This window comes from Dermacentor andersoni, chromosome 7 (assembly GCF_023375885.2).
Source record: "Dermacentor andersoni chromosome 7, qqDerAnde1_hic_scaffold, whole genome shotgun sequence".
NCBI lineage: Eukaryota > Metazoa > Arthropoda > Arachnida > Ixodida > Ixodidae > Dermacentor > Dermacentor andersoni.
Genome location: NC_092820.1, coordinates 131,740,171 through 131,884,349, shown reverse-complemented (window position 1 = coordinate 131,884,349; position 144,179 = coordinate 131,740,171). Strand labels below are relative to the sequence as shown.

The 144,179-nt window shown below is 46.5% G+C and overlaps 1 protein-coding gene, 1 long non-coding RNA gene and 1 pseudogene across 2 annotated transcripts; 2 read left to right on the top strand and 1 right to left on the bottom strand.

Moving 5' to 3' along the window:
• Positions 1-28,473: 28,473 nt before the first annotated feature.
• On the top strand, positions 28,474-106,953 carry LOC140219506 (uncharacterized). The gene is made up of 2 exons (XR_011895826.1): positions 28,474-28,624; positions 106,812-106,953. It is a non-coding gene; the product is annotated as an uncharacterized lncRNA (long non-coding RNA).
• On the bottom strand, positions 81,358-82,944 carry LOC126533804 (uncharacterized). Its single transcript, XM_050181006.3, has one exon. It carries the CDS (start codon positions 82,653-82,655, stop codon positions 81,438-81,440), a length of 1,218 nt encoding a protein of 405 aa, XP_050036963.1. The 5' UTR covers positions 82,656-82,944; the 3' UTR covers positions 81,358-81,437.
• Positions 105,916-106,094, top strand: LOC126535025 (U2 spliceosomal RNA; annotated as a pseudogene).
• Positions 106,954-144,179: the final 37,226 nt, after the last annotated feature.

Genomic DNA, 144,179 nt, shown 5'->3' with positions numbered 1-144,179 from the left:
TCTCTCTCTCTCTCTACTCTGCGATAAGACATGTCGTCGTCGTCGTCGTCGTCAAATGTCTCTGCGACTGCAAGAAAGCCATCACGTCTTCCATCGGTGGAAGCGCACGAGAGAGAAGACAGGTGTCGCAAATTCGGTGCCCTGTCATACCAACCGACGGTGCTGCCCTACGCGCATGACTAGAAATGCCGTATGTGGCTCTCATTTGGAGGGCCCATGTACAGTAAACGCAGGCATCGCTAGTGTTCCGATATAAGCTTCGAAAGCAAGCAGAATTGGGTGAAGATCGGCTATTTCGGTTATAAAAGCTATACGGTACAGCCAATTCTAGCGCGCGTAGAAGCCAAACGAGGCATGAACGTTGAAACGTATGGCAATGGCACGTTTTTTATGGCAATGTTTTCCTTGCCAAGTTACCGCCACGCACTTTTTCATGTAAGGTATGTCGCTATAAATGTCCATTTCTTTTTTTTTTTTTTTAGAGCGAGAGCTTTACTGGCCGCGAACTTGCGATACAGCACTTGCGAACGTCACAGCACGCGCCTCGTCGCGAATATTTCTCTCTTTCTGTCGCTCCCTTTTCACTACTGCGCATGCGTCACTAGTAGCACCGCGCCACAGCTGTTCCGCCGATGCGCAGCGCCGCGCCTTTCCGCCGCAGCCGTTTAGTATGACATCACACCTCGTTCCTCGTCGTTGCGCTCGCCTCCGCTGGCTTCGCCAGCTGCGTCGCATGCCTGATAACATGTTGGAGGATTGAAAAGGAGACTCGCTCGCGGGCGCCGCCACTGCAGTTGGTGTGGCAGTATGGGCGGCGACAATTAGGATAAGCAAGATGAAGCCTGGAATCGATATCGGAACGACATAAAGAGGAAACTAATCGCCCAGGAAACTGACGAACAGCGTGCCGAATGAGTGGCTAAACGCCGCAACATAGCTAGACAACCAGATTAACCTGGACTTGCAATCAAGGTTAACCAAGGCTAACCATGCTATGCCTTCGCTTTCGCTCCGTATATCCTGGCATAGCCGAACTAAGCCACTGTCATTTTTTTAGTGCATGGTCTGATTATGACACGCTGCAGTGGGGCACTCCAACTTGAAATTTGACCCCTGGGGCGCTTAACATGAACTTAAATCGAAATACGCGAGCGTTTTTTTTTCTTATTGCATTTCGTCAAAACCCCATCGAAACCGCGACCTTGTGCTTGGCAGCCCAAGACCATTGTCACCAAGCCATGGCGGCAGCCGTTGCTTATTTCATTCCGTCACGTGCCTCCTGGCGCCCAGTCGTTCATGCGCGCACTCGGGGACAGAGAGAGAGAGAGAGAAATAGAAAAGAAGAAGGGTAGGGAGGTTAACCAGAAACCCCTCTTGTTTGCAACTCTGCAAGAGGGATGGGGATGAAGAGAGAGAGAGGAGATAAAGAGAGCACAGTTTCGCTATAGCTCGCTGTATACAGGCCCACGTATATACTGTATAGCATCGCGGTGGCAAAAAGAGAGGGCAACTGTCGCGTGAAACTTGAATGTGTGCCGCTCTGCTAGCGTTTCCGAGACGCACTTTATTAACGCTTTATCAGAATAGGTCTCCGACCTGCCAGGGTGATTCATTGACTATGTTATTCTGGTGCGGCGCGCGAGATCACGGCTTCGGTTCCACGCCACGGAGATCAAATTGGGGGACGGAATGTAAAATGAAAAAAAAAAGCACAAGTGTTATTGAATTAAGATGCATGTTAAGAAACCCCAAGTGGTAAAATTTAATGCCGAGCCTTCCCTCTCCCTCCCCGCTAAGGCAACCCTCATAAGTCAATGCGCAGTTTCGTGTGTCAAACTACACACGCGCGCACGGACACGCACTCCCACAAAATATGTTTTTCCTCCTATACGAAAGCTCCACCGCTCTGCATTCGTTACGAAAAACAAGACGTACAAAGCTTATTGCCATGCGTACATCGCCTTGCGTTTTTGTTTGGTGGCCACGTTTTACTGGTTTATCCCATTCATCAAGTTTTCGCTCAGCGAAAGATGTGCCTACAGGACACGTAATTTTTTAAACGTTGTCGCAGATTCTCGTCTAAGCAAAGTGCGCGTGCGATGCAAATAGTGCGGTGCTACATCTCGAATGTACACCGGCACCAAAGGTTACCCTAAAATACATGCTCGCTGATATACATGCGTATACAGCAAACTGCCCTGGCCTGTGAGTTCATATGTGGAGACCGATGACCGCACACGCCGCATTCTTTCTAATTGTGCGTTCCTTGCGCTTTTGGGCACAACGTCGCCCAGTAAAGAATGATGTTTCGCTGCTCACAGTTTTAGCGACGTTTGCTTCTTCATCATCACTGCACGGTGCCGCATTATTTTATGGGAATGCCCTCCCTCTTCTATGAGCACCCTGCCGCCATATCGTTTCCACCGATCCCGGGTCACCGGCCGTGGTTTTAGAGCTGCGGGAGCAGCAGTGATTCGCCAGTTACAAGCTAATCTCGTTCAATTGGTGCACGTTTACGAACCACATGTGGTCAAATTTAAGCCGGAGTTCACTGCACTACGACGTGCTTCATAATATGATCGTGGTTCTCGCATCTAAAAGCACAGAACTTAATTTAGTTTAGCACGTGATCTTAATTTGGCGCCATTTTTTACTCTGATGTCCAAGGAGGGTCAATTCTCAGTTGTATTCGCCAAAAAAAAAGTAGTTTACACTCTTTTCGGCTTAGTTGTACCCTCATAAATAATTGTTATTTATCTAGCGCGCATTTCATTCATTTGAAGTTGCACTCACGGGACGTTTAGGTCATGAACAGCCGGCGAGTATGAGTGTGACATGGCGCTTTCCTGACGCAAAAGCAGCAACCTCGGAAATGTTAAACAAAGAAAGTGCATGCAAAATTGATGACAATTATTGTTGGGAGTCCTGATGAAGCCCTAACGGCGTGAATATTTTGACAATCACGCGGCTCTGATGAGCTCCGCCAATACACTTCGGAGAACAAAATTAACAATTTCTCTCTGACAGCACAACTCTGGGCCGTCCAGCGGGCCGAGGAAGCCGCTTCGAGACAAGGTCTCGGAAGCGCGTCCCTGGCGGGTGCCCAGACCCACTAAAAAAAACCTCGAATCTTATTGATTTGCAAATAAAGTGTACGCTATCTCTCTCTGCATCAGTCTCCAGCCCTTCCTCCTTACCGAAAATGAATTTGTCGTTTCGCCACTGCGCGTTCGTTAACGGGAGAGACACCGCGGTTACTACCTACGTCCGCATTTCGTCCGCTGCTCCTCGGCCGGTCACCTTCAAGCGGTGGTGCTTTCGATCACCTCCACGCCACGTAGCGCACCCGACCGTGGAGCCGAAAATAACTTCCGCGTCTACGGAAGGGCAGAGGAGGCCTTTCGTATCCCCTCCGGCCCACTGACGAAGATGCAGAGCGAGCGTTGCAGGGAGGGGTTCGGGCCCTGGAGGAATGCGTGAGCCTGTGATGCTGGCCGACAAGCAGCCGGCCTGCGTAAAGCACGAGCACGTGTGGCATGCGGGCCCCGTCAGACTCGAAACGAGCCTGAAACGAAGTAAAATACCGTGGATCTAGACGGAGCGTGAATGGCTGGATTGAGTGACGTCTCCCGCGGCAGCGTCAGCCCTCTCTTTATCTTCCTCTCTCTCTCTCCACGGTAGTGACGTCGCGAAAGACGTCATTTGGCTATTTGGTAAGCCTAGAGAACGTTCGGGCCGTTCACTCGAGCTACTTGTTTGCGAGCCTCGTTTTTTTCTCGTGGCCAGGGCCTGCCTGAGTGACAAGCACGCTTGGGCTTCCTTGCGGGCTCTAATAGGCTTAGACACGCGAGTGCTATTTATGGGTGTTTGCGAGCCGTGGTAGGATTGTCGAAACAGCGTGTTGTCGGTCTTCGATACCAACATATACAAATTGCGGTAAAGCATTTTCAGTGTGCAGAAAGACGTAATCCAATGAACAGTTTTCGTTGTTGTCGCGTTTAGGAAGCGGCGGCAGTTGCGCAGGCTAAAAGGATCTTAGTGAGTCTGAAAAATTCCATCAGTCGCACTGCGCACGCTCGAGACACGAGCCCTTCCTACACAGTGCCGAGAGTGCTCGATAATTCTGTTTGCAATGTCTAAATTTACTTCCAGCTTAGCGTTGTGTGGCAGTATGCGCCACTGGCAAACATGAACGCTGAAAGACGAATTTCGAAAGATTTGTAGTAGCTTGGCATGGAAATAGGTGTATATCCGTAACGGGGTTAAAAGCACGTGTTACATGGTCTGTCGCCTAACTAAAGCCAGTCTGAAACCCAAGAAGGCAGTGGAAAATGCGCCAGTGTCTAACGCGACGACGATTTACGTCGATGAGCCAGTAAATTAAGCTCGCTCATTTCCCTGATGTCACAACGGATGCAAGCCGCTTTTCATACCAGCGTGCCTCGGGAACGGGGTTTCGGTGAACGGGAAAGTCATGGCAGCTGGAGTGGGCACTATTGAGTGCTTAGCTGGGTCGTCACCACAAGTATTGTTGTAATAATGTCACGTTGTCCTCACGGTGAAGAACACAGTCGCAAAAGAACTGTGAATCACAAAACTAACTCTTTATTGGCCGAGCCTGCGCCCACAAAAATAGGCTAAGCTCAAAGCACAACGATAGTGGTGGTCTAGCACAGTCTGCGATCGCCGGAATCTGATGTGTGGACCAAGCGCGTCGCCTTTTTATGCATGACTCGTCGAACGTTCCAGCATGTAGAATCCCCGGTTCTCGCGTGCCTTCCAGAAAGCACTATGCCATTCGTGTCGCGCATGCAATATGATTACGCAAATTTCCGCGAGAATATACAGAGTAGATACAATCAAAGACAACATTCGAGTAAGTTCCAAATCATAAAGACGTGTCTAGCACGAAACCATAATTTATAGTTAGCGGGTGAAATACAGTCCCTGGAAGAAGGATAAATAAGTACACGTGCTGATATCATACTAATGGGGCCTCTTACTCACTTCAGTATTTAACATTATTCGCTTTCTCTACAAAGAGTTTTGAATTTGTCGTTAACGTTCGTTCACTGCTTTGCGTTAGCTTTTCAATATCTTTTCAATACTGTGCACTTAGGTTCGGAAGTTGCAAAAAGAAGGCAAAGCAATTCGACCTGGCCTTGTATAGCAGAAATCCCTTACAAAGCACTGAAGTCAACCACAAAAAAAAAGAAATCGTGCATACACTTTGTATAAGAAGGATGCTTCTAAAACGCGCATTTCCACCGAAGAGCCACCGAAAATGGAGGCGCTATTATACGGTTGAAATAATTTTGATGAAGCGACACAACGCGTACGTCGACGTCCGTATGTAACCACAAGATTTGAACACGAAACATTTCCCCTGAGAAGAACTGTTTGACGGCTCAGGTGAAGACCTGCTGCGACTACTCCATTGAGCTAAACCAGAGAACCTGGCGATTCGGTTGTAAGTACTTGTGACCTGCAATTTGTCAGCGCTAAAAAAGGACGTGTATTCTGCGTGCACTCACAAGTCTCCAACCAAGGACACTCTGTAAATGGCTCCGCCGAGGTTCTCGCGTAAGAGGAGTGTAGACGCCTTTAATCACCGCTTGACGTCCTTCATTTGGGAGTCGACAGACGGCTCATTGAGAAGCTCAGATAGTCACGAGTATTTTCAAGTTACCATGCAATATTTCTTTACTATCCCCGAAAATTAGTGCTTGTTATGAATAGTTCGTTAGTAACCGGCATTGAAAAAATTTAGAGAAGGACGGCCTAAGGTTGCTTTCAACATTCCTTGTTAGTTTATGTGCTAAACAAGAACGGCGAATTCAATACACTTGTTGGCATATCTGTACTTCAAGCGAAACTTTATTGAAAGAGAGAGCCAAAACGGGAGGAAAGACAGGGAAGTTAGCCAGTGTAAGTAGCGGCTGGATACCCTGTGCTGGAGAACGGGGTAATGGGAGTAAAAAGTGGAAAAAAAGTTTGAGAAAAATTTCCACAATAACGCGATGCTACGCGCTACAACATTCAAAGACGGTCACAGAATTAAGTATAGAGCGGTGACAAATAGGTGGTGTCAAAATACACGACCCAGCGGCCGCTACCGCTCGGTAACAAAAGCCTTGCTTTTACAGACTGCATGCGCTGGAAGCGATTTAGAAGGCGGAAAAACGCCATAAACTCCATGTGTGCTGGACATTACCTTTAGGAAGAAAGAAATAGAACGGTTAAATGAGTTATAACGCAGGCTGTACAAAACAAAGAAAAAGAAAATGAACGTCGAAGTACATATGTGGCAATGGAGATGCGCTACAACAGAGATTTGCTACAAAACATTCGGAAAAAAAGAAAGCGCACGCAAGAATATCGGCAAGTATTTCATCGCATGGTTGATTTGTCCCAGGCGAAGTGGCCCAACCCGCTATGGTGGAAAGGCCAAGAACCCAGTGGCAGTGCGAGGCTAAAACACCTCAAATCCCACGTTGGACTCGCAGAAAATGAAGTAGCACGCACATTAGCTACACTGACACGCACACGTCACGTGCTATGACACCCTTGGCATTTTCTTTACCAGACGCGAAGAATCTCCGCCGCACTCTGTGGCACAAACATCGCAAAGACGCGTGGCTAGACGAACAGCAGAAGTCCTCACTTCTGTGCATAGTTCGCCCATTCCCCTGGTTTTCACCGAACCAAAAAGACTGACCGCGCGTTCGACCCGTTCCTCCATCGTTTACCCTTATACATGTATCCTTCACGCAGCACTTCCTGTGCCGCGCCATAAGACGAAGGTCCCGGTACTGCAGTTTCTGTGGTAATTCCATGGAGCTCTTGAAGACACACAGGAAGAGGCCATACCACTTTCACGGTCCGACGCAGCCAGCAGACTTCAAGTGCTTGCACGGGAGATCGCGCTCTCTCTATGGTGCACACCAAGCAGCCAGACCAACCGGAGCAGTCGTCAACACGACCTGCCCTCCTTAATGCATCTCTGTATGCCAACTGGACTCCGCCGAAGTGAGGCCACCCTGCTTTATCGCTTCTGACTAGGGGTGGCCTTCACGAAATCTTACTCGTTTCGCATTGGAATGACCGACAACGCTCTCTGCAATGCCTGTCTTTGCGAGGAGACGCTGGAACACATCCTGTGCGACTGTCCTGAATATAGTGTTCAGAGACAGTCCATGGCGCCCGTTCTAGCGCGCCTTGACAATATACCATTGTCAGTTGCAACCATTTTCACATATCGCCGACAGAAGACATCGCAGCTGAAGGCGACCAAGGGACTACTTCGGTTTGAAGGAGACGGGCTTGGACAAGCGGCTGTGACAGTGATGTCACGTACCGCGCAAGAGTGACAGACTGTAACCAACGATGTGTGTGCCCTCTATCTCTTCTCCCCATCTTTCATCCCCCCCATCCCGCTCCCATGTGTAGGGTAGCAAACCGGTTAGGCTAAACTGGTTGACCTCCCTGCCTTCCTTCTCCAATTTTTCCTTCCTTCCTTCCGTGGAGCAGACTATCATTAGCCTCTCCTCAGTATGGCCAAACGTCGGTTCGTCTGCGTGACCATTTAAGCATCCTTGACAGACGTCCTCTCGCAGCCCGCAAAGAGGGCTTGGTCGTGCCTCAATAACCATGGGGCGTGCGCGAGTGCTATTTGCTAGTTTCTGGTGGACGGCAATCTTGTGTACGGCCTATGAGTGACATTAGGGGCCTTGTATTTCCTGCATTACCGTTCCTTTTAACGCGCTTGCGTCGCAGCTGTTTTGTCTTTGTATGTTTACGCTTTAAAAGTCTTGTGTGGACTCTCTCACTCATGGGCAATGGGGTATACCGTCTTATAGGTACTGGACTGTGCTTTCGGTGCTTTTGCTCGCAGACACATTCTTTCTTGTGCTTATCGTTTGTTCGTGTATGCATAACGCTTGTTTATGCTTGCTTCTTGCTTTTATGCTTTTTTTTTATTGTTGCTCGAGTTAGGAACTTGGGATAGCAGCTTTTCATGTAGTCTACCTTCTCTCGTTTCCACATCTGAAAAATAATTTTTTCACCAAAGATTACTAGACCAACGCATTCGTAGTGAGTAGATCAACGAAGTAATGTCGAAAAATGTGTTGCAATACTATATTGCGAACTATAATAAGAGAAATATTTTAGTAACGTTACCCTACCCAATATCGACGAAACTTATCGTCAGTGGTGGGCAAGTCTTTCCGCTTCTTCGCGGTGCTGTCACGCCTAGGGGGTGGTACTGACACGGTGACAGTGTTGCCAACACTTTTCAAGAACTAGCTTTATTAGGCGAACTTATGCCCGTTGCAGAAAAATAACAGCGGCAGCGCGGCTGGCAGTCGCCATTGACAGACCGCACAGGAATGCCACGCAGAATCTGATGTACGTACTTACACATGATCGTAAACGTTCTAAAAGGTTTTTTATGGTTCTCGACCAAGGGTTCGACACGAACATGACTGGTGTTGCACGGCAAACAGCAAGCGGCAAGAAGAAGCGGAGGCACGCCGTACCTTGCGCGTAATCAAATCAAATCAAATGAAAAGGGAGTTTTATTACACACTAGTATGAAATGTGCGTACAAAGATATTTGGTCCCATAGCCTAAAACGGCTAGTAATGGGTCCAATACAAGAAATGTATTGCAATAATTAGCAGTCTTATACAAACAAAATAGCGAGAGTATCATACATAAGCGGTAAATACTATATATAATCCCAGAACCATGCACGCTAAAAACGAACAAAACAAAACAAGAAAAAGTGAACCACTATAATCAAACCACTATAACCGCACCTCTCGGGAAGACCCCGAGCCGAATGAGACAGACTGACCAGATACAACGACATCACAAAGACGTACCAACAAGCCAGAAGAACATTGCCACCACCACACAAAGACCTAAACAAGGCACAAGGGGTGGCCCTATGCCAACTACAAGAAAATACCTTCCCGAACCCGTTTCATCTCAAGCCAATATTCCCTGAAGTACACACACAACAACAACACGTGTAAGATGCGCAAACAGGACACAGCTACACTCAAACGCGTGCTATGGTAATGTAACGCCCAACCCCAAAACGAGTCAAACTCCGAGACCCTATCGCTGGGCTTGGCCACCGCTCTGAGAAACGCCGCCCTTGGCGACCAACTCTGGGCAGTCCAGCAGGCCTGCGAGGGGAACTGAGCCAAGATCTCGACGTCCGGTCGTGGGAGACCTGAGGCCGGGTCGTCAGAGACCTGCTGGAGAATTCGATAAAGTTATTACCGAACCAAAGTGGCTATTTGTGGTAACTGCCACTCGTGAAAGAGTTTAAACGATAGCAAACTGGCGTTTCTTCTGCTCATTTCTATTGTATGGGCACTTGATTCGAGCGTTGCTTTCTGTAAAATTGAGGCTGTGATTGGCGAGGAGTGCATTCGAGCATTCTGATATTCCGAGCGCTCCGAGGTAAAACCGCGTTCCACCAGAATATAAAAAAAAGAAGCTGAAGAAAATGGGGCGATAAAAGGTTCTTTCTCAAGATTCGGTATTGCGTTTCGAGACGGTCAAGTTGGGCCAGAACCTAACTATATACGTTCCTTTTCGAAGCGAAACCTGTGCCTGCTAGCTCAAGAAGTCACGAAATGATCTCGCCAGGAAACGAGACACGAACGAGCAGCCGAAAGGGCAAATACGTCGGAATAGAATCTCGGGCAGCGAGTGACGGCACCAACTCCTATGAAGAATCTTGACTGTGCAGCGGCTCTTCGATTTACGTAACTCAATCTCGCCTTACGGGAATTCCTCGCTCTCTTCAGACGTGCCCTTAGACCGAGCGTTCTGCAGAGAATCGACTGCCTTGCCACGCAATCAGAGACGTGGCATTCGCCACGACGAGATACCTTCTAATGCAAAAAAAAAAAGAAAAAGAAAAAAACGAAGCGAAGGGGAAGAAGATACAGGACAGCAAGAACGACACATACGTGCCGCAAGGGTGATTGCAGAGCCTCCCCTGCGGCCCTCGCGGAGTTTCTCTTCACTTGCCTATATCATCTTTCCTTCCCCCTCTCGCTTTATTATTTGCTCAAAAGTGTGCGGCGTACCATATGTCAGCCCCGATTGCCTCATCGTCCGGTGGTCGACGCTACAACCGATCGACGTGCGTCATACGGTTCTCTACTCCCGTCGTCGTCCGCCACCCTCTTTGATCAACCGTCGACGACCGATCGACGACGGCCCTTCCCGACGGCCCTTCCCGGTCCTCCCCGTTCGCCCGGGGGCTGCGCCCACCTCATCGATTTCTCCTTTGCGTTCTTCGTATGGGGAACGACGCGGGAGGGAGGAGGGGCGGCATCTTTGCTATATAGCAACGCCGGAGCAGTTGCACGACCGCGGGTATAGACTTCGGAGGAGAAGGTGCGTTTTGCGGCAAGAGCGGAGGACGCTCTTTGGAAATCGATCAGGGGCCCCACCGCCGTTCCTCAGAGCTCCCGCGGCCGTGTTTATGCGGGCACACACTGACAGGAGTTCACGCACACTTTTCCGCCCTCCTTCGTAGTGCCGCGGTCTCCTCCTTCTTTTCTCTTCCCGTCGCGTACACGTGATCCGGACCGAATACCCGCGCATCCCGGTCACCACTACCCTAGCGCATCGTCAGCGGCTGGTGTGCCAAGTCCAAAGAGATCCCACACCTGGAGCTCTGATATCGCGGTCGAGCGGTCGTTTGACGTAGTGGAGGACTTGGGGACAATTTGGTGACAGCGGAAGTAGTTAGTGGGAAAATTTAGACCCGTCGTCCACTTCATTGTAGTCGTCATCGTCGACCACGTTGTTGTTGTTGTTGTGGTTGTTTGTCGTTATTGTTGTTATGTTGTTGTTGTTGTTGTCTTCGGCGGCGGCGTCTTGAATCTATGTAAACAGTGACTCTGAGTCGTCACTCTCAGCCGCGATGTCTACATCTTTAAAGAAAACAACCGTCGGGAAGCGTGGCTCCCCCCCCCCCCCCCCTTTGTATTGTTCTGCGTTTCATAAAAACGTTTTATCTGGCTCAGCTTTTTAACGCCGCCTTTCCAGCACTAGTTCATGTCCTGTCCTCCCTAGTCTATTGCTTCCAGTTATTTTGCTGTTGTTTTTTCGTCACCCGTCGCAGAGAAATGGAACACTAAGATGTTTTGGTTACATTGGCTTGGAGCAAACGGATATTTGCGGCGCTTCCATCGCAGTATAAAAAAGCGCCTGACCAGGTGTGCGGGAAAGGGGAAGGGGGGAGAGGGAAGTGGCGCCTGTATTGCAAAGTACTGCGTCGTGTTGATTACATGTACCCGTTAGTACTTACTACCCGGAAGTCCGAAGTGGTTGTCATCGCTTCAACGTTTCCTTTTCGCTTCTATCCCTCGCTGAAGGTTTCAGGTTCTCACTTTGCTCCGGACTCATCACTCGAACGAGTTGCCGTGATTACGGAGTGTCAACAGCGTCTAGTTCATGGAGAGGTGAAGCGAGCTTCGAAAAAAAAAGGCGCGAGAGTGGGCGGTCGATCGTCTCCGAACACTGTCTCTCGACTGAAACTGCACGCGATCCAATTAACGTCGACAACGGCACGCCCACGTTCGCACATCTAACATAGGAGCAAAACAACTGCTTCCGGAATGGTGGGGAACACGCTGGAATCCGTTGTCGAGAGCAGTTGATTAACGGATACAGCCCTGGCACTGCATCCCTCGTATTGCGCCTCGGACTGTGTATAGGGGGCGTGACCTTTTCGAACGACATCAGTTGTCATGACGCCAAGAGAAAGAGCCGTACTTCAGCGAACTGACTGAAGCGTTCAACTGCCCAAATTGCACTTTTGTGTAAATGTAGAACAACGGGGAAGAAGGTGAGAAATGCGGCGGTATTGAAATTTTTCATCCCTGACACGCTTCATTTGTGCGCGTCCTCTCGTGGGCACTTTCACGGAGTTACTTGCTTAGCCGTTGAAGAATTTCTGCTATTTCTCAAGGCGATCTTCTTGCGGGATTTTTAGCATGATATGTCATCTCCCGTTCCCAAATGTTGCCATTCTTCATTTTTTTAAGTCAGTACTGAATGCCTTTTTTTTAAATTCCATTCGTCCGTTCACCAATTACCCACAGTGCGCGCGCGCGCACGCACGCACGCACACACACACACACACACACACACACACACACACACACACACACACACACACACACACACACACACACACACACACACACACACACACACACACACACACACACACACACACACACACACACACACACACACACGCGCGCACGCGCACGCGCACGCGCGCGCGCGCACGCACGCACGCACGCACGCACGCACGCACGCACGCACGCACGCACGCACGCACGCACGCACGCACACACACACACACACACACACACACACACACACACACACACACACACACACACACACACACACACACACACACACACACACACACACACACACACACACACACACACACACACACACACACACACACACACACACACACACACACAACGTCCTATAAGCAAGCGAACAGCGCTGCCTACATAGGTCCCGTTATCGCTGCGCATTAAACAATCTGCATACATAAATGCGCATTATCATACTGCGGGCCCGTCGAAAGAAGCGCACTAACCGTGACTAACCAAGTCAGCGAGCTGATATTGTTTAACCGATACCAGGAGCATTAAGTCACAGGACAAATTCCTTGTCTTTCGCAGAATGTTATTCTTTTAAGTTTGCGCTCAATCAGCATACAGTTCATCACTTTGAAAATCACAACGGTGAGCGCGAGATCAATGTTTCGTGTGCAAGACAAGTGTCTTCGACTCCCTAAATTCTCGCAGCGTAGCCTCTCGTCTGTAAGGTGTTCGATTCTGTCGGGGATAATTTTGGCGGGAGCGACAGCTGGCGTCTGGCAGCTAGCATCACCAAGGCAACCCCCTCCAACGCCACCTCTCCTTTTCTTCGGGGCTAATTAGCGCGTTGACCCTCGGGCAGGGAGCCCTGTACATGGCTGCCGGACCTCACGAGAGAGCCCTTGACTCGTGGTATCTCTTAGTAACACCCTCCTCGCGATCGGCCTTCTTCGCACGCTTTCCGCTCTACTTTATCTCATACTTATCGCGCACCTGTCCGTTAGAAATTGCCACTTCGTCGTCATATGTTTAAGGCCTATATTTATACTATTTTACCACTAACCATTGTTTGCATTTTTATTACGTATAGATGCCAAAATTGTAGTGTGCCGCTCCCTCCTAACCTCTCTTAATCCCTCCATGGCGCCCGGTGTTAACAGTAGCTTGGTCTGCTTGGTTACTGCACAGTCCAATGGTGAAGTGAACGGCGGCACGGAACGTTCGCTTTGAGATAAGCATGGGCGCTCCCGGCTTGCGTCGCTCTTCGCCGCACCAGCGAGTTAACTCTCTTCATGTAACATCCCTCGGTCTTGCAGCACTACGCGTGTTTTCTTAGTGGGCGCATAATTAATGCAGTTTATATAGCCCACGAAACTACGAGTGTACCTTCGTGTAAAAATAAGTTATGGGGTTTTAAGTGCCAAAACCACTTTCTGATTATGAGGCACGCCGTAGCGGAGGACTCCGGAAATTTTTACCACCTGAGGTTCTTTAACATGCACCTCAATCTAAGTACACGGGTGTTTTCGCATTTCGCCCCCATCGAAATGCGGCCGCCGCGGCCGGGATTCGATCCCGCGACCTCCTGCTCAGCAGCCCAACACCATAGCCACTGAGCAACCACGGCGGGTTGTACCTTCGTGTAATGCTATAATAACATGCTATTGACGTTAATGTATACACCTTGCGGTGACTTTCTTTTTCGATTCGAACGGATCCTCTGAATATCGTCTGTAGCGAATAGCTTTGTTCTACCTTTCCAGGTGCATATGTTTCTTTAAGAAGTGAAAATTACCTGCATTTTAAGTTCTAATGGCCACCTAGTTAATAAAAGAAGATGCACTGATTCACATCATTGTTCACTTTAGGACACACGTTGCTATCTCTAAATTTAAGCCTGAGTAGTACTGAAGTCATGTCTGCTCAGCACAAATAATCACAAGAATTACACCAATTTTGATATTGCGAGAATCGCTTTCTTCATTTATTGAATTATTGGAATCAAAGTGTCACCGAAGTCTCGTGAAGTCAATTTTTCTCTAACAGCTTGTACTTGGCGTTTTCGTTTCCAGAACTTACGAGGCAGTGCCCTTCGATTGCTCCCATCAGCGCACGTCGGGAGAGGAGGCGGCGCCGGGGTGAGTTGATTTGTCAGTTTTCATTTTGTCTGTCACTCATTTCGAAGAGGCTTTGCGAACATTCGCCCGCCACATTTGCAGCTTTTTTGAAAGTCTACAGCTTGTTCAATAAACGTTTCATAATTCAAGACAAAATGTTCATTATACCACTTTTTTAAATTAAAACGACATATTTTTCCTTCTATTTATTCCATATTTTTTTCAATCTCTGAGACATAATTAGCGAACAATTCTGTGTACGAGTGATTAATGAAAGAAACTTTGATTTGCTTATCAGACAGAATGAGGTACTTGAATCTTTGGAACAAAAATTGCTGCCTAACGAGACGGGCAATTTTCCTTTAAATCATATGTTCGCTGCAGAACAAAACACATGTCGCCGGGCGTAAACGAATATACTAATATTTCACGCTCTAAGAAAAGATTGTGGCCTAATGAAAACGCGCAAATGACATCGCATAATCAATTTATATAGAAATTACAGAAAGAAAGCTGGTTTGCCACGATGTCAATTTTCACCTTTCCCGTCTGACGACATTTCACGGGGCTAGAAAACAAACTTCGTACTCTTTACTATCACCCGTGGAGGAAAATGTACTTCGAGGTTCTCAAGGATGTCATTCTCGGCAAATGTCTTGGAGGATTCGTGTGCAAAAGTGGGAACATGTTCAGCAGACGACGCATAAATATTCCTGAGCAGATGCTATAGTGAACCAACGCTTTTCATTTAGAATAATTAGCTTCGTACCTTCGGACCTCCAAAGCGATTCGTCTGGCTCGAGATGTGGAACGAAGATGGCCAGTCCGAACCACTGCTTACGCTTAAATTTATGCGTTACGCACTCGTAACCGTCTTGCTATTTTTTTTAGCTGGCCGCTAGAAACTTGGGCTTCATAATAGCGCATCATAACCAATCCTTATACTGGACATAATAATAACGAAGAAGGCCCCGGGCGAATGGCAAAGAGCACTTACGAAAGAAGAGATTCGTGGGTTGGCCCCTTGTTTCGTGTCCCGTATGAAAGCTAAGCGGAATGATTCATTACCACGTTTAGAAACAAAAACAAATAAATAACAAGCTATGGGGTTTCTTACCCCATCTTTCTTCGGTCGGCCACTGTGGTTCTTAATTTTCTGGCTGCATTTCGTCGTAATTCCTTAATACCTTATTTCTGACTTTTGAGCCTCCTTCGGCAAATCAACACGGAATGTTGGTCGGCGTCATTGGAGCACTGACTTGCCTCAGTATGGCTCGCGAAAAGCCGCTTACCCCTGTACGATGCTTTGGCAAACGTGTTTCGCACATCCGGATTCATGCGCAAATTGAAGGTTGCTGAGCAGGTGAGCAAAGATTAGTGTGTTCGGTTCCTCGACTGGCATGCACAAATTGTCTTACTCTCTCTCTCTCTCTCTCTTGCTCTCTCTGACACACTGCATGCAAAAATAAACGCCGCAATGTAAAAGACGTCACGTAGGCAGCGATCAATTTACACCTGACAGCAGACGCAATTTTCTATCGCACGAGCAGCGATTTGCGCGTCAAAATCTGGTTACCCTCGCACGATGGCGCAACGCACAGCAGTTAACGGTACTTATAAACGCAAGTGTACTGCAGATAATCACAAACAAAGCACGCGGTGCCCCGCCATTCTGATAACGGTACACACGTGCCCTGTGCGAATAGCGCTTGTTTTATCGCATTCCATCCTTTCCGCGGGGGTTTGGAAAGCGACGACAGCGGTTATCGCGTCGCTTGCTTGGCTCGTATATCTCGATACCCTTGCCTGTGTGCCTCCCTTTCGTTCTTTGACGCTAGTTCGTTCGCGCGCGGGGATACTCAATGTGCCCATCTCGAGCGTGGTGTACCGGATTTGGTCGGCTGTAGTCATCTTGCTTTATTCCGTTCCCGGTTGTCACTGAAAGCCGTAGAGGTGCAAGGACTTTTCTTACGTGGCTAGGACATGGGAATTTTGCTAGTAGTAGTTCAAACAATATATATATATATATGTCAGATAAACACGCAAACAACACATACACTATACAAGCCTCAAAGATACACGATAGCGATATTTACAAAGTTTTGTTAAGATTTGGGGCTCCCAGGAGCATCAACAGTGCTTTCGTGGCGGGTAATATCCCTATCTTCTCTCTATGAGGAGTGCCCAGTATATGCATAATCGCCTGTTCAAATTTGAAAAGCGCTAGATTTGAGTTAGCAACGAAACTTCTCTACGTAGGCGTAATTGATAAATGCATAATTAAATAGGAGAGAACGTACGCCTTAGGATTCAATGTATTTATGAAGATGATTTCTTATTATTCGGGGCAAGACGACGTAACTCAAGTCGACTTAGCAGGATGAAAAGAAGCCGGCTTTTTTTTTTTTTTTTTTTTTTTTGTACTTCCCAGATTGAGTTAAGGCTTTGTGAACCGGGGAAAGCTTGAAGTCGGGGGATGTAGTACTTTTCGTATCGTATTTAGTTTTAAACAAACGGGGGCGGGAGGTGGAAACGAGTCGACTACATTTCGAAAAATGCGATACGTCGTCGAAATCTGGAATGGTATGTGTCTCGCTCCGTTCCTGTGCGGTCTGTCCTCTCGGCTCGTTTGGCTCGGCCGCCGTGTGGAGTCGGGTCGATGGAAAAGCGATTACCTTGATTGCCAATGAGAGACGGTCGGTCTTCCCGCACGGTGGGCAGCCGCATCTCTCAGCACGCGTTCCCCCTGCCGCTTGTGCAGAGCCGCAGAGCGAAGAGAAGGAACACCAGGACGTCCTCATCGTCAAGCACGCAAACAGTGAGACAGCCGCAGAGGCCGGACGCCAATACCATCATATTTGTGCCCCTGCTTCCCAACGTCAACATGAGGCTACTTAACAGGCAATCTGTGTCGATGTCACTGGAAGCCCTGGTGCCAAACGAAATATCGGACATTCGAATGAACACCCGAAAAAATCTTCTGGCGGTTGATGTCCAGCATGCGGCTGCTTTGACCACTCTACGCAGCGTAACGGACCTCGATGGCATTCAGGTGCGCTCTTACATCCCTCTGGGATCTAACGTAGTCACCGGTGTTATCTACGACGTAGACGTTGCTATCCTTAATAATGACTTGCCGATTCTTATCAAGCCAGCCAATGATGAGGTCATCGTTGATGTTAAGCGGCTAGGCAGTTCACGCTGCGTGAAAATAGCATTCAAGGGTAAATATATACCCTCGCATGTTAAGGTGGGACACTTCAGACATGCAGTGCGGCCTTTCATTGCGAAACCTCTTCAGTGCCGCAAATGCATGAAACTGGGACACGTGAGCAGCGTCTGCGAAAATCAGGCAGCATGCCCCCGCTGCGGAGAGCCCCACGCTGCAGATAAATGTGGCGCGACTGTAGTGAAGTGTTCCAACTGCGGAGGATCACATGAAGCTTCATCGAAGAAATGCCCACATATTAAGAAGGAAATGGCCATCTTGAAAGAGATGGCGAGAGATCATTCATCTCATCGCGAAGCCGCCGAAAAAATCAGGAAGCGACGTTCACGTCGCCGGCGCTCCTCAAGGAAGGCTCCTCAAGGAAGGCGCATGCCACTTCCTACAACACCACCTCCTCCTCCACCGCCCAGGCCAGACAATGTGGACAGGACCGCGAAGAGCAAGTCCACTGAGAAGACCACGTCTGCCGAATCTTGGCCGGCTCTACCGAAACGACAACATTCACCAACAGACACACAGCAAGCTTTCGCTGGACAACCCCCGACGTCTACTGTCGGCGATTTGTGCGACCACGACAGGCAGGTGGCTGATATGCTGCAATCGCTAATTAATACAATGCGCATTATACTGAACAAGCTGCAAACACCAGCAGCTCGAAGCGCTCTGCAAATACTGGATGCACTAAATCCAGTGCTTGCTAGCATCGTTTAAGCATCATGGCTCGATCAATAGTCCCCTTCCGCACTGAACTTAAAAGTGCGTCGATCTTTCAATGGAATGCCAGGGGTCTAAGGACCCGTATATCAGACTTTCGCCAATTCATTTTCACACATCGCTTCCCCATACTGGTCATTTGCGAACCAAATACATCAACTCCACTCAGACTGTCCGGTTATGAATCTTTCGTCTCGTCCACATGCGTTGCGAGCACAAAAGTGATAATCTACATCCGCACGGACTTAACATATGTCGCTAATGCGATAGAGCCTCATGACGACAACCAATATGTCTGCGTAAATGTCCAAAAGAAGAATGTGTCATTTACACTAATTGGAGCCTACATATCCCCAGCGGGTCACTTTGACGGTGAACGACTAAAGAAAATATTACAAATGAACAATGGCCCCTGGGTTATCACAGGTGATTTCAACGCGCATCACCAGCTATGGGGAAGCACTAAAATTGACTCCAAAGGCAGGAGCCTTGCCTCCTTTGCTGCCGACCATGATTTGTGCTGCGTGAATGACGGCAGCCCTACATTTCTGCGAGGCACGACCTACAGTAGCTGCTTGGATTTAACTTTGGTGTCAAGGCGCTTTGCCTCGAGCGTCCAATGGTTTACAGACATAGAAACACATGGAAGCGACCATATTCCAACATACATAAAGATTAGAGGAGTTGAGCAACGCTCCTCTACTGCCTTGCGTACATTTGATTGGTCAAAATTTCAGAAGGATATGGATGACACATGTCAGGAAGGCATCTCACACACTATCGAAGAAGCAATCGCAGAAGCATTGAAAACATCCATCTGCTCGCTTCCAAGGTCAACAAGGCGAACAGACTTGGACATGGAACTGGAGAGGCTGCGTGCAGCACGCCGACAAGCGGAGAGGAGGTATCGGCGCACGAAGTCCGTCTTGGATCTGAGGGCTTCACGACGCATACAAAAGAAAGTCCAGCGTCGCATGGATAAATTGGAAGATAAGAGATGGAAAGCATTCTGTCAGTCGCTTGATCCCCGCAAGTCGCTCTCGCACATATGGAGAACGGTTAGGGGTCTTCGCTCATCTCCGCATCAAAGGAAGCCCTTCGCTGCTCTGGCCCTCTACCAACTCCGCTCGGAACTTCAAGTGGCTGAAGAGTTCTGTGCACGGGTTGCTGGGTCCGTGGCCATCATTACTGACGTAGCATTGAATGACATCCCTGAGGCACGTGTACCAGAAATGAACGTGCTATTTTCACTCGAAGAACTCGATGCTGCGTTGGCGACCTGCCGGCGTTCTTCGTCACCAGGACCTGATGGCATCACGTATGCCGCCCTATGCCACCTTGGACATAACGCACGTGATGAGCTGCTCAACTACTACAATGAATCTTGGCAGAACGGCGCCGTTCCTAAACAATGGAAATTGAGCCGCTTGATCCCCATTCTGAAACCTGGAAAGTCTCCGCTTGAGATCTCATCATATCGTCCGATTGCGCTTTCGAGCTGCGTCGGCAAAGTGATGGAAAGAATGATTCTTGCTCGATTGGAATGGTACCTAGAACGATTCAACATCTATCCGGACGCCATGACAGGTTTTCGTCGAGGTCGCACGTCCATCGACAACGTCATTGACATCGTAACATGGGTCCAAAATCAAAAAAGCCTCAAGCGCCTATCTGCGGCACTTTTTCTGGATATAAAAGGAGCATACGACAACGTCGCCCACGAGGCCATACTAAACTCACTTGAGGCTGTTGGAGTTGGTGGCCGGATGTATCAATGGATTCGGGACTATTTGACTGAGAGGCGTTTTTTCTTACAGACCGAAGACGGCCCAACTTCAGACCATTCCATCTGCCGTGGTGTGCCGCAGGGTGGAGTGTTGAGCCCTATTTTGTTCAACCTCGTCCTGGTAGGACTAGCGGATTACCTACCGCAGACAGTACATGTCTCAATATACGCCGACGACATTTGCATCTGGGCCTCTGCGGTGACTCGCCCTCAGCTAAGAGCCAGGCTTCAGCGGGCGGCAACCATGACGGCTTCTTATCTCCGAGAGCAAGGCCTCAGTGTGTCTACTGAAAAGTGCGCATTACTTGGTTTTACGCGGAAACAAATGTCATCGTATCCTGTTACAATCAATGGTCAAGCTGTACTCTATGTTAAGACGCATCGCTTTCTGGGCGTCATCATTGACCGCAACCTCTCATGGAGCCCTCACTGCGTCTATCTGAAGAAGAAGCTAGTCGTCATTGCTCAGGTCTTCCGATTTCTATGCGGGAAAAACTGGGGTACACCAGTCCACTCTATGTTGCAGCTGTACAGGGTTTTGTTTCTCGGACTCCTTCGTTACAGCCTACCAGTATTGTCAAATGCATGCAAGACGAACTTTCGCGCCTTGGAGAGCATACAAGGTCAAGCCCTACGCACGTGTTTAGGGCTGCCTAGGTGCACCTCAACAGCAGCGACAATCGCCATCGCAGGAGACCATACAATCCAGACACATGTAGCTGTCGACTCTCTCAGAGCGCACATTCGCCATCTGTCAAGGATCCCCGACCATCATTTGGCCTCCCTACCAGCCGAGAGACCTCAAGCGACCTTTTCACGAGTTATTAGCGCTCATCATGAGTACATACCGGCATCATTTACACCGGCGGCGAAGCCTTCCTCTCCCCTGTGGTGCCTGCGACAGCCTCAAGTGAATTTTGCTATTCCTGGAATTACAAAACAGTCCAATCATCCATCGCCGGCTCTGAAGCAACTTACACTCATATTACTGCACCAGACGTATCATGACCGCATACATATATATACCGATGGTTCCACCTCACCTACCAGCTCAACTGCCGCATTCGTCGTTCCAGCCAAGAACGTTACAGTTAAATTCAAATTATCGCACACGACTACATCTACATCGGCAGAACTTGCAGCTCTCCATGCCGCTATGATGTACATCACCGAAGAGCCTACAGAGAAATGGGTCGTATTTTGTGACTCAAAGGCAGCCCTTCACAGCATCAAGTCCGCATTACGTCCCAGAACTTACGAGCAAATGACATCTGAAATCAGGGAACTGCACCACCATGCTCTGGAAAGTGGACACCACATTATATTTCAGTGGATTCCTGCTCACTGTGGCATCGTCGGCAACAACCTAGCTGACAAGGCTGCCCGGTGTGCCCACGAAGATACCAAGACGCGTCCAACACCTTTGGCGAGGTCGGACGCTGCCAGAGAACTTCGCCGACTTGCGCGTAAGAAGTCCCAAGATCTCTGGATTTCAAGTGGCCTAAATTGCAGATTACGTAAACTGGACCCCACGCTACGGCTACAACTGCCATCTAGCCTTCCCCGCGGCGAAGCAACCTTGTTGTGTCGCTTGTGGCTGGGAGTGGCGTTCACGAACGCATACTCCTACCGTATGGGAATGGCCGAGAGCCCGATGTGCGACTCCTGTGGGTGCGAGGAGACCATCGAGCACCTATTGTGTACCTGCCCTCGCTACGATGTCCAACGCCTCTCTCTGCGGGCAACTTTACGCAGACTGGACTCGAGATGTTTCACCGAGTCAAAGATACTCGGACCGTGGCCACACCCCCTGCCGCCCTTTCATTAGTTGAGGGGGGCCGTTCGCGTTCCGGTAAGTCTCAAGCTTGTGCGCAACTTTCTGGCGAGAACGAAGAGAGAGAGAGAGGAGAGAGAGTGTGGGGTAGCAAACCGGACGTGCGTCTGGTTAATCTCCCTGCCTTTCCTGTCTTCTAGTTCTCTCTCTCTCTCTCTGTCTCTTTCTCTCTCTCTTCTGAAGACAACAACATACAGAGCACCGTCATCGACTCACTGGCACCCACGCTCCTGTGGTCGCCGTCGTTATAGCATAACGCGATTATGTCGGTCGGCTGGAGCACGTTTTGTCGGCGCATTCTGGTCCTGAAACCTATATTGTCGAACCCTTAGCCTTTCGATACGAATAAAAGTGCCAGCTATATATAGTCAACCCTGCTGGGAGTAGACTGGGAGTAGGCATAAGGGGCTTTATGCGAGTCAACATTGCCGCGCCATCTGTTGGTGGATTTGGCGGTTTCATCAGAACCTTTCCTTTTTTTATCGCTTAGAATTGACCGATAAACCAACACGTGAATTCACAGGATGGCAGAAAGTGACCACGCACCTGGTGTGCGCCTGTCTTCATCGTCCAGCGCCCGTCTCTTCAGACAACTGCAGCCATCGCGCAGTAGAACCATTGGGAATAATCTTCACTTCCATCCTTCTCTCTCCCTGGATTCTTCAGTTATGATATATATATACATATATATATATATATATATATATATATATATATATATATATATATATATATATATATATATATATATATATATATATATATACGAAGGCCTCTCCCTGCGATCTCCAATTACCCTTGTCCTGCGCCAACCAACTCCTACTAGCACCCGCGAACTTCCTCATTTCATCGCTCCACCTAGTGTTCTACCGTTCTCGACTGCGTTTCCCTTTTCTTGGCACCCGTTCGGTAACCCTAATGGTTCAACGCTATCTAACCGGTGCATTACATGACCTGCCCAGCTCGATTTCTTTATCTTGATGTCAATCGCAATATCTTCTATACCCGTTTGCTCTCTGATGCAAACTGCTCTCTTTCTGTCGCTTAACGTTTTGCCTAGCAATCTTTGTTCCATCACTCCTTGCGCGGTCCTTAATTTGTCCTCAAGCTTCTTTGTCAATCTCAAAGTTTCTGCCCCATATGGCAGCACTGGTAGAATGCGCTGATTGTACACCTTTCTTGTCAATGATGATGGTAAGCTTCCAGTCAGGAGCTGACAATGTCTGCCGTATGCGATCCAACCCATTTTTATTCTTCTATGAATTTCCTTATGATCAGGGTTCCCTGTGATTAATTTACCTAGGTAAACGTACTCCCTCGCAGACTGTAGTGGCTGTCTGGTGATCCTGAACCCATGTCCCTATATATATATATATATATATATATATATATATATATATATATATATATATATATATATATATATATATATATATAAAGTATCATTAATGAATAGCCGACCACTTCGAGTATAAAATTCCTGAATCGAACGCGATCACAATAGCAGGTACTGTTCGATTCTCCTTCGATCTTTTTTTTCAATGTTCACTCATCCCTGCCTCTGTTCCTTAAATGTCTGTCAGGGCCAGGAGTCCAGAACCGCACACAGACAAAGCCTTCAACTGTCCACAACTTAAGAGAACTGTCAGTGGTCCATGCGGTCTGCATATTAAAACGCTGCCCTTTCCTCGTCACGTACGCAGTTGACGACGAGGTCGCGGCTACGCTGACCGCGTTGTCTGACCACGGGAAACAAGTCCCACCTCTCCTGACTATAAGCCGCGGTCACGAATACGGTATCGACCGTACCACGTCTACCTAATCTTACGCCACTGAGTGTCTCTCCTCTCTCTCTCTCTCTCTCTCTCTCTCTCTCTCTCTCCACTGTTCGTCGGCTCACGTTGTGACTGACGTCATCGTCGCGTATGACAACGAGCTTGTTACAGCACTCTCGGGGAAGCCCGTCACGTATCCTAGCTCCCAAGGCGACGTCGTACACAGGTACACGGCTGTGACGGCGCAGTGCGTGGTGTGTGGGTGGTGTCTCGCTACCTGGTGCCCGTGCTGCGTAGGAGGCGGCGTCGCGCAGGTGCCAGGTGTCCGGCGTATATTTAGACCGCTGTCGTGCTTCGTCGGCTGCTAAATCGGGAAGCGCGGCGACCGTATGGATCGACTGTGAGCCGTGTGCCAGTGATTAAAAAAGAACACTGAAATAACGGCGATAAGCAAATGAATCGTGACAGTTCGAGCTGTCCGTGACGCGACACAATTAATGCTTTTTTTCTTTTTCTTCTTAATGTCACCCAATCCTAGATGTCAGGTACGCGAACATTCAGCGAGAAACTGACAGCGGTATAGGTGTTGCGTGAAATAAAACGACATTGCCCTGTCCGAACGAGGTCTTTCAGGGTGTCATGAGTAGGCAGTTTCTCTCTCATCATTTCACAAATTAGATAAAGCTTTCTTTTTTCCCCCGAGAACTCCCCTCTTCCCTTTCCCTTGACCTCATTCCGGGCTAACAATAAACTTACTCTCTCTCTCTCTCTCTCTCTCTCTCAGAGAACTGCAATGTTGGCAGTTCAAGCACTCTTTCTTTCTTTTCCCGGAATATTCGAGATTTAGATTTCTGTTCGCAGTGCGAAGAAACATTATGGCTAAAGGTAAAGAGAGAGAGAGGGACAGAAAGGAAGGAAAGGACAGGGAGGTTAGCCAGTGTAAATACCGGCTGGCTACCCTATGCTGGGGAAAGGGCCTAAAGGCTGGCTAAAGGCGAAACTGTGTAACACGGCCTAGTCGAAAAAATTGCAGAATTTAATTATAGACAATCTTGCTCCTGCGAACTCATTCCTCAGAATTTCACAATCTTAGTGCCTATGGCGCTCCGCTTCTAGGCACGAGGTTGCGGGATCGATTCCCGACCGTGGCGCGTGGCCTCATTTACGATGGGTGCGAAATGAAAAAAAAAAAAGAAACAACGACGACAACGCCCGTGTGCCGTGCATTGGGCGCAACTAAACGCAGTTGTTCGAAATTAATCCGCAGGGCCCCACTACGGCGTTCCTCGTAATCGTATCGCGATTTCGGCCCGTTACACCCCGGAATCAAATGATGTTTTAACTTCGAAATGGCGCTATCAACAGAAGCAGTAAAATATACGGCACGATTTCGCCAAGCATAGGATAATTTTTTTTTTTTCAAGGAACTATTTTTTCGTCTCACAGCAGAGGCACATACGCAGCGGCACACATCCAGTTACTCGTGTTGACGTCAGTGAGGTTCGTTGAAGAGGGGGGAGAGAGAGAAAAGGATTCATAGAAAGGCAACGGCGCCATCACGTGTACTCCACGTGGGAAGCCATTCCCGCGTCTTTTGTTCTTCCTCTGCGAGCGCCTTATTAATACACTATGCACCTGCGCCTATAATAAAGCTCCGTCTGGCGTAGGCGGCTGGACTGCAAGTCACGGCTCGACGCTTCAGGGCGACGCGAACGTCATTTGCGTCTGCATTCTTGAAACTCGCCGGCCTGTCGCGGCTGTTGCTAAGCGCGCGCTCGCATCTTGCGGTACGACACTGCGGCGCGACGCGCTCGTCAAAAGCGTCGAAGGAAACCCTGCGGCGCCGTTCCTACCGGCAAATCACGGAGGTCGCGTGAAGAAGTTGCCCCCCCCCCCCCCCCTTTGGATGACAAGCGGCTGTTTTTGGCTCAGTCGCTCACTGTTCGATTTTTTTTTTTTTTTCAACTCGCCCATCGGAGTCGCGGAGCTTCTGATCCAATGAGCGACCAATCGGCGGCGCAGAAAAAGGACGTCGGAATACGGTGACGGTTGTTGAGGTGGCGATTCTTTGCGTGAGCAGACGCGAACGGTACCGATCACGGGAAGTTTCGGTATGGCGACGGGAGTGTTTGCGCTTTGTCGGTGTGGACACAGGTCGGTGCGCGAGCCGTTACTTGGTCTCCAGTCTCAGCCAGTCGTGCATCCTTTGTCAACCGCTGGCGTAAATGCACCCTAAGACAGAAAGCGAGAGAGAGAGAGAAGAATTTTCAGAAACCCTCATCTCCCGATGTCACCGAGAAGAGATTTGGGGCCACACCCTGCTAATCGCAGTTTTCTTGTAGCAGGTCCGGTGTGCTAGAGATCGTGGAAGGGAAGAGGTGTGTGCACTCGTGAATCTACGTGGCTTTAGAGCGACAAGATATTCTGAGGTGCGTCCCTTAACTGACGGAGCCAACGGCCGTAAGCGTCCCGGATTATAGGAGCCTATAGTTGCTCCCTAACGAGAAGTATTTTAATAATAACTGAGTAGGGGGCATGACTATAGTGGCAGTCATAGCATGCTACGTATTTCACGAATAGCGCGTAGGTAGACAACGACTAAGTAAAAGACAGTCCTCGTAAGATAATCCTTATGTAGCCCTCGTTTTTTTTCTTGCTGCTTTTCCAACGTGAACGTTTATGAACTAGCACAAGTTTTCGAGATATTGGCATGCTCTGACGCATGCAATCTGGGAAGAAAAAAAATGCAAGCAAGGGAACGAGCCAAAGAAATGAAAAGAAAAAGAACATCGACACGCGAAACGCAGTCGCACGAGAACCCAAAGTAATATTTCAAGACACGAAAAGAAAACGCGTCAACTGGTGGGGTACTAGAAGCGTGGTACAGCAGCTCAAGGTGTGGAGCAGTACTGGCACGTGTTTTTGAACTTGTAGAAACTTCATTAGATGCTTCTCAAATATAGACTTATCATATTTAGCAAGTATGATGGTTGGGAAACACACTTATAAAATATTTTCATTCGATACTGAAGTCATATCGCAACGCCAGACCGGAAGTTACAGGCTTTTTTTTGACGTCATGGCACGTAAAAAAAAAATTTGTGACGTCGTGTAGCAAACAATGAGGCTACGTGTGAAGGCGTTGCTCTAAAACAAATAAGCAAGAGCGGTGAGCATGCTTCATGATTCTACGCTCTTGTGCTGTAGCCGCATCGAATAACGGCAGAGTAAGCCAGTCTATCGTGACGTCATCACGAATCCATCTGCTGGGTAGCGAAACTGATAGAAACAAGTTTAAACAATTGTCGTTGCGTTTTATTAAGGGTGCTCTGGCGCTAGTCACTACTTCTTTCTAAGACTTAGAGCGTTTGTACCTTCATTTATTATAAAAAGAAAACCGAAAATGACATGTTTGAAATGTCATGTAGTGGCTCCTTTGACGTGAGCTTTCTTGAGAGGTTGGCAAACATAATGTTGGGAGCCCTGCATGCCTAATGCCGCTGCGGAAAGCCCTGTAATGACACTTTCTGACTTGTGTGCTGTAGCACTGGGACGACTGCACGACCGATTTCTTAGTCTTTTCACACGATTCGCGTACACCGGTGCATCAGCCTGCAAGGAATTGAAGGCGCGCCTGCAAATCCTGAGTGTGACTGACCTTTTCGACCGCGTTTTGCATGACAGCCTTTGAGAAATGTCGTTACTCTGCGTGCACTCGTTGAGCAAATGTTCCCTTCCTCTTTCTTTCTTCTTGATATACAACCGCCGTGGTTGTTTTGTGGCTGTGGTGTTGGGCTGCTGAGCATTAGGTCGCGGGATCGAATCCCGGCCATGGCGGCCGCATTTTGATGGAGGCGAAGTGCGAAAACACCCGTGTACCTAGATTTAGGTGCACGTTAAAGATCCGCAGGTGGTCGAAATTTCCGGAGTCCTCCACCACGGCGTGCCTCATAATCAGAAAGGGGTTTTGGCACGTAAAACTCCATACTTTTCTTCTTGATATATATATATATATATATATATATATATATTTATTTGTTGCTCTTGTTGGGTATCACCTGCAACAAAATGCGAGGTTCAACAAGCCAAAAGCCTGATTAGACCCAGCAACTAAACGCCTGTCGATGGCGCAATTTCGTATCATATCAGTCACGTACACCTTCGAACATTTCAAATGTTCTATCAGCGCTGCACGCGAAAGGAACCTCATATACGCACGTGACCACACAACTGCGATTTGGGTGTGCGTCAACCCAAGTTTATGCTTCTGTCATGAATGACAGCTTACTGTCATCCATGAAAAAGAAAAATTGCAATCAGTGTATTCCATGAGCAATGACGTATGGGGCTGTAATTAGGAAGAAAACAGACAAGCTTCACAAGGAACTAAAGAACACGTGACACACGATGAAACAGAAAGCGATGGATGCATGCGCAAGGTCGCAGGAAGGAAGGAGCGTCGATGAGAGAGGAGAGGGAAGTAGCTCGTATTCTGTACTTGAGGTAAGGTGACTGAAATGGAGTTGGGCTGCAGGTTATGTACAGCCAGAGGCTCCTATATTTTTAAAACCTGCCGAGTCACTCCGCAATGCATGGGATCCAGTGCTCCACTACGGCGGCGCCAAATTCGCAGCCGTACAATCCCTGTTGTCGCTAGAGCATGTACAACTTTGGCTAGGCGCTGCTGCCGCTCCGTGTCAACGCCATACATCCTATGAAAGATAGCTGACGTGTCCGCAACCTCACTCCCATTAACTGAGATCCACTATTGGAAAAGTGATGCTCTCACAGTGAGCCCCGGTTTCGGCGTCACTAAGCTGGCATTGAAAAAATGTTGCAGGTTATGTGGCACAGCGCAAAACTCATAACCGGTGAACTGCTGGGGCGACAGAATGGACGCCAGGGCAACGAAAATGCAGTCGAAGAAGCCATAGGATCGCGTGACGTAATACGAGCATCCAACTTGCAGCCATAGCATGGAGTATGCTACCACAAGACAAGGGTAAGTGGAAATCTAAAGAGCGTCGTAAAAGAAGATACTAGATAGAATGGCGTCGGTGTCTACGGCAACAGCGAGCATTGCGAGTCAGGAAGCACTGGGAACGGTGAACAGTACCTGGATATGCCTAAACTTCATCCTCGTGGCTTCAAACTGCTTTGTGGCTTCGCAAAAATGTTATCAAACGAACTATTCAGGTTTAAATGTAGTAAGTCACGTTTACTACGCGTGTTGCAGATGTTAACGCATTGCTGTGTCCAAAACACCATGTGTGCTTAGAAACTGAGAAGATGAAGTGCTATAGATAACGTCACAAGAAAGGCCCAAGCCACAATTACAAAGGTTACGCAAGTTCGTCTACTACCCATGCTCCACACGGCAGCCGAAAGATCGCCGCAGCAGGGTCCTCTTTAACACGCTTGGTGGAAAACTCCGCGGTGAAAACGCCTTAGAGAAGGTCCTTCGGCTGCTGTCATGGAGGAATGAAAAACACTAGAAGGGAGTGTCACATGACAACCTTCAATCTTGAAGCCAAGTCATTAAACATTCTAAAGAAAAGCACATTGGAAATAGGCCCTGGAAACGTCACACGACATCGGCAACTTCCAGCCGCCGTGCACGCTGAGAGGACGGGAGCGAGCATAGCGGAAAGCGGGTGGCAATGGTCGATCGGAACGATTGATTAACATTAGATTAAATTAGGGGGTTCTACGTGCCAAAACTACGGTCTAACTCCGGATTAATTTTAACAACCTGGTTTTTTTAACGTGCACCTAAATCTAAGCACACGGGCGTCTTTGCACTTAGCCCCCATCGAAATGCGGCCGCCGTGGTCGGAATTTGATGCCGCGACCTCGTGTTTGCCAGCGCAATGCCATAGCCACTAGGCAACCACGGCGGGTCGGGACGATCGAGAACGTCACTAAGAACTGCCGCAAAGCAAACAATGCCTTAAGAGGCCCAGCAACTGGGGAAAGCCAACTTCCCAGGAGTCGACGCGCAGGCGGACTACAGGAGATAAGGGGCGGCGTGGCGACAGGATGATGGCTTAACTCAAGGCAAGCTGCCTGATGTCGGGCTCCCTCCTACTTCTTTTTCCCCTTATTGCTCGGGTCCTCAAGTGCACGCCACAAGATGCGACGAAGATAATGCTGACAATGCGGCATTCTAAAGCGCCTGCCCTTTGATGCGCATGAGATGCGTTGCGTGCTTTTTCACGCCATCGTATCCACGCGCCGGTTGACTATAGCGGCGCCGACCTGCCCAGTGCATCGTGACCAACGAGGTGGCAATATTCAACCCACCACTCCGGAACATATCCTTGTTCGGGACTGCGCCCGAGTTGAGCCCTATATAGTGATGGCAGCATGGCACGTGTGGCTTGTAGCTGAAACGCTCCGCTAAACGAATGCGTCAGACGAACTGCCGCTGACGTCATGGCGGTTATTACGCCGGCGCGCACTGCAAGGCTGCTCTATACATATAACGCGTTTTATTTGGAGCACTACAAGTGCATGTCAAACGAATACCTTCAGGAAGTATAGTGAATTAGTGCTAGAAATGGCGCTCTTTGGACAGACTTTGCCCTTGTACCATTAAACACCACCTATCATCATATCAGTGCCTCAAATAACTCATTTTTCTCTGTACACACAGTCGCAAACTGTGCTGTCGATCGATACTGACATTTTATGATGGCACAAATTTCGCCGCGTGTTTTTGTAAGAGGCAGTGTTTTGAGTGTGAAATAGCCAAGAATTCGCATATTACGTTCCTGTCTTAACTTCTTTTTACTATCACAGACCTTTAGTTATAGCAATCACTCATACTTAAGCAGATTGGGCCGTGATCAGTGGCGTCGTGGGTCGTTGAACAGAATGTAAATGTGGAGTCTCCAGTGACATTTCATTCTCACGACATCTCCTGGCATGTGTAGCTCAAGCTGACAGTATACATACACTCGTTGCAGCAATGTGATCTTTGAATTCCCAATTGATATCTCTATAATGGCGAGGTATAAAAGCAATTTGGTCATTCGATTCGATTGGTGAATAGGCTCGAGTCTGAGCCGGAAAATCCGGAAGCTTTGATTTTTTTTTTCTGGGAGTGAGGGGGAAAGGTCTGGCAACAAGCATGCGGCGAGCCTTTCCTCCTTTCTGGTTTGCGCAAGCCGGCGCGGCGCTGCCTGAATGTGCTTCCATCGCGTGCTGTGGAATGATTTCAAGAAGTTTTATCTCGTTGCGTGAAATATACGCAGCTACGTGATTCCAACTCATTCAAAGAGTTCGGAAACCGCTGCGGAAAGCGAAAGGCCTTGGCTGCGTAAACATGCCACGTGCATCGCCTGCCGCGGTACGTGTGGGTATGTACGCGTGGTCGTGAGCTATTTCAGCCTACATCTGTTCTCACTCTACAAAACGCTGCGGCATCCTGTCGACTGCCAGCGTTAGCCAAAAATATCCTCCTCATTATCGGATCAATTGGCGCGGAAACAGGAAATAACAGCTAGTGCTCATGCATCCCCGAAACGTTCAAGGGCTAATGTTTTGCACCGGTCAACGCGGTATCCTCCGCATTCATTTCAAGCATACTATGTTGGGTTCGCTTTGGTACCTCCTGCAGGTGCAAGGCCTGTGGCATGGCTCAATACAGCGATCACTACGATTGGTAAATAAGCATGTTATGCAGGCTTCCGTGCATCAGCACCGGCTCTTTACCCTGTAAAACAAAGTCCATTAAGCATCGCAACAAAGAATGCCACGAAGATTTCTCGGGACATAAATTCTGAAAGAAACGGGAGGGTATACGTCGGAGACACCGGATCGAACAAGACATGCACAAACGCACGCACGCATGCAAGCCCACATTGGTTGATGCCTCTTTGTTGTGCATTCACAAATACAAGCTCATAAATGTGCGCAGCCTTATTAATTGCAGTTTTGCTCGAAGGGCGAAGCAATGTTATCGATAGCGTGCACGTAAGGCCTGTGCTGTTGCACAGTGTAACCAACACCCCGCAGGCAATCAGGGGGGTATTGTGTAAGTGCCCACCTAGCGGACATGTCGATTTCGTCTGCTCCCCAAGTTCCGATTGGCTGGGCTGGTGTACGCGTCAGTAGGGAGACAGGCGGCTTCAGCTAATCAGCCCTTCAGCAGCAGAGGAATAGACATGTTCGCTAGGTGGACACTTACAAAATTACATGAGGGATGGACATAGGGCTAGTTGGTGTTGCATATTCGGACGGGGCAAACATCGCGTAAGACGAGGACAAGCGAAAGAACGACAACGCGAGCGCTGACTAACAACGTGGTCTTTGTTGCAACGAGGCAATAAATATACATCAGGATCACCTTCCCCGCATACGTCGAGCATGTCGCCAAGAATAAAATGCACTGATTAGAGTTTTCGTGTAGAAAGGATGAATCATCAATGTATAAAGGTGATTATTCCTCAGCGGCGGTCTAGGAATGCGATTTCTTATTTTCTTAAAGCCATCGAATCTTTGCTCTCACATACGCTGGCTACATTATGAAGCGCGTACGTGTGCTTCGGTTCTCAAACGCGCCCAAGTGTGTCGGTATCTGCCGATAACCCGACACGCACGGATGTTCGGTCTGCAGCCACATTTGCGACAATATAGCGCCATGTTCCTCTCTTCACAGCCGAAGCACTCGTTGTCCACAAAGGAGGCATTGTATGCGTGAACACGGCTTCGATAGCGTTAAGAAAAGAGGAAATCGCATTTCTAGACCAGTGCTGAGGATTAATTACCTTTATAAATTGCTGATTCGCCTTATTTACATAAAAATCTTTTTCAATGCCTTTTATCCTTCACGATATGTTGGCGCATGCGGGGAAGCTATGTCTGGTTTCTATTTATTGCCTTGTTGCAATAAAGGCAACGTTGTTAGTCAGCGCTCGTGTTGTAGTTCTTTCACTTGATCTCGTCTTACGCACTGTTTACCAGGTCCAAACTTAAAGAACAGCCCTGCGCTGACACGCCTGCGGCTAACTGCAGCTAGCGAGACTTTTTCTCGTCACTGTTTTGTCATTCGATGTAATTTAATTGCATCTGTAGAAATGTGCTGTGTGCGTACATGGACTGTTTATTGCATACAACGTGCAGATTCAACCTCTTCTATTCGTTGCGGGAAGGGCCAAGCATATTAGTTTTGTCGCAAGGAAAGAATTGTTCAAATATTTCGGTTATCTTTCCCACATGGGATTCTGTCGAAGGCATCTTTTACGTTCACTCCTTTTCTTGCTTTCTTTTTAATTTTTTACTGCTTACTTTGGTGCTGAAATATTATACTTGACTAAGTTACGATAGCAGAAAAGAATATTGAATACGTGTTGTGCACAACCGGCTATTTGTTATGACAACGAAGGACTGACTTTGGGCTGCACAGAGGATTTCACTTCCTGTGCATATGCAAGTAGATCGTTGTGGAGAGGTCACTCTATTTTATCTATCTCCTTCGAATGTTTGTATCTCGTACCAAGGCTGTGTAAACAAGTCCACTCCTGCCTGGACGACATGTTGGCCTGCAGTATTCTGTAAAAAAAATTTAAATAAACGAGACCAGTTGCCAAGGGTACAGAGACTCATACAGTCCGTTCCAGAAACGACGACACGAAACGACGACGTCCGTTCAGAAACAACGGCGTCTGTCGTAAAATGCTTGCCAAGAAAGTGATGTGCGCAAGAGAATAATGCACGCCAGTTGCACACAGAGTACCTTTTAGCCAATTCCTAACTTTTTTTTTTCGGCACCCACAGACTGTCGCTTTGTCAAGACGTCCATAACCAGCACCAGTTGCGTGACTCTGTAAAAAAAGGGGGATAGAGAGACATAGAGAAAGAGGGGTAGAAGTCCTTAGCGGGCACCGTGACTGAAAGCCTTGCGATGAAGTTTGTTACCATGGCTTCCGTTTTTCCCTGCGATTGCGTGCGGCATCACTTCTGCCACTGTATGTTATGGGCTTGTGGCTGACCTTTGTACACCTGTCGCGTGCCTGCACATCGTTACCTTTGTGCTCAGACCACTGTGGACTTCCTGTCGCTGACCTTGATCCTCTTACAAACGTTTCCTAAAGGACGTCCCTAACAAACAAGATACCCTTCCCTCCATCTTCTTTCCCAGCTCAACCGACCGTCGTCAACGCGCGCGCACGCACGCACACACACACACACACACACACACGCACGCACGCACGCACGCACGCACGCACGCACGCACACACACACACACACACACACACACACACACACACACACACACACACACACACACACACACACACACACACACGGCATGAGCCCCGTTTCTCGCGGGTCATCTGAATCGACTTCTAGGTCTACGCGACCGTCTGCCTTCGCCGAAGGTCCTTCACGTTGCTCTTTTCTCTAATTTTGCTGTGTCATACTTGTGTACACACCTTGCATAGGCAATGTAAATTGAGGTTTTCCTGGTCACCATAACCTTCTGCAACTAGCGAGGTGAAAATGTGTGCATTAACATTGATACCCTTTTATACTATTTCTGTTTTTGACATTTTTGATAGTCTTTTATTCAGCAGGCTCCCAACTATTGCGCGAAAGCTACGAATTTTTCCATGAGGTGACGCACTTCTCCCTCATAGGGAATATTTACGCAAAGCCGGAGAGTGCTCGCGTGACGTCACGGAAGCCATATTTTCCTATTCGCAGCTTTCACAGCGCCGCTAGAAGTGAAATGTTGAAAATCCGATCGAAATAATGAATAGATTTCCACTGTGTTGCTCGTACATCGTTATGGAAGCCGCTATAAAGGGTGCGTCAAGCGCTGGGTGCTTTATTTGCCTGTTAGGTGGCTGCGAGATGTGGATCGGAAGCTGCTGCTGATCTAATATGTTAGTCTGCTGCCGCAATATCGTCGAGAACACCGCTTTCTTGGCCAGTCAATATTTTGATGCATTGTCGTGACACACTTTCAGCTAACTATGAGAGGGCTTACATGTCATGTGAATGTCTAGAAGCGTACGGTGAGGGGCTAGTTGGTAAGACATTATGCGAACAACGAAAAACTGCGCAAAAAAGAACAAGACAGAGAAAGAACCACACTGCGCCTGTGTCGTGTGGTTCTTTCTCGGTCTTGTTCTCTTTTGCGCAGTTTTTCGTTGTTCGCAACAAGTGAATGTGCCGTGTTTGAAGGATTTCTTGTTGCAGCGTTCTTGTTTGTTGTTTCGCAGCGATAGCTCTTATTGGTCCCCTACCTTAGTCGTTTCGATGTCCACCGGCGACCGCTGCTGCAATCCAAGAGTTCATTGTAGGTGTTTTTTTAATAGAAAAAAGAAAAGTGTACCCTCCTCATTCAGCATTTGAACTACGCACCCCTAGATTGCTAAGTCACAGGCTGTCCTTCTCAGTCAGTGAGTAAATTTCCTTTCTTTCATATGCATGTATTGTACCGGCTGTAACACTACATGCGAGAATGGCACAAGCAAAAGCCAAGGTATTTATTTATTTATTTATTTACTTATTTATTTATTTACTTGTTTGTTTGTTTGTTTGTTTGTTTGTTTGTTTGTTTGTTTGTTTGTTTGTTTGTTTGTTTGTTTGTTTGTTATATTATTTCTTTATTTGCGATACCTCAAGATCATTGCAAGGGGAGTGGGATCTACTTGAGCGCTGGGTATGAAGATGGCGTTAACAAAAGACAAACGTGACCGGCGGTGTTGGAAGTTCGCGTTGTTATTACGAACAACAATGTCCGCAGGATGATCGCCCCAGTCCGTGGCTGTGAGCAAGGCGTATACCGGGGTCGTTGTTCGAGCATGTGTTAGATACACTGCCCTCTGGTAGCTGATGCGGCTGGAGATCTGGTTACTGGTAGACTGTTGTGATAACGGAGCTGTTAGGAGGTAAGTAAAAGTAGAATATAAAAAGAAAGCAAGGTCTTGACTCTTTTGAGTCGTACTTGTAGACTGGACAGGCCGGCTTTGTCCTCTAAGTGTGGTGACCTGAAGAAGACGTGGAAAGCGCAGTATGCGCACACTTTGCAGCACAAAGGACTTCAAACCATTCAGCCGACGCTATCGCAGAAAATACTGTGCCTGGACAGTTGGGTGCCTGACCTTTGGAGGAGTCGTTGAAAGGACTGGCTACCGCTGCGCTCTGCTGCCTATCCACAAACCTGCGCCGAGATAAAAGAATGTAAACGATGTCAGTGTCAAGGGTTCAAAAAGACTGCACAGGAAAGAAGAAGGGGTAAGAGGTAGTGTCCCTCTTGCTTCTCCACCACTGGTTAGCGCCGCCTACACAAACGAAGACGACTCAGACTAAGTTTGTCTGGTGGTTTCATCGAAAATTGGCATGGTAACTTTCTAAATGCTTTCTTTGTTCTTATTTTCGGGTATATGTAATACAGACCATTAAGTCAACCGGAAGGAAGGCATTGCATTTGTTTCCATTGCGAACATTGGCCAATCCGCCCCCCATTGGTACCTGCCATACGTTAAAGGCAACAACAACAACGACCACTGGCTTTGTTCCTTCTCGAAAGGACATTGCCCATGCGCATCTTCGCGTTTCTTACTTCCAACCGACAAGCACGGAACAGTGTGTAATATTGTTCCTGCTTCACATTAACAGCGAAATTGTAATCGTTCTCTTTTGTCATTCCTCGTGTTGTTTTTGTTTCAGCACCCCAACTCTTATTAGCGCTCTCGCCTTGGATTCGTTACTAATTCAGCCTCTAGCAATGTTTATTCGGTTGGTTTGCCCGGCACCGTGCCGAAGCATGCCATTTTTTTCTTTTTGCAATATCGATCAGTCAGTACGTTCACTATAGGGCGGCAAGAAACTCCCGTCTTTCCTTAAATGTAGCGGCTGAGATAGCGCGCCCACCGACGAAGACAGCGTATCGACCGTGGCCGACGTCAAGACACACGCCGTGCTTATGCACATGCCCCTCCGCTCGACAGACCCGCCAAACGTTGCTGGCAAGATAGAGAACACGAAGCGTTGTTGTTCGTCATGTCAAGACGAGGGCAGAAGAGTGCTGCCACTTGGAACGGCTGCTTTTTGCTGACTTGTGCAGTGTTCTGCGGGCTTTTCTGGAGCGCGCGTTTCCGTTCGAAGCCGCCAGATGCCAGGAACGTTGTTTGACGCAGTAGTGAGAGACGACCAGCAAAGTGCAGCTTCAAGAACAGCGCAACGACAGGGATAACGCGCAATAACGCTGCGAATAAACTTTCCACTGTGAATAAATGTAACTTAAAGTATAAAGGTAACCGCAAGATTTGAACGCACTGAAAAAAAAAAGCACTTTAAATAAAGTGGCCTTTGCCACCGCCCCCTTTCAAAGGCCGTGCTCATGCCACCATTACAATTATCGTAATCTTAATGTCTAACGCTTTCCCATGCTTTGTACTGCGAGACAAAAAAAAATAGCCCGTCGACACTGCGAACTGAAGCCATTCGCAGCCGTTTCACGGAGCAAACGGCCGAGAAGCACAACTTGAAACAGAGACCCAGTGTAAAGTTGCTCGGTCAGCCCTTCCTACGGACGTTGTACTTCGAGAACTGCAATCACAGTCCGTTAGACTCAGGAAGCCCTATAAAACCGCCTCTGCCTTTCTTGGCGCTGTGAACCCCGTTTCTGAAAACTCGATGACTGAAAAGGCCAGTGACACCCGCTGCGGTGGATAAGCTCTTTGGATTCGCCATTTCTTTCGTTTGTTATTGCGGCTTTATAAAGCTTCCTGTTCGCAAAAAAAAAAAAGAAGAAAGAGACCGTGCGTCTTAGCAGGCTTCAAGACGCTTTCATTTTATGGCAGCCACGCCTCGGTAACGATAGCTTCGCGCTTTTCAACCACGGACTTCGTCATTTCGAGAAATTTATAAGTCATCGTCCTCAGGTCGTTCATTCGCACTCGAGGTGGGGTGAACATAAACAAAAGCATATTAAAAGCACCTTTCGCCGAATAGGCGTCCTTTTTTCCGCAGAGTGACGTCAGCATGCCTCTTTTCTTGCCGCGTCGTCGGATAAGCACAATAGGCGGTGAGACACCTGAAAGGACTTACTCCTTCGAAATCGTCCAGAAGTTCACGTCTTTCAATCTGTGTGGCGAAAAGGCCATGTGCCTTTGTGAAAGCGTAGCGATAACTGGCTGCTCTACGCAGCCATGCGTGTGAGTACACGGACCGCAATCTCGCTCACCATGAATCCGCAAGACCTACTGGCATTCACGCGTCGGTTATGAATAGTTTGGACCATTGGCGGGAATAAATTCGAAGAAGTCAGTGCTTTAATGAATCGTTCATGCATTTTCAGTTTGGTGACAGTCAACGTAATTTCCTCAAAATTCTGGAATGAATAAATTTTATGCCTTACGAAAGTTTGGACGCTGTACGTACGTAAGGCAATCATCATCACGCATATCCGCGAGATGGCGATAGTTTGACTGCTTGATGATAAAAATAGTAGGCATATATGGGTTATAAAAGTCTGCTTGATTAAAGAAATTGCATTCTTCAAGACGTGTATTTGTTGCGATGAGGGTATTTAGTTGTCATTACTTGTATGACTCAGTAAATTCATAGACAATAATCCCGGCAGGCTGGTAACTTAGGAAGGTCTAATCACTGAACTGAAAGTTTATTTTCATGTATCATACATGAAGGATGGCAGGAGTAAAAGCTGCACTCAAGCAGCTTAACCAGCTCCCACTACCTACAGAGGGCAGCAAGGCACTGAAGTCTTAGTTTGGAAGAAATAAAGGAAAGTAAGCATAGAAAAGCTGCAAAGTATTGCGTTACTAAAATGATTGTTCTCTTCTCAACGAACATTTAAGGCAGTAACAACACCTACGTGTCCTTTGCTTTATCATTTAGTAATGTTGTGGACAATTGCCAATTGCCCTTCCTCAAGTTGTTCGCCGAGCTCTGTCACGTCAAACTGTTCGTCAAACCGTTCGTGAATCAGCTAGAGTTATAAAAGGGTTGGCCGCATGCAACTGCTGACCGTGGCCCATCCAGACCAACGCGTGGCAACGGCAAACCACCACAGCCACTTCCCGAACAACGCTTCAACATGAAGGAGCAAATGCTGCCGCTACGTCGGAGAACAAGCAACGCATGGTCCGCTGCCCAAAAATACTGCGCAGGCCACCGCCCTTCCCCTGCCTGCAGCAGATGGGGCTCCCCAGAGACCCTGGAACACATCACCTCCTCTTGCCCAGCCTTCACCGCACAACGACAAGCCATGACAAGCGCATGCCACAGCCTCGGCCTCCCAGCCAATTAAGAGGAGGACCATGCCCGTCTCCGGTCGCTGCACTGCAAGACTTCGCCAAGCTTGCTGGTTCGGTAGAATTTGCCACCCTGTATCCGAATCACGGCCACCAACTCCTTGTGGATTCCTGCTGTGGCGTCATGATGGAGCCAGACCTCGCATCTTATCGACCTGTTTTACCTCTCTTTATCTCTCTTCCTATGTTCTCCCCTCTCCCTTATCCCTGTAGGCGCTGAGTCATGCTTCCAAAGGCGTAGCGCAAAATAACGGCTACATCCTATCTTCTGAACCACTTTATATATATATATATATATATATATATATATATATATATATATATATATATATGGTGCTGTTTACGCTGGGCAGCACGATAGGTCTCGTGTGCTAAACCGGATAATATAAACAAAGGAGCTAACTTCCCTCATTACTCAAATGCCAAGGACTTATCACAAGGACTTAACCCCAGTGAAATCGTGCTGTCTATAACTGCAGTTCAGCGTTGTAACGAAGGAAAAAATTCCGTATCATAACAAGTGAATATGTACAATATTGTGTTACCGTGGCAGAGGTAGTCACATATAGGTGGAGACTGTAGGAGTCGTATTCAGATAAAATTGAGACGTGTAATAGATTGGCCAAGTCTGGTTTAGTCTAACTGCCCAATTTAGCAGCGTTGTATAGCCTCGCTTAAAATTAACATTTCGCACTCCGGTACTAAACGTCCACTTCATTTCCATTCCATCTGCCACACTGGCACCATCATTCCGATCCCATACCATTCCAGGCGTGTTAAAATGGAGAATGTTTCCAGAATTATTTCAAAACACACACACACACATGTGCGCACGCGTGCTCCAAAACTTTACTTGTGCGGTCCCTTACTCATTTTTCATTGGCATTCTGTGCAGCATTAATGTAATTTATTAAACACCTAACGCATATGTGTCAGTAAAATATAAGCAAATATGCCTTTTGATCACTTCTTTCAGTGTGACTGTATTGTTGTCTTCTTTATATGATGAGACTCTCCTTCTACTACTACTGGTCTGTAGTTTCCGGCATTTCGAAATGCAGCAAGGCAAAGATCGCCGAGATACCTTCTACCGGGACCATACTTCAACCACTCTATATGTACTTGTAGCAAGACAAGCGAATGACCTTCTACGCTTGACAGCGGACTTTGCTTCCTATATTCGAATCATACATGTCGGCCTTCTCTTTTTAGAGCGCCGCTGTTAGGTGCCCGTTCCTGGGTTGAAGGTCGCCATCCCTCGTCGTAATCCCCGCGAACGCGCTCGTGCGACTGCTCGCGCGCTCGTCGTCGTGGTCTTCCACAGCTGGCTCCGATGCCGTTCATCATGCCAGCGTTCCCAAACTGCCCCTCCCTCTGCGAAGGCACTGACGACACTGGCCCACTGCCAGTCGGTGCGGTGACTTAGGTCTCAAATCCTTTGCCGCAGTATATCGCGAAATGAAAACACGTATACAGCTGGGTTCAAATTTTGCGTCGGGGAGTATCGTAATCGCCGGAAATTTTTATTCATGTCTCTTTCTTTCTCTCTCTCTCTCTCTCTCTCTCTCTCTCTCTCTCTCTCTCAATCTGTAGTTCAGGCACTTCCTCCACCAAAATACCCTCTACGGTGCTTCTCAAACTTTTGCACTATGTCCCTCCTTTAAGTCACTATGTCACTCCTATGTCACTATGTCACACACTTTTATAAGCCTTCTGAAAATGTACTTTCTTCAATGACGCCAGGTAGATTTACATTCTAAATTACTTAAAAGACATTACCCAAAGCAGACAGGTAGAAAAAAAATGCTTGTTCTGGTTTATTGACAAGGATTTATTTAATGATGTTTCTTAATCGGAAGGATGTACCACTTTCTTGATACAAGGCAATAAATACCTGGGTCTGTGTGGCTTAAGACACATCGCATGTGATACAGCATCCAAGCTGTCTCTCTTCTTTGATTTGATTACTAAGAGAGTTGAGAAACCACTTGCACATAGGCTAGTTGACGAAAAAAGATGAACATTTTGGGTGAATTTGCTTTCATAAGGGGAAGCGGAAAGATTTTGGTGCCGCAATTAGAGTATAACTGAACCGTTGTCCCTGGAACTCGTATTCGGCTGCGGTGTTGTTTATGAGTTCTAAGAATTTTTCTTGTATCTAGTGAGGAAGATCTTCAACAGTGCATTCTAAAAGATTTTGGGCATGTTTCAGGTGCACAGCCTCATCTGCATCCATTTTATGAAAATAGTGTCTGAATTCCTTTGCAGGCTTGACAAACGTTTCAGTTTGTCTTTTTGCAACCCCTCTGCAAGTGGTTTTTCACATAAGAGCTCATTCAGACGTTGAAAGGAAGCTACATTCCCCTTCTCAACTTTCTCATCTGAAAGAGCCAGTTTCTCCAGGAAAACGTTGATGGCATCTGTGTGCATTATGGTGGTGTTAACTATGCCCTGTAGATGCCGGTTCAGTCTAGCCAAAGCTTCCGACACGTATGCCAAATAGGCAAGGCTAGACTTAGACGACTCTCGAGTGTTCTTTAATAACTGCTCGGCCTTCTTTCCTTGAACTGATAGAATTACCTCCAATTCGTCAAGGAACTCAAATACAAGGGCAAAAGCACTGCCTTTCGACAGCCTACGAACAGATGTCTAGAAAAGGAAGCCTTTGTGAGGTGAATTCTTGCCTTTTCATGACTGGCGAAATATTTATATACAATACTTCAAAAGTAACAGCGTTGAAAATGCATTCGCTGTTTCGGTACTGAGATTCAAAATTAATTTCTGTTCCGTCGGGCAGAATGTGCACCCGGCGACAAAAGTTTGCGCACCACGGGATCTCCGAGAATGGTCAAAACATACCAATACGAGTCCCGTAATGTTTTATTGACAGATTACACTATTTATCTACTTTGTTTGACAGACAACGGTTGTAATAGGGCTATGTGCATTGGAATAAAAAAACATGCGGGCTTAGTGCCTGCCAGTTTCCGATGCGACAAGAGAGACGCAGAGATCGCATGTTATTCTCCTCTTATTATTCTAGCGTGTACGCCACTGCCCTGGTACTGTTTGTCTGTTAACGCAATATTTTATTTTATTTCTTCCTTTCACTGACTACAGTTACACGAAATTTCAGCACGATACGGCACAATCTTCAATGCAGTGGAACATTTTATTTGTATGCCACAGGCAGGGGGCCTAAAACGTACCGAGCATCCTAAGAATAATTTACGTAGAACCGATTATTCATTGCCACTCTTGCAAATTTCTGCGCTCTTACTCAATATGGGCCAACCGTTCAAGAGAAAGACATTCAGTGCTGCCTTCACCACAGATTCCATGCAAAACAATACTGAAGCATTCCAACAGCAGAACAATCCTAATTGAAGTTGCGGAGCAAGGTCTTGGTGGGCCGAAAGAAACACTGCACAGGCTTTCGCGAAGACCCGCTGAACAAACACGAGCGTACTTAAACGCGATAAAATTTTCCACAAAATTTCTTCATTGCTCCTCCCCCTCCAAAAAAAAAATAGAGAGAATGCGGAATTGCACTCAATCTCACCTCATCTTCCCGCATGGCCACGTTGTTGGCAAAATCAGCTTGAAGACTCGCAGCCTAGCACAAAACGTGAAATTCGTAGAGAAAGACCAAAGGAAGTGAATGAAACAGCATTCATAGTACTTATTTCACGTGCAAGTAGGAAAAAAACAGTCTTCTGAAAGCAACATGACTCGCACCAAAGGGAAGTGGCAGCGTTTCGTGGCCCACGGAGCCTACTACAAGAGCTTTGTTGCAAGTATTGAATTGTATCATTTGTGGGTTTGTATCACTTTGTCCCTACCCCTGTCTGCTTCGCTCTGGCAGCCGAGGCAAAACGCGGCATTTCGTATTTTCATAAAATAATTTCTACTTAATATTTAGGCTGACTCCACTGTCACTTTCTTTTTCCATGCCAATTAGGCAAATGCTCAACAGATGTTCTTGTTTTGTTCTGTTACAATTACCATAAAAAACAAGAAAATTACGATCAATTTACAAATCCCTGACTCGTTTTCTCTCGCCTTACTATCTTTACGTGCGAATAAACTTCAGAAAGCCGGCTTCACGGGATATTCTTGTAGAGGGTGATTTGATAAATTCTTTCGTAACAGTAGTTTATATTAATCTTTTTTCTGTATGCTCCCTAGACCTGTTCACGTCTGTGTTGCTCTCGTACTAAGTCGTAGGCGGCTGTTTCATGACCTACATTACACGCACGTCATGACCTATCATTTATGTTCGTCATACACTCTTGCCAAACTATGCCAATTTTGGTACGTGCCAAGTTAAGGAAACGGCCATGAGAGCACCATGATGTAGGCGCTTAGCCAGATACTGACAAAGAGGCAAATGTTCGCCAAGAAACGCTTCGTATTCAGTACAAGAGAAACGAGGAAGACGGTGAATGAAGGTGTGCGCAACGGAGTCGCACATGGCCCGATAGGAGTGTCTGGGAGTGGCGTGTGGTTTTGAAGAGTCAGTGAGCCGGCTGCTATACATCTCCTCGTACCTCGTCCTAAAAGTGGGGGCCCCCGGCGGCATCTGCCGGACCGCTTCTCGGTCTGCAAATAGAGCGATATAAACTCTCCCTAGAGGTTCCACTATTATAGTGCGGGTCGTGTGGATATTTCGTCCAGTTCGGGCCAGGTCCTCCTAAGTTAGTAGTACCGATGTCCTTTAATAACTTATTTGGTAATGGAAGCAAGGGCTTGGCTAGCGTACATATCAGCACAGCGTGAGCTTTGACATACCCAGAGAAATTTGTGGATGCTGTATAATGGAAACTGGAGATCCTTGTCTGGCTGCACTATTCGCTTGCTAATACAGATAAAAACTATGGCAAGTGTGATAATGCACTCATACCACTGCAAAAACTCTAAAACGCTGTTAGCCCAGAGTGCACTTTGGGTACTGGATGCCCCCCCCCCCAAGTCCAGTACTTGCAAACCTTGAATAGACACCATGGCTCATCATGTCTGTCATTTCGCACCGAGCTCAGACAAGCTTCACTTTAAAAGTGGTGCGCCAGAGGATTGAGGGCGCGCACCTACTCCTTCCGTCAATATATTTTCACAAGTCGGATTCCCACAATCGCTATTTGCAAGCCCAACGCACTTCCTCCCATCAAATTATCAGGGTGCGAACAATTTTTTTTTTCATCAACGTGCGAGGAGCTCAGAAAAGAAGAAAACGTAGACGCTGGCATTATGAATGAGCGAAAAACAAAAAATACACCCTATATGTGCTAAGGTATATCAGTTCTAATGTGGTTCCTTGAGAAACCTGTGCAGGAATATTTTCTAGAGAGGAAGGCTGATTTGTGCTTGTTACGGCCTGTTTCCTATGCTTTAAGTGTGAGTGTAAAGGAGCACTAGGTTGACCACGGCATCCATAATATTCTAAGTTTGCGAACAACGTTCGATGACTTATTATATCGAAAGCCTTGGAGAAGTCCCCAACGACGCCTAGTGTTAATTTCTTTCTTCAAAATTCTGTAATATTTTTTCTTTCTGTGTTAACAAAGCGAGTTCTGTGTGCATGCGCTGGCAGAAGGCGCACTGTTACGCTGATATAAAAGGGTGTTTATCGCAGAACGAGGCGACTTTTTTACCTAGTTACTTGTTGCAACTCCTTTGGAAAAAATCCGGCTGATCCCACACTCTGTGGGAATCGATGTTTGATTGGGATGTGGATGTGGGATTCCCCCGCTCTATGAAAATTGATGTCACGGCCGATCATTTATGTTTGTCATACAATCTTGTCGTACTATGCCGATTTTGATAAGTACCAAGACATAGGTGGCGGTTTCATCACCTACATATGACACGCATGTCATGAGCCATCATTATGTTCTTCATACACTTTTGTCATGCTATGCCAATTGTGGCACATACCAAGTTAATGAAGCGACCATGCGAGCGCCAAGGCGTAGGCGGCTGTTTCATGACCTACATAACACACATCTCGTGATATTCATGCCATGACCTATCATTTATGTCCATCATACACTCTTGTCATACTGTGCTAATTTTAGTAGATACCAAGTTAACGAAACGGCCATGAGAGCACGAAGACGCAGGCGGCCGGATAAATACTGTCAAATTGGCAAATGTTCGCCAAGAAATGTTTCGCATTTAAAAAGAACAATAGAAGAGAAACTAGGAGGACGGTAAGTGGAGGCGTGCGCAATGAACTCGCACATGGCCCGATTGGAGTGCCTGGGAGTGCGGCGGGTGGTTTTCAAGAGTCAGTGAGCCAGCTGCGATACATCTCCTCGTACCTCGTCCTGCGGCACGAGAGAAAGTGGGGGCCCCCGGCGGCATCTCCCGGTCCGCGCCTCAGTCTGCAAATAGAGCGATATGCACCCTCCCCGAAGAGAGGTGCCACTATTATATTACGGGTCGTGTGGATATTGCGTCCCGTTCGGGCCAGGTCATCTTAGTACCGATGTCCTTTAATAACTTATTTGGTAATGGAAGCAAGACCTCAGCTAGCATACGTATCACCAAAGCGTAAACTTCGATATGCCCAGAGATATGTGTGGTTGCTGCTTAATGGAAACTGGAGAGCCTTGTCTGGGTCCACTATTCGCTTGCTAATACAGATAAAAACGATGACAAGTGTAATAATGCACTCATACCAAAGCAAAAACGCTAAAACACTGTCAGCCCAGAGTGCACTTCAGCTACAAGATGCTCTAAGTCCAGTACTTGCAAGCCTTGAGTAGACACCATGGCGCATCCAATACTGACATTTCGCACTGAGGACAAACAAACTTCGATTTATTAGTAGAACGCCAGCAGATTGAGGTCTCGCATCTCATACTTCCGTCAGTATATTTTCACAAATCGGATTCTCGTAATTATGATTAGTTATTTTGTGTGTTTCTCAATGAATATCTGCTCTGATGACCGCAAATGCGGGTGTCAACGTCCCTGTACAATACCGATAATAGTATTGCACAAACCAGTGTCAAAGACTATAACCACGCTTGTACAGAACAGCTGTTGCGCAAGAACTAAGGTTTAATCTAGCGTCCTGTGCAGCCTATTGCTTCGTGTTTGTTCCCCGATTGGCGTTCGTTGAACCGATGCAACATACAAGCGCAAGTCCTCTCGCATAAACGTATTTCGGCAAACATCTTCTGTACTGTACAGAGCAGAAAACAACGCCTACAGTCTTTTCTAGACCTGTCACAGCCATATACAACACAGCCCCAGGGACCCGCTTAATCTTCTAGGTTTCTTCCCCTGCGCCTAATCGTGTCAAACAATGTGCACTCGCAGCTAGTTATCGCTAGCCCTCGGGGTGTTTTGCCACTCACTTATGGAACGTCGACTGCTCTTCGATATTTCTCCGCCCCGCTACTCCAACTGTTCAGCATTCGCAGGCGCCTAAGTTCGTTATCCCGAGGTATTGACGTCAACTGTTATTGTTTTCCCCCACGTATGTAGCCATTTGTGCAACGTTCTTGTTCTACGCGCGAGACACTCGGATTATCAGTCATTTGTCGCGACATTAAAGAGTACACTGACACGTAATTTTATTCAATGCGCGGAGGAAAAAGGTTATGTTTGTACTTCCAGATTTTTCTTCGTCTTCCTAACGGCTTTTAGTTATAAAGCTGCAGTGTCAAAGTTCAGCGAACTGCATATGCCGTAGAATGAAGTTTATAGTCAACACGGTGTTGACGGCACAGACTAGACCGAGGTTGCAATTTGCAAGTGTCCCTAGGACTCAACACTCGCAGCCCATATGCCTGGATAATGAGGAATATGCGTTTGACCCGTCTAGCTGGTCGCTTATACTGGTTTGCTTTATTAATTTAAGCTGGATGGGGCCATACTAAACTGTCTGTAACTGCCTCTCTCGTCGCCGGCTTCTCAAGAAACCATAATTGGTTCAGTTATTTGTTAATTATAGAGAGAGAGAGAGAGAAGACGGAAAGGCAGGGAGGTTAAACAGACTGAGTCCAGTTTGCTACCCTACACGTGGGGAGGGGAATGGGGAGTGAAAGAGAGAGAGAACTTAGGTGTAGGATCTCTATAGTCGGGCACTCAAGTCTGTTGCCATCAGGTAGCGAAAAAGCGCTCAAAATGCTTTCTGGGCTAATGAACTGTGAGCCCAGGCTCCCAAGATCTTCGCTTCCGTAAATGGCCTGTCGTCGAGTCTATTTAAGGCACACTGGAGAGTCTCACGTTGATTATCGAAGCGAGAACAGTGGCACAGAAGGTGACTGATGGTCTCTTCACACTTGCACTTAGCGCACATTTGTGAATCCGCCCTTCCAATACGATAGCTGTAGGAGTTGGTGAATGCTACTCCTACCCACAGCCGACACAGCAGTGTTGCGTCACGTCGTGGAAGGTTCGCTGGTAATTTAAGCTTCAGTGATGGGTCGAGGCTGTATAAACGACACTTAGAGTTCTGTGGTGTATGCCAGTAACCTAACGTGATAGTACGAGCGAGACTGCGAAGTTCTCTTGCAGCGTCGACTCTGGATAAAGGTATAAGGAGTGTCGGTGAACCAGCCTGGGTACGTTACATATATGAGGCGCATGCCACGAATAAAGGAGTTCTTGCGAACTTGCCTGAACAGTGCGTAGAATATAAAAAATGCCAACACAGCAGCAGAGTTTGCCGCGTTATATTGCTGAATATGAGGTCGCGGGTGCGATGTCTAGACGCGTCGGCCACAACTAGAAGGGAGCGCTCCGCGAAAGCGCTTTTGAAACGACCTCCGTAAGAGCGTCAAAGAAATACATTGAAACTTCCAGCGGAAGAAAATGGAAATGTTGATCAGAGCCCTGTTAGCCAATTACGCTTCTGCAATAGCGGAAGGACTATTCTGTTCCGTGAGAGCATGTTCGGTAAGACAGAAAGGGCGCAAGAATGGCTACTTCTCGCATCCTGTTTCCTGTTGTGCGTTGTGTGTTTGTGTGGCTAGTGTAGTCTATACAGGCTACACTACCTACGCAAGATCTGCTTGCACAGATGGTTCGTGCGCTTTGGTGCACACAACTTCCGCGTAAAATTAGAGCCATGAAACGCATAATGAACAAAACCTTCTTAACTTTTCGACTACAACGATTATGATATATGTTTACACTTGAAACGTTCTAAGACAGCCGCATTTGAAGACAACTTCCGTTTGTTTGATCCTCCTGGCGCACTTCTGGTCCCCAGATGTTCGTCGTCCCATTTGATGCTGCTCGGCCGGCTAATTTCGCATTCGCGGGCGTGCTTCTCGAGGCAACATCCAGCCTAACGATTACTCTACAGCACGCATGATGGAAAATGAACTAAGTCAGGCGTCGCTTGTTTTTGCCAACTGTTGTCAGCTTCGCCCACCTCGCAAACGATATATGTCACACGCAATAGGCAAGGTCGTAATGCAGGCCAGAGGTTGTGCAGAGATTCGCGCCCCTGAATGCGAAATTAGAAGACTGAGCATCGAACCGGATGACGAATATCTCGGAACGGAAGCGCTTCAAGGGCATCAAACAAACTTCAAAGGGACTGACAAGCAATTTTTAAGGTACCCGTTTCATTAGTGTCACCCAAACTTTAGTGGTCTACCTGTCCATTCGTACAATGGTAACGCGGAAAACGCCAGGGAAGATTTCTTATCATAATTTTGCGATCTGCCTTGAGGATGTAGTCGTGCTGGAAACAGCGACTGGTGAGCGCTATAGCGATTATACGCCGGCATTTCTGGGAAGCGGACGGCTACAGATCTCGGGCTACTAAGTCACAAATTCGCGCTCGTACAAAAGCCCTCATGAGCGCAGGGATGAATTTGACAGCTCTGCCCTGTCCGCTCGTTGCCACGAAGACAGCGTCGCTCGCTAGCATACACTTTTTTTTTTACTTCGTAATACACATAGAATATGGCGCAAAAGCCTATAGTGATATACGAACTCTAACGTCAAATAATAAGTATGGTGTACTTAATAACAGCCGACTTACGTGCAGTAATCGCATCTACTGCATCGAAAGTGCCAAGACTTCACCGCAAGGCTGCGCTATTTACTGGCTTTGATACCTTCTTTGCCGATTTAAAATTATAATTCCTACTTAAATCGCGAACAGCATGCTGGATTGTACCACTATAAATCATGGTCATTTCATTTCAATCAACGTCTCACAACACATTCTGGTCAGTTGTCAGTCCCTATAAGTTGTCTTCAAATAGGATTGTCTTAACGATTCAAATATAAACATATACCCTGATCGTGATGGCAAAAAAAAAAGAAATTGCAATGAAGAACTTTTTTTCTTAATTATGTGTCTTGTGACTCTAATCGTTAACATAGGCTGCGTCCGACAAGGCGCATAAACAGTCTGTGCAAGAACCTTTTGCGCAACTAGCATAGTATGTTCATTAGATTGACTTGTAGTTTAACTTTGAAAACCGTGTATATTTGTCCCACTGGATGCTTCGGATTGAACTGCAAGCTGTCTAAAGTGGTGTACACTTTGCTTGATTGCCAGCCCTAGTCAGACGTCATAGGGACGCCTTTGCCCTTTTATAGCCTGATGGAGAACTGCCCCGTTGTGCATTGTATATTGTTACATTTACAAATTGCAACAATAATAAATGTATACTCTATTCAAAAAATAAATGAATGATTGACTGAATGAATACACTATAAGCATACATAAATTAATGAAATAAATACAAGAACAAGTGGCCACCCCGCCCTGAGGTTCTCGCACGTAGCTTCTGGCGATGCGATTTTTATGCACCATCTACATGGGTTTATCGGTAAACAAGAGCTACGCATAGGGATCGAAAGGAACCGACCACTCAAATTCACAAATCACTCGAGCACTTTTTACAGTATCAAGACGGGCCGAAGATAACATAACACTTTCTCTCTCATGACGTCACACTGACCTACCGACGTTGAAGTTTTACTGCCAAATTAAATGCCACGCTGTTTCCCCTTCATTTCATCAAAAATACTAAAGTTTTCCCGCCCATAGGTTAAGGAAACAGTTTGAATGAATACGATTCTCAACTTACATTGTTGAGCGTGGATGTTCCTTTAGCGATGCTTCGCTAACCAGCTTCACAAATCTTAACAACACAGTTGCACGCTTGAAACACTGAGAGTCTTGCGTACGGTACTTCTTCGAGTAACGATAAACTCTTCGAAGTATTCCTGACATCGCGTTAGCACAACACTGGATAGGAAAAAGAAAGAGAAAGAAATGCGTCAGAACACATCTCACGATTAATGCCGACGGTATTGAGTTACCATTGAATAGCATAGCGAAACAATGTACCGCTGGTCTGAGCAGAACGAACGGTAAGCGTGAACCTAACCTTATCTAATATTTAACTAACGCCGTCAGCTTCTCGTTCGGTCCCATCTCGTCCACCGTCGAGGAGCGACGACTGCAACACCAAATGCGACGCTCCTCAGGACGCCAGCGTTGTCAGACGCCTAGCAGTGACAGCGTTGTCAGACGCCGAACAACAGTTAATTCTCTGGCGTGTCCTGCCGTGCCAACCTAGCGCCCCTGCATATACTTGTAACACCATCTAAGGAGTTAGATCGCAACGCCTAACCTTGCTGTCGTTGTCAAAGCTTCGCCAGTCGTGCGAAATTGGCAAATTTTACTGAGATATCAACCGTGGGGACACTCCAGACGAATTATCGCCGTCGCCGTAATGTTCCGTGTAAGTTCAGGCGCTACAAGATCGCGCCCGGCATACTGTGTGCTGTGGATTCAGGGAACTTCATGTAGGGCGAGTCGAGAAGGGTGGATGCTTGATGCGCGCCGTCTTGCCGCGCGCTCAATGCTGGAGGTCATGTGATCAAGCGCGCGCTAGCGAATGAGAGTGCGCGTCACCTTGACTATAGCCCAGCCGTGGCTGCTAATAGCGGCCTGTGCATGCGGTCCGCGCACCGTATTTTTGAGGTAATTTGTAATGGCTAAGGGTGGCGCGGAGAGGGCTGGCGGCTTCATGCGCGCTGCTTTCCCTCACGTCTTGTTTTGGAGGTCGCCCAATCTCAAGTTTCGGCGATGCGGTGACTCGAAAGGCAGCGTGAAGCATTCGCTCCTCACTGCCGACACTGTCCATTCCGCCGTCGTTGTAGGAGCAAATGCTCGCGGTCATGAAAGGGAGATCTGGGCACGTTTGCGAGGGACACCATGCTTTTTATTTATTTAGCAAACAAATGTTCAGTGCAATTCATAGAGCCTGTAAAACTACGAACCTTATTTCCCGTAGTAGTTTAATACTTCGCCATCGCTATCAGTGCTTCGCCTTTCTTTCCTCGCATTCATAGGAGCTGCGCGTTGTTTTATCGGCGATTCCAATACGGAAAAAATAAGCGTTCATAAACACCACATCCAGTCATTTACGCTACAGCGATGTTGCATCCGGGAGGGGCAAGCTATAATAGGCAGTTGCAGATGTAGTAGCAGGTCTACGTTAGGAAGCCGGCAATTAGAGAAAACCGGAGAATACCGGGAAGCTCGTGTCGTTCCGTCAACAAGGAAATGAAGTTACCTTACGGAGTCCATCCTCGCTAAATAACTGGGAGCATGTGAGTGTCTTCATGGTCAGGCCTTGTTAGCGAAATCTTTGCCGACAATGTCCCCATAACCCTCAAAACAGCGAAAGAATGTACGTGGCCTTTTTTTCTAGAGCGTGATAAACTATTTCACTTTCTACTGACAGTGATCGCTTGTATACTATTTGTCGTGAAGCAGATTAGGAGGTGACTTCCAGCCAAGAAACAGAACCCTCGGTTCGAGTGTGAACTATTCCACTAATAAACCATCACTGAAAACGTGCAGTTAGGGTTCAGGTTTCAAAAAGTATGCTGCCTGTCACTGCGTTCAGTTATTTCGGCGGTCCCTATACAACATCTTTAAGGGCCCCATCACAGATACATTGAGGGGACCCCTTTTTATTCCATTGCATGGTGTGTGTGAGAGTTGCTGGTCAGTACTAGTAATAGTAGTAGTAGTAGTAGTAGTAGTGGTAGTAGTAGTAGTAGTAGTAGTAGTAGTAGTAGTAGTAGTAGTAGTAGTAGTAGTAGTAGTAGTAGTAGTAGTAGTAGTAGTAGTAGTAGAAAACTTTGTTTGTTATTTGGTAATAACGTACCCTCAGTCCAGAGCCCCATTTGCTGCTGCTATCCGGCTGGCCCGGTCCATCAAGTGTCGCTGCTCGTCCAAGGCTGTGCTGGAAAGAGCAGCTTCCCTTTGGGATCGGGAGGCGTTGGGTATTGTAGGAAGGCTGGTGAATCGGGCGACACGAAGGCGTATCCTTCGTTGCAAAACCTCTTTTCCAGCACACTAGGCCGCCATGCAGAGAGGTCGGTGCCACTCGGTGGGAGAAGTGCTCGTGTGGCGCGCCGAAGGTTTTCTTTTTCTGCGAGGAGCCTCGGTCTCCAGAGAGGTAGGGGCCGACTGAAGGGTACGAGGAGTTTTGTTGGAACTTGTTTCATCCACCGAGGCTTCTGCGTTGGTCGGCATTTTTCGTCGCCACGTCTCTAGCGAAAAATGTGCGCCGATCCCAGAGGTAGCGAAATACCGGACCTGGGCCGATCAGATCCAGGAGGTAGTTCGAAACACCGGGCCGACCCGCGGAGCAGGTGAAATCGACTTCAAGCACTCAACAGAATGAAGCGAAAATCGCATGCATTTCTTGGAATCACGCATACAGCATACAGAACAGCATTCGTTTCAGTAAAGGACACGCGCAAAACAAGCATTCGAACCACATATTTGATGATAAGGCGCTCATGACCACAATGCGAAGCGCCAAAGCGCTCCCCGCGTACGTTTCTCGGTGAAAGTCACTGTTGCACAAGCTGACGCGGCGACGGCAGCTTGCGACGTGGGGAGGGACGTCACTAGCCTTTTATTATAAAAAAACCAGCCTAGCAACTGATTGCATTGTTGTTGCATCACTCCTATGGGTAGGCAATGCCTACTTAGGGCTCCCGAGGAGGAACGTGAATACGAAGAGCGGCAAAGGGAAAAAGGAACCACAATACGACCAGCGGCTGCGTGCTCCTCAAGTTACCATTACTCCCGTTGCAACCAGTGAAATAAGTGAAATGAAATTATCCTAAATTATCATCATTCTAAATCAATAAAGCATTGCACACCCCCCTCCCCCCCTCAGCTGCTGTAGGGGCGCTTTTCAACAGCTTCGCTGGACATCGAAAATGCGAAAGCTGTGGGTTCGGTTCCCACCTGCGGCAAGTTGTTTTTTCACCCACTTTAATTTCCATTAATTTATCGTTTCCTTATTTCATTTATTAAGCGCAAGTAATTTCCCCTATGTTGTCCTTGGTGGCAGTGATTGTGATTGATTTATTGAGGACAATAAACTGAACTGAACTGAACTGATATGACTAATAAAAATCAGGCCCCTCTGCTAACCCCCTTTCTCGTTTATATATATATATATATATATATATATATATATATATATATATATATATATATATATATATATATATATATATTGGCGACGCCTTATATAACATATCCCTTCTGGCAAAAACACAAAAACAAAAAACGGTTGTCCAATACTGCCTCACGTAGTCCTGCAGCATCTTCCTTGTCTTTTTGTTACGGGCGCTTCTTCTCACGCGCGCTTCGCATGATAAATGAAGCTTGTTGCGTACGCTCTCGCAACTGATATAGTGCCTTTGCAGGGTCCGTGCTGAAACATTCGTCAGGCAATCCCACAATGTCCAGTCTGGTTCGAGGTTGGCGTCCCTGAAGTAGAACAGCGGTCGCAACACCAGTAGTCGCGTGAGGCGTACGGCGATATGTTTGCAGGTAATCAAGCATGGCTATCCCTAGAATAGAAGCAAAAACAAAGAAGTGAAGGGTGAGGAGACAGCAGGCGAAACAACAGCGAAAAGGTAGCGAGTCGAAGAAGACGTGTTTGCCCTAACAAGCATACGTGCCTGAGCCTGGTGCCTGAGCTCCCGAACACTGGTTCTGGTCAAGTAGCTGGCGGTTTTCTTTTAACCTGTGTCTTTTACGTAATTGCTTTTGACCTTTTGTTTCAATATCTGCTAGCGTTCCAGAGTAATTACCTGTTTCATTGCAATATCACTCTCATCGCCAGGCTAGGAGGCTTCCTCCTGGTCGGCTTCTGTTCCTAACTCTGATTTGCCGGTGGAGCTTTTCTTACGCAGTGGGGCGAGCAGGATACCTGTGGTTTTGGTTCCGAGTGATGGCAGAGCGATTCACATGAAGAATCCCGAAGCAATTCAAACCGAACTCTGGATGGCCTCGGCCAATTTTCAACAAATCACTGAGGTTCGACAGTTTCCCCGAGGGGGCATTCTTTGCTGCTCGTCAGACCAGGCTTGGGTTCAAGATTTACTGAAGTGCGATGTTTTCGCGACACATCCGGTGGGCAGTTTCATTCCTTATCACCTTGCATGTAGAAAAGGCCTGGTCCGCGGTGTCGATATAAGTCTATGTCCGGCAGAAATTTTGGAATTGTTTTCAGCGGCAGGCGTGATTTCTGTGTATCGTTGCAGCCGTGTCGTTGATAATAAGCGCATACCCACAGAAACAGTCATTGCTACTTTTGCCCATCGGAAATCAAGGCATGGCCACTTATATACCGAGTTGAGCCTCTACGACCTCGTGTCCTTTGATGTCTAAAGCGCTGGCGGTTCGGGCACCCCATAAAAGGCTGCAGGTCCAACACACTATGCCGAATTTGTGGAGAAGGCCATCATTCAAATGACTGCTCTTCCCGAAATGAGTCCTGCTGCCTTTGCCGTAGTCCCCACCCCGCAGATGAGCCTAATTGCCTTGCAAGGTCATAAGAAGTACAAATCCTTGAAATAATTGATAGACGTCGATGCTCTCGTGGTGAGGCCATTGAAGAAATTCAGAGAAGGACTCAGGGGTATACTGGTATAACGGACCGTCAAACGCTGTGTATGGAAAACTCAATCTCTGAGGCTGTGGCAGCTTCCGTAGAAAAGGCGCTGGAGAAAGCAATGGAGCGCATTATGACAAACCTCACTGACTCCCTTGTTCAGGTGCTGTTCTCACAACTAGCTCCGTGGCTTCAACTAACTAATAAAGCCAATATTGAGGATCCGGTGTCGGGTCTACCGCGGACTCCACCAATTTAAATATTGACCGCGCAGACATTAACAAATAAAGATTCATTAGAGCCATCAACTTCTGAGAAAGTCGACCAAATCTGTCTCTCCGACAAAGATGGGTTGGAAAATGAAGATGTAGATATGGACCCCCGATCTCTTAAACGAACAACGTCATCAACAGAGAAAAAACCTAGCTCTCCCACCAACTCCAAGGAAAAAAAGTACGTTAGAGAGATTCCGACTAAGAATGACTTCTTAAAAGAGAGCGTTTTGGACCAAGCAGTCTCTGCTGCTCGGATTTATTCACCATAGGAACTTTAACAGTAATTCAGTGGAACTGCCGTTCCATATTTTCCGCTGCAACAAATTTCTTATATCTTATTTCTAAATATTCTCCAGATATTATTATTTTACAGGAAACTTGGCTTGTTGCTGGACAGACTTTTCATCTAAAAAATTTCCGATGTTTTCGATTGGATCGCCTATACCGAGGCGGTGGTTTAGTTTTGTTTGTCTCATCAAAAATCTGCCATAGAGCTACTAAAGCATACCAGATAATGTCCCCAGACTGTGAAACCTTAGCACTGGATATAATACTTCCTGGTCGCACACCTTTTTCTATAATTAACACGTACTTCGCCGCTGGAGTGCAAAATACCCGCTATCTGGATACCTCTATTGCTCGCAGTCAAAAAAATATCATACCGGTGGGAGATGTTAATTCTCATCATGTATCGTGCGGTTTACGAACGGACACTTGTGGCAAACGCTTGTGGGATTGGGTCTTAATGAATCATTTCTCTTGCTTAAATTCGAGAGCACATACTTTCGTTCGTGGTCAGTCGCGATCTGCCCAAGATCTTACGTTTGCTACCCCGAGCATGACAGTCACCTCCTGGAAGACTCTAGATTCTGGGACTAACAGTGATCACCTTCCTGTAAGTTTTAAACTGCCTACTCCGTTAACTAGTTTAGATAATAATATGTTTACTACGAAAAATTAAAGAATGCTTTAAAATCAGCTTTGCAAGCCCAGCAGGGCATGGAGAGGTATATGAAAGCAATGAGCCTATGTTCAATACTAAAACAATCATCCAAAAAAGCTCAATTTGCTGTGCAATCTTATAAGGGTGGATCATATTGTCCCTGGTGGAATTCTGAGTGCAAGCGAGATTTTAGACGTAGAAAAGCTGCATGGAAAAAGCTTTTATACAACCAATGTCCTGTTAATTGGGCTGATTATACACATATAGCTACCACATTTAAACGAACAGTCTCAAAAGCTAACGAGGATTACGATTCCAGGCACTACACATACCTTTCGAAGTCTAGCAATAGAAAAGCCCTGTTTAAATTTCTTCAATCTCGTAAAGATATGCCGGCGCCCCCCCCCCCCCCCCCCCCCCCCCACCCCGTGAATGTCGATTATGTCGTTCCATCAACAAAACAAGTATCGGAATCGCTTGAGAGAATTGCTCAAGGATTTGCGCGACGTTTCACACATAAATTGCCGATACGACTAAGGAAACCTCCCTTGGCAGGCGACTTTGTAGCAGTAACAGCGACAGAGCTTGAAGGCATTATTAATTTTTTGCCGGCGTCAGCCCCCAGTGCAGATGAAATTACAACAGGAATGCTAAAAACTTTATTTGATTATGCGCCTCAGGACCTCCTGAACATAATAAATTTCTCTCTCTAGAATGCATGGGATCCAAAAGAGTGGAGAGTAGCTAAAATTATCCCACTATTAAAGAAAAAATCAGCTGGACTTGACTTAGACAACATAAGACCAATTTCCCTTACGTCCAATGTCGTCAAATTAATAGAGAGAGTTCTTCCCAGCCGTATAACAAATTTTATGCAGGATGATACCCTTCTCAGTCCTTGTCAGATTGGATTTCGTCCGGGCCACTCCATATGGTGCGCCCATGTAGATTTAAAGAGCCGCATTAAACTTGCTCGCCGCAAACGAGAGTACGCAGCTTTGGTGACGCTAGATGTATCAAAAGCATACGACTCTGTAGAACATTGTATTCTATTCGATAAACTTCAGTCTACGAATTTCCCTAAATGTATAACCGCTTGGATCTATGAATTTATGAGAGATAGAGAGTTATATTGTTACCAACACGGTATTTCGACGTCCAAACTAAAGCAGACAAGAGGTGTACCACAGGGTTCCGTTCTTTCCCTTATATTATTTAACATTTTGCTAAGCACAATTCCTTTGTCTCAGGAAGTACATGTTTATGTTTATGGGGACGATATCGCATTTTGTACGTCCGGAAATAAGATACATTTACTACAACAGTCGTTGCAGAATTACTTAGGAATGCTGGAGAGATGGCTAGAGGGGTTATGTTTGTAGTTAAATATTAGCAATAGTGTGGTATTAGCATTGCCATTAACTGCACAGGTGCATATATCTTTATAATACCGACAGAAAATCATTCCTCAAGTTGACGAAGTCAAGTACCTTGTTGTCATTTACGATGGCAAACTCACCTGGCGGAGTCACATTGAACATATTAAAACAAAGGCAGAACGAGCCGTAGCTATGTTCCACCGGCTCAGCCACCGACGCTCTGGACTACGCAGGGATACCTTACTGATGATGTATAAGATCTATGTTCGGCCCATATTAGCATTCGGCTGCGTAATATTTTCCGCTGGCCCCGCCTACAAAATTAAACCTCTCATACTTTTACAAAGAGAAGCTCTACGGTCATGCCTTGGGCTACCTAGATTTGTTGCCAACGCTGTTTATATCAGGAAGCTGATATACCCACCCTATATTGCAGATTCCGCATACTTACGGTTCAGATATTTTTAAAAATTTATGACTATTTAAAAAGACGTGCGCAATATATATTTATCACTGAACCGTCTGAATTTTTTCAAGTATCGTGGTCGAGATTCCACAGTCCTCAGATAATATTCGTACAAGCACAGTTACAAAAATTGGATGTGTCCCTACGCCATGTTTACCATTCAAATGATGCCTTAACAGACCTCAAAATTGAGTTCGAGGACATATTTCCATATCATGCTAAACTATTACCAAGGCGAGATTTAATTAATATCTTACACGGCCACCTACACTAGCTAACCACTGACAATGTAATAGCTACTGACGCTTCTGGGTACAGTGAGAAGGCAGGTGTGGGGATCTTCTCTGAATCTCTTCAATGGTCTTACTCACTTCACCTTCCCGATTTCACACCTATATTTCAGGCAGAATTATTAGCGATTATATTAGCATTACGAATTAGCTGTTATTGTGACCGACTCGCTATCTGTATGCACAGCACTAACTGCATCTTTAAATTCAGCAATTCAAAGAAAATTTCGTTCGACGGTACCTCCGTACTTACGGAAAGTATGTTTGCTTTGGGTACCGGGACATCATGGGTTGCACTTGAATGAAGTGGCTGATTCACTCGCACGAGCATCCACTGCATATCTGTTTGCATATCTGTTTTGCCGACATCAGCTTATGTCACCGCGGCTAGGTACAGAAATTTCGCTATATCTCAAAACTCTGCAATATCCATGTTAACAGCGTCTTCTGATTTCCACCATCTTGGCTTCCCATGGAATATTAATTAGTGTCCTTCAAGGCAACTGGAAGTTTCTTTTACAAAATTGAGATGTCGTATACCTCCTCTAAATTCTTACTTACACATGTCTGGTCTCGCTATGTCCCCTCCATGTTCTTTTTGCAGTGCACTTGAAACTATCGAACCTTCTTTTCTCACCTGCCGCCGCTTTGTAAGACAAAGAAAACTATTAGTGTACCCATTCACCAAACTTGAACTATCGCTAACCTCGCCAACCATTCTTTCTTTTGGTGCGACCTCAATGGGATCCAGCCACAAGGATGCATTTCTTGCAATTTACAATTTTATTAGAGAGACAAAAAGAGTACCTTGCTGAATTTCTAAAATTATCAATATTTTCTATTATTTCATTTTTTTTACGTTAACTTATTTTATCGAAATTCTTAACAATCTTTTTATTGCGCTTCTAAATTACAGTTCTTTCGTCCCACGCTCCACTATACAAATCTAGTTTCTCTCTGCTTCTAACCATACGGAAAACCGCCTGCTTCTTGGTCAATCCCCCATAGTGGGTACGCGCCACTGTTGAGGACGCAAGATAAGACAAGACAAGACAGCAGGTGGCCGTGGTGAAAGCGCCGCCGAGGTAAAAACAATCAAAATGCGTAAAGGGGGGGGGGGGGGGGCGTAGAATGCCGCCGCCGTAGTAGTTCCGCACAACGGATACCCACTGCATAAAACCAGGTTTACGCGCAGAATCGAGACAAACATCCGAGCAACTCAGTCTATAAGGACAGTATTGTAGTTGGCGCCTTGCTTATAAATGTACCGTGCTCGTAATTAGCCACGCCATTTGTAAAATACGGCTTTATTGTTAAATCCGAGGCCCTGACTTACTAATGTTTGAACGTGGCCTGGTTACTTCTCCGGCATATTTTGACAAAAAACAGCCTGTACACAAAAAAGCGCTCTATTTACGGAAAAAGACGCAATTCCATTCCGGGCAAAAGGCGCTAAAAAACATTCCCATTCCGTTCCTCCGAGCGTTGTCGTCATTCCATTCACATTCCATTCCGGGGTCGCGAAAATGTGGAATGATTCCGGAGTCGTACCACTTCCGGAGTGGTAACTGCAACACTGGTGTCAACACAGCCAAGCTGCATTATGGTTCGGGAACGTGCTCCCAATACATAGTACACCGGGGCTTTTAATGCGATTAGTTTGGTTGCCTACTTCAGGCACTTTGGTCTGTCTGTCTGTCTGTCTGTCTGTCTGTCTGTCTGTCTGTCTGTCTGTCTGTCTGTCTGTCTGTCTGTCTGTCTGTCTGTCTGTCTGTCTGTCTGTCTGTCTGTCTGTCTGTCTGTCTGTCTGTCTGTCTGTCTGTCTGTCTGTCTGTCTGTCTGTCTGTCTGTCTGTCTGTCTGTCTGTCTGTCTGTCTGTCTGTCTGTCTGTCTGTCTGTCTGTCTGTCTGTCTGTCTGTCTGTCTGTCTGTCTGTCTGTCTGTCTGTCTGTCTGTCTGTCTGTCTGTCTGTCTGTCTGTCTGTCTGTCTGTCTGTCTGTCTGTCTGTCTGTCTGTCTGTCTGTCTGTCTGTCTGTCTGTCTGTCTGTCTGTCTGTCTGTCTGTCTGTCTGTCTGTCTGTCTGTCTGTCTGTCTGTCTGTCTGTCTGTCTGTCTGTCTGTCTGTCTGTCTGTCTGTCTGTCTGTCTGTCTGTCTGTCTGTCTGTCTGTCTGTCTGTCTGTCTGTCTGTCTGTCTGTCTGTCTGTCTGTCTGTCTGTCTGTCTGTCTGTCTGTCTGTCTGTCTGTCTGTCTGTCTGTCTGTCTGTCTGTCTGTCTGTCTGTCTGTCTGTCTGTCTGTCTGTCTGTCTGTCTGTCTGTCTGTCTGTCTGTCTGTCTGTCTGTCTGTCTGTCTGTCTGTCTGTCTGTCTGTCTGTCTGTCTGTCTGTCTGTCTGTCTGTCTGTCTGTCTGTCTGTCTGTCTGTCTGTCTGTCTGTCTGTCTGTCTGTCTGTCTGTCTGTCTGTCTGTCTGTCTGTCTGTCTGTCTGTCTGTCTGTCTGTCTGTCTGTCTGTCTGTCTGTCTGTCTGTCTGTCTGTCTGTCTGTCTGTCTGTCTGTCTGTCTGTCTGTCTGTCTGTCTGTCTGTCTGTCTGTCTGTCTGTCTGTCTGTCTGTCTGTCTGTCTGTCTGTCTGTCTGTCTGTCTGTCTGTCTGTCTGTCTGTCTGTCTGTCTGTCTGTCTGTCTGTCTGTCTGTCTGTCTGTCTGTCTGTCTGTCTGTCTGTCTGTCTGTCTGTCTGTCTGTCTGTCTGTCTGTCTGTCTGTCTGTCTGTCTGTCTGTCTGTCTGTCTGTCTGTCTGTCTGTCTGTCTGTCTGTCTGTCTGTCTGTCTGTCTGTCTGTCTGTCTGTCTGTCTGTCTGTCTGTCTGTCTGTCTGTCTGTCTGTCTGTCTGTCTGTCTGTCTGTCTGTCTGTCTGTCTGTCTGTCTGTCTGTCTGTCTGTCTGTCTGTCTGTCTGTCTGTCTGTCTGTCTGTCTGTCTGTCTGTCTGTCTGTCTGTCTGTCTGTCTGTCTGTCTGTCTGTCTGTCTGTCTGTCTGTCTGTCTGTCTGTCTGTCTGTCTGTCTGTCTGTCTGTCTGTCTGTCTGTCTGTCTGTCTGTCTGTCTGTCTGTCTGTCTGTCTGTCTGTCTGTCTGTCTGTGTTTTCCCTCCAGCTTGTGTCACTGGAAGCGGGAAGTCCACGGTCTATATACTGCGTAGCGCATCGGCGGCTGCGGTGCTGAGAGAACACGGCTCAAAAAGAAAACCGTCGAACCAACTGGGGCGACCGGTTTGTGGCCCTGGGTATGTACCGCTGTTCAATAAATATCTCTGATGGCAACTTGGAGCATTGTGTTTGTGTCAATTGGTATGTGCCGCTCTTCAGTGAGCCTGGCGCCAACTTCAATCACTGGGTACGTGCGGCTCTTCAGAAAACCTGTTTGACGCCAAACTGGGTCCCTCCGTATGTGCCCCTCTTCAGTCACAAAAAAAATTCCTTTATAATTTATCCGGTGCTCAGCGGAATGGAACCTACACATTACGCACACTTCGCGGTGGCGCCCACAGATGGCGCAGCGCGTGCAGTAGGAAGTGCGAGAGAAGCCCGGCTGCATGCACGTTTCGGCGTTCGCAAGGGAGAGAGAGAGAGAGAGATAAAAGGGGTGGAAAGACAGGGAGGTTAGCTGGTGTAAGTGCCGGCTGGCTGCCCTGTGCTGGTAAAAGGGGTATAGGTTGTCGCAATGTCAATGCACATCCCATTAGCATTGAATGTAATTGTAAATGGGAATGACCAGTGGTCCTTCTTACTGAATGGCTTCAAGTTTACCTGCCATGCTGACAACGGCGTTCAATTGGACATTAACGCTTTCGCATTCACAACTCATAAGTGCTTGGCTGTCCTCAATATTTCTTAATTAAACAAGACGCTGCGACGTTACCAGTAACACTGCCAAAATTAGAAGGTGTGTTTCACTAACTTGTAAAGGACAATGCAAGAACGTCACGCACTCTATCTTTTAGCAGAGCACCCTCGGTAAACCACGTTACACAACGTTACCTCAGTGCTCTCATCTCCGCTCCTGAAGCCAGCGCCTACAATCTCTTTTCCGATACACGCCAGCTCCAAGACCAACTCTTTCGCGGCATTGAAGGCTACCAATGCTCTCGAGCATATCGGCCACTTCGGTCCTACTTTTTTTCTAGCGCTATCTCCCCTTACGTCGTATGTGCGGCAACGCAAATGTGTCCATCGCCGAGCGGAAGCTACAACGGGCAACGCAACCGGCCTAAAGAGGCAACGGCTAGTTGGCCGGAGCAGACGACTTCCGGGCAGGACGCGGCGCCTGCAGACGACGCGTCTAGCGCTTCGCTGCACCAGCCCTATCATCCTGTCCGTGCCACTGTGAGTGTCTCGATGCGTTCCATCTCCCCAGCGCACTGAGGCACCCTGTCCGCGATATCCCCGTTGTTCAGTATACCGTAAGCAACCTATATATATCTGTTTCCCGATATATATATATATATATAAAGCTCTTCTCATTGCCGCGAGGGTGGCGAAGGCCTTCCCTTTATAGCGGAACGGGAAGTTCTCTCATCCGAAACACGCATACGTTTTGGCGTGATCGTGCAGGCGTGACCACGGGCCCGTCTTGGAAACAAATTGTTCCGGTCTTTCGCTATTGCGACACCGTTCAGACATAGGGAGCCAAAGTGTCCGATTGCAACTGTCATAAACACGTATCTGTTCGTTTTTCCGAGTCGCTTCGATTTATTCTTTATAGCTTTTCTTTTCTTTAGGTTAAGGCAGCCCATCTCAAACACTACGAGACTTCTCTGAGAGTGAAGGGAGAGAAAGAGGCAGGGAGGTTAATGAAGGACGCGGACGATTACGTATTCCCTATACTTGGGGAGGGGGGCGAACGGAGAAACAGAGATCGGAAAAAACAAGTTGAAAAATTTCATTGAACCTTAAAACGCGTTGAAATAGCAAACAGGTGCAGAAACTCAGTTTCATTCTGCACTAGGAAAGTTCACTTATACGCACTGCGAGTCGCATTTCACTGCTGTTCTGCGCAGGGCACCACTATAGCACTTCTCTTGCAAAAATGAAAAATAAGGGACACACACACAAAACAGTGATCGTTAAAGGAAAGAAGTTGGAGACGCTCTCCACCTAACGAGGACACAAACAAGGCAGAACTGGGAACTCTAATTTTCTAATTTTCTTTCATCCACTATGAAAAGCGTGTACACTGGAGCCTTAGAAATTGTGTCTCCCCATTGGACTTTAGTTGTTTTGATGAGAATTTCATTCGAATTTGCCACCTTTCTGGAATATTTTCTTTGTTTGTTTGTTTGTTTGTTTGTTTGTTTGTTTGTTTGGTTTGATTTACGGTATTCGCCGTTGAACTAAGCGAGAAGTAGCCGGCATCCCTCATGTTTCCCAGAACACATAGATATGATAAATAAACCTCACACATACACACACAAAAAATATTTCTTGAATTATATAGGCGCGTTTAAATGTCGGCCTAACGTTACATTTGTAATGACGGGAAAGAAAAATAAAGCTCTTGCCACGGCAAGAGCCCAACCGAAAACATTCGTATGACTCGTACGATGCTCTACCAACTAAGCTACGGCGCCAGCTGCTTCCCATCCACTCTCTCGGGTATTTACGTTGGGGTATACTAAACAAGCTGCCATATAGGGCTTCGACGGAATTGTTTGTCCCGCCTGTTTCTTTTGAAAAGAAATAACAAATCATCTCTCTTCGCGAATCATCTGTCTACATAAGCACTTCAGATGACTGACTCACAATGGCATCTATTCTCAGAGGCTTGCAAACTTTAAGGTCAACACAACAGCTGTCACCATCGCTCTCTAAGCAAAGTTGACTTAATGTACGTCATCGCAGACCATTTCCTATGAAGCTTCTGGATGTTTATGAAAAGGTAATTCATTTTCCGAAAGAGACGTGTACACTTTAGGTCGGTACAAAGTTCACTTCTTCAATTGCAAGAATATTTTTTTCAGTTTTAAAATATTTTGTTTGAATTCAAACTTGTCGTTTCATTTCGCTCAATACTACATGACGAGCCACTGGTACAGGGTTTTTTTTTTTTTTTCACAAACCCCCGTCTTATTAAAATCATAGCAAGGGCTACAGTAGTACGATGGTTCAAACGTACAGCCCTGAGCAAAATCATATGCGAACCAGACACCGGAGAAATTGAATTTATTCGTAATTAAGAAATACAAACTTGAATTGACGAGTGTGATAGGATGTTCGCGAGTCGAAGTTTGGAGCTATAATCCGAAATTTCGAGTTACGTTCACAGGTGGAAGAAAAAAATCAGCTTTTTCTCAGAATCACTTCTCCGTGTACTTCTGCTAAGGGGAGTACAACTGTATGGGAGGTAGGTATTTTGCAGGTAGAAATGCAATGTTAGGAGTTGAGGAAACTTGGGCATCTCTGCCACCACGGTGATGATTTTCACTTAGAGGAGCGCCCTGTAAATTAATCTGCCAATGCAGCAGTGAACGAGTGAGCCTGAGGCAGTTTTGACGTGGGTGAACCGAAAAAAGAATTAAAAGTGTAATACCGTATTTTCTAAGTTCAAAAGTTGATGTGAGGCCTTAAGCTACCTTTGAAGCGACATATATTTTCAGTTTATGGAAGCAGTACTTGTCAGCGGCTCAGGAATGCGTAATAGTTGTGCAATCATGCGGGGAACTTATGAGGGAGCGACATATACAACTGCTGCTGCTCCGAACGATCCGAACGAATCGCCAATGTCGAAGTGGTTCGAATTATTCTATTGCGGAAATATGATTATTTCACGACAGCCACTCATTTTATCAGTTTATATTTACTCGTGCTTCACCTGCCTAACGTGGAATTAAACGAATAATGACGACGGCGGATGTGCCGATTTCACCAGGAACACACAGACTTCTACTTCCGACCCCAACCTTGTGCGGCCACATTGAAGCCTGTCTGTGAGTGAATTAGTGTGTGGCCTCCACTCCACTCCACCCCTGTCCTCCACCGGTTTCCTCATCCCACCTCAAAAGAAACATAACCTAATAATTGCTAATTCCCCCACCCCCTTTCCGCGGCGGTGACCCACTATAAAATGGCACGATGGCGCGTCGCCGGAGCGCCGGCTCGATAGCGGCGGTTCGCGGTGTGTTCTGCCCACTCCAAACGCAAAACCGTCTCCATTCGGCACTGCGTGTTCGGTATGCGGTTCCGGTTATTGAAATAAGGCAGCAGCTGCGTTCAAAGATCACATTACCAAGAATCATAATCTTCGGGCAATTTTCTTTTTTTTATCCTGGTGTGTAAGCAGCTAAAAGCCGTCGCTTAGAAATAGTGGACAAAGCGGAATGCGCTGTGCATTACGCTAAGCCGTTCATTCGCTACCTCCCTTTAACAAACACGAAGCACGCCAAGACACATACAAACACCGACGTCTTTCTTCCACCGGCGCCACTCATTACACGCTCGTACACTAAAGCGTGCATATTCGCTGGCACTATATAAAGAAAGAGGTCAGCCACATGCCCGTCCGGTTTGCTACCCTGCACAGGCGCAAGGTGGCATTATCGGGAAGCTCCCTGAGAAGGCCGCCACCTGCCACTATGCAACGCTACCCAACTGTTCGTTTCCCAGGGAACTCTGTGTGACGGTTGCTAATGATTGCATCACGCTGCGTGGCCACGCCTCGCAACGTAGGCCCAAGTACTCCGTATCTTTCTTCTATGTATCTCTCTCTCTATTCATATGCCCCACTCGATCACTGTCCGCGTTTCCCTCTCGTGCGACCACGTGGCAATCAGTTTGCTTCGTGTGTCCTTTCTTCCCCAATCGACGGGCTCCCTTTTTGGGAGGCTGCCCCGTCACCTGTTCTATCACCTGAACTTCCGGCCTTTTGGGATAGTTCCGCGTGAGCATTCTATCTGTTTGGCCCAAGATTGGGCAACCCCACCGTAAGGCGCCGTGTCTCGCATTCGCTGCATCCAGCCCCCCGTTCGTTCCCGCTCCTGTCTTCATAGTGAGTGGGGAGCCCTTACGCTCTTATTTCGTTGCTGTAGACTCGCGCAGCGCCTAACGAGGCTCCAACGTTCCTGTCGAACAATCCGCCGACCCCAATCGTATTTCGCCCTTAAGCGCCAAGTTCGCGTGGGCGAGAATGGATGCGTCACGGCGAGAAGAGGCCGGACACGGAGGCATTCCCGAAGGCCATTCACGATCTAGCGTTGGCCCACCGGGCTTACGCGCGTTCTCACCCACGCTGCTGTGCTGCTACAGAAGACGTTCCAGGCTGTGCGGCTGCGATGTCCAGCTGCAGCGGGATCCGGTCTCACCTGCGTTTGTTCAGTCGTCATCGGGAGGTTTCGGTAAAGGTTATGCGCGCCGCTCTCCCGCTGCAGATGCGAAAGCCGCGTGCGTGGAAGTGCGTAGGCTCGAGGGAAAAGTCTAATATGGCAGAGTTCACTGACATCGCCGTGTCGTCAAGTCTGTGAGAGGATGAGCAAAGTATGTTGGACTTTGATAGGAGTACGCGCGATAGAAGATAAAGCGGGAAGACAAAGAAAAAAGAAGGAACGGAAACTTTGCTAACTTCAAGCTTATATTTTAGTCTAGAGACTAGAAAACTGGTAAGAAACCCAATAAATAGAAAAACTAGTATTACGTCTTGTGTTAATAAAATACTCATGTTTAGACGGATTCTTAACACTGACGACACTCGCAATATGCAGTAAAAAAAAGATCATGGTGTTACAACAGGCCTGGCATGTTTGGCCGGCAGTTGCCCCGCCTGAGAATCTAAACGTGCCTTAGCAAGGGTGTGTCACTAAATTTCATTCGTCTCCATGTCTCTAAAAAGAAACGCAGTCTACAGTCGTACAACGCTCCTCCTGACTACTCCGGACCTGTCAGGGAACACTAGGCCCGCTGGCGGTAGACGTCGCTTAAGTGCAGGCTTTGAGGCAACGCCAGTCCTTTCCCCTCGAACTGCATGCACAACCAGACGATGTCTTCCACATGGCCGATTTCACCACATAAGAGTGGCATAAAGTCACGGAGGGTATCATTGTCCAGTGAGTAAATGCCCGCCAACATAAACGTAACGAACTTAGCGGGCGTTAGACACGACTCTGCCTCAAAGGGAACAGCAATGAAACCTATCCGTCCATTCGCCCGCAGTTCGACTAGTCACTTTCGGTATTCTTGAATGACAACACGCCGTAAAGATATTAACGACCGTAAGAGTGCTGACTGGCTTCTTTCTTTGAATCTATGCCCATTGTTGCACCCTTTAGGCACCCCTCGTGAGGGCGTTGATGTGCACCCCAAAGGGAGTTTGCACTTGCGCCATTTTGAGCGCGTTCGCTTTCGTTGAAAGCTGTCTTTGAAGCAGCACGAAAGGGGTTAAGAGCAAGCTTCAAGCCTAGCAAACGTGCTTTCTTCGACGCGAGATGCGATGTGATGCAAGATTTATTATGAAATGAAGCAGCTTCGTGATAGAAAAACATTTTTTTTAGGAATAGCTAGTGTCTACAATAAATAATCGTTACAGTAAGGAATCTTGTAGAATGTCAGTGCATAAAATACATTGCAGAGCTGTTTTCTTTACCTTTTTATTTTGCATGGTAGTTCCTATAGCCAGCGGTACACACGGCTAATCTTGTACACACGCGGGCACACAAATACCCGAAAAAGTGTGCGAGAAGGTGGCGCGGTGGTAGCGTAATGCGGAATACGTTGATTCGCCTCCCACCCACGCCAGGTCACCTTTCCATTAACTTTCATTTCCTTCTGCCTATGTCTTTTTTACTGAAATGAAAATAAAAGAAATAGATGCAGTCACTCGATAATGGTGACGGCTCCTGCTCCTTTTTGCATAATAATAATGCAAATTTATATATATATATATATATATATATATATATATATATAAGAGCTACAACGTACATTTCTATATGCGCACCAACGTATACGTATATTGGTAAGACACGCGTACATGCTGCCATACACTGAGCCCTCAAGCGTATAGAGAGAGAGAGAGAGAGAGCAAATGATAAATGAAAGGTAGGGAGGTTAACCAGGACTGAGCCCGGTTGGCTACCCTACACTGGGGAAAGGGAAATGGGGACGGAAAGATTAAAGAAAGAAGAGAAAGTCCACCGGGGATATCGTTCAGTCACTTAGTCCGGATCACAGACGCTGACTCAATCCGGTATCTTTCAAATATCGCAGCAGCGCTTTTGTGGCCTTTTGTAGCTGCGATATGCGAGGCCATGGTCCCAAGATCTTGTTCAAGGTGAACGGTTTTCTATCTAACTGGTTGAGAGCTGTGCAAAGTTCTTGTCTTTCATTTTCAAATGATGGGCAGTAGCACAGTAGATGGTCTATAGTTTCTTCGACACCGCAGGCATTGCACTCGGCGCTATCAGCCATTCCAATTAAAAACGTATATGCATTCGTAAATGCGACGCCCAAGCGTAAGCGGCACAGCATTGTTTCCTCATTACGCGGAAGCCCTGGTAACAGCCGCAGTGAACAAGGCACCCGTATTGGGCGCCGAAACGTCAATCCGTGTTTTGAATTTTTTCAGTTGGCGAGTGCACGTTTATTCAGCCATGTTATTTCCTCGCCAGACGAGTTTTCGTCAAACCCTAGACTTCATTGCCCTTCGCGAAAAGCATGGACGGTCCGCCGTAACGAAGATTCGACAGTTTGCGTCCCTCAAGTCGAAGTTGGCATCTTTTCAATGCCACCTGCAATTCAACCTGCGCTGTAAAGCCCACAGCATCATCCCGAAGTCGCTTCACCTACCCGTCTTGGTTCGTACGCCGTTTGGAAAGCATGCTATCTCACGCTGCGAGAAGCTCCTTTTACAAGCACGCATCCTTGAAACGAAGGCTACCATAAAGCGCTTGGAGAACGATGTTTTCTTTAGCCAACGCACGCTTGAGCGCACCGTTCCCACGGAATTCCACGAGATTTTACTCTACTCTAACGGAGCAGTTACGGCGACTCGACAAAAAAGAGAAAGGTGCCAGGAAAAGAAGTTTTCGTCTCTGCTGGACAAACGTCCGGCCCCTGACAACCAAGCTGGTGTTTGCAACTTGTCGTCGCACGACCTTGACACCGCAGAGCTTCATCTACTAAACCGCGGTCTCAATTTCAACATTGGTACCATGCCAAGTATGCGAAAAATGGCTTGTGCAGTTGAGGAGGCAGTACGCCATGTCGAGCCGTCTCTGCAAAACGAAGCACGTACCCGCGCTGTTGGGGCTCTTTCAAAGCTTCGTAATGCTAGGACCTCAAGTACCAGCCACCTCGATAAAGTAGCCATGAAAAGACTGCAAAATAACAAAGCCATTGTCATCTTGCCTGCGGACAAGGGGAATGCCGCGGTTGTCATGAATCGGGATGACTACGTTTCAAAGATGACGGAACATCTCCAGGACCTGACCACGTATTCAAAGGTCAACCGGGACCCCACAAAAAAGACCGAGTCAGAACTTCAGAAGCTACTGACTGACGTTTTCAAGTTTGTGCCTCCCGAAAAGAAGCATCTGTATAACCAGCTGCTGTGCCACAACGGCTCAGCTCCTGCAATATACGGCCTGCCTAAGGTTCACAAACCTAATGTCCCGCTGCGGCCGTTGCACCGTCTCTCTGCCTATCTTCATGGTGTGCTCCGACCCCTCGTTGGACGAACGCCGACATACGTAAAGGGCTCCGCTGATTTTGTCGACAAGGTCAGGAACGTGACTTTAGGGAGCGAAGACGTCATGGTTTCCTTTGACGTCAAGTCTATGTTCACACGCATACCTGTGGATTATGCTGTTGACTGCTGCCGAACAGCATTACAAAACGACACATCTCTGCCTTTGCGCACCCCATTCGAAGTCGATGACGTGTGCCGCCTCTTGGATTTTTGCTTACGCACAAATATTTTTCATTTAATGGATCATTCTACAGGCAGGTCTTTGGAACGGCAATGGGAGCATCGGTGTCAGTGTCATGTGCCAACATTGCTTTGGAAGCCCTCGAAGATAAAGCCCTCACGACGTTTCAGCCCACCCCAAAATTGTTCCTGCGGTATGTCGACGACTGTTTTTCTATTATCCGCCGCGAAGACGTCGTACCTTTTCTGCAGCACCTGAACTCTTTCCAAAGCACAATAGAACTCACCGTTGAAGAAGAAGTTAATGGTCGCTTGGCCTTCCTTGACGTTGAAGTCATGCGCACTGCATCCGGCCTTTCCACGAGTGTTTACCGAAAGCCTACACACACAGGGAAATATCTCCACTTTGATTCGGCCCACCCCCTTGGACAAAAACGATCTGTTGCCTCCACATTGTTCACCCGTGCATTCCGATTATGCTCGACTACTGACGCACGCAGAGCTGAGCTGAAGAGAGTGACGCAGGATTTGGTCAGCAATGGCTACCCCGGCCAGATTATAAAGACTGAAGAAAAGCGTGCAGCTGAACCCCCTGTAAGGCCGATGAGAACAAGAAAATGGGCGTCTCTCCCCTATGCACGAGGCGTGAGCGAGTCATTATCAAGAATTTTCAAAGATTATGATGTACAAATCTGCCACGTCCCTTCAAGCAAGCTAAGCAACAACTCGTCCGAGTGAAAGACCGCCTCGAAAAAGAAAAATTTCCGGGTGTCATCTACAAATTTCCTTGCCAGGACTGCCATGCGTGCTACGTAGGCGAGACGGGGAACTTTAAAAGAAGGCTACAGCAGCATCGCAATGATGTAGCCAAAGGACACACAGTCTCCAGCGCCCTGGCAGAGCACCACGAAAAGACTGGACGCAGTATTAACTGGAATTCGGCTTCTATCATCGAAAGAGAGAAAAAATTATCATCCCGATTGCTCCTTGAATCATTCTGCACACAATCTACTACTAACACGATAAACCGGACACGGGGACCCCTCCCTGAGTTGTACGCAAGCGCATTACGTCTTCCGACGCATATATAATAAAGACCACCATGCATTCGCTCATTGTGAACAAGGCACCCGTATCGGGCGCCGAAACGTCAATCCGTGTTTTGAATTTTTTCAGTTGGCGAGTGTACGTTTATTCAGCCATGTTATTTTCTCGCCAGACGAGTTTTCGTCAAACCCTAGACTTCAGCTCCGAAATACGTGACCTCAAGCCTCTCGCATTCCATTGGAATATGGAGGCACTTCTGACATCATCCCGGAACGATCGCTGTTGTTGTCGATGAGCCGTGGTTCTGCTGTAGAAGCCCTCAAGCACTCAAGCGTATAGAGAATGCTTAATGCATATACAAGGCCGCAATGCGGTGTAAGATGAACAGGTGCACAGGTGAGTAAGACGCACATATGAAACAATGCACGCACCTAGACACGACAGGCAAAAGCGAGTTTCCTTACACAAAACTAAAAAATAAAAGTGTATGATACACATTTTCTAAGCGCCCACAAATAAAGATAATGCAAGCGGGTTGTGCTTACATTGTGGTGACAATCCATTGCGACACCTAGTATGTGTTAAGTATGCCTGCCTCTTACTTCTACACTGAAATTAGGCATAGATAATTTCCCCGTGCGATTTTTAGTGGCTTTATTGTCTGTTTCTCCCTAATGGGTCACAAGGACTTACTCGAACAATGCGGACTTCCTCACTTTAAGCTGCAAGCTGATGTACTGCATAGCATATTTCAGGAAAACAAGGCTAGCTCTCTGGCTAGCTTTCCCAAGGATAAACTCATGACGTCAGCCCTGGGAGCGCTTTAATCTTCGCATTGCATTCGTTGTCAACTTCTGTGCCACTACGTTTATTGTCGATTGCTGCACGAGTAATGCCACCCGGTGCCCCTGCGTTCTTCGATCCGCTTTTCATTAAAATATTTTCATTGGTGTCAGCACTTCGTACGACCCCCCCCCCCCCTTTTTTCTATGTGCTTTCTCACTAATATATTTTCGTTAGAAGTTTTAGAAGAACCCACTTTTTATCTATAGGAAGAAAGTTAACTGGACGCAAATATGCTGCTCTCTGATAAATAGGCCCCGGCGCAACTCTGCCGACAATATTGTTGCTATCACAGCGATTAAAAAAAAAAAAAAAAAACAGTTGCGCGAATTTGCTTTCTTCCGAGAAGATAATAAAGCCTTTTGTAGGCCTCCTTCCAAGCACTGTAGTACACGAAGTAGAAGCATGTCCCAGCCTCGGGTCTATTGTCGTTGTATCGGTGTACCCGCCGTGGTTGCTCAGTGGCTATGGTGTTAGGCTGCTGTGCACGAGGTCGCGGGATCGAATCCCGGCCACGGCGGCCGCATTTCGATGGGGGCGAAATGCGAAAACACCCGTGTACTTAGATTTAGGTGCACGTTAAAGATCCCCAGGTGGTCAAAATTTCCGGAGTCCCCCACTACGGCGTGCCTCATAATCAGAAAGTGGTTTTGGCACGTAAAACCCCATAATTTAATAAAAATTTTTTTGTATCGGTGTATACGTCCACGCACTTCAATGACGCACGCAGCTTTGCAAGGAATGCTTACGCACTTGCTCTCGACGAAAAGAAAAAGAAGTGAGGGGGAAAAGAAAAACAACGAAGAATGTGCCACCGTTTAGCCCCTTGTGCGAGCAATTCTCTTCCCTACAATTTTATTTTGTTTGATTTGGCATTCTTTGTTTCCATTTTGCGTTGTAAACCGCGAATTTCGCAGCTGCAGGAAAAAAAAACAGATGCCGCATTAAGTCCTCCCTGAGCTTGCGCGAACTCACGCACACTGTATACGTGGCGCAGCTGCGAAACAAACATGTTTCCATCCAAACTCGGAGGCGATTGTGCAGCAAGGGTCAATTTCTGCAGTCAGTGTGCTATTGCCGTGGGTATACAGCACGAGGACATATACCTTGCAGTGAACAGTGTAACTTGCTATAGGATGCAAAAAGAAAAAAGAAATCAAGAGCAGGGCAGGAATGAGTGTCACTCACAAGTAAATTTATTCACAGCGGACAGGTTCACTATTATAGGATGGAGGCCAGCGTGCGCAAATTGGTTTGCTCGCACCGCAATCATACCACGGAGATGAACTCGCAGAAATGTGCATGGCCATACTAACATGCAGTCAAAGAAACAAGTTCAGTGCTTGGCATTGCCACCGACGAGTCACTGATACAAATGACGGCTTTTTTTTTTTTTTTTAGCGTAAGATGCTGCGTTTAAATCACGTGCCTGAGCATATTTACTTCCGCGGACGATTCGGATGTTAGAAAGACGATTCACACATATAAGAACCACAGCGCGTCGACATATGCGTAGCGAGCTTATTCTTGCGGAAAGCTCGTATGCTCCTTTTGCCCTGTCATTCATGAATGGGCCTGTTTGGCGTACTGTAAGTTAGCGTAATTTCGTACAGCTCTCACTGAAATATGTGAGAATAAACTAACGAGCTCCTGTTGCGCCGAGCAGACATTAGATACCTTGTACCTGCTGGCCACTTTATTCAATTTGTTCGCCACTTTAGCCACATTAGGGACAAGCTGCGGCCTTTCTTGCACTAGCGGCTTGGTTTTCTGCACGCCCGTAATTGTTTTTTAAAGTGTGTTTAGGCTACTGCAGCCAGGAAAAAGCAAGTATACCTGGCTGAGCGTAGCCGTGCGACCTGATGATTAAAGCTTTCTTTCCACTCAAGTACTGTGCGTGCACGTCCCTATATCCTCTCTCTCTCTCTCCCTTATACTCTTCCCCTTCTCCCTTCCTCCAGGGTAAGGTAGCCAGACGGGCTCTTGACTGGTTCCTTCCGTCTCTCTCTTTCTCTCTCTCTCTCTCTCTAGTGTGGGCGGAATCAAACGTCAAAGGAAGGAGGTCGAGAAATAGACGGAAAGACAGGGAGGTTAGGCAGTTCTCAGACCGGCTGGCTACCCTGTTTAGAAGAGTTTTTTGCTGGGCTAATTGGTGCATGGCTATGCTTTAGGACGAGTTGCGTTTAAGGCAGAGCGAACACAGGTAGAAAACAGGCGGACAAAAAGAGCGCAAGTGCGTAAAAAGTGCGCTCTTTTCGTCTACCTGTGCAGCGACGGAAATCGCTACGTCGCTGATTGAAAATCGTGCCGTGTGTAACAGCTTTTAGGCTCAAATCTAAAAACTGCAATTCGTCATTTTTTGGAAAGCTCACGACTAAGCTTCCTAAGAAAGCGTGCCCTGTTTTTTTTTTCTGGTTTTTTTTTTTCGCATTCTCTTACATCCGAAATGAGCATGAAACAACTGTAGCCCAGCAGAAAGCCGGGACCACGTCACTCTTTCGCTTATGGCCCAAGGAGAAAGACTAGATTTTAATGAAAAGAAAGGAGCAGAGGTCGGCCTGCAGAGCGTGTCTCTAGTCTGCTACTCTTCACTGGTAAAAGGGGAAGTGGGAAATACAGGGAAAGGTAGGTGGTGGGTGATTACGTTATGGTACAGTGAGCTACTATATACACGTTGTCCAATATGCGGATGCGCACTGTGGAAGCAATACACGCAAGAGTAATCTTGTTCAAAGAAAAAGTAATCTTGTCACGAACAGTTATTGCGCAAACAGATTTCGCACTCACTGCACGCCTCACAGGTTCTAGAGGCGATCGTCTAAACCAGTCTCACTTAGAAAGTTCAAAAGTGACTTTATGGCACGTTCGGCACAGTCAACTCTTCTACATGCGCCCAAAAGCTTTTCTTCCGAAAAGGGGCGGGAGTCCAAGAATTCAACTCTAGACGTGAGTGTTTTTCGTTCGGCCGCATATTGAGGGCACACGCAAAGTACGGCAGCTATTGTCTCGGGAGTGTGACAGACGCTACAGTCAGGGCCCCGTGCTTGTCCAGTCTTGTGAAGGTATCGGTGAGTGTATGCCACACCCAGCCATAATCGATGAATGAGTGTTTCCTTGCCTCTCCACAACCGAAGTGGAAGCCGGAATCGTAAACCAGCGTCAAGTCTATGGAGGCGCTCTTGCTGATGTTCGGGGTTGTCCCAATGTCTCGCCATAGAAGTTAGGATGGATAGTTGGGCGTGTTGGTTAAGCATGATCTGAAGTGAAGGCGCTAAAATGACGGAGGACAAAGAAGAAACACACATCGCGCCCTGTGTGTGTGTGTGTGTTTCTTCTTTGTCCACCGTCATTTTAGCGCCTTCACTTCAGATCATGCCATAGAAGTTTTGGTGGAGTTATGGCCCAAACATAAAACATCCCACGGCGAAAGAGGAGTCGGCGACGAACGCGTGAATGCACTAAACTCTCCTTTTGTCGCACAACGTACGTCACAACAACGTCGCTTCACATGAGCGCGCACCGCCATAGTTTCGTATTCGTGCAAGCGCGTCTGCTATAGAAACTTCTGGGAAGCTAGAAGCGTCCCCGTCAGTGTGGAAAGCGGGAGACGAAAAAAAATAGAACGATAAGTCGCTGACGCCGTTCTTGCTAGGGTAGAGGAAGCGGAAGGTGCCTATCCTGCCGCATCGAACATCATAGCTGCCTCGTTCAAGACGAACACCCGAGCTGCCCTGAAGAAGAAGAAGATGTAGCGCCTTTAGCCATCGGTAACCCAACTTTTCCACGTCATTTCCCCGTCCCACGTTCTGAATAAACCTAACGCGTACGTTAGCGCGGTCATCTGCCGAGAAGCGGTGAGTTGAGCGTTTTCCCCCATGGCGACGGTGCGCGCGAAAACTGGCGCGTCGTCTCGAGTGGGTGGGCGGGAAATTGAGATGCAAGTTGGTGCGTTGTTCAGCCTTCCAGTCGGGGTCGTTAAGCGCTCGCTGCAGTGTCATGCGCGAACTTGCTTCGGAAGCGCTTGAGCGAGGGACGGTGTGCTACACGGAGACGGCGGCGAATCGCATTTACGTGACGGGCGCGGAAACGAGACCCGGTGCTTTACCGGCGGGCTAATCTACGCACTGCCGTCACTGGATGTGCTTAGAGAAAACAAATTACTTCCTCCTGATATCACTGTTTCGTTTATTATTCTGTGTATCTTTGGGGAAAGACCGGCAAATCGTTTGCTTTCCAACGTTTTCCGATCCGAACACAATAAATCGGCCCGTGAATCAATTAATTAGCCAAAATATTATCCTGCAAGCTGAACAGCTGCTGAATTTATTTAATAAATATTTTTGTTGAATCTAATCACACTCCGGGCAGGAAAAACAATAATGACCGACGCGAGAAGTGGCGTACTATGTACACAAAGGTCTCCTCAATTTAAAAAAATTGTATATGGTAGCCGTGGTGAACAACCTAACTACAAAAGTGGGCCGCTGACGCTTTAAGGTAAGTCCTAAACAACTGAGCAATTACGGATGATTACTAACGAATGCGTTGCGTCCTGCATGGCCTATTTCTTAAGTACATATAGCTTAGCTGCGGTGTACTATATCTCGGAAGTGCGGCTGAAATGTTCTTGAACTTGTTAAAGCTTGTTGTGTATCTTCTACATTTTTCGGTACAGTACAGGGTGCTCCAATCAATATGAGAAGGAAGGGGGGACGAAGTTTTCATTCAAAGCCGATTTTCTTCATTTGTCGGGCTCTGCAATAAGAAAAGTTCGGTGCAGCATGTTCTTCAATGGTAGAATACGTCTCATAGATCAGTAACATTATTGTTCCATGAAAGAGACTATCCGCGGTTATAACGCAGATAGCGCATTCCGTACACTACGCGTTATGAACTGCATGTCAACTACCCATGAATGAGTTCAAATTTTCATGCTTATTTCTTGCTTTCAACAAACTATCAGGACTTGCTCTGCAGATTGTAGTGTGTATTGCTACGTAACAATGTGCTCGTCTGAATTTTCCGCGGACTATGGATAAGCGTGATCAGACTTTACATGAAATTTATTTTAGCACTCTCTGAGCCAGCCTTTGTTTTTCTGTGCATTACTCTGTTACGTGATATGGAGCAGCTGGGAGCAATGATGAAGTCATCTCTATATGCAATTAATAATAAAAATATAGCGCGTCACAAAGTTTTCGATGCGTACATCACAGGCATCGTCATGTCTACTCCACAGCAGTAGCCGCAATGAAAAGGCGATTTGAGTGCTGCGTGCTTTTGTGGGCAGGAGAGTACACAACGAACAAAGCAATATTATTAACTTGCAGATGTGGCAGTGTTTGGGGTTTTTTTTTTTTTTGTCGCCGTCGTTATATTGCAGCAGTACGCACGTTTTGGCTAACCGGGACAGAGTGTCCGGCTTCATCCATGGTGACAAACGCTCTCATACACAAGCACAGGGCGCTTCACGGAACTTGAGCCAAACTATAGAAATATGCAAATGCAACGTAGCGGGAGTGAACCAAGGCAGTCTTATTTGCTGTCGCTCAGATTATTCTTCTTGTATTCCACCTAATAATATTATTAGTCTTAATTAATTAATGCACTTCTAAATCATTATAATTCGTTGAAAGGTGTCGAAGAGAAAATTGTAGAGCACCATGAGAAACTCCCTATACAGCTTTCCGTTGCTCAATACGTGCTGCATGAAAGTGTTTGTGCGAGCGTGAACGAAGCTCGCGAATACACGCTAACTTGCCTCGAGCGCGGCCAATCGCGCGGCAATATGACGGGATACTGACGGGAAATGCTCGGAATACTAGACGCAAAGTATGACGCTATGGTGGCTCTTCATCCAGCGGGGTATAGTGATAAGCAGCAAATAACGTTTTCTGAACTTCATCCTTCTGGCGTCAACCGACCTTGTGGATTGTTGTATTAGCGTTTCTGTAGCTTATGTTTTACTCCCGGGTGTTCTTATGCCAGTATTGTCAAATGCATGCAAGACGAACTTTCGCGCCTTGGAGAGCATACAAGGTCAAGCCCTACGCACGTGTTTAGGGCTGCCTAGGTGCACCTCAACAGCAGCGACAATCGCCATCGCAGGAGACCATACAATCCAGACACATGTAGCTGTCGACTCTCTCAGAGCGCACATTCGCCATCTGTCAAGGATCCCCGACCATCATTTGGCCTCCCTACCAGCCGAGAGACCTCAAGCGACCTTTTCACGAGTTATTAGCGCTCATCATGAGTACATACCGGCATCATTTACACCGGCGGCGAAGCCTTCCTCTCCCCTGTGGTGCCTGCGACAGCCTCAAGTGAATTTTGCTATTCCTGGAATCACAAAAAAATCCAATCATCCATCGCCGGCTCTGAAGCAACTTACGCTCACATTACTGCACCAGACGTATCATGACCGCATACATATATATATTTTTTTTTATTTACAAAGTACCTACATCGCCACAAAGGCATTACGTAGGGGGGAACAAAATACAACCAGTAATACAGAGAAGCTTTCGGACAGATATACTGACAAACAGAATCACTACAATAACTGTTAGAGAAAGGCGTACAAGTAACGTGAAACAAGCAGGTTCCAAGATATATAACACATACATTTGTTTTACAAGAGCGCCGTCACAGCATTGAATAGAATAGTTCGTTATTTGACACATTTACTATATGATTTGATAAACTGTTCCATTGTCTAATTGTTTTGGGGAAAAAAGAGTAGTAAAAAGTGTTTGTTCTGCAGTTATAGGCTGAGATCTTTTTGTTGTTATCACAGCGACTCGATATATAATCTGGTTCCAGGAGATAGTTATAGCGATTAATACCTGTCTGATTATTATATATTCGGTGCAATAGTTTAAGCCTTAACTTCTGCCTACGCATATGTAGTAGATCCCATCCTAAAGTGGCCTTCATTTCGGAAATGCTAGAGTACGGGCTGTAATTATTGCAAACAAACCTTGCTGCTTGGTTCTGTAGTTTTTCCAGTCTATTGATGAGGTAATCTTGATAGGGATCCCATATTACACAAGCATAATCAAGTATTGTTCTAACATGTAAGAAGTATAAAGTTTCTTTAACTTCGCGTGTTGCCTGTTTAAAATTTCTGCGAATAAAATGTAACATCCTGCTAGCTTTTGCTATGACAGTGTCAATCTGTTTATGCCAAGTGAGTGATTCGGTAAAATAGACTCCTAAATACTTATATTCCGACTGTACGTCGATAAGCGTGCCATTGATGTTATATCGTTGCTGAAATTTGGATAATTTTTTGGAAAAACTTACGCTACTGCACTTTTTTATATTTAAGTTCATGTTCCATTTTTTACACCAGATCGCTACCTTATCTAAATCTGTTTGCAATGTATCTATGTCATCTTCAGTGGTAATTTCTCTGTAAATCACACAGTCATCAGCAAATAGTTTTATGGGTGATGTAATTAGTTCGACAATGTCATTTATGTAGATTAAAAATAGCAAGGGCCCCAGTACGCTTCCCTGAGGAACGCCCGAAGAAACAGTTATTGGTGAAGATGCAACGTTGTTTAAGACAACAGACTGGGTTCTTCCGTTTAGGTAGTTGCGTATCCAATTTTGAACGTTTTCGTTTATATATAATGCAGCGAGCTTTACATCTAGGAGCTTATGGGACACAATATCGAAAGCTTTTTGAAAATCAATAAAAACGGCGTCTACCTGACTATTGTTATCAATGGTTTTAGATAACAAGTGCTGGAATTCTATTAGTTGTGTGTTGCAGGAATAGCCTTTTCGGAATCAGTGCTGGGAAGGTGTAAAAAAAGCGTTTGAGTCAAGGAATGCAGATATGTTACTATATAAAATGTGTTCGAATATTTTGCAACATATTGACGTTAGTGAAATCGGCCTATAGTTTTCTGTGAGTTTTCTGTCGCCCGATTTAAAAACAGGTGTCACGCTTGCCGTTTTCCAATCTTGGGGAATGAGGCCTGTTTCAAGGGAAAGCTTATAAATGATCGTTAAATACGGAGAAATGATACCATGACACTCTTTAAGGACTACTGGCGATATTCCATCAGGTCCAATTGCTTTTGTGTCATCTAAATGCCGTAATAAAGAGTCGACGCCACTAACATCAAATTCAATATCTGGCATCATATCGCCTCGATTGGCGTTGTTCAAAAGCGAAGTCTCCCCAGCAGGTAATAGCGAAAACACAGATTGGAAGTACTTGTTGAAGCATTCCGCCCTCTGATAGTCCGACGTCACGGTTTTGCCGTCAACAGTTAAAGATGGTATCGATATGTCTTCTTTTCGATTTTGTTTTACATATTTCCAAAAAGATTTTGGGTTTTCTCTCAAGTCCTTGTTTAATTTAACAAAGAAGGTATCTTTGGCAGCCTTAATTGTTGCTTTCAATAGCTTATTTATCTCTTGCAAGCGTTTCTGATTTGCCAGACTGGTGTCGGCAGAAAATGTTTTATACGTTTGTCTTGCTTTCCTTACAAGTTTACGTATTTCTACGTTAAACCAAGGTTTTTGTTTTTTTCGTTGCCGCAGGTACCTGCATGGAACATGACTTTCGACTAGTTCAAGTATTTTGTCCCGAAATGCTGACCACAAAGTTAACGGACAGCGTGCATTTGACATATATTGGAAAGTAGGAAAGAAATTTTCAAGTTCGGTCCTGATAGCAGCATAGTCTCCTCTGTCGTAGCTGTACACTTTTCTTTGCGGAATTTGCGCCATCCGTACTCGCTGTATGTTAAGCTCTATGACAACTGCCCTGTGGTCACTAATACCTGGGCAAACAGTAACTTTTGATATTATGTTCGGCTCATTGCAAAGTACTAAGTCTAGAATTGCATTTTCTCGCGTAGGTTCCAGTACGTACTGCTGCAATCCATTTAATCCGAGCAGTTCTTCGAACTCTGTGTAAATGCGGGACCTATTGCCAGCCACACATCCAGCATTCCAGTTGAAGTCAGGCAAATTGAAATCCCCCCCTAGAAGTACGCTATTAGGCAGGAGAGAGAGCATCTCAGACAGCAATCCGAATGAGCCGCTGCTGCCGGGTGGACGGTAGAATGTCCCGTAGACTACATTGTTTCCATTAGGCAATTTCACAAGGCACCAGACAGACTCAGAATCGTTTTCAAATAAAATTTGTGTACTTGACAATGCATTTGATATCAAAAGGAATACTCCCCCGCCTTGTCCATGCCTATCTTTCCGATAGACAGTAAAACCAGGCGGAAAGATTTCTACATCAGGTATATCCTTGTTTAACCATGATTCGGTGCCCATCACAATCTGAGGGTTAACAGTGGCTACTAAAGACATGAAGTTATCGACTTTGTTCCTTATGCTGCGACAATTCACAAGCAGGACAGAGAGCCGTTCAGGCTGCGAGCAACGTGCTGAGTTATCTTTCGGAGGAACGGAATTCGGAATGCGTCATTTGCCTCTGTCCAGTCGCGCATGCGCCTGAAGTGGAACTGGCATCCGCATATCGCTATCCCAAACAAACGTTTGCCCATTGATGATCAATTTATCATAACTCAAGCGAACACGATTTTCTTTGTTCTCTCTTTTTTCTTTCGCATAATTCCAAAGCTGACGTCTTTTTTCTTGTACGGCTCGGCTGAAATCTTCAGAGATGCTGTACGAAGTGCCTTTTAGTCTGCAAGCGTTTTTAAAGACATTTTCTCTAGCCTTCCACCTTGAAAAGCATGCTACTATGGGCCGGTTTTTGCCTTCTCTGAAAACGCCTACGCGATGAGCCCGTTCAACCGAAATATCATCAAGTTTCATCACATCTTTGCATATTCCACTTATTAGTTTTTCAGACGCCTCCCACGTCTCGTTATGCTCCCTGTCAGGCAACCCGAAAAAGACCAGATTCTGTCTACGGCTTCTATTCTCCAAGTCGTCTAGTTTAGCCATAAATTTATCTTCCATTTTTTCCACCCGAGCAATACGACTTTCTACATTGTTTGTCTTCTCTATTAAGCCCGTAATTTTGGATTCTAATTCACATTGTCTTGTTGTAATTTCCGTTAACTTCGCAAGCACAGTTTCCTGGCCTGTTTTCATTTCTAAGAGAATCCTTTCAATGTTTGTCATTTGGTCACGTTCAACTGCATTCATGGGCCCTGGATTTAGTTCTACATCCCCCGATAGGAGCAGTAAGATTTGGGAAAGCGTCAGGCAGCCGTCGTAGAGAGAGAATAGTAGAGCATCAACGAAGCACAGGCTGGCATGTTCAAGACACTCAATCATTTGTCGCTTGCTAATGGGGCACGACACTCTTAAAAGCATAACATTGCTAGAGCGATAACACTTAGTTCCATTTAGGTAACTGACCTGGTACATGAAGAAGCGTGAGTTTGTGCCGAAAAGAGCGTCGTGCCCCAGTCGCTCTAGGCTTGGCTGGTCCTTTATATGGCCAGCGCGCAGCGGAACCGGAAAGGTTCCCCGATGCGCAGATTCCACTTCGGTGCGTCGGAGATCGTACACGATTTCCAGCAAATAATCTTGCGGACCGTGTAAGACATGAGCAGATGATTGCAGATCCGTTGTAGCAGCATCTGGCCAAGGTTCGGTGAAGCCATGTTCCACCGCGAAGTCGGCGTTCGCCACGACAGCGAAGAATCCGAGCAGCACCTGGTACATGAAGAAGCGTGAGTTTGTGCCGAAAAGAGCGTCGTGCCCCAGTCGCTCTAGGCTTGGCTGGTCCTTTATATGGCCAGCGCGCAGCGGAACCGGAAAGGTTCCCCGATGCGCAGATTCCACTTCGGTGCGTCGGAGATCGTACACGATTTCCAGCAAATAATCTTGCGGACCGTGTAAGACATGAGCAGATGATTGCAGATCCGTTGTAGCAGCATCTGGCCAAGGTTCGGTGAAGCCATGTTCCACCGCGAAGTCGGCGTTCGCCACGACAGCGAAGAATCCGAGCAGCACCTGGGACATGAAGAAGCGTGAGTTTGTGCCGAAAAGAGCGTCGTGCCCGATGGTTCCACCGATGGTTCCACCGATGGTTCCACCGATATATACCGATGGTTCCACCTCACCTACCAGCTCAACTGCCGCATTCGTCGTTCCAGCCAAGAACGTTACAGTTAAATTCAAATTGTCGCACACGACTACATCTACATCGGCAGAACTTGCAGCTCTCCATGCCGCTATGATGTACATCACCGAAGAGCCTACAGAGAAATGGGTCGTATTTTGTGACTCAAAGGCAGCCCTTCACAGCATCAAGTCCGCATTACGTCACAGAACCTACGAGCAAATGACATCTGAAATCAGGGAACTGCACCACCATGCTCTGGAAAGTGGACACCACATTATATTTCAGTGGATTCCTGCTCACTGTGGCATCGTCGGCAACAACCTAGCTGACAAGGCTGCCCGGTGTGCCCACGAAGATACCAAGACGCGTCCAACACCTTTGGCGAGGTCGGACGCTGCCAGAGAACTTCGCCAACTTGCGCGTAAGAAATCCCAAGATCTCTGGATTTCAAGTGGCCTAAATTGCAGATTACGTAAACTGGACCCCACGCTACGGCTACAACTGCCATCTAGCCTTCCCCGCGGCGAAGCAACCTTGTTGTGTCGCTTGTGGCTGGGAGTGGCGTTCACGAACGCATACTCCTACCGTATGGGAATGGCCGAGAGCCCGATGTGCGACTCCTGTGGGTGCGAGGAGACCATCGAGCACCTATTGTGTACCTGCCCTCGCTACGATGTCCAACGCCTCTCTCTGCGGGCAACTTTACGCAGACTGGACTCGAGATGTTTCACCGAGTCAAAGATACTCGGACCGTGGCCACACCCGTCACTGGCTCGAAAAGCGATTCGTGCACTAGTGCGGTACTTGAAGTGCACGGGCTTAACAGACCGTTTATAGTGTCCTTGCGTATGGTGTCGCTCCCACACGTACTCAGTGCTTCCTCTCTCCCTTTCTTCCTCTTTCTATTCCCCTTTCCCCCACCCCCAGTGTAGGGTAGCAAACCGGATGCTGTTCTGGTTGACCTCCCTGCCTTTCCTACCCTTGTTTTCTCTCTCTCTCTCTCTCGCCCCTGCTTTTTGCCATTTGTTGGTGAGAACAGTACAAACAATCAGAAACGTTCACCTTGCAAAAAAAAAAGAAATCATATTCGAACATTACCGAGAATTAGCGACACGCGCACTGTGATGCTGCTTGATATATTTACCAACCGGAATCCTGCAATCCAATGAATTTGTCGCGAATGCCAAATGTTCGACTCACCTTATGCAAACATTTCGTAGCTGGCATGCTACTCAATTGAAACGTAAAAGACAGTGAAGGACGCTGCAGGGTGCTTTGCCAATTCGATCAATGCCAATTTGTAGAATACTTATTCCGCTGCCTGGTGTAGCTTTTCTGGGGTAGCTTTTCTGTTGCTAGGAGGTACAGCGGCTGAACGACTGTAGTGTTAGGTATTCCTCTGGTAGTCTGAGCATGAAACTGTACAGTTTCTTCTGACACTGCGGCCAACAAAATCCTCGACTTCTGCAAGTTCAAATCAAATGCGGCATAGTGCTGCGACGCGTAATGTAATAAATGGGCCCGAGAGCGGATCGGGAGATGACACAAGTCAGAAACCTTTCTTCTTTTTTTTATGTGATTATTCGCATTAAACCACACGTGCTGTTGGGTAACAGACTCGCAAGGCGCGTGCTGTTGAATATTTTCGCAAGAAGCGAAATACCGCGCAACTGCGGCTACCGCCACATTAATTAACGGCCGAGCTGCGGCCACGAAAGAAGATTGCAAAGGCGAATAATTTAGGTTGCGTGAACGAAGTTCGCATCACGCGAGCCCCCGCGAAATGAGATAAAAAGAAAAAAAATGGAAGCGTGCCGCTCCATCTCTGTAGGCACGCCATTTGGGAGTACGCTGCTCTTTCCGCGATGAAGTCATAGCCCTTCTCGTTAAATAGATGTGGCTGCAATTTGGCGGCTAATTTTCGTCGGTTCGCACTTTTTTTTTTACACCTTCAGACTGGTCTGTAGGCGCATGCGCAGCTTGGCTCTTAGTGGTTCATTGAATATTCCTCTTTCACATCATGCATCAGAGCTACTCTCGTTCGTCCGCATCAGGGTATGAATTCGCTTGGTCTTATGTAAGCTCTGACAGTGATTGATCAGTGCCATGGAGAGCTATCTCCATATCTTATCACGTCGGCTGCTGTTCGCTTGGTCTTATGTAAGCTCTGACAGTGATTGATCAGCGCCGTGGAGAGCTATGTCTTTATCTTGTCACGTCGGCTGCTATTCGGTTGGTCTTATGTAAGCTCTGACCGTGATTGAGCAACGCCGCGGAGAGCTACCTCCATATCTTAACACGTCGGCTGCCGTTCGCTTCGTCTTATGTAACCTGTGACAGTAATTCATCAACGCCGTGGAGAGGTATCTTATCTTATCGCGTCGGTTGCTGTCGACAGTGACGAGCGTGCAGGTTCCGGTAAATCGAGAAACTGCTTGTCAATAAAATAGGACGCATGCAAACATTAGCCGCTAGGTTTGTATATTCAGATTACGAAAGGCAATCTAGTGTCTCAGGTCTGGTCGCAAGGGCAAACCTAAAGTCCCTCTCGCTGAAAAGAGTAATTTTTCGATTAAAACTTATTTATCAGTTATACCATGGTCATTTCCAGATAACACGTTCTCATTACCTGCATGATACTCCTAGAAGCTCAACCAGACTCAATCATTCTAAGACAATCCATCTACCCCCAAGTCATGTTGACGTTCACAAACACTCCCTTTTTCCGTCGGCCATTTCACAGTGGGACAAGTTAACAAATGATATTGTATGTTACAATGGCATCTACGCTTTTATGAACCTCATTTTTTTTAACTCACCGTGGTTGCTTAGGGCCTACGGTGTCAGGCTGCTGAGCAGGATCGAATCCCGCATTTCGATGGGGGCGAAATGCGGAAACACCCGTGTACTTAGATTTAGGTGCACATTAAAGGACCCCCAGTGGTCCAAGTTTCCGCAGTGCCCAACTACGGCGTGCCTCATAATCAGATGGATGTTCTGGCATGCAAAACCTCATAATTAAATTTTTTTATTGTCCTCATTCAGTGTATTGACTTCCCACCATGATTTTTTTTTACTATGTACTCGCAAGTACCATTACATTTCTGCACCATTCCTGCACGGGCCGTGAAGGGCCTGCAGTTTATTCAAATAAAGAAAGAACTAATCAACGTAAGACAGGCTTAGCCAATATACGTGGCTTCGAGAAACGATCGTTGCGAAGCGTTGCGAAACGTGGCCCGTGAACTTCATACGCTGATCAAGCTAGGTAGTCATGATTCTTTTGCCTAGCGCACATCCTCACGGATTCTGCTTTACTTGATGGTTATTGACGAAAGGTTTTGCTTTGCGCTAGTGCTGCGCCTAACTACAAACTTCAGCTGCCTCAGGAGGGAAGCATCGAGAATAGAAGCAACGCTAAGGAAACGTAAGGTCAAGGCAATGTGGCGACTCGAATCGATGAGTAATAGGCATATACAAGGAAGCTCAAGGCTGGAGCCACCTTTCCTACAATATAACTTGGAGGATGCTTAATAGGAAGCTTTATCTCGGGCGCTCCTATCAAAATAAATGTAAAAGGAGAATTCGTTTTTCTCGACAAGCACAGCACAAATTTTCACGAGGGTTGTTGCACTTAAGAGAAAAACTCAAGGCCTAGTGACTGTTGGTTTCGAATTTTTTATTTAGGTCGTAAATCTTTATTACAGACCGGCACAAATTAAACATATTCAGAAAACGAAACTGTCAAGTTTACAACTCTATAACTCAGCAAGCAAAAATGATAGCACAATTATGTGAATTGCATCTGGTAGTACATCTAAAGCGGACAAAATTCATATGGTACGCATGAAGCCAAGAGAATTCAGTAATATGGAAATAAAGCTTTTGCAGAACGCTTGTACACAATGTAACGAATTCACGTAAGATATCAATTGACATATCGAATTTGTCCGCTTTCAATGATCTAATGGATGCCGTTTACAGAACCTCGATATCTGTTCTTGATGGAGAGCTATTAATTTATAAACTTCGTACGTATACCTTTTTCGAACATGCTAGTTCTTTAACATTCTGTTAACAAAATTCACACCCGGAATCGAAATTGCGCTTCCAACATTCACTAGAATTTAACTCTCTCTCTCTCTCTCTCTCTCTCAAATGCAACAAATATCATTAAAATAGGCCTTGGGGTTATCCCAGAAAAGTGCTTTTGTGTTTTACACGTATTTGAATAGGCGGCATCGGAGTAGGATCTGAGCTAAAGCTTCCTCCTGAGTACTGAGGTTCAACAGCGCGAATAAAACAAGGTAACAGCGCTTGTCTGTGGTATTTGTTTCCTCGTGTCCTGTTTTATTCGCGCTGTTCAACCTCAGTTCTAAATATGAACCAACTAGCCCTCATCAAGATCTTACTAATGCAAATTTCCTCTTAAGCTTCGCCTTTAAGAGTGGGACCCGAGAACGTTATCGCGCCCCGTTTGGCGCCGACACCGACACCGGATATCCTGCGACTCGGGGACCGATAGAAAACAATAGTGGGCCGATCTCAGCGGTAGTGCAGGCAGAGCAATGGCTTATGCACCCGTAAGGCAGAGGCTACAAGCAGTTCCTCATGAACGGTTCATACCCCCGTAAGCAAGGGGAAAAGGGGCTTGTGTTTAGTTTCCGCGTAACCGGCATTAGATTTTCTCCTATATTCAAATTATTTTTTCGCAGATTCAAATTACAGTCCGACGCTGTCAAGCCTGTAGGGTGTGTGGGAGTCTGACTTTACGAATTTTTTGACGCCGACTCCGACACGGGATTTCCTACGACACGGAGCCCTTAACGCTATCGCGTTAAAAGGTGTTGTCTTCACCAGGTCCGTGGTAAAGACCTACTTTTTTTGTTTGGTGACTGCAGAGGTGTTGCTTGTTCTGGCGACGTGCGCTGTGCCTCAGCGTTCGCGTTTTGCCTGTACATTTGACTTTGCAAGTAGCGTAGCATGGTGTGCTTGAGTTTCGTAATGCTTTATCCCGGCATTTTTTCTTTAGGTATCTTTCTTTCTTTTTTTCTTTCTTTCTTTCTTTCTTTCTTTCTTTCTTTCTTTCTTTCTTTCTAGATTTTGTTTTAGCAAATAATTGCGTAGGGGAAAAGTTGTCTATGTCTTGTTTTTCTTGCGTTAAGAGGCGTTGCATAATAAGGCATCTGAAGCCCGATTTCTTTCCATTTATGATGCTATGTAAAAACTGTAAAAACTCTTGCAAACTCACCGGCTGCAATTCATAAAGTGCGATATGTGCCGTAAATTAATTAATTAGGACGTTAATTAGGGAATTTTCAATAATTAGTTTAATATGTTTTTAATTTCTCGTGCTACGAATAATACAACTCAAGGACAACAGTTTTCTTATCTGCCTCAGGCGATCCCACACATTAGTAAATCCCCATCTTGAAACTGGTGTAATCCTGAAAATTCATTTCAAGCGGATACTTCTTGCAAACTCACTGACTGAAATTCTTAAATTGCGATACGTGCCGTGAAGTAAATAATTAGCGAGTTAATTAGGGAATCTTGATTGATTCGTTGAATATGTGTTGTAATTTTTCTTCCTCCGAATAATACAGCTCAAGAACAGCTGTGTTATCTGCCCCAGGCGATTAGAAAATTTAGTACAACTTGAAAATAGTCACCCTGTATTTTAGGCGGAAACAAAATCACGCTGCTGCTTCGGTTTAATACCGTGATATTCCTCCTGAAACATAGTCATCAGCGGCCATGTTCAGGATTTGAAAAAACAAAACAAAGCCGTGATACGCTGTCGAAAGAGACTACTCACAGGTAATGAATCAATTTTCAACCTCCATCCCACCGCGGCTAAGCGAAAGGCACAGAAAGAAAGGCGAAGATAACAGGTCAATAAAAAAGAAAGCTGCTCGTAGTCTCCAACGTCCAAGCCCAGGACCAATGCATCTCCTACAGCGACCACAGATGTGTGGTCGCTGTAGCATTGCACCTAAGCAGCAGCCGAGCAGTTTACTTTCAGAGGTCACCAGAATACCTCCCTCTTTAAAGGTACAGACCTTTATCTAGACGTCGCACAGGCTTAACATGAATAGATTATAGAAAATGAGCGCTGTGGAAACGCTAAATAACAGCGTTCGTTTTCTTTTCAATCTTTCTTTACAGCACGCCGCAGTCGACAACGACCGCCTGTGACGTCACCCTTGCTAACCCGTTAAATTTAACCCATCGCGGATGACAAGGCCGCCTTTGACAGAGATAGGTACTTTATCACTGCTTATCTAACTCCTGTACCAAAATATGCAACTCCATCTGTCGGCCTCCTCCTTGATTTTTGCCTAGAAAGAAAGTCCCACACAGAAACTACGTAGGAAAAGTAAGGAGGTTAACCACAACACAAGAAATCGGTTTGCTACCCTACGTCGCAGTGAATACTGCTGAATTACAATTCTTGGTTGCCAGCCTGCTCCTCGCTTTCCCTTTCCTGTGTGGTGCAGATACGTTTTGAAAACAAATAGTTTTTCTTGTTACCCGGAAACCATTGATGAACAAACAATGGCAGTTTATGCAAGCGCGATGACAGACAATGCCAGCATCTCGTAGCTGGCTGTCTGATAGACTGACTCATTGATTCATTCAATCAATCATCAATTCATTGAGCATGGTAAAGAAATTGGGAGCAGAGAAACATTGCAGGTTTCTCCGCAAGGTTAAATCATTTTATTTCTAAAAGGATGATTGATGTAAGGTAAAATAAGTTCTTTCAATTAGGCTCTTCGCTTACCCACAGGATGCCGGCATTTACGATAGCCTAAAAAGCGGCATAAAAAATAAACATACCACTCCGCATTGTCCACTTGACAAAGGAAATTTAGTATGCTCAAACAGTCACTTGTAACTACAAGATTTAGATTTTTTTTAAAGCTAAGCAGACCGGGGACAGTTCCTCGCGACTTGAGCCCGGTTGGATTCTGGTTCCGGGCCTCGTGGTTCAGCCTCGGACGTCGCACAGCGGGTCGCTTGTCTACGCCGCCAGAGCACCAAAATCCTGGTAGCTGGCTTGCGCCATATACCGGGGCGTCGCACTAAGCTGACGAAGCGGACCCACGCCGTCGCCCGTCTCTATGTCACCGAGAGTTGCTTGTTGGGGAGGAGATGAAGTGGGGAGGTCGACGGCAACAAACTGGTGTATCTGAAATGTTTACAACTCGAAATTTTCTCCATGGAAGTGGGAGCACACTCCGCGTCGGAGCCCTTTACATATTTATTGACGCTAAATGTCTCGCGGCGCTTTACATATTGAATGACACTAATTGCCTCTTCAATGGACTCGAGCCCTTTACATATTTATTGACACGAAAGAACTCGCGGCGCTCCGTGCTGCACTTGATTTCATTAAGTAGAAGCCACCACAACAACGGACAGTCTTTAGTGACTCCAAGGCAGCCCTTCATTGCATACGAAGCCCAATGCGCCACGGACCCAATGAACAACTGGCCTCGGAAATTCGGCACATATATCATCAAAGCCATGACAAGGGACACAACATAATCTTTCAGTAGCTTCCAGGACATTGTAACATCAGTGGGAATGATCACGCCGACGAAGCCGCCCGATCTTCACATGAAAGTGGTCAAGGAGTCTTCATTCCGCTTTCACCAACGGACGTTGCGGCTGGGCTGCGATTGATGTCCCGTGATAGTACTTTGCCCCTGTGGTACTCAAATGTTTTCACCATGTGTCGGTTGCGTTCGTTGTCTCCTGACATACGGATGCACCTCCCGCCTGGGTTACCACGGCGTGAACAGACCATGCTCTACCGTCTGTGGCTAGGCGTTGCCTTTACGAACTCACATGCTTTCCTCATTGGAATGGCCAACAGCCCCACGTGCGACACATGCAACATCGACGAGACGTTCGCACATACTACCTGTGTCTGCCCGCAATATAGTGCTCAGAGACAAGTGATGTGCAGAGTAGTGACCCAGTTGGACAATCGTCCACTATCAGAACTAAAAGCTTCAGGCCAATGCTCCGAAAGAACATCCGCGTTGAAGGCCTTACTTGCGTTATTAAGGTTCCTGCGGTCTACGGGGCTTCACGACAAACTCTAAGAATACCGCCCCCTACCACTCTGTAGTGTACGCGCTTTGCTCGTGCTTTTCTGTCTTTCTTTCTATCTCCACCTTCCACTCTGTTTCTCTTTTTATCCCCCTTAACCCTTCCCCATGCGCAGGGTAGCCAACCGGAACTACCTCTGGTTAACCTCCCTGCCTTTCTCTGCATTGTCTCGTCTCTCTCTCTCTCTCTCTCTCTAAATGTCTGAGCACAATATACGTGTCAGAGCACACACCGCGCACAGCACCCAAGATGCGTTTTCGAGCCGTCGTTTTCCCTTGGTCATTAGACTAGGGATTTCGATTACTTTGTCCCGACCAATCATAAGGGCCGAAGTGGTCACAGCGCTCCACCCATAATGTTGCTCTTCAGCTTGCTGTACCCCGCCTCATATGCTGCACCTTCGTCATCGCGTGCAACGCAACCACGAGGCAAACGTGAATATAGAGTCCACTCTGTCCCTGCGGAAGTCGGCGACGTTGGCCCCCTTGCATCAAATATATAGTGTGCTTTCTGTGACGACCAGCTTGTGGCGATTTGAGGAGCCTGGCCTTCAACCGCTTCCAGAGAATGCGGCGGCTGCTTTCACCTCGAAGCGAGCTTCTTTGTTGACACGTAGATACTCAGCCCCGGGCCCATGCACCATCGTCTAGCCGGGTGCTGGTGAAGTGATTCCTTCGTGGGAAGCACGCCAAGAATACCATTGCCTTTCTGGGTAGCAGCGCACAACTTTCAGTTGTGAGCACTCCTGCTTTGGAATACACAAGGAGCACCGTGCGGAACATACGCGCGACCGAGCCCACAAACATTTAGATTTATATCGAGTCTTGGCATCTAATCATGCGGCCAGATAACGTAGTTTCAGTATAGCGCGCAAACTTTAAAAGCCACCGAGCATACGTCTCCGCAGTCGCCTTTCTTCAAGAGAAACAAACATTTTTTAAGTAAGAACAAATTGAAAATGGATGTGTAAAAAAATACGAAAAGAAAAAGAAAGAAGACATGGGAAACGCGGGAAAAAAACCAAGCCATGAAAGTCGTGTTCATGATTTAAGGCGGTTAGTCGACCTGCCTCTTCTCGATCGGGAATGATAGATTGCCCGACGTTAATCGAGTGCCGACGACTCGAAAGTAGAAGAGTTTGTGAAAACTGTCAACTTGATGTTTTTTTTATCGGTGTAACGCAAGAATGTCTTCGAAGTACCCAACCACGCTACAACGTTCGTTTATCTAACAGACTTCATGTTTTTGTTGCTGTTTTTTTTTTCGGTAATGTCAGTCTCTACAAGGCAGTTAGACAGCCATTGACAGGTAGGTTCACGAGAATGTTCTTCAAGTAAAAGCTCGCCACTGATAATCCCCGACTGGGGCTGTGCTCCAGCATCACAATCCATGTGCTGAGAATTTCGTAGCTGCGCCGAATATTGGGGCACACAAAACATCAACCAGAAACAGTTCTGTTTTTTGCGCACGTATTTGTATGAGGTCTTGTGCGTGTGCGTGCGTGGTGTGTTTTTCTGTTTTTGTTTTTATTTATTTATTGTGTGCATCAGATTGCGTATGTTTGCCGTTCTGATGACATCGGTTTTAGCAATCGCTTCAGTAGCAATGTACCGTTCGCAGTCGCGAGGCAGTGGTAGTCTTCTGTTCGAACAAAACGTCCTTGTGGTGTTAGCTGAGGGCGGCGCTGTTAAACTTTAGAGCAAAACTGAATACTTAGATCGTTCTTTCTCTGCCGGAGCAAATAAAAGTGTAAGAGAGGAGATCAGTCAAAAATTTCTCCCAGCACTGTCACATTTAGGTCAGAAACAAAAAGTTGGTGATTTTTACTTGGAGTTATGGATGTTGCGGATTGAAGGGTTGGTTGTCGGATATCATGTATGTAACGTCATGAGCAAAAAAAATGGCAATATTTCTTCATCCACAAGTGGCGCCGACTTGCGGACAAGGTGGCGTGGTGTGGCGAGGCTTGACTCACCACAGGCGTCCCGCCACCGTCGCGGTACCGTTAACGTTGCCGCCGTCCAGGGTTTTCTTTTTCTTTTTTTTTTCTTTTTATTTATTTTTTGTAATAAAAACCGGTGAGGAAACGCTATCTCCTGGCGGACGTCGGTGCCGTGATAGTGACTGGACGGTGCGCGTGATGGCTGTGTAAATAGCGTCTAATGGTACGTTCACACTATAGCGACATAAACGCGCGCGGAAAGCCGCAAGCGATAGACCGCGCCCCGCGAAAACGCCCGAGACGTAACTTTTTCTTGCAGCGGAGTTCTTTTTTTTCTTTTTGGCAGCTTGCCACTCGCCGCCAATCAGGGATACCAATAAAGAGCGGCCGATTAATTCACCTGGTGAACGCTGTAAGGAAGTGTATCTCCCCCTTTCCCTCTCCCAACATCGCTGGTCATATATCCACGCTGATTCCAGCTGATACCGAATCACTCACAAACTGGGGCGGCCGTAGAGATTCATACGATTGCTAGACGGAGCTGTAGCGCTATTGTCTACGTTTGTCTACGTTTGTTTGCTTGACACCAGGGGTATAATCAGGACTCGATGGCAACCAAAGGTCAGTGGGACGCATCGCATTGGGCGCTCACGGGAGGACTACAAATGAAGCTGTGCAGGGTTATATGGGCTGTACAGGTTTTGAAGTGAAGGAAGCTTACCGTAAAATTAATTATGAAGAAGGACTGAGAAACAATGGAAGAAAGTAAATGGGCTGGGAGAGCCTTCAGACATTTGTACAGAAACAAAACATTGATTCACAGTGGAGGAAAAGAACTAGGAAGCTTAGCAGCAAGTATGCGGCGTGTATGGTGAGCCACACAGCAACAAAGAACGTCAAGCGGAAAGTCAGAAAGGGTGAAATAATCTCATAGGTGGCGGCAATGAACGAGAACACTTTCATGAGTAACTACTTAAGAGAAAAAAACAAAATCACGAAAGCAACAATCTATGTTGATAAGGGGGAAGCTTGGGCGAGTTGGTGATTCAATATCGACATGTTTGCACATCGCAAAAGACGAGGACTTAAGGAAGAACACAACACAGGCGCTGACTTCAACTAATCTTTATTTGCGAAATTGCCAGAACTATATACATGAGCAAAAATAATTAAAAAGAACCTTTGCGTTAAGTCACGCGCGAACCCCTATTGCATCTCAGCCAGATACTTGATTTCGTTTTTTGTGAGGGAAATAGACGGCATGCTGATGCAAAGGTCGCCCAGCCGCCGTATCTTGTCAGCCTCTATGATTTCACGTGTAAGTTGTTCTTGGTGTTTGGAAACTGTGACACAGTTTTCTAATTCAGGGTCACAATGCCAGTCTCTGCAGTCAATGCCAAGATGACCTTGCACGGCGGTAGAAACGTTGTTAAAATGCGCTTTCAATCGCTCATTTAAACATCTGCCTGTTTGGCCAGAAAAAGGAATTAAAAAATACGTTGAAAGATATGCGGGAAGAAATGCGTTGACCATACAGGCATATGTTTAAATGAGCGATTGAAAGATAATTTTTACCATTTTCATACCGCCATGCAAGGTCATCTTGGCATTCACTGGAGACTGCCATTGTGACCCTGAATTTGAAAACTGTGGCATAATTTTCAAACACCGAGAATAGCTTACACGTGAAATCTTAGAGGCTGAAAAGATACAGTGGGTGGGCGACCTTTGCTTCAGCATGCCGTCTATTGCCCTCACAAAAAACGAAATCAAGTATTTGGCTGTGATGCAATAGTGGTTCACGTGTGACTTAATGCAAAGGTAATTTTTTATTACTTTTGCTCGTGTATATAGTTCTGGCGAATTCGCAAATAAAGATTAGTTGAAGTCGGCGCCTGTGTTGTGTTCTTCATTCAGTCTTCGTCTTTTGCGCTGTGCAAACATGTCGATAACAATTCATGCTAACTCATTGGAAAGCTCATTACTTTTCGAAGCCAGATCAGGATGCCTTATAACACGCACCTATAAGGCGGGATATAAGAATGGAGAATAAGCATGTGGTTGCTGCGGTAAAGCTAGGGAAACGATGGTGCATGTTTTATTAGAATGTGAAGATGTCGGCCCACCGGTCGATTAAGGCACCACTGGCCTCCTTGAAACTCTTGGGTTCAGCGAGAGCAGGGGCAAAGTAACCATGTCCGCAACTGAGATTAGTAAGAAGTGATTGGAAGTTTTGTGGTAGAAAGGTATAGGGAAGCGTCTAACAATGGAGGCGTACAAGAACAAAGTTCCCAATAGAGGTTCAGAAAATTTGATGATGGTAATTCTTCGTGGTTTTTTTTTAATATGCTTAGGACATCAGACAAAGTAATCACAAGAGGTTGGCGGCGCAACCCAACACCCCGTTCCAAAGGGGATGCTCATAGCCTCCGTCCACCCATCCACGGGAGCTGCAAGTGGAGCAGTTCAGCCAGCATGCCAATGATGGGTGGCACATGGATTTGCCTAAACTTCATCCTACTGCCTTCGTGACTTTACAAAGTCATCATTTTTAAGAAAGTACTGCATTATAAGTAATGAAATAAACATTACTGTTGTTTTCCGACAACAGGATTCAAACACAGAACCTCTAGCACAGAAGTACGAAATAGAAACCATTACGCCACGTATGTATGGACAAGCGGAACCACTGCAATTAGCAGCGATTATGCCACCTTGTAGAGTCTTATTACTCTCTGCATTATAAAAATGCATATACGTTGGTTTGAAATTTAGGCTAATTTAGGCCCAGATAAGGCGTAATTAACAAAGACACGTCTCTAGAGCCAAGCACGAAGATCAGACAAATCCACGCACTACCCATCATTCCCATTATGGCTGAACGATCACAGCGCCGGGGTTCCCTCTAGTAATTGTAGGAAACGCTATGACGGCAGTAAAGACGCCCTCAAGTGTGACGATGACAACGCTGGTGCGTTCAACCGCCTGCGGACTTTTCCGCGCGTTTTCTTTCTTTTTTTCTCGCTGGTGTCCTTTTTTTTTTTTTCGCCGTACCTTAAGGGAGTTCACTATCAACGCGCACTCGCTTGAGGCCCCTCATGACGGGCGCTACGAGCTGTAGGTAAACCCGTTGTCAGTGGTCGGAGTCGCACATGAAACAAACAACTGAAAATTGTGTGATTTCACTTTACTCGCACTGAGTATGCGTCCTCTCCTCTTGCATCGCGTACAGTGCTCCCTCTGCTTGCTGAGGACGCGAAGGGATGGCCAGGCCGACATAGGCCATCGAGGATTTGCCTTTTGATTTCTTGTTTTTACAGAGAAGCTGTCTACGGCTAGGACCTGGGGCGGATTGCGTCCACGCGTAGACCATTAATTTTTCATACGTAGTCCGAACCGGAACGCAGTGCAATACCGGGCCGATTCGCGGCGGAGGAGCAGTTCGCCATTAAGTGGCCCACATACACAGACAGCTTCGCTGGTCACTGTCTTCACAGATTGGAAGGACACCGAGTTTTTAAGCATGAAATGCTTTTAGCTCCCGTTGTCGGCGACTTTCAGGTAACCTTGAGCCAAAAGCCAGAGCCGTTATCCGGGCACGTTTGCGAGAACAAAACGATATCGTCCGGGCAACCAGTCGAAATATACAATAATGCCGTCTCTGTCCTCCATCTCTTTGTACAGGACCGCATTACATAGGTTGCTTAATGCCCAAAGAAGTTAGAACAAATATTGCTTGCGAGTTCTTTATAACCCTAGTTCCTAATATCACTCAAGCTGCAACTTCTACTACGCTGAAGTTTTATTTGTCATTTCCAACAGGCACGTACGCAGGATTTTTTTTCGGGGGGGGGGGGGGGGGGGGGGCAACCCAAGATAACTTTTCTATGCAAATGATGGGGGGGGGAGGTATTTTTATTAGTACAAATGTGAATAATGCCCATCATTCGCCATAAAGACGCGCAAACCCGCAAAAGAGAATTGAAATAACGTGTATCTCACAGGTAAGCCTGTGAGAGATACACCTCTCCTTTACTTGGCAAACAAAGAACCACACCAAATGGACTCGCGCACGCAAGATGCGCAGGAAGAACCTTGCCAAGAACAAGTTAACTAGCGAAAGTGCAAAATAACGATTTCTAGCAGCGGTTTTTGAATTAGCTCTGGAAGAATTATAGAGAAATATACATTTGCAGAACAATCACAGGGGGTTCTTTTGGATCCCTTGTTTACTGCTCTATAGCAGGTGCCAAAACCAACTCGTGTTGTTAATTGGGAAGATGCGTAACGATGCGTGGTCGCCAGTCCCGTACAACAGCGCAGAGCGGAGGACGCTGCGGTTCTAGGCGTACTGCGCCCACCGCAGAAGGTTAGAAAAACACCCACATAAGCATAGCTGAGAAGTGGCTACGTCAGGCGGCTCTATTGATAACTGTAGAAGCGTCATTCAAAACACGCGGAATTATTCTCCCCTTCCGGTGGCGTTTTCTCTACTTCCTTTTTAAATAAATAGATGTTAATCCATAAATATTTTAACAAACAATTTTCGCTTTTCCTCCCTGGTTGGCTGTTGCCTTGGCTTTCTCCCTTACTAGATCGCTTAATATCTCAACTCTTGTGACTTGTTTCCAGTTGCCAATATTGCACGAAAAGTGCTGAACAATTAGGGAAAAGCCAGACGAGATACCGGGTGACAGTCATATTGCTTACGGGTTTAACGGTTATTGCAGAGTCTGTTGATGGACGCTGTTTCGCATTATTTTATTTTCAACCTTATCTAACCAATTTCGCGGGTATATTGTTCCGAGGATCTGTAAGCTTCGCGGCGAGCCGTCACTCGAGGAAATAATAAAGCAAAAGGAAAAGTTAAACGCAACTGGCGTTTTCTCCGGCCACAACTCCTTCCACGAGCATGCAGCTCAGCTGACTACGAACCGAATTCCTTTCCTGGCCCTTGGATTAGTGTAAACAAAAAAGGTTGAACTAACGAAGCAACAGCGATGCGCGTGATCGTTGAATAGATGGTAACATAAAAATTGTGTTGGCCATTTTAAATAATATATTATAATAAACAATAACCTACGCCCTGCCTGCTGCAATAGATGGTGACAGAAAGTGAGAGAGGCAGAATGAAGAGATGCCTGAACCTGCACCACAATAGATGGTGACAAATGAACTCATCTTGAGTTAATCGCGTGGGCACCGAATCGATGAGAAAACTGGCCTCCACACCACAGGACATGCCGATAACTACCGCCGTCCAAAAGGTGTCGAGAAATTGACAACTATTCCACTCTAGGAAGATGGAGTGGCAGCGAAAGCTGACGACAGCTAAAGCTCTCAAACGAAAATCAGTGTTTCACCTCCACCGCGGGTCGGCCTGAAGATAGTGCAATATCGGGCAGATCTGCGGCGGTGGTGAAGCAGGCATTGAGCACCCCCAATGCGTGGGCCGATCCAGAAGGTAGTGCAGCCGGGCCGACGCGCGGCACACGTGAAGTAGGCGTTAAGTACTTCCCATATGTGAGCCGCTCCCGAAGATAGTGCAATACTCGGCTCACCCGCGGCGGAGGTGAAGCAGGCGTTAAGCGCTCCCCATACGTGGTTCCACCCCGAAGATCCCGAAGGACGCGTTGTAGGTTCCCGAGTCCACAGGGGTACGTGCCATCGATCTTAGACTCTTTTTGCACTGTCACCAGGATCGGCCTACATGATGATATTTTCTGTTGACGGACGCCGAAAAACTGGGGAAGTGAATGATATACCGCTTTCGCTTTAAAAGGCAGCAAAATATTGACCGCCGAGTACATTCACTTGTCTGCGCTTTAGGAATGTGTGCGAGGAGTGGTGGCGTGGGCAGATGGGGGGGATACGCCGCTTAATTTCGGGGGGGGGGGGTAGTCCGCCCTCCCCACCCCCTTAGTAAGTGCCTTATTTCCAATAGCGACGTTCAAAAGGCAGGTACAGATCACTATACACTCAGTTGTCATCTTTTGGCGCTGAGCGCTGAACGCCAGCGGCCCGCGAGTTCCGCGGCGAGGGTTTTGCGTCGCCTCGAGAGAGGGCGCCACGCTGCGTGGCGCCTCCTTCAGGTGCTTCTACCTGCTGCGGTGGCTTAACGGTTATGGTGTTGCGCTGCTAAGCACGATGTCGCGGGGTCAAATCCCGGCCGCGCCGACTGCATCTCGACGCAGGGGACATAAAAAAACGCCCGCGTCCCGTACATCGAGGAACGTTATAATCCCCGGTGGTCAAAATTAATCTGGACTCCTCCACTACAGCGTGCCTCAAAATCAAATCGTGGTTTGGGCACGCAACACGACGCAATTAATTCTTCTTCTAGCTAGGCAGTGCGCTCTGCCTTCCTGGCGTCTTTCGCTGCCCGTCGTGCGGCCTTTAGCCGGTTTTCTTCTGCTAACTGGGCAGCGTCCATATGGACCAGTGCACAGTAATACGTGGTGCGGTGTGGTGTGCTGGGGTGCGCCGTTGCAAACATGCACTACACCCATTTTAAGACTGTGGCTAGTATCATCTCCAACCAAGCTCCTTTGCCGGTTGCCATTTCATGCATACATCTACTCTCTATTAAGGGAGAGCCAGCAATTTTTTGAGTATTATGTTTCGAAGATGGGAGCGCCCTTGAGGCAAACACAAGCTTTTGAGACAAGCACGAGCTTGCTTCTCATAGTTACACGACCACAGCCGTAAAGTAAGCTTAGCCTTCTTGTTCTTCCCGTGTCTTCTTTTCCTTGTTTTTTGTGACGCACGACAGTCGAAAGCGAAAAGCCAGACGAGTTCGATACTCTCTGGCATTAGACCGGCATGTGCGCTGTCTCGCCAGAAAAGCGGGCATTCAGTGTGAAATTCAAGCTTTTAGGTTAGCAAAGGCATAAAAGTTCGTGACATATACCCACTTATGATCGTAAGCGATTTTCTTTTATATTTTCCGCTCTTTATCCATTATATCATCGTTCTAGCGTTAGCCTCCTCTTCAGACTAGCAGCGTTTATGGCAGGAGCGATTAAACGATATTCCAAAAGAGAAAATATTTAATGTGGCAAATCAAATGTAGCCTGTGACTACATTGCGATAGTAAGACCGAATATAATAAACCTCCACGCTATAGTAAACGACGGCGCCGGTAAGAATTTAGTTCTGGTGATTCAATGGCCGTTAATTAGTCAATTCTTAATTAGCTAATTGGACAATTAGTGGATTCTTGTTATTAGTCAATTTCGCATTTTAATTTTCTTTTTTGCAAGTAGTGTCCGCCGCTTCGAGTAGACTGGCTCATAAACTAGAATTGAGCTATCTGCCACAGGCAACCTTTAAAAAATCTTGAAAGTGTTCGCTGGAACACCCTGTATATATATATATATATATATATATATATATATATATATATATATATATATATATATATACCGATGGGCCTGAATTTTATTAATCGTATTATAAAAGCCAACAAACAAAGACACCAAGCACATCATAGGGTAAATTATCCATACTTACTAACTGAATTAAAGAAATGAGAAATTGTTGGCAATGAAAGTGGATGAAGAAACAACTGGCCGCAGGTGTGCAATGATCCCACGTCTTCGTATTTCGTGTGCGATGCTCTTGCCCTTTTGCCCTTGTAGAGCATCGCACACGTAATGCGAAGACGTGGCGTCGTTCCCCACCGGCGGAAATGTGTTTTTTCAAGGAATTTCATTGCCGTTAATTTATCACTTCTTTAATTAAATTAGCGCGTAAGGTAATTTCTCCTGTGTTGTCCTTTGTGTTTGTGTTGGGTTCTCATGATACGATATATATATATATATATATATATATATATATATATATATATATATATAGATATATATATATATCCTACCAGCCTCGTAGGCCGGCAGAGTAACCCGACTTGTCTATTAGCTTGGATCACTACGTGTGTGCTCGTGGTCATGACGCCACCGCTGTCGTTCCTTTGTCGTCATTCCAGCTGCGTCGGGCGACTCTCGTCATGCCGTTGCCGTCGCGCCATTGCCGTCAAGAGGTCGTGGCCATCCAGGTGTCGCCATGTCATCGTGGCCACGCTGTCACCGGGCCATCGTCACCATTTGAAAAAAAAAACGTATTTCAGTTGTTGTCGTGCCGTCGTCGTTTCGTCGAAGTAATTATTCCTTCGTCATTCCAGCGTAATCACGCTGCGGTGATTCAGTTAGGCCACCTCAGTCATCGCGTCGGCGTCATATGGTCGTGGGCCATGCATGTGTTGTCACGACGTCGTCGCGATGGCATCCTGGCCGTTCCATCGTCACCTAAGGTTCGTTATCCCATTCTCGTCACGCCGTCGTCTTCACACAGTCGTCGTCGTACGGTCGTCATCCTGACATTGTCGTCACACACTTGGCTTAGCATTGTCCCGATTCCGTCGTGGTCACGCGGTCGTCCTTACACCATAGTCACCATTTCAGAATCACCACTGTACCATGCCGTCGTCGTCATACCGCCTTCGTCGTTCCATTGACGTCGTTCTTTCTTTGTCATTGCAGCGTCGTCATACGGTCGTCGTCATGTAATCAGGGTGTCATGGCGACCCTAGCGACAGAGTGTCACAGCAAAGTGGCCCAATCCCGGAGACAGTGTATGTCACATATAGCCGAGGCGATTAATATCTCAGAACGGCCTTTACACATTCTAAACGAAGGTAGCACCAACAATGCGCCCTGTCGCTACATTGCTTGAACGCTAATCACATTAACTTCGACAGTCGTGGCGAGATGGGTTGTGCCGGAATTTCTCGCTTCACCTGCCTCTGAACGCGGCCATCGGGAATCGAACACGTGACCGTGTGCTCAGCAGCAAGAATTTCATAGCCTCTGAGCCCACATGGCCTGTGTTAACTCATAACTCGTACTAACTCGTAACACTCAGCTTAAGCGGCTTTTGTACATTACCTTCCGCGATATCGCATGGCGGTGAAGCTCTATTTTGTTTAGATTCTTTCAGCTGTAATCTAAAATTCATGTACTAATGAATTTTGAAATTTTGGTAAATGTATCGTGCCGCGAAGCTATTTTGGATGGCGTATACTTCGGAATGTTAAACGCAGCAAATTTGCAGCAGGCGTTTGCTGTTTCTTTTCGGTACAAGTCACGAGGTGGACCTTAACAGCATCTCTCATCTCGCATTTCCCATGCGCGCTTCCAAGAAAAAAGCCGTCCTTTCAGCTACAGGGAGTGCGAAGAGAAGCACAGGCACACAATTTAGATGGCAAACACGTTTCTCAGATCGTGACGCATCTCTTCATATTGTTCCTTGCTGCGTAAGCATCATGGCAGGTTTGACGCGCTCGTGCAGCTGGCTGTGGCTACGTACGCAGCCCACAATGCGCGAGCTTTCCTCTTTTCTCGGAACGACGGCTGGTCTGGAGCACGTGCGTGAGCTCCGGTTCGGCCGTGTCAGAACACACAGCCGGCTTTGAATACGTTGGCGCTCTCGTCCCTCTCCGATCGACCAATGTACAGCTGTAGCCTGTGCCGTCACGACGTGAAAAGGAGCGATCCAAACAGCTCGGAGAGAAGCGGGGGATCGTTTTTCATTTCTACGCGATAGCTTTAAGGGCACCGTGCCGCAGAAAATCCGGCGACGGCTTTCCCGCCCATACTCAGGCCCTCCATGTGGCGCAAGGAAGTTACTGAACTAACTGTATTTCTCAAGCTAACATACGCAGTAAAATGGTAAAGTACGACTTGCGCAAAACCTACAAATATGATAGCTCTTGGATTGTAATTGGAATATACAAGAAAACATAATTCTAATACGCGATAACTCAAAGAAAGCCCTTTTCCAGCCTTTCTACTTTCGTGGACCGGCGACGGCGTCCGTCATTTGCGCGCGCCGGTGCGTAAATATCTCGGAGTCCACAGAGCGACGCGCCCGCTTCGTTGAAACACTTCCACATGGTGCTCGCCTCCACCGCATCGCGGCCCACGCAAGAGACCGTGTTTCTACCTCAAAGACCGCCTTCGTGCATAGTGTTCGCCGCGCGCGCTTCCCGCTAAGCATTACGGTTACATATGCTGCAGTCGCCGGGAAGCATGAGAAGCATTCAGGGATCTTTTGATGCTATCGCGTTCCGCTCTTAAAGGGGAAGCTTAAGCGCCCTCCAAATTTTTCTTTGTATGTTTTTTTTTTCTTTCTCTCTCTCTCTCTCATTCCTGTATCTTCTTTTATTTTATTTTTTTGCAGCAGAGCAATTATTATACGCTAGGTTCTGGAGGTTAGTATGCGTAGGCAAAAAAGATGGCGGCCACCCTAGAGCTAAAAGAGCTAAAGCGTAAGGCAAAAGCCTATCGCCGGGTATGCCCCAGCCGTGTTTAATCGCGAGAAGTGTCAGAACGTATTGTGATAAAACAAAAATGTTGCAATAAAGAAAGGAAAACCGGAATAAACACTGTTTAGTATTGATCGCGGTTTGAAATCACGCTTTATATAGGCGAATCACGTCACCTTACCTTAGGTTCCTCCCATCCGTGCAATGGGTAGGCCGCGTGCGCTGAGGACTGCGGAAGACTAGCGCGCCTACGAAGATCACCATCGTGAACAGAAGCGGGAATAGGGAGCTTTAGTTTAGGGGACGCAAGCGGCTTGCGCACGCAAGAACTAGGGGTGCCGGTACTGCGCATGCGCGGACACATACGTAGGGGCGTGCGCATGCTTAGTACCGTCGCCCCTAGTTCTTGGGTACGCAACACGCTTACGTCCCCTAAACTAAAACTCTCTGATGTGTGCGGCGACGACGGGCGGCACGTAATACGGACGAAGGTCGTGCCGCAAGCGCCAAGCGTACGCCCGTTTGTGGCATGGATGGATGGATGGATTTTATGAGAGTCCCCTTTGGAACGGCGCGGTGGGTCGCGCCCCCAAGCTCTTGCTATTATACTGCCTAATGTCCTACCTAGGTTAAACAATAAAAAAGAGAGAAAAAAAACCCTATGAACTCCCACAACCAAATTTTCTGATCCACTATTGCGAACTGTGTTTTTGTACGTCTCCGTTTTTTGTCGTTTCCCTACTTTTCTTCCACCAATCCTCCAATCGCGACAAATTCGACTTCGCCCTGCCACCTGCTAGCCACCTGGCTAGCTCAGATGGTACAGCGGCTGCCCCGGGAAGGTGGTGGTCCCGATTTCGAGTCCCGTACCAAGACGAATTTTTCTTCAACTCCGAGGCTTTCTTTCGAGGAACGCGCATGAGTTTCCTTTGTAGCACTTCGCTACGTTTGGGTGGACGTCTCATTTCCCCTTATTAACTTTACAGCAGTATTTGGAAATTCCGTTAACTTTCACCCTGAAGTCAATAGATTGTGCAGAAAGAGTCTCTGGACTTATGACTTCGTATAATCTTTGTTTCCACTAATGCTTGCAGACTTTTACAAACGGCCAGCCCAGTTTTCTTTGAAGCACAATAAAGCAAATGACATTAAGCATAAGTCCCTTTTTACACCGGTAGTGTATAGCATCTATGGAGCCAAAAGAACTAGTTTTCTTTTTTTTTTAGGGAGGGTGTTCCGCCTTCCTAAAAAAATAATTCTTTTTTTTTTTTAACTTGAGAAAAAACCAGTCCAGCGCGTTCGGTTGGGGAAGTCGTGGAAAATCAACCTCCTATTCTAATTCATTTCTGTGAGGGAGGCGCTCGGCTACGATTGGTCCAACGGAGTGGCAGTAACATGGAGATTTTCTTTTTTATACTTACGATTTTTTTTTTACCTATGTCCCTGTTTCTTATTTTTGGGAATCCATGCACGATTCTAATGTTCCTCTGCCCATAGCGTCACAAGCACAATTAAAAACAGTAGAGCGATCGTCACAAATATTTTATATACCTGGTGTTTCATTTATTTCTTCTTTATTTATTTATTTTTACTTCGCGCAACTTTTTAATCACTTTGCGCCGTTCTGTCTTTTCGTGTAAATTACCTGAAGAGGCGGACTTGCGCAACGAATCAGTGTCCATGTGCACAGTATGATAAGTTAGCTAATTACCGTTTCAATTAATTATTTTACTGCATGTGTTCTAATATCGGCATTGAAGCTTAGCAACCAGGAGCCCATGTCTGCTTAGTAGAAATCTTAAGACTATTGCGCCAGTTTTAAGATATGCGTCTCCAAAGTCGTCTAAGAAATGAAGTGGCGTTTTATTGTTCCCCCGTACTTATTTACGCATGCTTTCGGGAAATTGCTAGCGGAAGCGGCAGCCTATTTCACAGCACACATCAAGGCAAGCTATCTCAAAACTAAGTGTCGAGACTACGTAGGACGTACGCGCGAAGCATAAAGTTCAGTGCCCTAAAAGGGGCGGCGGAACGGCGGATCCGTAAGGAGAACCCTGTTAGGCAACCGCATCGCGCGAAGCTTCGTAGAATGTATGTAAAGTTCACAAGAATCGGCCTTCTAAACGCCGAAATCAATAACGTTATTGTGACAAGTGCCTCGACAGTTTTAAGGCAAAGGTTAATATAAAAAATCATGAGCCATCCCACTCTGTGAAGGAGCATGACTAGCGAAGCTGTTTTGCACACGACACAGAGGTGACACGGAATTTTGAACAAATGTGCGAATTCATTTGCCTTGATTTCTATATACATTCGCGTGGACGACGGGACTGCCGCCTCGAGGAGCCGGAGGAAACTAGACACACGTGACGTTTGGATGGGACGGCTACCACGGGAGAGTGGAAGGAAAGGAAAGGAGATACGCGAGCGCGTGGAACGCCGACAAAGAGAGGGCGGTGCGAACGCAGACATGGCCGACGCGGGTCAATGTGTGGTATCTGCTCTGATCAGCTTAATATGTGATGCGGGTTCTATTTGGATGTAAGATATTAAACTTATTTTGCAAGTTGGCGGAGTGCATGAAGCCTTCCTCACCTCTACCGCGGATCGGCCCGGTATTGCACTGTCTCCAGGATCGGCCCACGGTTCTTGCGCCCGCGGAACGAAAATGCACATAGCCCTAGTCATAAGCAGCTTCGCTGTAAAACTAAAAAGCGAATTGGGCAACTTTCAGCGGTGGCGTTCCAAAATAATACTGCATCTTTACAACTTTTGAGATGGGCTTCAAAGGACTCTAAAAATAGAAGAGCTCATTTTGAATCAGCATACCATCCAGTACTTGACTGCACCCCACGTTCTTTTTTTTTTGTCTGGTTGGAGTAAATAACGTATGGAAGACGCCCATGCTGGGTCGAAGCACTGAACCCAATTTTTCGTTGAAATTTCAGTATGCTCAGGCGATTGGTCACTTGGAGGATATATACGCATGACTTAACACAGTTTCAAACGGACTGGTACCACCTCTTGATAAGTTGCTTGTGGTTGCCACTTCTGAAAGTGCAAAACTACTTGTAGTTTTTGTGTGGTGCATGGTGTGCACAGCATGATTTATGGGTCTTTCATAGGCCATGAATACGAGATATGTTGGCTATCTAGCGCTGGCATGTTTCTCACGTGCAGTGCGTTTGTCGCGTATACATGATGCAATAGATACCTTGTACGAAAAAAAAAATAATCGGTGGCATTGAGGTAACGTATCTTCTTGTCACGCTGTGGTCCAGGGTACGATTCCTCGTTAAAGCCTGATTTTTTTTTCGTGGTTTTTATCAGTTTTTTCTTTCCTCTTTCTCTCTTTATTTTCGACAGCGTCTTTGAGGTGCCGAAAACATTTTCGCCATTTGAATCGGGTAATGTCAAGTGCGAGCAAGCAAGAAGTCCTCACGGCCACTCGACAGCCACATCTGATGAACCATCGGGTCATATGAATAAATGCGTTTATTGCTCTTTTTGTACGATACATTTATTCCGCTGTTTTTACATGCGTTCTGCAGTACATGTGATAACATCGCGATTAACTTACTTAAACGCGTGACCCGGCGGTCCGCCGCCTGCGGTAGTCCGGCAGCAAAGGATGACGTCTTGCTTTCTGAAATGTAAGTGGAGAAACCGCTTAAGCCACTTCAAGCAAACTGCCACCATAGAGTTTCTCACTATATTACCTAGAGGGAAATCTGGCGCTGCTGCGCTGTGGTATGCATGGGAATGCCGGTATACTGTGACTTCGGATTGGCATCGTTCTCGGAGAGCCAGGCAAGCCCCGTTCCGTCTGTCACAATTATTCATTTTCTACTAAAACTGCACGTAAAAAACTGTTTAAGCTTTATTATTGAGAACTTGTGATTTCATGTACCATTATATGATACGTAAAAAGTATCAGCGGGCCGCTAAAGTTGGAGGACAGACGACACGATTCGCACTCGCTTTGAAACAGTTTGTCGTCTGTCCTTGCTTTTCTTCCCTTCGTCATGCATTGTAGGTGAGTAAAGATGCAATTTGCGTGAATAAAAGCATGCTATGAATATTTTATTTTAAGAAAGCGTTATTTGTGTAGCCTTATATCCGCGTTTTAGATGAAGCCTCTTACGACACAAGCCAACACAAGCCTCGCAGACACATATACCGTCATTCCCATGACGGCACAGCGCCCCTTAGGAAACTCCCATAGACAGTGGCTCGAGATTTTCCTCTAGGTGTGATAGTGAGAAACTCTATGACTGCCACTGACAAAAAGAAAAGAAACAAAAGAACAAGAAAAAAAAAGGTGCGTGAATCGATATCAAACCAAGGAAATACTCGGCGTAATAATCGGAGATTTTACCGCAGCGCTAACAGAACGGTCGACTTTATAAAGTTCATGTACTTGTATAGTTAACGACTGACTACAAAATGTTCAGCGTTTCTCCGCGTGATTTTTTATTTATTTTCCATGCTTCTATAAAAAAACCATTCTTGTGGGCTTTAAGTACGCTCTACTGTATAACATCTTACCTGTATTGTATTGAACACAAACAGCCACAGTCTTTTTGATTAGAAAAGTGAGACCCCAGCCGCGTGGGCGCTGAATACCGCCGAAGTGAACAACCGCACGTGTATTCTCGATCACGTTTACGTAGAATTCAAATTGTACGGCATTCACTACTTTAGGCAGAAGAAGAAGCAATGTTGTAGAAGAGTCTATATTTTGCGGGCACTGCCGAACATGATTTTAGGCTCAGGCAGAACGACGACTTCATATACGACGCCGTGACTATACAGCTACCCAATTTTTCAGGTTTTTATGAGTGGTTTGGCTAGAGGTATACGATTAAAGCAAACGTCGGAACTACTTCCACAAAGGCACTTGCCGGATCCGTCTAAGGTGCAGGCTGTGCAGGAAGTTGGAGGGAGACGTCGGACGTACCTTTAGCCAAAGCCACCTCAGGGTTAGTCCTAGTCCTATGACTTCTGCTAACAAAACATGACTTCACGGCGACTCGACTTCAATTTCGCAATTGGGACATGTTCCATAGCGTTGTTAAGTAAAAAAATTCAACCTCTCTTAACTAGCTTCCTGGATATTGCAAATTATATACAGGCAGTTGAGAGAGAGAGAGCAAATGATAAAGGAAAGGTAGGGAGGTTAACCAGGACTGAGCCCGGTTGGCTACCCTACACTGGGGAAAGGGAAAAGGGGACGGAAAGATTAAAAGAAGAAGAGAAAGTCTACTGGGTATATCGTTCGGTCACTCAGTCCGGATCACAGACGCTGACTCAATCCAGTAGCCTTCAAATATCGCAGCAGAGCTTTTGTGGCCTTTTGTAGCTGCGATATGCGAGGCCATGGTCCCAAGATCTTCTTCAAGGTGAACGGTGTTCTATCTAGCTGATTGAGAGCTGTGCAGAGGTCATGTCTTTCGTTTTGAAAAGATGGGCAGTAGCACAGTAGATGTTCTATAGTTTCCTCGGCACCGCAGGCATTACAGTCGGCGCTATCAGTCATTCCAATCAAAAACATATATGCATTGGTGAATGCGACGCCCAAGCGTAAGCGGCACAGCATTGTTTCTTCATTTCGCAGAAGCCCTGGTAACAGCCGCAGTTGCATAGAGGGATCGAGGGAATGCAATCGTTCTTGGGTGAATTCAGGTGTGTGCCACTTCTCTAATGTCATACGGTGTGCTACTTTGCTTAGGTGCTGGGCTGCGTCGGTCCGCGATAAAGGTACAGAAACAAGGGTTGCTGCTTCATGTGCTTTCCTAGCAGCTTCGTCAGCGAGGTCGTGCCTATTGAAGTAATGCAAGTGAAAATGCGGAGCTTTTGTCACAGCCTCGCAGGCGACGTTTAAAATATCTGGTGGCGAAAGAATAACAAAAACAGCTGTTTATCACGTTCGTACATGCAGCGGTGTGCGTAGTCATGAGCGCCCTGTTCGTCTTGTTATGGTGATTATGCGGTGCGATTCGTGATTATGTCGTATGATTGTGCCGCTGTGTACACGTGATCCCTCATTCCTCCTCACGCCGACGCTAGCGCCACCTTTTACAGTGGTGGAGCTCGCCCCCAATAGCGCATAGTAACAAAGTTTGTGCAGTGGATTCAGTGGCCGCCTTTTTCCCGCTCGTCTAAGAAATATCATTTCGCCCCTTCTTGAAATTCAGAAGAGACGTAGCGCTACTTGATAAGGTCAGTTTTAGGGCTGAGTGGCATTTCGTTGAATTACTAAGAACCGAACATTTTGCTTGGTGTCATTGTTCTTTTTCTTTGCAAGCAGATTGAAAGTTAACATAGCACCTGTCTGCGGCTCCAAGTAGAGCTGCTGATTTCTGCTGTTGTCGTTTATTTCACGATGAGATCCTGAAAACGTGGGTCACCGAAGGGCCGACTTTAGGCCACACAGTAAGCGTAAACCTTAGCGGCAACTGCACTCTTGTTCTGTTTCCCCGAGCAAATGTGAAGCATTGTACTTCGCGCTGAACCTACGACACTCTAAAGTATCTCAAGTTCACCCCGTATTTTGGTATGGTGTTCGGGAAAACTGCCATCAGTGACTGGATCAGAGTGCAGACGGCCATATTTGCGAGGCTGATCACGGCGCCATTATCTGTCACATATATATTTTGTTAATGCAACCTAGCTTCTTAAGACCGTGTGGGGTAGATAGCACAATTCTGTACCTTGAGCTGGATTACAAGAACAGGCAAACGTAATTTCAAGAAGAAAATCAAATGCATAATCAGCTACTCATTCAAATTTTACAAAATAAGATTTTACTAGTTACTACAGAATGCCTATTGCAATTGACGAACTGTAGCATGCGAGTTCGCAAGGCCTACCCATTTGAAAATATTTCTGAGAATGACATCATTCTCAGGATATGCGTTCCCAAAGTCTGCACCGAAATGCATTGGTGTTGCAGTTGTATTTGTCCTGCAATGCGTAAAAAAGGCGTCTTGTTTAAAAGAGTGAAAGGATCAGCAACGACAGTGCATTTTGTAAGTTGTGCAAGTTTTACGACGCTTATAACTGGGGATATAGATTCGAAATTCGCTCCAAACGGTTGTATATTGAAACCCACTCACTTCGATTGGTGAATTTCAATGCCAGCCCTGAAATAATGAATTAAAACATTCAGCAGCGAAGTGTTAATTTTTTAGGCGGGCCTGTGGATTTCTTTTTGAAATAACTGGCCTCCCTCTTCGGGCAATTCAACTCAGGGGCTTTAATTGTGTGGTCTACAATATTTAAAAATAATTTATCTCCAAAGAAAACACCTAGAATAGCTGCCTCAGGACGTGCTGTATTTACCTCACTGTGGCCCAACGTCCTACGTCAAAATGTTAATTTAAACGCGGGAAAAATAAAACTAGTCATAAGAGCGTTTGTGGTACGATAAGTTTCAGTTTTGAGTAGCTCCGAATGCCATTACCAAATAATTAATTAGTATGGCAAAAAAAGAGAGACAAAAGAAAGGCGAAAGGCAGGGAGGTTAACCAGATGGGTAAATCCGTCTTGCTACCCTACGCTAGGTTTAGAGGGGAGGGGGAGGTAAAGTGATAATAAAGTATAGATAAAGAAAGAAAGGAGCATAGACATACAACCACAGTCAAATACTGTCACCGTATAGTGTCACCACACAGCGCAGTAGCACTCGCAGCACTATAAACATCTTTTCGGGCTACAGCTGCTTGTCCAATTCTGTTGCCCTTAAAAACTGCAACAGTGCCCCCGTCGCCCTCCACTGCGATGGCTCGTGATGTCAGCATTCTAAAATAAGCTCCTCTGTTAGAGGTCTTTGGTCAAAGCTCGCTATCGCGATTGCGAGCGATCGTCTCTCTAAATTGTAGCGAGGGCAGTCACAGAGAATTTGTTGAAGAGTCTCCTCGCTACCACAGTCATCACAGGAGGCATCGTCGGCCCATCCGATCCGGAATGCAAAAAACTTTGTAAAGGCCACCTCTAGCCGTAAATAATGTTTTAATGTGATTACTGCATTTTTTTCTTGTTTTTCTAATGAATGTTCTCTCTATGGTCACTAATGATGGTGAGTAGGTTGCTCTAACTTTTACAGTTGAGAAATCGTTTAGTCTTTCTGGCAATTATATAATGTAGTATATAGATATTATTAGGTATCTACAGTTTTCCACAATGAAACCATGCCTAAATGATCTACATAACAGCAACGAATTTCTGGCTGTTACAAATAGATACAAATATGAACTCCGTGCTGTCATTTGGTCAAGCGGCATCGATGCAGTGAGTGACCAGGACTATTCAGCTTATACAAGCGAAACGCACAGTTGTTTATATTTTATAGCAAAGGCATTTTGCAAATTTGGCGTTTTCTTATGTTCCACAACCACCCGCTTCGCGAGTGCCAGAATCCTGCTATATCGAGTGTGATACTCGCACCACTGAGCTTTTTTTTCCGTGCGGTGCTAAATCAGTCTCGCTTTGCATTCGTCGCGCCCTTTTTTTTTTTCTTTACTTCCTTTTTTGATTTCTTTTTTCAAAACGTGCACTGTGGCGTCTGGCGCAAGCAAGCTTTGACGTCAAGGCTCCAGGTCACAGGAACCGATAGTCGGTCTGCATTGACGCAGTCACAGTGCAGTGAGTCACATTCAACTGGCTCCTTGTGCCAGCACCGTGACTTTTCAGGTGTAACACGAGGTGCCTCTCGGAAATCCAATTTTTATTTTATTTTTTATTTTGCTGGAACTAAATATTCAATGTAAAGAGCTATCCGGGCTTTCTTTTCTTTTTTAATGTTGGCACGTTTCTGGGCTCTTCGGTTCGAATCGCTAAAGTATAGAGGCTAGTCGGCTGTAGGTGTTTAGGTGAAATCTGCCACTGTGCCACAGGAAGTGGGTCACATGACACCTGAACAAGCGCGCTTGTCGAGGCGCCTTGTGTGTCCTTTCCGTCGTACGTTCTTGTGACACAGAGGCGCGTTTCACGTCAACTATCAGCATACAGGGTAGAAACTTGGGGCTCGTAAGTGGAGCGCAATTCAAGCCTTCTGAGACCAGCCCTTTGAGGAAATACACCGAGCCGGACATTCACGCGCACATTGCGTTGTGCGTGTCGTACTCCGCTACGTATTTCGTCTTAGCGCTCGTCTTCCAGAATTTGAGCTATGATAAAACCTAAACGTGCATATTGAAACACGCGCGCACTTTGCAAAAGCGAAGTGGTTTGTATGAGACGTGCTATTCAACAGGTCCATCTTCACTAGAAGTGTCGGTCTGTGTGTGTGTGGGGGGGGGGGGGGGGGGGGGTACACTCGGCACTTACAAGAACTGCAACTGTGGTGCGCGCCTCTTCTTCGAGTAGTCCGCCTGAAGAATCAATCTCCTTAAACTTTTTTCTAAGAAGCCTATAAATTTAGTGCTTTTTGAGCAGTCCCTAGATTTTTTTTATAAAATTGATTGTTCTTTTTATTTATTGAATGTTTTTTAAGGACAGGTTGGTGCCTATGTGTGGCGCCGGCTGCTCATCTTCTCTTACGTGATAGTTATCGTCGGACAGTTGTGAAGAATCACCAACCAAACTGAACTAATAAACACATGAACAAACATTCACGTACTAAGTCTCAGTATCGCGATATCAATAAATGTTCCCGCAACGGAAGAGTTCCCATAGCATAAATACCCACAAAACCGAAATGTTCACACGCAACACATGAGTTCACACAGCATAACTGTTCACAAGACCAAGATGTTCACTCAGAAGGTGCTCGGCACTTGAATGCCGCACTCTCCATGCAACAAATACAAATGCTACGTGAACACGAAGACACAATGAACATGTAATTAAGGGTGCCCGCTAATGATAACAATGCCAGAAATAACTGCTGTATGGCTTAGTATTTTTGTGATATTTTTGATTCCTCCGAAAATTTGGTTTGAAGTTTTTCTGTTGGCCATCGACCTAACATTTTTCCTTAGGATAGTGGCCTTTTATCCAAGCCATGTGGTATTTTCGAAAGGTCCTTGCGGGGGGCATCATGATTTTTACAGTATAGAAGAAAGTGTTCTAGATCCTCTTCAGCCATTTCACATGAGCTGTTATTTTTTATTTTCCTATACAGGAAGCTTTTGACATAGGCAGTGCCTATATCCGAAGCCTGTGAACTGTTGTTCCAACAAATCGACTAATTTTTAACGGAATATCGAATGCTATTCTAGGATCTATACTATATAATTGAGAGTTCTGCGCATCATTTATAAACCAAGCTTCCTTGGACAATCCACCGCATAGTTTGTTCATTAGTCATCGCGCATCACCCGCCGCTAGAGTAACTAGTGATAATTCGTTCTCTTGATGTACTGCACGTGACATGTGATCAGCTGTTACATTTCCTATGATTTCACAGTGACTTGGAATCCACTGGAAAGTTATGTCGTGTTGTAGACCTTTCGCTATGGCGTATGTCTTCTGTATTTCGTATGTCAATGTGATGTTTACTTTTTTTTAAAGCTGATTTCATTTAAGCACAGCTATGAGGCTTGTGAGTCACTCAGAATTACCCAGCTATGTGGTTCTGTGTGCTGACATATGCAACGTAAAACAGAAAGTATTGCGTAAAGTTGTTCAGTTGTGGACTTTGTAAATTGGCAAAGCTTATAAGCTATGTTCTCTTGGTATGCAGGTATATAAAAAGCAGATGTAGAGCTTTGTTTCCAGCATGATCCATCGATATGCACGGAATTGCGATCTACCTACTTAGTGTAAAGATGTTTAAAGCTAATTGCTTTATCGCAACTACTGTCGTATCACATTTGCGACCTACTCCACGAATCGTAGGGACTATTTCTGCAATTGCTAGTCGCCATGGGGGATGAGTTGCGTAGGTATACAGGCCAGTACTCGTAAGCAGGCAGGAAGTTTTTGCACCGCCGTATTTCTTCACGTATGCGTGCAGTGGTTCTATCCTGAAGGTCATGGCGTAGTGGATTATTAGCGCAGTTGTGTAGCCAGACGAAAAACGTGCGGTCAAGGTTCCGGAAATCTTAGTGCATGAAAAGTTGGTCGGCGGGAATCGGTAATTGTCAAAGCACTGGCAGATGCACGCGGAACACTAAGACATATGCGAATGCTTGGTTTCGTTTACCTCCTATCTGCTGTCTCACCTGTTGTCGACGCTGTTCCAGATATTGCTCTAAATGTCAAGTTTGGGCAGTAGTACGCATAAAGTAGTCGCTTAGCATATAATAATAATAATAATAATAATAATAATAATAATAATAATAATAATAATAATAATAGTAATAATAATAATAATAACCTTATTGCGCGAGAAGCCTCCGAGGTGTTACATCGTCTGTGCTCTTCACTAATTTTTTTGCACGATGCAAGGAATTGCGTACTCCTCAACCTCCTTTTATGGACAAATGAAAGCACTCTTAAAGGTTTCACACCCTTTGGGGTGTATCTTGTCCCCGAACAATTATCATCATCTGTTTCGCTTGCATTTCGCTTCTGCAAGGCTGTGCGCGATCGCTACTTCTTGCTATCGAGAATGCTACGTCACGCTGACAACGCGCATGCCATTAGTTACCTGTAAGTACCGCGAGCGCAGCGCTAAAAAAAGGAAGGGGAAGCAATACACGTGACGATTACACTCTAAGAAATGTTTACACCCATTGGGGCGTACCTCTGTCCTTGGCCTTTTCTTTCGTTAACTCTGCACGATCGGCGTGCCCACCATCTGCGTGACGTAGCATTCTCGACAGGGAAATAGCGAGGGCATAGCTATACCAAGAAATTAAACGCGAGCAAAACGGGTGATCATTATTGTGTGGGGACAAAATAAGCCGCAGGGAGTGCAGACTTTTCCTAGTGTGTAAAAAGAAAGCACAATTCGTCTTCCTTTCTTTCCTTCTTCTTTTTTTCGAGTAGCAATACTTGTAAAATAAATGCATATATATATATATATATATATATATATATATATATATATATATATATATATATATATATATATATATACAGCCCCCTGGGCATGTTTGTTCAAGTCCGGGGCGGGTTTTCATCCCGCAACCGTATGCAATTGAGCAGCTCACTTGTTTATCGCGTTCTGCCACCCCACAAGTGCGATTGAATGACGCATGCAGATTTATTCGAGGAAAAATAATAGTAACACACGCAAAAATCACTTACGTCATTGCAACACAAATGGTGTGGGCCGAGGAGAGCTTCAGCAGGTGCCGAGTTATTTTTGTATTGCTGGTATTTTGACAAATCCCGGAAACCATGCAGTATAAAAGCAATTTCGGTAGGTTGTCTAACGAATCGCAATGACACTGGAGTTTCAAGAACAGAAGGACCGTCGAGTTGCTTCACGGGTAAGCGAAAGAAACGAACTAAGGCTGAATTAACTGAGTTATTTTAGTTGTTTTTTATATTGCTTCGCTTGCAAAATTTTGTTTCATTCGACTGTCATGGGAGCCACTTTTATGGTATACCCTGTGTGTGTATTCTGCGTTTTAAATATTCTGCGTTTACCGCTTACTTTTTATTGGTTTCGTTCAAATTTAGCTGCAAGATGCAATATTATTATCCGAGTTGTTTAACGTACACCTTGAAACTTTTTTTCTTGCCCGGTGTGCATCATAAAAAAAAAAACGTTGCGGTTACCTTCACCTGTGCTCTTTGACGGTAGTGGTGTCAGTAAAATGGCACCCATGATGTCACCGCTCGCTTTGCGCGCATCTAGTATGGCAAAGTATTGGCTTCGTAATTGGTTTTCATTACTATGCGGAAGCCATCGATGACGGGTGCGATGTGGGCACTTAAAAACTCCCGTATGCGTCGGCCTGTTCGCAGGAACCGCTACAGCTGACAAACTATACCCTGCAAATATTAGTACTAAAGTCTAATTACTAATAAAGTACTAATATTAGTACTATTTGTCTGCCTACTATAAGACCGTGCTCACCTGCATCGAGAAACGTACAGATCGGAACACATACGGGTTTTCGTGTGCTTTCTTGCCTGCAGAATAAAGCCCTCTTCCTAGGGGGAGTACACACCGGAGAAAGTCCTGAAAAAAAAAAAATAAATGAATATACGTCACATTATGAGCGAGCACGACTTAGTATCCTGCGCGCCATCGCGAATAGAGATGTTACGAGTTCGCGCGGTATAAGGTTTCTATCCGCACAGACCATTTGAATTGAGAGGCAGAAAACTACAAGTCGAGAGCCTCACGTTGCTTCGTCGGGCAATGCCTAAGAAGCACTCTGTATGCGGGTCGGAGTCGAAATGCGTTTATGGAAGTCACTTCGCTAAGTATTTGGAAGACAGGTGTCGAGACATCTCTGAACGTCACACGGCTTTTTGTAACATCGCGACTGCTTGTACCATCGCGGTTTCTTGTGACATCGCGGCTTGATTGCAACGTCCCAGTTTGTCGTAACATCACGGTTTCTTGTAACATCATGACTCCTTGCAACTTCACGGTATTTTTCGTTACGTCACAGCTTCTTGTAACACGGCGGCTGCTTGTAACAGCACGGCCCCTTGAAACATCACGGCTTCTTGTAACATCCCGCTCGAAGCCTCGGAAACTAAAACAAACTAAAGAGGAAGACCCAGCTCGAGGGCTTCTATCTAAAGGCATGGGAACGGACAAAGCGTTTTTCTCGCCAGCCACTGCACCCAATTCGATGAAGTTTGTTTGCATATAAAAGAATAAGTTAACATGTAGTAACTGTAAGAAGCAGATTTTTCATTTAAGCCGTCGATAATTTGGTAAATGTTGCTGAAAAACTAAGAATTTCAGAAAAACTAAGCTATCATATTTACAACTGTGCAATTTAACAATGAAAAACGACACCACGAATATGTAAAGTGCACCTAATGATGCATCTAAAGCGGAAAACACCGGTGATAATGATATGATAATGATAATGGATTCCAATGATATGTGAGTAGGGCTTTTGAAAAACACTTATCAATATTGTAACAGATTCACGGAAGCTTAAAATTAATAAATGAAATTTTTTTCGCTCTGAGTTATTCTAACAAATGCCGTTTACAGACCTGTGATAACTGTCTTTTTTTTTTTTTTGTGCAGACTTACAAATATGCAAACTAAGTGCTTCTATATTTTTTTGTCTGTTTCTTTTCCTGAAGGCCCGGGGGCAAAATTCTCTTTGTTTTGCAGATCCTTCGGTGGGCATATGGAAGAAAACGGCAGTGCACAATGAAACGCATGCATATACGTATATCTCAACTGCGTCGAAGGCGTAGTCTATGCGTAACTTCTTTGGTGCGCCACCGCGGAAGCGCGTTATGCAGCTTGAACGCTGCTACGTAGAAGGCTCCGCCAGCGTAACTACAATATAAGTGCATGCAGCTGGACGTCGGTTCACCTGGGTGTTTACGCACATGACTGAGCCTGCAGCAACCCACTATTCTAGCATTCTAGGGCGTGTGTTCCAGCGGTTTATGCGCGCTGTGTAGCGGTCACGCAGCACTTTGGGGGTCACGCTGAAATGACCATCTTGTGGTGTTCCAGTGAACCTGGATTCGCGTCGTTTAACTGCCTTCTCGACTGTCTCGAAAAGCAGCAGCGCTAAGCATACGAGGAAGTAGTCGAAGAGGAACACGACATCATCAAAAGGAACGGGGGCTTTGCGCTTGCCCTTGCATCGGAGAGAGTGTGGGTGCCGACCGATAGCGGAAATAAAACTCTTTGTTTGTTCCGGCATAAAGATCAAACCACGAATGAGCCTTTCATGTTGATTGGGAAGGGGAAAGGTACGTTAGTAAGTCGTCTGTCGCTCTTATTAAGAAAGAACTTGCGAGAAAGTGTATCCCGGTAGATCGCCTTTAACTTTGATAGGGAAGTCTTCTGTTGGCTTTATTTGTTTGTTTGCTTGTTTTTATGGTATGACGCACTGACGTTTTCCACGCGTGTTTCGACAAGTCGCCAGGATGGCTCCTAATGCGCATGTGCAGTCAATTAGTCGCTGACCTGTTGGCCGGCGTTTATAAATGTGACACTCCTCGAAATAAAGTTCAGCTGTGAGTCAGCGGCAGTGTCGCGTTCTTCTTTGCCTACGCCCTTGTCCGTTTGGCGCTGTCACTTTTTCGAAACGTGAATTGCCCCCGACTCGTCCAAGTTTTCTCTTCCATACTCGCGGACAACTTTCTCTGGCGACGAAGTAAAAGCTACGGAGGCAAAGCGCGCAGGAGTGAGAGCGCTTGTAAAAAGAGTCCCGAGTTTTTCATCCCCGTTAGTTTAAGCCGGCGAAGAGAGAACGTGTACACCTTGTTAGCAACCGATCAGTAAGATAAAACACATCACTGAATGCAAAAAGTTTACTAATCTTGCGGCTTTTGCCTTCTGCGTCTGGGCAAACGCGAAACCATCGCACGTGAAAGCTGTGCCGATTCGGCGTCTGTTCCAGGCAACCAACCTAAAGCGCCGTCAAACGCTGGCGGACTACTTGGCGCCGTAACACATGTGCAGCAGCCACGCGCCCGCAGCTTTCCCTTCATTGCCAAAGAAAGTTGCCCGCAAGTATAGACAGTAGACAGTTTTAATACTGCGTACGTCATAGAGTTTCCTACAGTATGGCGTACGCAACGGCGTTCCGTACGTAAAATCGCTACGTTCTGCAAAGTGCGCATGTGCAGAACGAAACGCGAACGGTATACGCGTGATGCGTACGCGGGCGCCGCGTACGCACGCAACCGATTCCTGCGTGCGTACGTGGGGAGCCTCGCGTGCTGCTCTCGCGGTTCTCGTTTCATTCGGGAGAGCGCGAGAAAGACGGAGTTTTCCAAGATGGCGGCGTCAAAGACGACCTGCGGTAGGTTGTACTTTTTCATGGCCTACGCTTTGGCCTTGCTGCGCGAAGAGAACTTGCGGAACCCATTCCAGGATCCTGCACGGTGGGAATCCATAGAACAAAAATGTTAACCTTGTATTTGAGAAAGTGTTCAGTGTGCGCTGTTTGCGCGCACACGTCACGTCCCGTTGGCGAGAACAACACCGTGTATGGTTCGACCGATGGTCCGACGCAGTGGCCGACGCGCTCCGTTATATGATAATAATTAACGAGCATTTCAGTTACAGAACGCATGCCCTAATTCTGATAGAAAATAAGTCATTGTGTTTTAAAACACCTGATTCAGTTCCTTTCAGTGTGGTGCTGCGGCTCGGGGTAGCGTTTATACGAGGGATTTTCCAGGCACAGGAATGAGTACGTCCAGAAGCAGAAGCGAAAGAAAAGGGCTCATTTTACATTATTAACACTGGCTTTTAGATATGGAAGCCCGCTCCATATAGGCGCACTTTAGATGTCTGAGATCACTGCATATCTGAGCCCACATCAGGACGCACCACTACACCAAAGGTGTCCGTTTTTAAAACAGTTAGAGTCACTTCACTAGATAACGTTCTAGCGTTAAATGTTGCCAGGTTCAGATTCCAATGGTGGCCTGTTCGGACCCAGGTATTGTTAGCACCCTCTGCTGCGTCACAGGTCTGGCCGCCGCCGTGGTCAGTTGCTTCGCAGCCGCTGGGGTCTGAGGGCCGGGGTTTGATTGTTGTATTCATATAGGAGGTTGTGGCCAAGTACTGCACCAGGGCGGCCAATCCTGCTCTGGTCAGGGAGTGCGTTACCGGTTCTGGTCTCCGGGATCAGGCCGCACTCCACGCCTGTTTATGCAATTTTATCAGCACGCGGATTTCTTTTTTTTTTTTTTTAGTCCGGTGGAAAATTGCGCGGCACCGGGATTCGAGCCACGGTCCTCTTGCACGCGAGGCGGATGCTCTACCTCTACGCCACCGCTGCGCCCACCCGCGTAAAACCCCATAATTTAATTTAATTAATTGGGCGTGCACTGACGAAAGAAACCGCCTGCCTCGTGGGAAGCAACTAAGGAATGCCCTTCTCTGTTTTTAGCCGTAACAGTGGTATATGTCTCGCGTTATTATCTTTTTCTTCCTGCGTAATAAAGAAAACGCGCGAAATAGTAAAATAGCCGCATGATTACCCGTACGTGTTCCGCGACGCCAGCGGTTCCAGGCGTTACTCGGAAGAATGAACTCGGTCTACACTCTAAGACAAAGTTACACCCTTTAGGGTGTATCTCTGCCGCACAACGATAATCGTCATCTGCCTTGCTCGCGTTTCCTTTCTTGAAAACGCCGCCCCCCCCCCCCCCTACTTTCCTATCGGCAGTGCTATGTCATGCTGATAATGCGCGCGCCGTTCTTTACTGGAAAGTACCGGGCTCGCCGCGTTAAAGAAAGGAAACGCCGACAAGAGAGATGACGATTATCGTTGGGCGGCAAAAGGGTGTAATTTTGCTTAAGACTGTAGCGCCTTTGTCCTCCTCCTCCTCAATGCCGCTGCGCTCTGCAGTGACTTCGCGCTTCACGCGGAAAAGGCAGCTCGTAGTTGCCGGTGACCAACGCCGATACCGATGCCTCGCCCCTGTCACGTGGCTTCCCGAGGAAGGCATTGGGCAGAGGTAATTCTTCCGAGTAGTGCCTGGAACCGCCGCTGTCGCGGCGCGCGGAAGCGTAATCATGCGGCTATTTGCATATTTCGCGCGTATTTCTTCTTTTATAACGCAAGAAAAATAATTTTGAAAGAATAATTACGCAAGACAGCACACTGAAAGCAAACGAATCGGTTGCTTTAAAATACTATTATTACATCTATATAAAAGCTTGCGTCCTCAATTCAGTAATTAAATGAGTTCATTAAATAATTTCACGTAATGAATGATAGTTTAGTTATACAAAAAATTCCTCTTGGTGCGGTGCATTAATGCTGGCAGGATACCGTTGGTCGCGTCCTCGTATGTTTCATATTTTGTTTTTAGGAGCTCGGCTAACGTTAGCTGGGACACCCTGTATATGACGTGCGCGAAAAATGGTGCGGAAATTTCTAAGTGTGACTGCGGGTCTTCTTTAGCATTCACGTGGAAACCTAAGCTCTCGCTCAATGTGACTTACCTAAGCCGTATAATCTTCCAATCTGGACTGACGCTCCACGGCACTTATGTCGCATTCAACTTGCATAATCTACCAATCAGGTGCGCGACATAACGCGATTATCCAAACGCGTTCGGTACGGATCGATTTCCTCGGATCATGACTCATATATAGCGCCATTGACGCAGTTTGTCACGTGCTCTGCGACGTCATCACCCACCTTCGTCACCAGTGCCGCACGCTTAAGTAAGAGCCCTTAAGCAATAGCTCCCTGCTGGTGGGTCGAGGAGACTCTTGCGCTGCGATAGTTTAGCCACCGTGGGAATGATGGGTACTACATGGATTTGTCTGGTCTTCGTGCTTGCGACTTCAGACGTTCTTGGGGCTGCATTTATTACGCTTTATCTGGGCCTAAATTGTCCTCAATTTCAAAGAGATTCTCTCTCTCCCTCTCCCTCTCTCTCTCTCTCTCTATATATATATATATATATATATATATATATATTAATTCAGAGGGTAATAAGGCTCTACAAGAACGCATAATGGCTGCTAATTTCAGTGCTTCCATTTGTCCATTTGTTCGTGGCGTAATGGCTTCAATATCAGGCTTCGGTGCTGGAGGTCCTGCGTTCGAATGCTGCGGGCGGACGCTTAATCATGCTCTTTTTTAAATATTTATAACGCAGCACTTTCTTTAAAAATGGCCACTTCGTGAAGTGACGAAGCCGTTTAAAGCCAGAAGGACGAAGTTTGGACAAGTTCGTGGGCTCGAAAAGAAAGGTGTTCTAATCATTGAAACATACCTGAACTAACACAAGAGACCGAAACGTTGAGGTTAACAAGGAAGCCTGAAAGGAAGCTGCAACCAGCGACGCTATGAGAAATGATAGGCATTTAGAATGTTAAGATTCAAGACGACAGTGTTATGGGATTGTGAGAAGCGGGGGCTCGTATAGAACATAGAAGAGGACGAAAGTGAGTTGGGCAGATCTGTTAATGCGTCGTAAAGATAGCCTACGGCGTACTAAAATCAAATAGGGTGCCAAGGGAAGGGAAGCTTGGTCGAGGACGGCAGATACCTGTGCGGCGTGAGGAAACGAGAAAACTTGCAGTCATAGCAGGATGTAAGTTAAGGCACGACAAGGGTAATTGGAGATCGCTGGGAGACGCCTTCGTCCCGCAGTTGACTTGAAGGGACACTAAAGAGAAAAATGATTTCTTCTGCATCAGTAAGTTACCTTTCTACCACACCAAAAACATCACTCTTACCACGATAAGACGCTTGGTAAGCCAGAAAAAGCGCAAGAACGAAAGACAAGTGGCGACGCCTCTTTGAAGCTCCCGCACCTGGTCACTGTGACGTCATGGATTTTCATGGCATCTTCTAGGACCGACTTAATTATATATCGGTACAGATTGACTACATTATGTTCTCAAGGAATGATCCGTAGCCCCACGCCTGATGCTGAGCAGCGGATCATTCCTTGAGAACATAATGTAGTCAATCTGTACCGATATTTAATTAAGTCGGTCCTAGAAGATGCCATGAAAATCCATGACGTCACAGTGACCAGGTGCGGGAGCTTCAAAGAGGCGTCGCCACTTGTCTTTCGTTCTTGCGCTTTTTCTGGCTTACCAAGCGTCTTATCGTGGTAAGAGTGATGTTTTTGGTGTGGTAGAAAGGACCAACACAGCCATGGACCTCGGTAGCGATCATTGCATCATCGAAGCGGTGATCAAGGCTGCCCGTAACAAAGCGAGGACCTTTAGGTTCACTGATTGGGACTTGTTCCGATCCAACCGCTCCAAGCGCGTCCTTAACGATGATATGGACCTAGACTCTTGGTGCGACGAGATAAAGAAGGATGCGGCTAGAGCCACCAAGGAGGTGACAACCGATCTGGAGGTGCACAGGATGGACAGTAGGCTGGCGCATCTATTGGAAGCCAAGCAGGCACTGCTCGCGAGATGGAAGACTCAGCGCCATAACAGAAGACTACGCAAGAAAATTTCCGATATAAACAAGATGATAGAGGCTCATTGCAAGGTGCTATGCAAGCAGCAATGGGACGAGCTGTGCGACTCGGTGGAGGGCCAGCTCAAGAACGGTAAAAGCTGGGGTCTCCTTAGGCACCTACTGCACGATGGCAACACCAAGTGCAACCAGAAGAGAGCTTTGGCGAAAGCTGTCCATTTAGCGACCGACTCGACTCCAGATGAGGCAGTCACGGAGCACCTCATAGACAAGTACCTGGAGGCCACGGACGATCCGGTGCCCCCCCCCCCAGTTTTCCGAGTACGAAGGACGTGACGTACCATCTATGGACGAGGATTTTACCGTGGCTGAGGTCAAGCGAGTTCTCGCATCCCTCAACGGCAGATCTGCCCCTGGGCCCGACGGGATCACCAACAAAATGCTCAAGCATCTCGACGACGCCTCAATCGAGTTCCTTACGCACAAGATGAATGATATCTGGTGCAGCGGCCTCATTCCCAAGAGCTGGAAAGCAGCCCACACAGTACTCATACCGAAGCCAGGTAAGGCGCCGAGCATCGACAATCTAAGGCCCATCTCCCTGACGTCGTGTGTTGGAAAGATGGCCGAGCACGCCATGCTTAACCGCCTCACTGACCATCTCGAGTCTAACGAATGCTATACACACAACATGATTGGCTTTCGGTCGGGGCTTTCGACTCGGGACGCCATGAGACTGATCAAGCACCAGATCATTGACTACCTCCACCGACACTAAGGCAATTCTCGGCTTGGATCTGGAAAAGGCTTTTGACAACATATCGCACGCCTTTATTCTCAAGAGCCTGACAGAGTGTAACGTTGGCAAACGGGCGTACAATTTCGTGCGCTCCTTCCTTTCCTCAAGGTCCACTAGACTCAAGATTGACGAGTTTTTGACCCACGAAATCCAGCTTGGGCCAAAGGGAACACCTCAGGGGGCGGTGATCTCTCCGACGCTGTTCACCATCTCCCTGATCAACCTGTCGAGGGCCTTGAACAAAATCCCGAACATTAACCACACGATCTACGCGGATGACATCACCATCTGGTGCTCCAGTGGATGTGAAGGGCAGGTCGAGGGTGCTTTGCAAGAGGCCATCGATGTGACGGAGCGGTATCTTATCCCCACCGGGCTAAGGTGCTCGCCCGCTAAATCCGAGCTCTTGCTCTACAAGAAGAGGCCCAGAGGCGGTTAACACCGGTCCTGGAAGCCAGCAACAGAGAGCCGCATTACGTTACTCACCGGTAAGGGCTCCCCAGTACCGCGGGTAGACACTATCAGGGTCCTAGGAATGTTTATCGAGTCGAACGGGGCCAATGGAGCCGCCCTCAAACGCATTTGTTCCAAGACCGAAAGCGCCCTCGGCCTGATCCGAAGAATCGCCAACAGGTACCGCGGAATCAAGGAAGACAATCTGATCCGGATTATCCACGCCTTCGTGTTATGCCACCTCACTTATTCAGGGGCTATGCACAACTGGCTCGTATCGGAGCGCAGCAAGATCAATGCCCTAATCAGAAGAGTCTTCAAGCTTGCCCTCGGCCTTCCCATCCGAACGCACACAAAAGACCTCCTCAATTTGGGAATTCACAACACGTTCGAAGAAATCGTTGAAGCCCAAGAATTTTCCTAGTTTGTTAGACTTTCCGGTACCCCAGCGGGCCGAGCCATACTTGGCAAGCTGGGACGTAACCCCACGGTCGTCAGTCTTGACGCTGTGAAGCTGCCTAGCGACGTAAGGTCAAAGATTTACATACACCGGTTGCCACGAAATATGCATCCCACCTACAACGAAGGACGAAGACGAGCCAGGGGTAAAGCTCTGCTCGCCAGTGCCCGCTTGAACAAGGACCGAACATGCTTCGTAGACGCTGCTTCGTCTGTTCAAGAAGAGGCCTTCTCCTCAGTGGTCATCGACGGTGATTCTAAAATCCTTAGCTGCGCTACCGTCCGCACTTCCAATTCCAGCGTTGCAGAGCAGGTTGCTATTGCTCTTGCATTAACGGACAGTGTACATGACACGATTTATTCTGATTCCAAGGCCGCTGTCAGGGCCTTTCAGATGGGAATGGTGGCTCCCCAGGCCCTACGTATCATCCAAAGTGCCAAAGACATGAAACATCACTCTTTGGCCTGGTTCCCTGCGCACCTTGGAACCATTGAGGGTGCCTCAATCAACCCCAACGAGGAGGCGCACTCGGCTGCACGAGGTTTGACTGACCGTGCACTGGGCAACGCGTCCTGTCCTGGGCGACCCGAGCCTCTCTGCTCGTACAACGAAATCTGCAAATATAATTATCTGTCAAGAAGACTCCTACCTTCGCCGCACTCCTCGCTGTGCAGGGCCCAGGCAGTCACTCTAAGGCTTCTGCAAACAAGCACTTACCCGAGCCCCGCGGCGCTGCACACAATGTACCCCGAACGGTTCCCAAGCCCGGACTGCCCTCTGTGTGGTGATTATGCGGACTTCGAACATGTCCTGTGGGGCTGCGCCTCTGCCGGTCCCCCTTTCACTCAAGAGGAAATGATGAAGTTAATTAAGGCCCAGGATCAGACCTCTCAAATCCTGGCAGTCCAGAGGGCTCGCGAGAGGGCCGTCAGGTTTCACCTGATGGTCCCCGAGTGGGCCTAGCCAGGTGACGTGGAGCTTGCTTACGTCTATAGTGGACCGAATAAAGTTGTTTCTCTCTCTCTCTCTCAAAGAATGAAATATTAAACATAGCAAGTTTCGGGAACCTTTACTCAGCCAACGCGGCCCAAATACGAAAAGATACTTTGGAATCGCTGACGTCACACTGACGTACCGGCATCGGGGTTTCGGCGCGAAATTCAAATACCAATACTTCGACCTTCATTTCTCATCTACTAATCAAACTATTATTTTGAAACGACTGCCTGCAGGGTTCTCAAACAATGCTTCATTTGTCTAAACTGATTTATTGTTTCGCTTCAGTGTCCCTTTAAGCAGAATGACGGGGATGCGTGACAACGACGACGATGACGACGACAACGATGATGATGAGCAGAATGAATTACCAGGCACCCCGACTCACGCGCCTCCTCAAGCCCAATGGCGTGGTGTCTCGCCCGCGATATAGCGGGGCCAGCCCGTGCGCGGGGGGTCCGAGCGCCGGTCGACGCCGCCTATACGACCGGACCGGAATAAGCTCCGTATCGATCTCTGGCCTGTTTTCGCATGGCCGATCAATCCTTCCTTTTTAGGCAGGCTAAAGGGCATTGCAGGTGGGGAAGAAGAGTATATGAGCGGACACTTGACCGAGACGAATGGGCCAGTCGTCCGGTGGATCGCTTGGCTCATAACTCGCCGTCTCGGGCTTGGCTTTAGGTTATAGGGTGGGTAAATATATATATAGAATAGGTGTTGTTGACTGACGGAGCGGCGAGACGCGAAAGTGTCGCCGTGCGAGCCTAGATAGCCCGCTACACGGCGCAGGCAGAGTTTTTGTTATCACTGCCGGCGACGCGAACGTAATTAAATCCAGTGCGGGACAAAGACCCTTTCTATGGGAGATCTCCAATCATCCCTGTCTGGCGTAAAGCTAACCTGAACCCATGCTCGCAGGTTTCCTAATCTCATGAATCCGTCGCAAATCTCAGCCGGCCTCGACATTATTTCGTTGCCCTCGCCAACTCCTTCTAAGAGATCACTGATTGTCTGCTTCACGTGAGCCAGTGTGAAGGCTCTAAAGCCTCAACGTAACATGATTTGCTGGCACGTGTTTGGTCTCTCTAGCAAGCGAATGGTAGAGTGACAGCTTTGTTAACCTTTGGCAGGTTTAGCGTACAACTGTGAGCATGTGGCTTGAGTGAGTGAGTGAGTGAGTGAGTGAGTGAGTGAGTGAGTGAGTGAGTGAGTGAGTGAGTGAGTGAGTGAGTGAGTGAGTGAGTGAGTGAGTGAGTGAGTGAGTGAAGAAACTTTATTGCAGGTTCGGCGAGGACGCTATGGTCCAGGTAAGCAGCCAGAAGAAATCAGCCTTTCGGTCCACTTGTCCCCGACTATTCTTTTCGCGCTGCTATGTGCAAGGCGTTCTCATTGGTCGAAAACATGCGCATTTCGTTAACCTACTTCTGTGCAGGCTTGTTTAGCTGCTTTACTACGTGTCACTGTAGACTATTGTGGAGCAACAAGTTATCGAGCTGGTCCCGGTAGGGCACAATTGAACGGTGAAAATCAGCGAAAAAAACGCGACGCGCCGTGACCAGCAAGACGACTACAGAACAAAGTTGGAACTGACAAGGGTATTGGGTACTCTTTCTCTACTTTTTTTTTTCTTTTTCTCATATGCGCTACGTCAGGGAGCTTTAGCGCAGCCTACACTGACAGTGGAGGACCAGAAACGACGGACGGAAAACCGATGACCCATGAACCAACGGCCGATTGAAAAAGCGATGGGCGCATTCCCATGATACATAAAATGACGGTGTAGGTTAAATGGGAAGCGCGGGTACTCGACATTCTATCGCTGAGATTAGCGAAGGTGAAGTGCAGTTTCAAAATTCGTATAACGCGCACAAGAGATACTGAGTGGTCTTTTGGAACAACAATGTGTGGAGCATTCACTGAAATTATCGAGGCCGCCATATTGTTATTAACTCGGCACGCTGGAAAGCGCCGCTTTATCTCGATCCGCTTATCTATAAGAGCACCGTGGAAGCTGTGAATAGGACAATGAAATGGCGTCCGCGATGTCACGCGAATAGTCCCCGAGAGTAGTGCAACGCAGTGGCGGGCGGAAGTGCAGTAGGCGCAGTGATTAGGTGTCAAAATGTGAAGGCAAGAAGTAGACTCGGCTGATGCGATGCAGGTTGCATAGTTCAAGGTGGATGCAAGAAGCTTTCGTTCTGCATTGGATACAGACTGGGGATTACGATGCCTGCGCCATTGCCCCACGATGTGCTTGCTCTATGTCGTCAATGAATTTGAATGCCAGCATTTCCAGCCGACTCCTGGGGACTTTTGCAAGCACACACGTCTTCGGCGATCCACGTCATCACTGGCTACTTCCAGTCGCTCAGCGTGGCTTCAGTTTCTTTAATCAGTGAGGAACGTCTATATGCAGCCATAGGTCGAGCCTCTCGGATCGCGTTGTTTTATGAGCAAGTCTTTCTTGCGCTTACGCCTTTCAAAGGCCGCAGAGGCTCGTCTTTTAGCGTATTTTATACATGTGCAATATATTATTCAGACGGCGTAAAAGGAGCGGTGGGCAAGCAGGCCGAAATTTTGGTCGTTCCGAATGTTGGTTTACATTGGCGAAATATGTTTGCTATAATTAACTGTAGGTTTCATGAGAACTTCCTTTTCTCGTGACACTTCCATTCGAAACGCAGCCAGAAATGATCCCGAAGTGACACGAAATGACAATGACAATTGGGCCTGTCACAACTATGATTACGTTTAACGTGAACCACTTTTCGTTCTGCTGGTGATTGGTCACCAGTTCAACTGTTTTCGCGCTGCTTTAGAACATGCTATTCTTGTGTAAAACACATCGCGAAATGCGCGCCTAGTTGAGAATGAAGGACTTCGGCTGAAATGTATGCGTTGTTTGCTAAATTTATTGAGTGTTTCACTCATTCACTTAGGCATTCAACAATCGTAACAAAGTCTATACGCAATTGCATTTGGAAAACGACAGTAACTGCTTAGGCCATTTCCAAGCACGTAGCTCTACGTTTTAAAAAAACAGTAATATATGCCTCAAATTGAATATTTTAAATCTTTAGAATTCTTAAGCTAAGATTAACTGTTAGGCTAAGCTTATCAGACTGCAAAAACAATCTGGACAGCTCGAATGTGACTCTATTGGAGCAAAGTGCCATTTGTCCGCTCTGTCCATACGACGCACCACTTGATATACAAACTTTTTCTATGTAAAGGAACACTCCACAAGGCCCGTATAACGAAAATACCGGCGGAACCTGTATCAATATGAATGTCGACGCTAGTGCAATCAGCATTGAAGCAATGTAGTGACCCACCATATCGCCACCGCCGAAACACGATATATATATATATATATATTCCGCGTATGCAGCCAGGCTGCTCTCTCGCGCTTCCCTTTATATACGTTGCCCCATCTAGCTATGCCGCCTTGAAGTCCACGCGTAACATGAGCCTGAGTAAACATGAGCCTGAGTATTTGTTCGTTTCCACCCAGCAACGTAGAAATTTGAAAGGAGGAGGAATAAATAGCCACACAAATAGATAGATAGATAGATAGATAGATAGATAGATAGATAGATAGATAGATAGATAGATAGATAGATAGATAGATAGATAGATAGATAGATAGATAGATAGATAGATAGATAGATAGATAGATAGATAGATAGATAGATAGATAGATAGATAGATAGATAGATAGATAGATAGATAGATAGATAGATAGATAGATAGATAGATAGATAGATAGATAGATAGATAGATAGATAGATAGATAGATAGATAGATAGATAGATAGATAGATAGATAGATAGATAGATAGATAGATAGATAGATAGATAGATAGATAGATAGATAGATAGATAGATAGATAGATAGATAGATAGATAGATAGATAGATAGATAGATAGATAGATAGATAGATAGATAGATAGATAGATAGATAGATAGATAGATAGATAGATAGATAGATAGATAGATAGATAGATAGATAGATAGATAGATAGATAGATAGATAGATAGATAGATAGATAGATAGATAGATAGATAGATAGATAGATAGATAGATAGATAGATAGATAGATAGATAGATAGATAGATAGATAGATAGATAGATAGATAGATAGATAGATAGATAGATAGATAATGAAAACGCGGGAGCTTCGCTAAGAAAGAGAGAGAGAGAAGAATACAGGATGGCAGGGATGTTAACCAGTCAATAGTCTGGTTGGCTACCCTACACTGGGGGAAGGGAGAAGGGGAAGAGAAAGAAGGGAGAGAGAAGGTGTAGGTACGTGTACGGACAGCACTTCAGTTAAAGTCGCTCGAGCAAACCAGAAGTTCTGAGAAAACACAAAAGTGCCTTAACTGCCTTCTGAGCCAATGATCGGTCGGGACGATGCTCTAATATTGTCTGTTCACTCAGAGGACGATCGTCTAGTTTCCTCAATGTGTCGGACAAATACTGTCTTTGTGCTTGAAATTGAGGACAATGGCACAACATGTGGTCAATGTTCTCCTCGCATGCGCAAACATCACATGCAGGACTATCAGCCATTCCAGTTAGTGCTGAGTAGGCATTCGTGAAAGCCACTCCAAGCCATAACTGACACAGAAGAGACGCTTCACGCCGGTGCACACCGGCTGGAGGTCGGAGTTGAAGTGACGGGTTTAGTCGGTGCAGTCTTGTGCGCTTTGTATGTACGGTATTCCACTCTGCTAAGGAGATCGTGCGTGCCAGAATGCCAAGTTGTCTCGCGGCGTCGGTCCTTGAGAGCGGAATGGGGACGCAGCGGTCTTCTTGGTTTGACGTCCGAGCTGCCTTATCGGCGTCATCATTACCAATGATACCGCAATGACCTGGTATCCACTGAAAAGAGATATCATGGCCTTTTTCTCTTAAGTGATGGACAAGTTCCGCGATTTCGCACGTGAGCTGATCGTGAGTTCCATGTCGGAGAAATGAATGCACACATTGCAAGGCCGTCCTTGAATCGCAGAAGACTGCCCATTTTCTAGGACTTTCAGTATTTATCACTTGAAGCGCGTCGCGGAGAGCCGCGAGCTCTGCAGCTGTAGACGTAGTGACATGGGAAGTCTTGAACCGCTTGGTTATTCTCATTGCTGGTATAACTACAGCGCCGCCGGAACTGGTTGATGTAGTTGATCCATCAGTGTAGACGTGTGTGCAGTCGCTGTATTTCTCGTACAAGAGAAGTAAAGTTAGTTGCTTGAGCGCTGATGATGGCAAGTCCAACTTTTTCTGAAGTCCTGGGATTGTAAGGTTCACTTGAGTACGGCGCATACACCATGGAGGAATAGAAGGCCTTGCCGCAGGTGTGTAACCTGTCCTGAAAGACGCACGGTGCGCGAAGACAGTCGCACTGAATGTTGTGTGGGGCCTATCTACTGGGAGACTTGCTAGGTGGTGGCTAGGGGTCCGGCGAAGTGTCTTATGTGCACACGCATTGTTTCAATTCGAATGTGCGTTCTAATAGTGAAATCTTGAGCGACTGCAATAACTTCAGTCGTTGACGCACTCCGCGGTAGACCGAGACATATCTTGAGTGCTTGGGCTTGGATGCTTTGGATTATGTTCAGGTTAGTTCTGCAGGTGTTGGACATGACCGGTAGGCTGTACCGCAGAAATCCAATAAAGAGGACCCTGTACAGTTGCAGCATAGAGTGTATTGGCACTCCCCAGGTATTTCCTGCAAGGAACTTAAACATATGGCAAATTCCTGTCAGGCGTTTTTTCACATAATTCACATGAGGGGTCCAGGAGAGATTTTTGTCAAGGACCACCCCCAAAAATCTGTGACTCGTGCTGTACGAGATCATGTGTCTGTCGACAGATATCACGTATGGAGACATTGATTTCCTGGTAAATGCCACCGCTGCGCACTTCTCGTATGATATACGAAGTCCTTGTTCTCGAAGGTAGGATGATGTTAAAGTAGCTGACTTTTGAAGCCGCGCGCGAAGCTGCAGTCGCGTCACAGCCGACGTCCAAATGCAAATGTCGTCGGCATAGATGGAGAGCCTAACGGTGCCTGGCAGGATGTCGGTGAGTCCAATGAGCGTTAGACTGAAGAGCGTTGGGCTGAGTACTCCGCGCTGAGGCACCCCACGGTTACTGTAATGCTGGGAGGTCGGGCCATCCTCGGTAAGTATGAAAAAGGATCTCTTATGTAGATAGCTACTTATCCAAAAATATACTTTGCCGCCAAGTCCTACTGCCTCTAACGCGTTGAAAATCGCTTCGTGCGTTACGTTATCGTACGCTCCTTTAACATCCAGAAACAGGGCAGCAGATAATCTTTTGCAGGACTTCTGGTGCTCGACGTACGTCACCAAGTTGATAACGTTGTCTATGGAAGAACGGCCACGCCTGAACCCGGCCACTGCATCTGGATATACCTGGTAATGTTCGAGGTACCATTCTAGCCGTGCTAGAACCATCCTCTCCATTAGTTTTCCTATGCAACTGGCAAGCGCGATTGGTCGGTATGATGCAATGTCTACAGGCGACTTGCCAGGCTTGAGCAGTGGAATTAGGCGACTAGTCTTCCATTCTTGGGGAACCGTACCTGTCTGCCAGGAGCTGTTGAACAGGAGCAGGAGCACTTTTCGAGCCTCATTGCCAAGATTACACAGGGCACGGTAGGTTATACCGTCGGGTCCTGGTGAAGGTGAACGCTTGCACAAGGCCAGTGCAGCTTCGAGCTCGTCCATGGAGAAAGGACTATCCATGCGGGAGTCGCGTGAAATCGGTGAGTGGCGGAGCGTCGATGTTCCAGCGCAACTAGTTCGCTAAGAAAGCTGTTAACGTTAATAAGGTGCATGAGCTGATTTGAAACACAGGGTATTTTATGACCAACTTCCACTCAATGCAATTGCGCCACCTCGACATATATTTGTGCCTATTGCTGATCAGGAGCCAAAGCACATTAATGCGAAAGCATTCAATGGCTCATGAGACAGAAAATTCGGCGTTGGCAGCGTGACCACACAATGGAACAAAAAGGCTACGAACCGTCGACCTTTGGTGGGAGTCGAACCCACGACCTTTGGTGCTAAGTAAGACAAAATTAGTTAAGGCAAAGTGAATAAAGGTAAAGTTCATTAAGGCACTCGAACCCACGGCCTTTATTGGGAGTCAAACCCACGACCTTGAGTTGTGGCATAAGGTATAAGCATCGCGCGGCGGTCGCAATGATTTCGCGTTCATCCACGTGGGGATAAGTAAGCGCCCCTTGAATGTTTTAATCTTACTATCATGATAATCATCAAACTATTTAATAGCCGCTGCGGAATGAAGGCCTCTCCCAGCGGTAACCGATTACCCCTGTCTTGCACCAGCTGACTTCATCTTATGCCTGCAAATTTCCCTTTTCATTACGGCACTTAATTCATTGCACCTTCCACTGCGCTTGCCATCTCTTGGCACCCGTTGTTTAACTCCAATGTAAGTAAGTAAGTAAAGTAAGTAAGTAAGTAAGTAAGTAAATTTATTTTCCAGGTTCAACTGGAGGGTTTTCTGGCAAAAAGCTGCATGAGCAGCTTGACTATGTCCAGAAAACCCCTACAAGCAGTAGCACACGAGTGGTACAGAAATCTGACACACATACAATAGTTACAGTCAATAAAGAGAAAGCATTCACCAGTTATACATACAGAGTGTAACAATCCATTGCAAAAAAAAATAAAATTAAACAATAAAATCGAAAATAGAGACGCTCAAATGGTCATACAAATGTTCAGTGTAAAACAGGAATAATCAAGCAAAACATAAATGACATAAAATCACATTTCAACAAAATATTTCCGTAGTTCAGCTTTAGTATATCCTATAGTGTGTTTATATGTGTTTAGAACATGGGGCAAGTTGTAAGACAACATTTGTAATTTATAGTTAGTACGAAAACGTGGTATATTCCAAGTATTAATAGTTCTTGTGTGTATGTTAGCATGACGCATGTCCAAAGATGCCAGAGTCGAATAAAAATCGGCAATGGATGCCGTCGAAAAATACATTTTTTGTAACAACTTAAAATGATACAAATGGTTGACCCGGACAATGTTATGTGTTTCAAAAGCATACTTAGAGGTAGTTGTATTATCAATATTGGCGATTATTCGAACAATTTTCTTCTGCAGTACGAGAATCTTATTTATGTTAGTTTTGGTCATTGTGGCCCATACTAAATTGCAGTAGTTAAGGTGAGAAAAGAAAAGTGCGTAGTAAACTTGTAATTTACATGTTAAAGGTAAAGTTTCACGACATCGCGATAGAACCCCGCAGACGGAAGAGAGTTTCTTGCAGACAAAATCAGTGTGGGCATCCCAGTTTAAATAGCAGGAAAAATGTACTCCAAGTATTTTGTGCACTTCAACTATTTCTATCTGGTGATCTGCTAAGTGAAGCGTGCAATGCGGTACTATCGGTTTGTTTCTTGCGCGAAATATTATAGCCTTGGATTTTGTAGGATTAATTCTTAATTTATTCATCCTTGACCACTTAGACAATTTCATCAGTAGGTCATTACATTTCACCATTAAATCATTAAGGTTAGGGCCTGAAAGAAGCAGTGTGCTATCATCCGCGTATATTACAAAATCAATGGAAGGATCTATGCTTACAATATCATTTATGTACGTATTGAACAAAAGGGGTCCCAATATGCTCCCTTGTGGGACACCACAATTGATAGGCAAAAGAGATGAAAGTTCATTATCTAAAGACACCGACTGGCTTCTGTTTTGGAGATATCCTTCAAGCAATGTGAGTAGTCTACCACGGATTCCGTACATTTTAAGTTTGTTAACAAGAATCGTGTGATTTAAGCAGTCAAAAGCTTTACTAAAATCAAGGAAAAGGCCCACCGTATACAAATTCTTATTAATATTGTTCAAAATTATTTCCTTCATTGTTAATAACGCTGTTTCTGTAGATTTACCAGTTCTGAAACCAAATTGTGACTCAGATATTACTTTATGTTTGTCAAAAAACTTAGTTATTCTTGAAGAAATGACTTTTTCCAGACCTTTGGAAAACACAGGGAGTACTGAAATCGGTCTATAATTTGTTGGTACGTTTTGGTCGCCCCCTTTAAAAATGACTGATACTTTTGCAGTTTTCATTGCGTTAGGAAAAACCCCGCACTCAAATGCAAGATTGTAGATGTGTGAAATCAAGGGACAAATTATGGGTAGCACATATTTCAATGGTTTCATCTGCATATTGTTGATATCTAAGGCTTTACTGTTACTAATTCCCATGTACACGTTATAAACTTCATTTGCATCAGTAGGCTCGAAAAATATAGTGTCACTAAGCTGACTAGGATAAGTGGTAATTGTAATGTCGCTAAGGTCTTGAGATGAAACGTTATTAAGAAAATGCTTGTTAAAGTATTCTGCAAGTGCCCTCCCTTTTATTTTGTTGCCATTTACTAGCATAGATTTTGTGACAGAGTTATTCGCACGGCGACCTAGGACATCGTTTAAAACTTTCCAGGCAATATCTGGTCTCCTTGAACTGACCTTACAAAAGAGCTCCTGATAATATGATGTCTTCGCTTTCCGTAGCTCACAGTTTAATCGGTTTCTGAATTTTTTAAAGTGAAGGAGTGTATCCCCTGCACGTGTTCGAAGGAACGTTTGATAGAGACGATTTTTGTCCTTTATCATTTTGAAAAGTTCTCTTGTTACCCATGGTTTTCTTATCTTTTTTGTATTTTTCGTGTACGTTTCGAGTGGAAAGTGCTTGGAATAGAAACGAAGGAAATGGTGAAAAAAAAGGTCGTACGCGTCATTGACATCACTTTTCTGCAGCACACAGGACCAGTCGAAGTTCATAATGTCGTGCTTAAAGGCTTCCAAAGAGGCATCAGTTATGCGCTGCACAGTAACAGATTCTTTAACAGTATTTCGCTTAGCATGCTCATGCCGAAAAACGACGAATACCGGACAGTGATCGCTCACATCAGAAGCGATTGTGCCAGCAGAGAGCACACTCGTTTCAATGTTCGTGATTATTAGATCTAGTGCCGACGCAGTAGCGCATGTGACACGTGTTGCTGTTTCTATTAAGTTGACAAAACCACAGGAGAGAATCTTCGTGTTGAAATCGTGTACAGTAGCATTATGGTCTAGAATATTAATATTAAAATCACCGCTGCACAAAAACGAACATTTGTTTAGTGACGCATATTCTAGAATTTGGTCAAAATAATCCGTAAAATGTTTTATGTTACCATTTGGGGGGCGGTATACCACTGAATTGATTTGATTTCGATTTTGTATTGTTAGAACTTCATAATCATCGGTAACGTCACTAAGGTTAGGCAGAATGTGGCACGGTTTGCACGCGAGAGTATAGATAGCAACACCGCCACCGCGTTTGTTAGATCTGTTAAGGAAAAACATTTCGTAACCAGGCAGCTGTAGCATCTTGCTATCAGATTGATACCACGTTTCGGTGATCATAAAAACCGTGAATTCGAAAGAGAATTGTTTTAGAAGTAGAACGATTTCTTCTTGCTTGTTGCCTACCGAGCGGGCGTTAATGGGCAAAGCGGTTTCACAGTTTGGGTCTATTAGCTTCACTTGTTGTGATAGGGCTAATTCGTGATAAGTCATTTTTGTTTGTTTGTTTTGTGATCAAAGAGCAGAACGACGACAGATTTCAATTGCCAGGTGAGCTATGATCATCACCTATTACTGGCTCTGCACGACTGCTTTCCAGCGAGAAGAGCTTGACAAGGTCTCTCTCGCTGGCTATCGGCACAACCGCTGAGCCATCGGATTGTCTCATGAAAATCTTTCCATTCTGTGACCACACAGACTTCCAGTGATGCTCATACTTTTTTTTAACAGCGAAAGCAAGCAGTTTCTTTTGTGCCGGGCAGAGGTGCTCATTGACGTATACAGGTTCAGAATTTTCCAGTCCAATGTCAGCGTTTTTCAGTCTCATCTTCTTGGCTTTCTGCAGGACAGTATCACGTTTGGCTCGAGACCGGAACTGAACTATAATATTTGACTTATCTGCTTTTCGTGTTGGTACCCGATGACAGGATTCAATGTCACATTCTTGAATTGACTCACTGATTGCATTTCCTATCTTTGAGACTATGTCAACCATAGATTCGCTGTCACTTTTGACGACTCCTTGTATTTCAAGGTTCGCCCTTCTTGAATATTGCTCGGACAGAACAAGTCGCTTGTCCAAATCGAGCACCTTTCTTTCCAGACTGGTATGCATTGATTGAAGCGTCACATTTTCAGCAGCAAGGTTGTTACTCTTAGCGATTTCAACGTTTAGTTTTCCCTCAAGCTCTTTAATTGAGTCATGTGCAAACTCGAGGATTTTAACTAAGCCTTGCTTTTCACTCTTTAGTTCTCGAATTTCATTTCGCATTTCCCGCTCTATCCTTTCATGAAATAGCTTGATTTCAGCTTTGGTTTCTTCTTTGAACTTTGCGAAATTAGCTTTGAAATCCTCTTTCATTTTTGCCACTTCCTTGCCAGTCATTTTAGAACTTGTGTCCCCTCCCCCTACAGCCAAAGAAACACACTCAATAAGTTGGCGAACAAAATAGCAAAAGTTGGCGAAACACTTGGCAGCAGCGACAAGCGACTAATAGCAATGCGAATAATGAAATGGGTTCTTTGCACTAACCTGCGATGAAGGCAAGACGAGATTAGGGTGCTTCCGACGCGCTCGTCGCTACTGCCAAATGCCGCAAAAGTCGACGAAGGTGCCTCTTTTGTAAGTGTGAAGGTCACGTGGGAGCCAAAGTAGCAGGTCACTGCGCAGCCGACGGTGGCGCCTTCCCGAACCAGGTGAGTCCAGCGTAGTCCGTGTTTTCACAGCGGCAGGCTACAGATGAATCAAGGCTGGCGCCCAGTGCGGCTGCGTGGGTGTTCCCTGCGATGAAGGCAAGACGAGATTAGGGTGCTTCCGACGCGCTCGTCGCTACTGCCAAATGCCGCAAAAGTCGACGAAGGTGCCTCTTTTGTAAGTGTGAAGGTCACGTGGGAGCCAAAGTAGCAGGTCACTGCGCAGCCGACGGTGGCGCCTTCCCGAACCAGGTGAGTCCAGCGTAGTCCGTGTTTTCACAGCGGCAGGCTACAGATGAATCAAGGCTGGCGCCCAGTGCGGCTGCGTGGGTGTTCCCTGCGATGAAGGCAAGACGAGATTAGGGTGCTTCCGACGCGCTCGTCGCTACTGCCAAATGCCGCAAAAGTCGACGAAGGTGCCTCTTTTGTAAGTGTGAAGGTCACGTGGGAGCCAAAGTAGCAGGTCACTGCGCAGCCGACGGTGGCGCTTTCCCGAACCAGGTGAGTCCAGCGTAGTCCGTGTTTTCACAGCGGCAGGCTACAGATGAATCAAGGCTGGCGCCCAGTGCGGCTGCGTGGGTGTTCCCTGCGATGAAGGCAAGACGAGATTAGGGTGCTTCCGACGCGCTCGTCGCTACTGCCAAATGCCGCAAAAGTCGACGAAGGTGCCTCTTTTGTAAGTGTGAAGGTCACGTGGGAGCCAAAGTAGCAGGTCACTGCGCAGCCGACGGTGGCGCCTTCCCGAACCAGGTGGGTCCAGCGTAGTCCGTGTTTTCACAGCGGCAGGCTACAGATGAATCAAGGCTGGCGCCCAGTGCGGCTGCGTGGGTGTTCCCTGCGATGAAGGCAAGACGAGATTAGGGTGCTTCCGACGCGCTCGTCGCTACTGCCAAATGCCGCAAAAGTCGACGAAGGTGCCTCTTTTGTAAGTGTGAAGGTCACGTGGGAGCCAAAGTAGCAGGTCACTGCGCAGCCGACGGTGGCGCCTTCCCGAACCAGGTGGGTCCAGCGTAGTCCGTGTTTTCACAGCGGCAGGCTACAGATGAATCAAGGCTGGCGCCCAGTGCGGCTGCGTGGGTGTTCCCTGCGATGAAGGCAAGACGAGATTAGGGTGCTTCCGACGCGCTCGTCGCTACTGCCAAATCAACCACAAACTTTTACGGAACACGGAATCTGAGAAAACAACCTTAATATCTGCGCAGCCTCACAACGGAGCCTAGTATTCGTATTTACAGCCGCTACCAGCTTATGTGGACAACATTGTGATGTTCAGTTTTACAGCCAACTGTTACAGGCGGCTCGGAAATGGAACGTTTTCTGAGATTCCGTGGTCCGTAAACCTTCTTGATTGACTCTACCACCGGCTACCTGTCCCACGCATTACATTGTCAGCCCAGCTATCTTATGTATTTTTTTTATGCCAACTACAATATCCCCTACCTCCATTGCTCTCTAATCCACACCGCTGTTTTCTTGCCACCTAACGTTACGCCTACCAATATATATTTTTCTCCTTTCCTCGCTCATTGTGCCATGCTTAACTTCTACGTCTTCACACTGCGTAACGTGGCGGGTGCAGCGCATTTGCTTTAAACCTAGAAGTGTGCGGGTATACACCAGCTGGTTTAGAGTGCGAGCTCTAAAATTTGAAATGCGTCGCGCGACAGCTGTTGCAGCGCTAGCGGTACAATACACGAGGCCGACATAAAGCAGAGCGGAAATAAAAGAATTTATAAGTCAAGGCATCGCATATATAGAACACGAAAGAAAGAGAGAACGAAGGAGAAAGGACGATGGAAACGAGTTTCGCTTTTCCCGAGGCGCAGAAAATAACGTGGTCGGCGTTAGCCTACAGCTGCTGGGGTGAACGTTGAGCGATGGAAAGCTCAGAAGTTTAGGCAGCTTTAAAGTGGGAAAAAATGTATAAGCGACCATGTAAAAGTGAAAATAAAACGAGTCATTCGGTTCATGACGTTTTTTGGATTTATATGCTGAATATATGTCTTTGTTTGGAGCCTAAATATCATCTCATTCCATTTACTGTTAGATCTTAACGATGCTTTAACAATGCGTGGGAGTACTGTTCACAACTCTGCCTTTTGTGCTTTGCACTTTATGTCATCGTCGTGTAGCCCGTGAGGTCGGCAGCATAGTATAATTTATTCCATCCATCAAGGGAGGACTTTATACAGGCAAAGAAAAATTTGGAGTGCTCAATTTACGGTCGGGATAAGTCCTCTGGTTGGCGTTAATTATAATTCTCGATTTTCATGTTTCTTTGCAAAACATGTTTTTCAACAATTACTTGGACAATGAAGTTTTCTTTTTGCTACAATCTAGTGTTCTAGTATGCCGACTTTATGCCCTGACTGTGTTTTACTCCTCGTTCTTGTTGTTTCTTAAGTGTATGTATCGAATAAATCCCAAACAGCCCTTGGCTATGGATCCACCTTTTCGCGCATATTTCTATGTGATGGTTTTCCCCGCGTAAATTATAATGACGATGACGATGATGATGATAGCGCAGAGCTTCATCACACAGATCGATAAAGAAGCGACGGAACGTCGCTACTGGCGCTCGGATCACAAGCGGCTCTCCTCGCCAGCTCGAGAAAGACGTTGCAGGAAATCATATTCAGCGTATACCTATCGAATCGCCATACTATATGGACAACTTACATATCGTAATTATGTAGTTTTCACATGACGTCACAGGCGCAACTTCTCACCGTGCTAGCGCCCGAATACGGTGGCTGCGATGACGTCAGTACACCATATTATCACGTGCACAAGTTCTTGCTTTACTGGTCGGTGCTTCTTTTTTTTTTTTTTTCACCAGATTATCACTGTTTCCTAATTGCCGCTCAGCGCAATCCGCGCCTGTCGTGCTGCCGTGTTTCTTTTTTACGCCGCTCCTTAACGTGCAAATACCCCAAGATGGCGGCTACGATGACTCGTCAGTGCAGCGCATCTGCAGGCATAGTCCAGGCAAGAAGTTCAGACGTCTACGTTGACACGTCTGGTGTTCTTCGCTGTTCGCCGCTTCGAGCAATAAGGTCCGCAATGTACGTTTTGTAAGCTTGTCACGTCTGCTATCCTTGTCAGCGAGAATCTTCTGGCGAGTAAAGTTTGTCCCGCTGCATCTTCGTAAGGTCACGTCTGCAACTTGTCTACACAGAGAGAGAAAATAAGACATGAAAGGCAGAGATATGATTGAGACTAACTGTCCTGTTGGCTACCCTTCACTACGGGAAGGGAAGAGTGTAGAAAAGATGAGAAAGAATAGAAGACACGAGAAGAATCCGTCACCATAAGCACGAGGAGGCGATGTTATTTTTTTATCTCCTTGTGTTTTATTTTTCTTTCGTTCGGCTTTAGTCCTTTCAGAGGAACATTGGCAGACGTTGACTGAAGCCAAGGATGCATGAACTCGGTTTTCTGTAAGGGTGAGAAGGGGGGGGGGGGGAGGGGGGCGTCGATTGTCAAGCCTGTCGAACGTTGTGCAGAGCGCAGTTCTTCCTTCACTGAAATGAGGACACTCACACAGAAGCTGTGGAACCATCCCTTTGAAGAAACGAATGTCACATTCTCGACCTGCTTCTCGAAATTCTTTCGCGTTCTCGAACTGTAAAATTTCGCGCGTCTGACGCAACACCATTCTCGGATAACTCTATTCGCGGTCATTGGCCTCACCCAAGGTACGTTACACTAACAGTATAAACGGGCCGCGTAGCGTCTTTTCACGACACGGGGCTGGACTCGAGATCGTGAGTCAAGTATGGCTGCTGTGTTGACCAGCATTCAACGCACCCCAATCCTAGTGATCATCATCCGCCATCCTTCTTTAGCTTCTTCTTCCCATTGCCCAGCGCAGAGTTGCAGGTTAGAGTGAATAAGCTCAGGGCGACCTCTGTGCCTTTCAATCGATCAAGATCATCCTTCTCGTCCTCGCGTGTCCTCCACCCCCACCCCCCCTCTGTTTGATTTTCCACGTGTCCTCGCTGACCGCTGAGCACGACACGCCCACGCCGCTTGAGCATTCTCGACAGAGCTTTGCTCGTCGGTCACCGGACCGCGAGCTAGAAGTTTTCCTATCGTGAAATGGTGCGGGAGTGGCACTTGCTTTGGGCAAGTTGATAGAGACACATTGCTGGTGCAGGTGAAACATGAAACAACAAAATCATTAAAATAATTACTGCGACAAAAAGACAACGTGCTGCATGCTATTCACAGCTGTTAAAACTTTGTTGCTTCTTCTTCTTCTTCTTCAATGCCCAACCAGCGTTAACGAAATGCTTACGCATGCCGCAAAAGATGTGTGCTAAAAGCAAGCCTTAAATCATTACGTGCACCCCCTCTAACGGTCTCGTGGCCGAATGACATTTAGAAATTTTATTGTTCTCAAGCTGGCGAGGTTTGACATCCTCTGGTAATTGGGGGGGATACGATGGACTCCGTATATAGTGGAGGGACTTGCAGATTCATTTTATCCACCTGCGGTTAATAATGTGGGCCTAAAGCGCATCACACGAGCCTCGCAATGGCTTGTTTGTGGGCTATAGTCGGCTTTCGTCGATGGAAACGCCTTATAGAGGCCAAAATGACGAAGGGGCCAGGCATGAAGGCGACACACACTGCGCCCGCGCCAACCGCGAATTTTGGAGCAACCACGTGACCGGAGCTTGTGCGGGTCTCGGTTATGCTCCCAGGTTTAAGAGAAGAGAAACTCGGAACATTGTGAGCCGGAGTGCGAAGCATGAAAAAAAGAAGATAAATGTGCTCGGAGCACTCCGTTTGTAGTAGGTGAATGTAAAGCTTGCCGCCAGATCTCTAAAGTGACCACCTATGTTTACCCTAAAGGCCTCTGCGTCTGGCTTCAACATACCAGGACGCTCTTACACAGAACAAAAAAAACGACGATAAAAGGTCTCTGCGTCATATGTTCCTGAATATCGCAATACTGATCGCTGCAGCTTTGCTGATAATGTTCTCCGGCGTTATTACCGCAGAAATTTCCACTCCAGTTGTGCAGCACCGCTGACGTTTTCCGTTTCGCAAGCGCAGTCCCTTGAACGTTGGTAAACATGCACGGCAGCGCACATCATTGCGCGAGCTGTGAGTCATCCCACTAGTGCGCTGAAAATGCGAATCGGGTGTGCGTGCGTGCGCGCGCACGCACGCACCCATCCACACAAACACGCACATACACATACTATTAAGGTTTAAAAAACTAAAACACAAAAGGAAACAAGACAAAAATGTAGAAGCGAGCCATTTACATCCGACTTAAGTGAGAGAACTTCGTGGTAACTGCACAAGAAGAACACTGTTAAACGCACGCACACGAATGTCATCGTTGAAGTAGTCCTGAACGTGAACACTCAATGCAATTAGTGTTCACAACATTCCACAAAATAAAATAAAATAAGCAAGTTTGCTGTCTACAAGTAAATCTCGTAGCGCTATCGCTAGCCCTCCTTATTCTACAGCCCTCCTTATTCCACTCGCAGGCGAATGCGGCAGCCACAGCAAGCCACACTGAACACACGATCTCTGGCACAGCAGATAGTCCGACAGACACCGTGGCATCGGCTGCACCAGGGTGCTGACGTCACGTCCGAGACACCCTTCGTGCAAATGTTGAAACATTTTAATATAGTTTTGTAACACGACTTTCTTCCACTTCCACGTGTTATGTTACCCGCAAGAGGTTGTAAACCGAGGACCAGCGATAAATATTGTTTGCCTGATTCAATACCACGGTACCAACGTGCGAGCACCGTAAAAAAAAGATACATCTCAGAGAACACCATACCGCGGCAATTGGCGCTCTATATTATACGAATTTCTTGCTTCACCCCGCTTACGTATGTATTTAACTAAAAGTATTCCTTGCCTTATACATGGCATTTCACGGTAGGTAGGTTGGTATGTTCCTGTCACACCTTGTTTTAAGAAAAAGAAATAAGAATGTGTGACCGATGTGGGAATCGAACTTCAGCCTTCGAGCACGACGGGTGGGTGTTATAACCAGTGGGCCAAGGGTTTTTTTTTTTTTTTTCCTGGTATTTACTTCTGGCGCGCACAACTGCCGCGAGCAACAAACCGATAAACGAACTCGGAAAGCTCTTGTTGCACGGCGACGAAGATACATACACAAAGCACCACCCAGTTCCTCTCCATTCTTGGAA

Bases quoted from the DNA above. Each gene is read 5' to 3' on its own strand.
- LOC126533804 (XM_050181006.3), bottom strand. From the start codon at position 82,655: ATGTACCAGGTGCTGCTCGGATTCTTCGCTGTCGTGGCGAACGCCGAC.